Source organism: Zeus faber (genome assembly GCF_960531495.2).
Source record: "Zeus faber genome assembly, chromosome: 19".
NCBI classification, from domain to species: Eukaryota; Metazoa; Chordata; class Actinopteri; order Zeiformes; family Zeidae; genus Zeus; species Zeus faber.
The window spans coordinates 27,031,538-27,175,716 of NC_137206.1; the positions used below are offsets into that span (position 1 = coordinate 27,031,538).

Genomic DNA, 144,179 nt, shown 5'->3' on the forward strand with positions numbered 1-144,179 from the left:
TCATCGCCAAAGAGCTGAGTCTCTTTTGGAGCTGCAGTATTTTTTTTTTTTATTTATATTTTTTCATTGAGAGGATTAAATCAGAATCAGAATCAGAATCAGAATCAGAAATACTTTAATAATCCCAGGGGAAAATTACTTAAAGGAATGAGACCTAACAAGTTAATATAGGTCTCTGAGGTCCCTAAAACAAAACTTTCACGTTTTTTGCTGAAAATACCACTCAGATTATATCACCTTCACTCATATTAGCTCTACAAGGCGTAATTTAAAAGTTTGTGCCGACTTCCTTTGCCGTGTTTCAAGCTTGTGGGGGACACCAAGCTGGGATTTTTTGTTTCATTCAATTAGTGAACATCATTTAAAAAAATAAAATAAATACATCTACAATAAAAACATACTATTTTTATTGGTTTTGTTTGGCGAATTGCACAGCGGATTGTGTGGTGCAGCCTAATGTCAACCTACATTTTTTTTTTTTGAAAGAAACAGACAGCAGATAACCATATAATGAAATCCGTTATGAGTTGATGTCAGCTCGCACAGAAAGTAGAAAAAAACGGAAGCCTAGTGTAAGGGGAGGTGTGAAGACTGAGTGTTTTGCTCACAGCGATTACGTTGTCATTAGTTTACCTCATTATTTAACACTTTGGCCACGTCTTATATGAACATCCGACATTGCAACATTATATATATATATGACTGAAAATAAGGAAAGGTATAACATGTCCCCTTTAAATAAAGATTGTTTGTTTTGTTCATTCATTATGAACAAAACAAAGGGGGATGGTGGCTCAGGCGGTAGAGCTGGTGGTCTAGTCATCTAAAGGTTGCTGGTTCGATCCCAGGCTCCTCCTGCTAGCATGCTGTAGTGTCCTTGAGCAAGACAATTAACCCCTAATTGCTCCTGATGGCTGCGTCCGTCGGTGTTTGAACAATTGTAAGTCGCTTTGGATAAAAGCGTCTGCTAAATGATTAAATGTAATGTAAATGTAATTATTAAGTATGCACTCAATGACAATGTATGTATTTGCATTTCTTGCACATGTTTGTCAATTGCATCAAAAAACATTTATTTGGACATGCATACTGCTGCTGTTTAGATGATTTAGACTGAGCTGTCCATCAGAATCTTGTTAACATTCCATATCGGATGACCTTTCTAATAGTAGCGCATTTGCGGCCATAGGACCCAAAGACGCTAACTCTGATAATCCTGTCTCAGACAACAGGTTCATAGAATAGCCCAAAGTTAGCAATATAGATTCTGAATTAAAGTGTTGATTAGACTATCCCTGTAGCCAGACCCCAAGGCAGAGAGCTGCTTATATGCCAATCAGTTCTCCTTCACTGGGTTTTTGCAAATGCCTTATGTGGAGAAATTGCATGTATAAGTTTTGAATGGTATGGCTTCACAACAGAAAATAACACACAATTTCATAGACACACACATTATTTATGTTTACAGGATTGTAATGTTATTTACTGTTGCTTACGGAGTCCAATGTTTTAGTCAAGTCACTGAAAATAAAAATGCTAATTTTCTATTCTTCACATCATGTTACTCCCACGCACATTATTTACCGCAAGGAAAATTCTTGTAGTAAAAACAAGAGTATATTATTATTTTTTCTTTTTTTAAATTAATTATTAATAATTAATAAACAGTGGCCCTGACTATTCCAAATTCATGTTGAAATGCAATTGAAAAAGAAAAAGAAAACAAGAACCTTTGAGTCCAAGTGAAGTATGAAGTCCCAGTTACCCAAGTGAGCTTCAATTCCTAGTCCTTGACTCAAGTTCTTGCAATTAAAAAACTGAAGCTGGGCAAATCACCAGGTCGAGACAATATCCACCCAGAGTTTGTTATGCACCAAAGTGAAAGAACATCTCAATGGCTACGCACATTCTTCTCATCATGCTTCCGGAGGTCCAAGCTCCCGAAGACCTGGCGCCGTGCTTCCATCATAGCCTTTCCAAAGCCGAACAAACCCGCCGAAGACCCGAAGTCCTACAGGCCCATATCCCTGCTCTGTGTCCCGTACAAGATTCTGGAGAGGCTGATCCACAGCCGCATTGAGCCAGTGGTGGACCCTCAACTCCCACCGGAACAAGCCGGCTTCCGCAGAGGCAGGTCAACGGTGGACCAGGTAACGCTACTCACCCAGGACATCGAGGACAGCTTCCAAGATAATGAGAAAGCTGGAGTAGTATTCCTGGACCTGACAGCCGCTTATGACACCGTGTGGCACCGTGGACTACACCTGAAACTGTTGAGAACAATCCCGGACCGGCACATGGTGAGATTTATTATGGAGATGCTATCTAACCATAGCTTCATCCTACAAACCAGCGATGGCCAGACCAGCAGGCTCAGAAGGCTGAAGAACGGTGTCCCGCAAGGCTCTGTCCTCTCACCAATGTTATTTAACATCTATATTCACGACCTGCCAGACACAACATCCAAGAAGTACGGCTATGCGGACGACCTGGCCATCATGCTTCGATGCCCAACATGGAACACTATGGAAGAAGGCCTCAACCGAGACATGGGCATCCTGGCAGACTACCTCCAGAAGTGGCACCTTCAGCTCAGCATGGGCAAAACAGTGTCTGCAGCTTACCACCTCTACAACCGGGAGGCAAGAAGGGAACTGGACGTGCATGTTGGCAACATCCGCCTGGAGTTCCAGCAAGCCCCCAAGTACCTCGGCGTATGCTTGGACCGGACGCTGTCCTACAAGCAGCACCTGGATGAAGTGAAGGCCAAGACAACCGCAAGGGTCTCGCTCATCCGCCGCCTTGCAGGCTCGACTTGGGGAGCTTCCCCCCAGACCCTACGCATATCCACGCAAGCCCTGGTCCTACCCGTAGCGGAATACTGTGCCCCTGCCTGGAGCAGAAGTCCACATGCGAACAAGGTGGATACTGTCATCAACAGCGCCCTCCGGATAGTAACTGGTTGTCTGAAACCCACCCCTGTGTCCTACCTGCCAGTCCTAGCTGGTATCGCCCCACCCAGTCTCCGACGGGAAGCAGCCACCCTCGCCCTGGCAAGGAAAGCCCAGAAGAACGACTGGCACATCCTACACAAAGCCACAACAACACCGGCACCACCATGCAGGCTCAAGTCTCGCCATCCCTACAACAAGGCAGCACAAGAGATGCTACAGTCGATCCCTGACGACTTGTCCAAGGACGCCTGGCTGGCAGCATCCTGGAGACAATCGTGGGAGTCAGCTGCGCCCTCCCGCATCCAACGATACATCCGGGACCCAGGAGGAGGTGTAAAAGGAGAAGACATGCCACGCCACCTATGGACCTCGCTGAACCGCCTGCGTACTGGCGTCGGGCACTTCAAGTCCTCTCTAAAGAAGTGGGGCCTATCCGACAGTGCGTCATGCGAGTGTGGCGAACCTGAACAGACTGCCGAGCACATAATCACCAGCTGCCCCCTATACAGCCCACCCTCAGAAGCTGGCCTTTTTGACCTAGGACTGGAGACGAGGGCGTGGCTATATGACACTGAGTTGGCCATCTGATGATATACGAAAGAAGAAGAAGACTCAAGTTCTGTAAAACCTTTGCAATCACAGCAGTGCAGAAAATTTGAGCGACATGAATTTCTGAAGGAGATGAAATCAGGCTTCACGCTATACATTTGAAGGGATGGAATCATCTCCGAACGTGTAGTTGGGGTTCAAATTTCAAGATAATCCATCGTAAACAAAGAGTTGATTGTGTTGGAAATAATATGACTTTCCTTTTCTACAGGACCTCCACTGCACACCTCCCTATCGCGTTGTGTGACATCGACTACAATTAGAGTCTGAGATTCGGCAGAGTGGAAATTATAGGTCTTCTCGGTGTTGGCGTCTTTAAAAATGAAGTCAGTGATCAAGCAGGAGCGATACACTGTTACTGTAGGCGACAGGCAGACAGTGGGGAGTTGAGAGATGAGCCCTTCAAGTATCAATTTGCATAGGCACACAATCATGGCCCCAGTTATATCACAGCAATACGTCTTCCTGGCTTGGTTCGTAATGAAGTAAGCTTTGGCCTACGCCATAGAAATGACTCACATTTTGCAGTGTTGATAAGTCATGGAAGCTAATAATTATGATGTCCTCAATGGGTTTTTACATGAATTACTAGATTTAGGTCTGGTGATACTCATCTAGATTTAATAGCCTTATCGGTACTCTGAAATGTACAGACTCAAAGAAACCTAGAATGTTATCGGCCTTGCTACTTGCAGAGCCTTTGTAAAGTAACAAATATAATAACATGATAATAAGGATAATGTTATTAATGGGTGGCACGGTGGATTGCACTGCTGCCTCACAGCAAGGTCCTGGGTTCGATTCCCGCCTGGGGCGCTGTTGGCACTGTGCTCCGGCGGGTTATCTCCCAAATAGGAGCCTTTCTGTGTTGAGTTTGCATGTTCTCCCAGTGCTCACATGGGGTTTCCTCCACCTCACGTCAGTAAGGACCCCCACCAAAAACATGCACCCATCATCGTCTACCCAGCGATGGACACTTATCACCTGGTCCCCGGGCGCGTCCACGTATGCTGCCCACTGCTCCTGGCTGTGCCCCCAGAGGAAGGACAAGCCAGGATGGGTCAAATGCAGAGGAACCATTTCACCGGCCACCATCAAAGCATGTGCGTGTGTGTGTGTGCAAGCATGTGTTGTAGTGTGGTGTGTTACGTGACAAATAAAGACTGTTTGTTTGTTATCATCATTTTATACCTGAACCCAAGGGTTTAATTAAACACAAATATACCTGCATTGCTAGGAAAGAAAATTGATTACAGCTTTCTCAATGTTTATTAAAGTATTTAGCGGGGGATGGTAGCGCAGGCGGTAGAGCTGGTGGTCTAGTGATCTAAAGGTTGCTGGTTCGATCCCAGGCTCCTCCTGCTCACATGCTGTAGTCCTTGAGCAAGACACTTAACCCCTAATTGCTCCTGATAGCTGTGTCCGTCGGTGATTGAACAATTGTAAGTCGCTTCGGATAAAAGCGTATGCGAAATTAAATGTTTTTATTCAGTACAGGTATGACATGTTTTGTTGGGGAGTGGAGCCAGCTTTTTTTATTTACTGATTCATTTCACTGATTTGTTTTCAGAAGCCAAGATGTCTGTAAATTAATCATGTGACAGACGGAAACAGTTTTCCATTTTCCATCTTGTTTTTGCATTCCATTCACTTAACTCTAACCATTAAGATAACCTATAATGACTCCACGGAGAAATGAACATGTTTTCTTTTGCTAGAAGGCTATTCCATATTGCATGGCACTGTCTTTCAGTGGTTCACCCCTGTGAATACATTTCCGACACGCAATTTGCTCGTTAAAACTCATGTTTTAAAGGACAGATTCACTATTTTTCAATGCAGGCATTATAAAAAAGCTACAGCTTTTCATTGTGCTTAAATGCTGTCCAATGTACAGGCATGATGGAAGAAGGTGAGGAGGTTTCGGAATGAGGAGGTTTCGGGAGCATGCTGTGATCTCGCGAGAAGACAGAAGTGAGTACAGATCCAACGTGGCAGCACCCTGCTGCACTGACTAAAATACAGACAATCCGTTCCAACTCAGACAAATAACAAAGCGAATTGCAAAAAATATTTATATATATATATATATATATAAATTCTAAAAAAGGAACACTGTGCGAAACCAAGTGGAAGACCTCAGGGATTATATTGATTTTTATTATAACAAGTACGTCATGGGAGAGGATATGGACCCCAATAATCCCGCAAAAAGGAAGAAGATAGACTCAGCAATGGACACAGACAATCTAATCCCAAGTGCTAAAGAGGTTAGTGTCTTGGATGGGATTAACACGAAGCTGGACATGCTTGGTCCACTTCTCCGAGATATTACCAAGATCAAAGCCAGCCTTGATTTCGTTTACCGCACGGTCAGCGAGATGCAAAAAGACAACACGGATCTAAAAACCTCTGTGAAGCATCTCACAATGGAGGCGGAGGTTCTAAAAAAATTAAATAAAAAGAGAATATCCTGGATATACAGTCCAGAAGTATGTGGGACAACCTAATTTTTTCTGGGATCCCAGAGAACAACACCAATTCCCCAGAAAATATGGTGAAAGACTTTTTCCACACCGCCCTGAAACTCCCTATGGACACTGTGAAGCAGATCACCTTACACCGGGTTTACCAACTGGGACACTGTGTGGGGAACCATCCCCACTCCATCATTGCCAAATTTGAACACTTGAAGCACAAGGAGCTGGTTAAAAGCCAAGGACAGGATCCGAAAGGAACCACGCTGGGCATGAACAACCAATTCCCCTGGGAGATCAATGATCGACGGAAGGTGCTATACCCCATCCTGAAGGAGAACCGGCAAAAGGGTAAACGCGTATCGCTGATTGTTGATAAACTATATTTCGACGGTCTGTTATTCTGATACTCCTCCACCACACCCTGGTTATTTTGGTAATTGTGGATGTATTTTTGTAATTATGGTAATTATATACTGTGAGATGTAGAAATTAGCATGCTATATATGTCTATAGAACTGCTATCTATATCTATATGTCGATATCTATGTCAGGATTTAAAATACCGCTCACTCTTATCATCTTACCCTCCTAAACCTCCCCTCCCTACTTCTCCCATCACTCTCACTCTATTCTGTCTCTCACTATATGGATGTCTAACTCTGCAATGTTCTATGTTTATCTTTATCAATTTGTCATTTGATTGTGTAGATATGTATCCCGACAAACTTCCTGCAATACTAGGACAGTAAAAAGTAATGTAAAGGAGGAAAACCCAGACTTATCTATGGGAAAGCATGGGCACAGTAGTATGGCTATTATCTTGCATGCACTGTGCCATCACCTCCTAGCTAACATTTATGACACCCATTAAATTTGTTAGCTGGAACGTGAGAGGCTTGGGCTCACCTGATAAACATAGCAAAATCCTTAGTCACCTCACCAGGGTGAACCCTCCTTTATGCTTCTGTCTACTGCAAGAAACTCAGCTCACTGCATTCGAGCACCTCGAACTCAAAGCTAAATTGGTTAATCCGATTTTTCTGCATCATACACCTAAATAAAAAGAGGTGTTTCTATATTGATCAATAAAAGTATCCCATATAAAATTAAAACCACAATATCAGACCCTGAAGGACGTTACATAATGATTAATGGAATGTTCAAATGGAACATCAAATTAACCATAGCTAATATTTATGGCCCCAATGAGGATGACCCAAATTTCTTTCACAATATATTTCCAAAACTCTTAGAATTCTCTTAGAATTGGGAGGAGACTTCAACACAGTACTGGATCCAAGTTTAGACTGTTCTTAAACCAGAAATAACCACAAATCCTTGCGTTCTTCAGACACTCTAAAACAACATATGAGTGATCTTGCTCTTGGCGATTGTTGCCGATCAAATAACCCACATTCTAGAGAATAGACATATTATTGACCACCCCACCATTCCTTGACAAGTAACTCTGTAATGTCCAAAATTACTAATCCTGAAATCCACCCTTTCGTAATTTCCAATCACGGGTCTATTTGTTTCAACCTCATAAATGAAACCAACACTGCTGGCAGTTGGTGGTTTAATGCCTCACTTTTGACGGATAAAGAATTTAACCATTACTTTTCCAGAGAATGGACTTCCTTCATTGAACTGAATGACTCCCCAGAAATATCACCATCCTTACTCTGGGAAACAGCTCAGGCAGTTCAAAGAGGTAATTTTATTTCATTCTCCACTCACAAGAAAAAGAAAGGACAAGAATGCCAAAATAAACTCAAACAACAACTAAAGGAGTTGCGCTCCCAAGAATCCCACTCATCCACTGAGCAAATTCGAAATGACATCAGGACAATTACATCCCAACTAAATAATATCATCTATCAAAAGACACAATTCCTCATGCCACGAACAAGAGCTTATTATTTTAAATTCAATGACAAATCAGGTACATCACTTGAAACGCGATTGAGAAAAAACCCTTATTACAGCCATCAAAGATCCACAGGGTGGGATAACACACACCCTGCAAGAAAACATATTTAGAGACTTTTATAATAAGCTTGGATAATGAATCAAACATCAAACATTCACTCATTCCTTAATGATATTGACCTCCTTAAACTTTCGACAGAGCAGGCTACCACATTAGATCAACCACTCACTCTAGAAGAACTCAGGAAAGCTATCTTCTCTATACCCAACAATAAATCACCTGGATCACATGGCTATCCAGTGGAATTCTATAAACACTTCTTGCCACTTGTATCCCCATTATTCATCAGAATGGTTACAGAGATTAAGACAACCCCCACCATGCCTCCGCACATTAATACCACTCTCCTTTTCGTTTTCCTCAAACCGAATAAGGACCCAACCCTCACCTCCACCGCCTCATTAATTGCGATCAAAAGATTATTAGTAAAACATGAACATACTGAATTGAAAAAGTAATTCCATTTATAATTCACCCAGACCAAATAGGCTTTCTCAAAGGCAAACACTCATCCAGCAATATGTATCGTTTATCGTCTGATCAGCATATTTCAAAGGAACAACTTAGTACTCATATTACTTCTTTAGTTGCCGAAAATACATTTCACAGAGTTAATTGGACATATCTCTTTTCAACCCTCAACCAATTTGGCTTTGGAGAGTCACTCATTCAATGGATCAGAATCCTCTACAACTCCCCATTTGCTTCTGTCATGACCAATGGCTACACTTCACAGCGTTTCACTCTACAACGCAGCACAGACAAGGATGTCCGCTCTCCCCTTTACTATTTGCCAACTTTAGTAATATCATTGGCATACATACACGATACTCTGTTCACAAAATCAGTTTGTATGCAGACGATAACTTGTTGTACATACGGAACCCAATATCATCCCTACCGGAGGTGTTTAATCTTATATCTTAATTCTCAGCCATCTCAGACAATTCCATAAATTGGACTAAAACCAAGGTCTTACCACATTACCACAGTGTTATGTTGTAACCCAGAAACTTCCCTTAACCATCACAACGGGCAATATTAAATACCTTGGTATTGATATGTCCACCAATCTGTCAGTTTAGTTTACCCTTTACTTTACTCTCTTGCTAAAATCCATTGAAGAAGATCTAATTTGATGGAAGAACCTACACATCTCATTAATTGGTAGGATAGCAGCAGTGAAAATGAATATACTTCCAAAAATTAACTATACTTATATTTTCAATGACCCCAGTGCAACCAACAATACATTAGTTAAATACTCTAGACTTCAATACAGTCAATACATTTGATTGGAAATACAAGAAACAAATAATTAAACTAGCAACTTTACAGAAAAACAAAGACTGTGGAGGCCTAGCAGCCCCAAACTTGAGATACTACTATCTAGTGAACGATCTTCAATTTATAATGAAATGGTTACAACCAGGGCAACAATTGGGCCATTGATGGGGAGACATTGATCAAACACAATGTCAGGAGTAATCATTTTCTGATCTACCATTCCTTACTGAATCAATAAGGAAACATAATTGCTTTAAAAACCTATTCATCGCAACAACCCTGTCAGCCTGATGGTGTTTCCTCAAACTCAGTGGTCACACTATCTCCAAACAATTACACGCCAATCTGGCACAACGCATATTTTCTGGATGAAAACAGACCAATAATCTTTAGGTCTTGGAAAGGACAAGGAACTTCTCATCTGGAATTCATTTTTGAAAACAATTCGCTTATATCCTTCCTAACCTTAACCCAAAGGTATAATATTGGTGGCCACGGCTTCCTTCAATTCCTTCAACTACAGCAGTCTCTAAAAGTTACAATCAAATTGACGAACAACATCCTACAACCACCTCCAATTATTGAACATCTCACTCATATTGGTCATATAAAAAAAAACCTTTTCCAGAATATACAAACTTTTATTAAAAATAGATGACACTATATCTTTACCTACAATGGAATGGGAAAGAGACCTTGCTGTTCCCACCGATATCAACCTGTGGAAGCTTATTTGCAACAACACCTTTTCTATGACTCGCAACTCCAAAATGCACCTCATCCAATACAATATTATGCAGAGAGCTCATATCACAGAACACAAAATGTTCAAAATGGGTTTTGTGGATGAAGACATTTGCGACATTCGTCGTGCCAGGGATGGTTAGGCGTTCCATCTGGTCCTGTCAACCGGGGTCCTGAACCTGGCTGGGTGTGGTCGGCGCGGGGCTCACCATGTGGCCTCCTTCGGCGGGGGGCGGTCTCCTGTCGTAACACTGGGCTGCCGGGGGACCTGTCCTTTGGCGCTCAATGAGCACGGGGTGCTCGTTGCTGGGGGTTTGGCTGTGGGTGGTGGGGCTGATGGGGCCACTCTGTGCCCATGGCCAATTGCTGTAGGTTGGGTGCCACCAGGTATGGGAGGTGAGTGTGCTAGGGAGCGGTCGGGTGTGGGGAGAGGGTCTGCGTGGTCGCTTAATGGCGTGCTGCACCCCTGCATGGATCTGGTCGCACTTCGCCTATCTCTCCCAATGCCAAAATTCATATTCAGTACATACACCACAATCTAGGCTGAGGGTTTGCAGGATGGGTGGGGTGCAAGCTATGTGGGTGGGGATGCAGCGGGCGGCTGCCATCTTGTCTGTCACACTCCTGCCCCAGCATGTTTTAAGTCCGTCCTGGAATTGGAATCCCACTCATATTAGGTTAGAACACATACACTCGCACACTAATCCTACTCGGAACAACACTCCACCAGTCCAGGGTCTGTGGGGCAGGAGGGGTGCGAGTTATTCGGGTTTGACTTGCCTGATGGACTCGCACCCCCACACCCCGGAATTTTATCTGCAATTGCCAACAGCACACATTGAGCACATTGGGGTTTTCAGGGGTGGCGGGTCACTGGCGGGTCGGTGTGGGGGCATGGTTGCCCGGGGTGCGGCCGGGAGGGCCCCTTGCCGGCTGGGCTGTATTCCTGGCGGCTTGCGCCTGGTGACTTAAGGTGTGCTGCGACCTGGCGGGGCTACTCTTCTCTGCGGCGGGTGCCCCAGGTGGTGAAGGGCCCATATATCTGGGGGCCTGCTGACATCCACAAAGGGTGGGTGGCTAACATCCAGGTGCCCCCCGCTGAGCACACTCTACTACAGGTAGGGGGGTTTCACCGGCTAATCTGTGGGGCGGGCAGTTCGGGCGGTGTGTCGGTCTTTCGGAGCGGTGTTACGATCACGGCTAGGAGGGACCCAAATGCAGGACACAGAGACGGTAGGCAGACCGGGGGAAATGAAGAAGGTTTATTAGGAAACACAGTTGAGATGACAGAAGGGGTCCGGTCGGGTTGACATGGGTCCGAGCAGTAGGGACTATCGGACCAGGTGGAGCAGGACAGGACAGGAACGGTGATGACTGGGAAGAAGGGATCCAAGTTCCGGGTGGAGAGACGGAGAGCTAGTCCAGATGAAGCAGGACGGACAGACTTGAACAAGGAGAGGAGACAGGCAGGTTAGGACAAGGACGAGACACTTGGATACACAGACTTGGATCTCAGAACTTGGAAGAAGCCAGGAGAGATACAAGCTCAGGTAAGTTAGCAGACAATCTGGGGATGAGTGACTGGGGGGCTGGAGAATAAAATCGGCGGTGATGATGATGAGTCTCAGGTGTGTCTCTAGAATTAGCCAGAGGGAAGAGCGGCAGATGGGGAGAGAGGGGCCTCTAGTGGCGCTGGGAGGCTGTGGGCTTGACAGTAATCCCCCGCCTACGGACGCCACCTGGCGGACACCTGGAGCCGGGGGGACAAGTCCTGTTGAAATCCCGAATGAGGGAGGCATCCAAAGTGTGTTTCCGGGGAACCCAGGAATGTTCCTCTGGACCATACCCCTCCCAGCCCACGAGGTATTGCAGGCCCCTCCCCCAGCGGCGCACGTATGGCGGGCGTCGGACCATGTAGGCGGGGTGGTCATCGACGGTGTTGGGGGGATGGTGGAGCCTGGGCGGGAGGAGAGAGGGGACTGGAGACCACAGGCTTCAGCAGGGACACGTGAAAGGTGGGGTGGACAATGAGGGAGGGAGGGAGATGGAGACGTACGGCACAGGGGTTGATGATAGACTCTATTACAAAGGGGCCAACATACCTGGGAGCGAGTTACCAGGAGTCCACCTTAATGGGAAAGTCTTTTTTGGAAAGCCACACTTCCTGGCCGGGGGCGTACACGGGTCTGGGAACCCGGCGCCAATTTGCTTGCTGCTGGGACCAGATGGACGCCTGGTGCAGGGCAGAATGAACCTTGTTCCACGTTCTCCGACACCGGCGGATGTGGGCCTGGACCGAGGGCACCGCGATCTCCACCTCCTGGGAAGGGAACAGAGGGGGTAGCCCAGGTAACAGTGAAACAGGGACAAACCGGTGGATGCATTGACCAGCGTGTTGTGGGCGTATTCGGCCCACGGGAGCTGATCGCTCCAGGAGGAGGGATTGGTGGCCATGAGGCAGCGGAGCATGGCCTCCACCTCCTGGTTCGCCCGCTTAGTCTGGCCGTTGGTTTCTGGGTGGAAGCCGGAGAATAGACTGACCTGCGCCCCCAGGGCCAAGCAGAAGGCACGCCAGACCTGGGCGATGAATTGTGGCCCTCTGTCTGACACCACGATCTCGGCCACCAGTAGCTCAGTAGTATCTTTAGCAGACGGTAACTTGGGCAAGGTGAGGAAGTGGGCCACCTGAAAAACGTTCCACCACTGTGAGGATGGTGGTGTTGCTGCTGGATGGTGGGAGGCCGGTGACGAAGTCCAGGGTGATGTGGGACCAAGGGCGATACGGGATGGGTAGGGGGCAGAGGAGACTGGAGTGTGGTTGGGTTGGGGTCCTTTCCGGGCACAGGTGGGGAAGGCAGAAATGAAGTACTGTGTGTCTGCAACCAGGGTTGGCCACCAGAAGCACTGTCGGATGCCGGCCAGTGTGCGGGTGAACCCGCGGTGATGGATGAGGTGGGATGCGTTAGCCCACTGCAGGACCTGGGAACGAGCAGAGTCGGGGACAAACAGACAGTTAGGGGCTCCGGTACCTGGGTCAGGCTGGCGCTCCTGCGCTCGGGTTACCAGTGACTCCATCTCCCAAGTGAGCGTAGCGGCAAAACAGGTGAGAGGGAGGATGGGGTCAGAGTCCACAGTGTTCTCCTTTGCCGTAAACACACACAAGGCAGGGCATCGGGTTTGGTGTTCCTGACGCCTGGGCGGTAAGACCGTTAAAAATGTAAACCTTTCGGGAGTTGAGCCTCTTCGCCGTCGGGTGTAGGCCAGGTTCTTGTGGTCCGTCAAGACAATGAAGGGTAGGTTCACTCCCTCGAGACAGTGGCGCCACTCCTCCAGTGCCAGTTTAACCAGCAGGAGCTCCCAGTTGCCACGTCGTAGTGTCTTTCGGGTGGGGTGAGCCTACGGGAGAGAAACGTACAGGGGTGGAGCTTACCGTCTATTGGGGAGCGCTGGGACAGCACAGCTCCTACCCCATGTCCTAAGCGTCCACCTCAACCACAAATTGGAGGTTGGCATCAGGCTGGGCCAGAACCGGGGCCAACGTGAAGCGGCTCTTATGGAATGCAGCCTTGGCCGCAGGAGTCCACTTAAATGGCTCAATGGTGGAGGTGAGGTAAAATTTGCGAAGCCGAGGAAGCGTTGGAGTTTTTTTCTGCTGTTGGGGGTTGGCCACTCTACCACTGCAGCCACCTTCTCCAGGTCCATCTCCATCCTCCCTTGCCCAATGATGAAACCTAGAAAAGACAAAAATGGAACATGGAAGACACTTCTCGACTTTCACAAACAGTTGGTTCTCCAGGAGCCGCTGCAGGACCAGGCGTATGTGCCTCTCATGTTCGGTAGAGGATTGTGAAAAATGAGAATGTCAGGTAAACAAAGACAAACAGGTCTTGCATGGCCCAGAGGACATCGTTTATTAACGCCTGGAAGACCGCCCGGGCATTGGACAGGCAAAAGGGCTTGACCGGGTACTCCATATGTCTGAGCAGGGTGTTAAAGGCGGTCTTCCACTCTTCCCCGTAGCGAACGGACCAGGTGGTAGGCATTGTGGAAGTTGAGCTAGGAGAAACGGGTGGCCACCCGGAGGGGGACGAATACAGAGTCTATCAGGGACAAGGGATACCTACTTTTTACTGTGCTGAGCCCCCTGAAGTCGATGCAGGGATGGAGGGTCTTGTCTTTCTAAAACACCGTGCCCAGCAGTGACGATGAGGGGCGGATGATCCTAGCGGCGAGTGAGTTCCGGATGTAGGTCTCCATGGCTTCTCGCTCAGGCAGGGATAGGCTGTATAGTTGACTGCAGGGGAGAGGGGCGCCTGGCAGTAGGTCAGTGGCGCAGTCGTAGGGGCGGTGATGCGGTAGAGACAGCGCACCATACTTACTGAAAACCTGGGCCAGGTCCCGATACTGCTCAAAAACGGAGGACGGGTCGGGGTTCTCGGGGGAAGCCGGCGTAGTGTCAGGAAAGGGAGCCGAGGCGGAGCGGAGACAATGGCCACAGCAGTAGGTGCTCAACATGGTAATACGACCGGGGGTTGTGGACCCGGAGCCAGGGGTAGCGCAGAAACAGGGGGTTTTGGGGGGAGTTGATGAGATAGAACACCATGGTTTCCCAGTGGTTCGAGGGGGATCGTCTGGTGCTCAATCCGGGTCAGGTGCAACCCCGTCAGGTGCATGCCCTCCAATGGTGCGGGGAGAGGAATGGGTGTCAAGCCCAGGTGGCGCACCACTCCCATATTTAAGAAGCTCTCATCCACGCCGGAGTCTATAAGAGCAGAAAGTGGAAAAGTCAATCCCCTCCAGGAGAGGACGGCCAAAAGCAAAGGGCGGACAAGGGGGACTGGAAATGGAGCAACTGGAACGTACCTCCACCAAGGAGTCGGACCCTCCCGGCCAGATCGGGCAGGTGGACGGTGTCCCAATCGACCGCAGTACAGACAAGAGCCGGTCTGCATGCGGTGTACGTCAAACATAAAACATCCCACTCCCACTCCACCACGGTCGGAGGTGGAGTGAGAGCCGGTGGAGCCGATGGAGCCGGCTGGACCTGGAGGCTACTCACGGCCGCTGAGATGGTCCGCGACGTCACAGAGGGCTTGGTCATGCTGACCTAGGAGTATGCCCTGGTCCCAGAGTGTATGGCAGAATCACTCTGTGTCGACTGGGTGCATGTTATTTGGCCAGATCATACTGTTACAATCACGGCTAGGAGGGACCCAAATGCAGGAGACGGAAGGCAGACCGGGGTAAATGAAGGAGGTTTATTAGGACACACAGTGGAGACAACAGGAGCGGTCCGGTCGGTTTGGAACGGGTCTGAGCCAGCAGGACTATCGGAACCAGGTGGAGCAGGACAGGACAGGAACGGTGACGACTGGGAAGGAGGGATCCAGGTTCCGGGTGAAAAGACAGAGAGCTGGGCTGGATGAAGAAGGACGGAAGGACTTGAACAAGGAGAGCAGACAGGCAGGTTAGGACAAGGAGAAGACACTTGGATACAAAGACTTGGATCTAAGGACTAGGAAGGAGGCAAGAGAGATACAACCTCAGGTAAGTTAGCAGACGATCTGTCGATGAGTGACTGGGGAGCTGTAGAATAAATACTGTGGTGATGATGATTGTATGTGGAATCAGAGGGAAGTGCAGCAGAAGGGGAGAGAGCAGCTTCTAGTGACGATAAACAATGTCTGTGATCGATTATTCTTCTTGGATCAATTTACAGATGGACAACCAAAGGGTAAAGTTCAAAGCTGCCTTCAAATGAGCCCCCAAAGAGGGTACAAAGAAGTGAAAAGATTGAGACAGAAGCACTTCGGTAATGACTTTTTGATTGCTTCTGCATATCAAGAAAAGGCTCTAATCGCACACATCATCATCTGACCAGTGATGGACACTTGGTACCAGGTCCCCGAGCGCGTCGACGAATGCTGCCCACTACTCCTGGCTGCAACCCCCGGAGGAAGGACAAGCCAGGATGGGTCAAATGCAGAGGCCTCATTTCACCGGCCACCATCCAAAGCATGTGCATGTGTGTATGCATGTGTTGTACTGTGGTGTGTTGCGTGACAATTAAAGATTCTTCTTCTTCTTCTTCTTTTTCTTCTTTTTCTTCTTCTTCTTCTTCAATCGGATCTGAAGATGGTAAAGCCCTACATGATTATGCCCTGTTCTTGAGAGAATGCTGTAACACCATGGAGGACATTGACATACTGGAGAATATGAATAACCCTTCCCACCTGAGAGCTGTAGTGTCAAAATTACCCTTCAAGCTCAAAGAGAGATGGAGGACTGTAGCATATGATTTTCATGAACATAACAACTGGAGAGTGAAGTTTAAACAACTTGTGGATTTAATTGAAAAACAAGCCAACATCACTGTTTAACCACTATTTGGAGATATCCAAGACAAAAGACCAAATAAAGATAGGCAGTTGCCAGCGAGAAGCCCAAATTACAAGTTGTTTCCTGCTCCCTCTCACAAGAGTAGCTTTGTCACTGTAGCAGGACACCTAAAAGAGTTGAACGTCCAGACTTAAATGCTAACCCATCCCCCTCAGCCAAGATGTGTCTCTTCTGTAAGAGAGAGCATAACACAGAATTAGCAAAGAGCTCAATAAGAAGAAGTACAATGAGAAGGTAGACTTTAAGAAAAATGGAATCTGTTTTGGTTGTGTGACTAAAGGTCATACGAGAAAAAATTGCAAAAGGAGAATGATCTGTAAAATATGTTCGAAGAATCATCCAACCATGTTACATTTCGAAAGGACTGAGGAAAAAGACAATGAAAGCACAAGTAAAGAGAACACATCAATTAGCAGTTCCCTTGTGTCTATGGAAAGGTCTGACCATACTGGGGCCCTAGACCGACAGAAGCTGTCAATCGTTCCTGTACAGGTTAAGTTGGAAAATTCTAACCACAGACTAAAAACGTATGCTCTTCTTGACCCAGAGAGTACTGGAAGTTTCTGCACGGAAGCCTTAAGGAAATAGTTGCATGTTAAAGCTACACCCAGTAGAATCTTGCTGTGAACACTGGGACTGGGAATATTATTATGGTCAGTGGACTGGAAGTGTCAAAAATCAAAGGAGATGATTTCATGAAATTACCACATCAAATTACCAGTCATGAGGTTTCCCAGTAATGAGGGAACAAATTCCTAATCCGAATGATATAAAAGAATTAAGCTACCTAAAGGGGTTAAGCTGCCATATATGGACGCAGACATTGGACTCCTGATTGAAAATGATACACCCCAGCAAATGGAATCATATCAACAGCCAAGATATTGGACCCTATGCTGTTGAGACAAAACTTGGATGGGTGAATGGTCTCCTACATGAGAACGCTGCAGACAAAAAAGGTCCTAACCATGTTTTTTGTAATCAAAAAACCTCAACCTCGATGAACTCCTTGTACAGCAATATAACCATGACTTCCCGGAAACAAAGCACGAAGAGAAGACAGAAATGTCTAGAGAGGACAAGATGTTCCTGGAAATTTTGTCCATCTCTGCAGAACTAAAGAATGGAAATTACCAGCTAAAACTTCCATTCAAAGGAAATGATATCACAATGCTGAACAACCATCAGCTTGCAGAGCAAAGTGCAATATCAGTGCAATATACAGTAGCTTCATCAAAAATGTAATTGAACAGGGTCATGCAGAAATCACGCCACATCACCAATTACAACAAGAGAAAGGCAAGGTGTGGTATCTACCTCTCCATGGTGTGAGACATCCCAAGGAACACATCATGCCATCTTCGACTGTTCAGCCAGTTTCTCAGCTGATAATCCAGAGTTCTTATAAGAAAAAGAAGACTCGTGGCCCAAATCCGATATAGATCTTTGTCTGATAGCAACAGATGATCCTGAAATCAAAGGAGAGGTCAAAGTCAATGTCATTCAAACAAAAGAGGAAAATTTCACCAGCCTTTTTTAATATACCACTATTGAACCATAGACAAGCTTAAGAGAGCTGTGCCGTGGAATCTGAAATTCAAAATACTTCTGTTACAGCTGAGCAAGAAAAGAAAGGATCTGCTCCGTGAGATGGAGATTCAAGAGGTGGACCCACAGTGTCAAAGAACTCTAGTTGAGGCTAAAATGACCGAACTCATGAGAAAGTCAGGAGCACAACAACTCACTGTGGATAACTTGATCAAAGCAGAAACAGCTATCATACAGTTCAGCCAAAGGGAACGATTCATAAAAGAGATTGCTTGTCTACAAAAAGAAAGCTCTCATGTACAAAGAGACAGCTCAATCCACAAGTTAGACCCCAAACTGGATCAGAATGTGTTGAGAGTGGGTGGAAGATAGAACAAATCTGCCTTGCCAGAAGAGGCAAAACACCCAACTATACTCCCAAAGAACCGTCATGTGTCCAAACACGTTCTTCGTAATATACACCAAAAGGTGGGACACAGTGGTAGAACCCATATGCTTTCAAGATTAAGGGAAAAATACTGGATTGCATGCGCCAACTCAATGGCAAGGAAAATAATCTCTGAGTGTGTAATATGTCGACGCCTCAATGCACAAGTTGTTCAACAAAAAATGGCGGACCTGCCTAAGGACAGGCTAACACTCCATCAACCACCATTTACTCAAGCAGGCGTAGATTAATTTAGCCCTCTAGAGATCAAAAGAGGAAGTAACATTGTCAAGAGTTATGGAGTAGCAGAGCAGTTCATCTCTCTCACTCTCTTGACAGAGACTCTTGTACTAACGCTTTCAGACATATCATCGCAAGAAGAGGCCAAGTTAAAGAAATCCGCTCTGACAATGGTACAAATTTTGTTTCTACAGAAAAGGAACTCAGAGAATATCTAAGAACATGGAATCTGGAGAAAATTGACAAAGCTCTTCAGCAGAAAGAAATCAAATGGACCTTTAACTCCCCTGCTGCTGCGCACCAAGGAGGAGTATGGGAAAGACTGGTCCGCTTGAACCAAAGAACACAGCTATCAATAGTAACACAACAGATATTAGATCACGAAATAATAAATAAAAATAATGTGTGAAGTGGAGGTGATATTGAATAGTCGTCCAATTTCAACAGTCTCAGAAGATCCTATTGATTTGGAAGCACTCACACCAAATCACTTGCTACTACTCACTTGAAACAACCAGCTCTTCCACCAGGCTTTTTGAGCAAAAAGACACGTATGCAAGACGCCGTTGGAAGCAGGTAGAATACCTCTCTGATCTGTTCTAGAATAGATGGATAAAAGAATACTTACTCCTCATGCACCAGTTTCAAAAATGGAATGTCATCCGGAAAAACCTTGAAAAAGGAGACATTGTACTGATAGCAGAGAGCAACCCACCAAGATTATCCTGGAACCTGTCTCAAGTTATTTAAGCAACACCAGATTCCAGAGGACTTGTGAGAAGTGTGAAACTGAAGACGAAAACTAGCATCCTGGAGAGGCCCATCAACAAACTCTGTTTGTTGTTGCCGCATTCAGAATGATCGATTGAAGAACAGGCTTGATCATCCTGCCTACAACACACACACACCTCTCTCACGTTTAGATTGCACTACACAAGAATTTGTTTGGCTCCATGTTTTTTGAGTTATTGTGATTACCGTAAGTCCATAACAATAGGGGCCCTGTTTGTTGGAGCCATTTTGGCTCTGCTTTTATAATCAATGCAGCCAATCATGTAGCAGTGCCCTCCTGTCCTGAGCAGTCCAGTTGCTGACAGGCAACACCACTGCCTAGTTTGGGAACTGTACTGCTATGGACAGGCGGGCCCTGCAGAGGGTGGTGCGTTCAGCCCAACATACCACTGGAACTACCTCCCCTCCCTGCAGGAGATATAGACCAGGAAGTATAGTAGCAGAGGCCGCAGGATCATGAAGGATCCTCACCACACCAACGGACTGCAACACAGCGAGGACAGAGAGACTGAGACAGAGTTTCTTCCCGCAAGCCATAAGGACTGTCAATGCTGAACTCACTAGGGGTCCTAACAAAAAGCACTGAGTCACTCACACAGGCCCCACTGTACTGTATCACTGTTCTGGGTTACTGCATACTGTACTGCATACTGTATCACTGTACTGTGTTATAGCATACTGTGCTGTATTTCTCTTCTGTGTTACTGTATTGCTGTGTTGTACTGTTGTACAGTATACTGTGCTGTATATCTCCATACTCACTTTATTCATATGCACTTTACTGCACAAATCTGCATATACAAATAGCCCATACCATATACACAATTATATTCCCTTCTATATTGTACCCCCACTTTGTATTATCTTTTTGAGTCTAATTTTATTTTAACTTTATTTTATTTATATTCTATTCACTAACTGCATTACATTTTCGGAATCAGTTTGTTAGCTTGGTAGGAATTAGGTTAGCTTTTATGTTCAGTTTAGTAACTATTATGCATAATCTCCAGGTGCGTTGCAATGACATTTCACTCCATATATGTATGAAAGTATGTATATGCATGTGACAAATTAACTCTCACATTAAATGTTGTGATTGTAATTTAAAGCGACTGTGCCTGGACATACCAGATGCTTGGCATCACTGTGCGTGGTGAAATAAATTTGACTTGATGAATTTGGGGTTGCAAGGAATAAACATGCAATCATGCAAGGTGATGAAGCCACCAAGTACGTTAGTGGAAGGAAATTTGAAAAGCCCAATTAAGAGTCTTATATCGATGATAGTTACAATTGATTCCGTTTAATGATCCACATAAATAATGCAGGGAATCGTGTGTGTGTTTGTCCACACACTTACACATCAACACACACACAGCACCAAAAGAAAACTCGGGGGAATGATTGGTGTCTTCAAACGACTTTGCCCATGTTAAACAGCTTTTTGAGTGAAATGTCTTTTGAGTAAACCGTGGGAAGATTTTGACCTTGTGAAGACCTGCACAATGAAAATTGGTTCATTTTCTATTGTTTCTAAGTTACACAAAAATATTACAATACATTATGTCATGTCACTTCGCAAACGCTTTTGTCCGGAGTGACTTGGAATTATTCATACACCGATTGACGCAGCCATCGGGATCAGTTAGGTGGCTAAGTGTCTTGCTCAAGGACACTTCAGCATGCTACTGGGGCAAGCCGGGGATCGAACCGGCCATCTTTCGATTACTAGACCCCCCGATACACTGCTCCCAAATAATATGTAGGCGGAAATTTTAATGTAAATTTGTTTCTTGGGTTTGCTTCTGGGTTGGCTTCTGGGTTTTCAAAGTTTGGCCCTTGACATTCTAATATTATCGTTTGCAGTGTTGGGCTTTACTACGAACGAACTAAAGGATAGGTTGCAGGATAGGATAGGTGGTGGTTGAAGGATAGCTTTGTTATTTTTCAACCAAGGCCTTTATAAAATGCTGGTTCCCCTGGTCTGTAACTATTCATAGCATAACCTCGCTGAGCGCTTTGCTATAGAGAAATGTACCTGTAAAGGTGGAGGAACACTTAAAAAGAACTAGAAGTTTTGGACCAAATACACGTCTTTAGAACAAGATAAGGGCAAATTGATGCAATGATCTAGGTTCTTGCAGTGTTCTCTGAGCAAGCCCCTGAGCAAACATTGTCTTTTGTCTTTCTCTCATTCTGAGACCACCCCTTGAAGCGATTGGTCCAAATGCCCTTGCCTCATGACAAGGGACGGACTTCAACCTCCCTTTCCTGGTCATTCAACCTCCTCCTTTTCCCGGGTCAACAAGCTTGTTTTATCTGGAGCAACATTTGGAGCATGTTTAATATGTATTGCCTAAACCGGTACTCAAATAAAAACTTGTAAACAAGGCTTAATCTGGGTGAGTGTGTGTGTTTCGTTTTTTTCCTCCAGTGCTGTGCTGTGCACCGCGCCTCTTTCTGCTTCTTTGACCGCTGAGTTCTTATTGAGTATCCTGGTGATGGTGTTCTGGGACATGTTTTTTGTTCTCACGTCTTTAAGTGTACTTCCTGCTTAAGTTTCTCAAAAGTAATTGTTAAGCTATTTTAACAGTTATCCAAAAATAATTGGAACTAAGATTTAATGAGGCGGGGTTTGAAAAATTACAAATCTTTTAAAGTCTTTGGTTGACTCAGACTCCATAGACACTACGACTCACAGCTCTTTGTCGAGACAATGAAATCACGTCCTGCAACTGCCCAGTTCAGCAAGAATCTTTGGGTGGCCACTTGAGAATCTCTACTAGTACCACAGTGATTAGCATGTAGGCAACTTATACACAACACAACAAGAATAACATGATGCTACTAGTGGCAGAAACACTTTGCCTGAGAGTATGTCTGGAGCGGTGCAATTAGACAAATTATCTTGTGGGGATCAGATAAATTAAACATACAATTTCCTTTCTTGAAACGTTAAGTACATGTGGTTCAAGATTCAAGATTCAAGATTTTTATTTGTCACATACATATACATACTTCCATACATATATGCAGTGAAATGTAATGCAACGCACCCGGTGATAGCACACTATGTCCTAGGAAAAAATAAAATAAAAAAATTCTTTCTATTAGACCGACTAACTGACTCCTAAAACGTAATACAGTAAGTTGAATACTTATAGAATAAAATAAAAATATATAGAATAAAATATAATAAAAATAAAATGAAATAAAATGGAATAGATAGAGGGAATATGCCTATGTATATAGAGATATGTGCATTAAAGTGGCATGTGAATTAAAGTGGCATGTGAATGTGAATAGAGTGAGGTAGTGCTTGGGATAATACAGCACAGTATACAACAGTCCGGCGCAGCAATACGGCATCACGAACAACCCTGAACAGTGACACAGTATGCGGTACAGTATGCTACATATAGTACAGTAGGTAGTGGAGCCTATGTGTAAGGCTCAGTGAGGACCCCTGGTGAGGTCAGCATTGACAGTTCTAATGGCTTGCGGGAAAAAACTCAGTCTCAGTCTCTCTGTTCTCGCTGTGTGACTGCGGAGGCGCTTGCCTGACCGCAGCAGCTGGAACAGTCCGTTGTTGGGGTGATGAGGATCCTTCATGATCCTGCGGGCTCTGCTACTACACCTCCTGGTGTATAACTCCTGCAAGGGGGGGAGGGTAGTTCCAGTGGTACGTTCAGCTGAACGCACCACCCTCTGCAGGGCCGGCCTGTCCTGGGCAGTACAGTTCCCAAACCAGGCAGTGATGTTGCCTGTCAGGATGCTCTCCACTGCTCCAGAGTAGAAGGACTTGAGGATCCTCACCGAGACCCGGAATTTCCTCAGCTGCCTGAGGTGGTAAAGACGCTGCCTCGCCTTTCTCACCAGAGTGTCTGGGTGTACAGTCCATGTTAAGTCCTCTGTGTTGTGGACTCCCAGATATCTGAAGCTGCTCACCCTGTCGATAGAAGACCCATTAATCCACAAGGGCGCGTGCGTCCTCGATTGTGATCCACGCCTAAAGTCCACAATCAGCTCCTTGGTTTTGCTGACGTTCAGGTGGAGGCTGTTGTCCTGGCACCAGAGTGACAGGTCAGCCACCTCCTCACGATAGGCCTTCTCATCGCAGTCGGTGATCAGGCCCACGACCACGGTGTCGTCAGCAAACTTGATGATGGTGTTGGAGCTGGACCTGGCCACACAGTCATGTGTGTACAGGGAGTACAGTAGGGGGCTGAGGACGCAGCCCTGGGGGGATCCTGTATTCAGGGTGAGGGAGCTTGACATGTACTTCTCCACCCTGACCACCTGGGGGTGGGCTGTGAGGAAGTCCAGGATCCAGGCGCATTCAGTCCGAGCTCCATCAGCTTGACAGCCAGTCTGGTGGGGACTATGGTGTTGAAAGCTGAACTATAATCGATGAACAGCATTCTCACATAGGCCCCCTTCTGGCCATCCAGATGCGTGAGCGTGGTGTTTAGTACCTGGGAGACCGCGTCATCCGTGGATCTGTTTTGCCGGTACGCGAACTGCAACGGGTCCAAGGTGCGGGGGAGGGAGGCGCAGATGTAATCCTTAATCAGCCTCTCGAAACATTGTAAAACAATGAATAGGAACATGTACAAAATATAGCCAAACAGATCTTTCTCACATACATCTGAACAGGACTTCGTTAGATCTGTACATGTCTTCAAGCTTGGAAATTGCGATTGGGATTGCGGGATGTTAGGGGTCACATTTTGATATAAAACAATGATCCAAGTATGGTATTTGTGTTGATTTATTTTTCCAGTTGTTTCAGCCAACAATCAAATGTATTCAAAGAGTCAGGTGGCATTGATATGAGAGTCCACGGGCTGCCAGCAGAAAACGCCTGGTCTAGACATTCAAGTAAACTTTGATTGAGCTGTGCCTTCTGAACAGTGTAGCCGGTAGCATTATATTTATCAGCATTTGTCTGGTTAAGACTGATTCTTGATAAAAGGAAGTGAACGCTTTGATTATTAACATACAGTATTCACAGTGTCAAGCTTGCAGCACAGCGTCCACGTTGGCGAATGACTGACATTAAATCAATGATGATTTTCACAAAAGCAGCCAGCAGTGAGTACTTGTCAATACTTGTTACATCATCTCGCAACCTTATGTCAAAAACTGAATGCATGTCATCCCATTACAGTTGCATATTATTCTCAATAGTGGAGCCTCCAGTAGAAGTGACCTGCAGTAGATTGTTGGCACTACGCATTTGGCCAGCAAATGAGATGCAGAATACAGTATGTGATATTTTTTTACATCGTTTCATTATAATATTCAGCCTGTTTTCTGAACAGCCTAATAGATTCACTGGGCAATTCACACACATAATGGAATTTTCCCATCAAGTAACGTCGTCAACATGTTTTCGTGTTGAATTAATAAGAGTTTCACTTTGTTCAACAAACCATTTTTTTCAGCATTTCACAATAGGGGAATGACATCGCCTGCTCTCGTTCGCCATTTCCCTCATTATATTTATGTGGGAGTCCCTGCCCACAGGTAAGGGTTTAGTGAGGGAGACGGAGTCCTTTCTTTTTTGGTTTGCCAACAAGAGTTTTTATTGTATCGTTAACAAAAGGCTCGCTGGCCACAAATATAAATAATGCTAATAATGTTGTTGATGATAATAATTTCAGGCTCAGGATGAATAGCGTTCCGTACTCTGGCTCCTGATCAGGTGACGAGCCTGTGTGCCGATCCTCTCTGCAAGACAGACAAACATTAAGAAAGCTCCCTGACTCGAGTCGGGCCAGTTAGCGGCATGTGGGCGGCCACGAGAAAGGGAACCGTGCTGTCGTCTGCAGCCAGTGCTTGACCACGCCCCTTGGTACGCCACAATTTAAATGCTGATATATATATTTTTTTGCACAACTTTCTGCATCCCAAATCGAGCAGTATGGCAGCGTAGCGAACACTCGTTTGAACGTTCCACCCTCCAAACCTCCCCAGTATTGCACTCCTCTTCCTTGCCACCTCTCTTCCTCTGCATTCTGAAATCTTCTTATTAAGGTAACCTGATTACCTGGTCCACAGCTCTAACATTTATTTGAAAATTCCAAATTAAAGATTTTTTCTTTAGGTGTTGTAATATTATCCCTTAAAGAAATAATTGGAGAATGAAGAGTGACAGGCTTATTTTGCCTAACAAGGAAAAAAAAGTAGTTTTCTTTTTCCAACTTTTGTATTGGTTTAAATAATCAAACACATCTGCGATTATGTCACTCTGCAGTGTCTCCTCGGTGACACAGATTCCACATCTTGCGCTCCACTTAATGCAACTGGTTTGCAGTTTGGATTGCTATCCCTGCTGAAAACTAGATGCTGTTAAAATTCCACTGGTTGTAAGCAGTTGTCAAGTTATTTTCATTCTTTCCCGACAGTCAAAAAGCTATATTTTTACAACAAATTGTGTTGTTTTATGTTTGCGTTGTTGTGGTTGAGTGTTGTTTATATTTTTTTATATTATTATTATCATTATTATATAATTATTAGTTTTGTGATTAAGACAATGCACAGGTCAAAAATGAAACTCGTAACACAATATCGATACAAATTGAAGTGAAGATTGATTAAACTAATTAAAAAATTGCTGGATATAACAAACTTCATTAAAATAAATGTATCACAAAGTCACAAAAGCCTAAGTACAAAAACAACAACAAAAATAAATAAATACAAATAAATGAAAAAATATATACTGTAAGGTATTCTGGTGTTGAATCTAGCCACTGGGGGCACTGATGATACACAAGCCAGTGTATCATCAGTGCCGGTCCCAAGCCTGGATGAATAGAAAGGGTTGCGTCAGTGAGAGCATCCAGCGTAGAAACCATGCCAAATCAAACATGCGGACAACAATTTTGATTTCCATACCGGATCGGTCGAGGCCCGGGTTAACAACAACCGCCACTGGTACTGTTAGCCAACAGGGTGCCAGTGGAAATTGTGCTACTGTCAGCCGAAGAAGAAGAAGAGGGGGAAGGCATGTCCGGAGACAGCAGGAGAGAAAGAAGGGTAGGAGAGTAGAGTTGAGAGTAGTTGGCACTATGAAAGGTAAAGAGAGAGAGTTGGCTGACATGATGGAGAAAAGGAAGGTAGATGTACTATGTTTACAAGACACCAGGTGGAAAGGCAGTAAGGCTGGGAGTATCGGAGCCGGGTACAAACTGTTCGACCATGGAGTGGATGGCAGGAGAAATGGGGAAGGGATAGTCTTGAAGGAAGAACATGTGTTCTGGAGGTGACGAGAGTGTCGTACGTAGTGATGAGCATGAAGCTAGAAATTGATGGGGTGATAAAGAATGTAGTCAGTGCATATGCTCCCCAAGTTGGGTGTGAGATGGAAATGAAAGGAGAATTCTTTAGTGAGTTGGATGTAGTGATGGAGAGCATCCCCAAGGGAGAGAGAGTGGTCGTTGGAGCAGATCTCAATAGGAATGTTGGCGAAGGGATCAGAGACATAGGTGATGAGAAGGTGATGGGTAGGTATGGTGTCAAGGAGAGGAATGTGGAAGGACAGATGGTGGTGGATTTCGCCAAAAGGATGGAATTGGCTGTTGTGAATACATATTTCAAGAACAGGGAGGAACACAGGGTGACATACAAGAATGGAGGAAGGTGACCACAGGTCGACTACATCTTATGCAGATGCCATCTGAAATAGATAAGTGAATACAAAGTGGTGGTAGGGGAGTGTGTACAAGCTGATGTGGCGCAAGGCAAAGAGAGAAGTGGCAAAAGCAAAGGAAAAGGTATACAATGAGTTGTATGTGAGGTTGGACAGTAAGGGAGGAGAAAATGACTTGTTCTGATGGGCAAGACAAAGGGACCAAGCTAGGAAGGATGTACATCATGTTAGGGTGATGAAGGATAACGATGGGAATGTGCTGACTAGTGAGGAGAGTGTGTTGAGGAGGTGGAAGGAGTACTTTGAGGAGTGGATGAATGAAGAAAATGAGAGGGAGAGAAGAGTGGATGATGTGGGAATAGTGGATCAAGAATTGCAGCAAATTAGCAAGGATGAGGCGAGAACAGCATTAAAGAAGATTTAGAGTGGAAAGGCAGTTGGCCCAGATGACATACCTGCGGAAGCATGGAAATCTTTAGGTGAGATGGCAGTGGTGTTCCTAACGAGACTGTTTAACACCATCCTGGAAAGGGAGAGGATACCGGAGTACCACAGACGCAATGTTTGCTTTAAGAATGCCGATGGAAAAGTACAAGGAAGGCCATAAGGGAGTTGTACTGCGTATTTGTGGATTTAGAAAAAGCGTATGATAGGGTGCTGAGAGAGGAAGTGTGGTATTGCATGAGGATGTCAGGGGTGGCAGAGAAGTACGTAAGAGTGAAACAGGATATGTATGAGGGCAGTCAGACAGTAGTAAGGTGTGCAGTAGGTTTGACGAAGGCATTCAAAGTGGAGGTGGGATTGCATCAAGGACAGCCCTTTCTTGTTTGCAATGGTGATGGACAGGTTAACAGATTAAATCAGGCAGGAGTCTTTGTGGACTATGATGTTCGCCGATGACATTGTGATCTGTAACGAGAGTAGGGAGCAGGTTGAAGAGAGCCTGGAGAAGTGGCGGCATGCATTAGAGAGAAGAGGAATGAAAGTCAGGAGGAGTAAGACAGAATACATGTGCCTGAATGGGAGGGAGGGCGGCAAAAAGCTGAGAATGCAAGGAATGGAGAAGGCAGATGAGTTCAAGTACTTGGGGTCGACCATCAGAAGCAGCGCAGAGTGTGGGAGAGCGGTGAAGAAAAGAGTACAGGCAGGGTGGAATGGGTGGAGAAGTGTCCCGAGTGATCTGTGACAGAAGGGTTCCAGCAAGAGTGAAGGGGAAGGCCTACAGGACGGTAGTGAGACCAGCTATGTTGTACGGTTTAGAGGCGGTGGCACTGACAAAAAGGCAGGTTGCTGAACTGGAGGTGGCAGAGTTGAGGATGTTGAGATTTTCATTGGGAGTGACAAGGATGGACAGGATTAAGAATGAGTACATTAGAGGAACAGCTCAGGTTGGACAGTTTGGTGAAAAAGTGAGAGGCCAGATTGAGATGGTTTGGACACGTGTGTAGGAGAGATGAGAGTTACATTGGGAGAAGGATAATGAGAATGGAGCTGCCAGGCAAGAGGAAAAGAGGAAGGCCAAAGAGAAGGTGTATGGATGTGGTGAGGGAGGACATGCAGGTGGTTGGTGTAAGGGAGGAAGATGCGCAGAACAGAAGGTATTGGAGGCAGATGATCCGCTGTGGTGACCCCTAACGGGAACAGTCGAAAGAAAAAGAAGAAGAAGGTATTCTGGTGTTGGGATTTCACCTAATATTTGGACACAACAGTCCCACATTTATTGACCATTTCGTGGAGACTCCACAAGGTAGCATTCATCTAAAATAATTTTTAGAGCAAATGTATTGTTTATGAGTATAACATTTGGCCAAACATATTCCAACATACTCAAAGTTTCATTATTGGACCATTTAAAATAAATTACAATATATTTAAAGTAAATTTGTTGCTATGATCTACAAAACTGAAAACATACAATACCAAATTTTAATGAAATTTGCCAATTATCTTAGTCATGAAATAAATGTTTCACTATGTCCTCTTCCTGTCCACAAACTGTACACATACTTGAAATATCTGTAAATTTGGCAATAAAGGAGTTAACTGGGTAGCAGAGATGTGGAGTCATTGAGACTTGGACTCTAGTCAACTCGAACTTGACTTGACAGAAAATAAATTACTTGAGACTCTACGTGGACTTGGAAGTTAAAGACTCGTAACTTGACTTGACTTGACTTGACTTGAAATATGATAACTTGAATGTGTTCAGTTTCATTCACCGAAACCTCGAACTAAAACACGATCTGCAAACAAAAAGGTACTTTGGTTGTTTTTGGTAGTCCTCTTCACCTTTTGCTGTCGTGGCTCAGTATCAGATGGCCAAATGTTGTGGTAATCCATGAATGTTGCCATCGTGCAATTTGCTATTTCCTTATCAAAAACAAGTTGGTGTTTAGAAACTTGTAAGTTGTTAACACGGAAGAGAGAAAAACACGGTCGGTGTTTTTCTCTCTTCCGTGTTAAGTTCCAAGTTTGTTTACACATGGCCCCAAATTCAGATAATGTAAAGCACGGGGCCGCTGATTTGTGACATAGTGACAGAAAAGGTAATTATTTGACTTTTTTTGTCACATCGGGATTCGCAGTTATGCAGCTGATGTGTCCTGATGTTTTGTTAAGTATAATAAACAAAACAATATTGATTATTTATCCAGTACTGTTATACACTACTTTTAAGTTACTTACCAAAATAAGCTCAGAAGTCCAACTAGGCATTATACATCCATTTATGTTTCTTTACACTAGTGTTTAATCAGGGAGACGGCTTTCCAAGCATTGTGCCATGCTGCGTTCATGGGAATCTCGGAAAATAAATTTGTTTCAGATGCATTCACTTGAACTCGGAAAAACAATCTAATTCAATATCATCTTTTACATGTTTTTATTCTATAAAAAAGTCCTTTGTGTGTTTATTTTTAAATGTATGTGTTTGGTTATAAGTTTAAATTTCGCAAATATAGAACTTCTAATAAAACATAAGTTTATCAAATTTATTCCAAAAATTTGCACACAATTTCAAGTAGTAGGCTAGGACTCTCCAAAATCGGGATCGGCATCGCCCCCAAAAATCTGGCATTGGTCGGTCTCTAAAAATATTTCTAGACGATACACTCTCAATATAAAATATTAAAATGCTCCTCGTTTTTTTTCAACAAGAAGCACTCATTAGCTGGTTACACACACCCACACACACACACACACACACACACACAGTATGATCAGATCAGATCACCATGGCAGTCGCAACTGTGCCAAGAGTCATCACTTTCGTATTCAAATATTTCATTATTATATATGCCAACACAATGAATACATTTTCATTCAATCAAATCAATTTCTGCAATTCAATTCATAACCTTTTGACATATTCTACAAACAGGCAGACCGACGGACAGGGACGGAATGTAACAAAGTTTGATGTTTGATGTCTGGCTGTCAGTATTTCAATGTTTAAAAGCAATGGGGAGCGAACCTTATTTGATTGAGAAAACATTTATTAAATATATACAATTTTATTATTTTACGTATTAGTATTAGTAGTATTTCACTGAATATCATTTATTATACAAATTTAATTCATTTGGCCAATAAAATCATTATTAGACAGGTACAGTACTAATATCTTGTCTTTCTCTTTATACTGCAGAAAAGACTGCAGTATTTTGGGGTGGTGGGGGGGGGTGACTTGACTTGGGACTTGACTTGACTAGACATGATCTGTGACTTGACTTGACCTGACTTGCCCAAGGAAAAATGACTTTGGATTTGTTTGAGAATTAGACCAAATGACTTGAGACCTACTTGTGATTTAGTAAGTCTGTCTAATTAGGATGTAATTAGGATTAGAGGCACAAGGCATGAGTGCTGAGTAGATCATATCCAACACTTAAAAATGAAATTCTCCGTTCTTATTTTTTATACAGAATTGCAAGACATTATACAGAAGTGCAATAACCATGTTTTTTTTTTTTTTTTTCAGTTTATATCGTAAATATTGACACATCCAAAAGAACTTGCGCCTCGGCGCAATTTTGTCTTTGTTGTGGAGTATTTCTCTTGTGGTTATTCTTACATTTTTTGTTTGTCACAACAATTCCATTTAAGATCAATTGTGTGTGTGTTGTGGATAAAGTGTACACTTAGATGTGATTTGACATCATTATGTAGATGTAACCTTACTTCTCGTGATCAATTCATTGATCATAAGTTAGTACAATCCACCTTATTTCACCACACCAAACACAATGGTGTACCATTTCTTGTCGCAAGTTCAGTCAGGAAGACTACCTAAGTGTCCACATGTGGCATCCATCAGCTCCGGTATTTGTTCAGCCGCTCCCTGCTGTCCCTGTCTGTTATTTCAAGTGCCACGCTCAAGCACCCCACCTCCGCCAACGGCAGCCTCGCCAGACTCTCCAGGACACCAGCACGGTGTAGTCCCCATCACCACCAGCGTCAGGCCTCCATGGGGGAAAAGATCTCTCCAGAGTTTCCGAAATCCATCCTCCATTCTACGTATATGTTCATTTTTTGTTCAGCCCCGCAGCTTAGTAGGGTCCGACTGCCAAATTCATGTCAATAAATGTAATTTTTTCTTCCCGTCTAGTCTCTCCTGATTGAAATTTTATATAGTATTAGTGGAATTACTGAGTTAAAGGTCAATGAGTTTGGGCTTTCACAAGTGCCATGGTGATTGAATTATCCATTGAGTTTCCTTCTTCTTTGAAACGTATCAAATCAATATTTAAAAGTTTCAACCCCAAAGTCATTGAAGATGACAATCTATTTTGGACTTTTATTTGGGAATAAATACGTAACGCAGTTCTTAACCACTTGTATTCTGGCACTCTTTTTTAATGTTCACCTCAATGGACATATCCAAAATGATTCAGTAATATCTCGACAATTAAAAGGCGTAATATGCATTATATGTTCCCACATGCTTATTAGTTATTTTACAAGTTGAACAATCCCTCTTTTTTTTCGCTTCTATAGAAATGATAACAACACAGTCATTTTTGCAGCTTGTTTTGCAAGCTTCTTTAATCTCAGTACATTCTCCCAACTCAAACTTAATCTCCCGAATCACGTTTTTGAAGAATATAAGATAAACATTTGCTCTTCCCCGTTAATTCATATATATTTTGTACAATCTTACATTAAAGGGTTCTTTTTTTAAGGCGTGACAGTTGATTTTGCTGCAAGAGAATAACTGATTGCATGGTGATGGGTGATGATGGGGATGGTGGAATAATAAACCAAATACACGCAGGGGTGTTTGAACTACTAGGATAAGAGAATATTTTTCCTCCCGGTTAGCCACACACGATGGGGAACAAAAGATGTCAGCCTTTCAACCTGAATGCAGCATTTTAACTTTCACAAACCAATCTGTGAGTTTGACAAGCTGGTCATGGAAATACAGTATACTCTGAAGACTTTGTGGTTGTGGCCATATATTCAAACATGAACATATTAGTCAAGTTTTATTGTTTTGGCAATGAGTCAAACCTAACATGCAAATATATGCTAATATTGGCCAATTGATAGCGAATTATAGTTGGTGCGGAGCATTTAAATTTGAATCCAAAGATTAACATTTGCCAAGGGCAACTCACACTCAAAACTACACCATAAGAATATAAATTGAATCTTCGTTGTGGATGAGCCATTTGTGTCAGATTATCAATGCATTTTTGTGGTGTGTGGATGGGAGGGTTTGAGCAGCCACACCTGACACTTGTTGGTTGGACTAATGAGCGGCAGGTTTAAAATACCCCATCCAAACACACACACACTCAGGAGGAGCCCTGTCATGACATGTTCCATCTGCTCCTGGTTAATTCCACCTAGCCTCCTCTCTGCAATAAACGGATGGCTACAACCCATCTTCGTCTGTGTCCTTGGAAACACCACTTGGGTGGTGTCTGGCTGGCGGAACTGCCACAATTTTGTAATTTTGTCCCTTTGCTAAAACTGCTGAAAATCTTAAAACCATCCACTGAGTGCAACAAAACCGATCAAACTATATCTTCAATCCCTATTATGTTTCTTTGATAACATTAAGGTTGAAATGCACTGTTCTCCATGGCACAGCACCAAATCCAATTTATTGATCATGCAGTGATATTGACAGACTTCTGCCAATTCTACTTTGTTTTAATTTCTAACCATTGTCCCATTCATAACGACTTAGTTCTGCAAGCTGGCTTTACCCTCGAGGGTGCTCAAAATAAAAATTAACTTTTAAATTGTAGACTTGTTCCATAGTGACAGAACTGCTAAGTTTGGGCATTACACTCAAAATGTGTTATTGTGTGGACGTTAACATGTCCCAGATAATAGTAGCCACTGTCTCCGGAATAGACGGATCAGCAGTTCTGTAATTCGGTGACACAATATACCAATGTACCAACACAGCATCCCATTCAACAATGGAAGATAAGCACTCAAGAGACGGAAACTCAACTTTTTAAATTGTCTTTATTCAACAAAATAACAAAGAGCATATTATAAATCTTCTGTCCTCCCCCTCTATCATAAAGTACCTCACATTTCCCCTTCAACGATATTAGAACCGCTCGTCCAATTTTCATACATTTTGTCTTAGGATGAAGCCATGTTTGTTGTCCCTGTTAACATTTATTTGTATAGTTTCTTTTCAGAAAATTGGTTTCCCGAGAAGCCTCCGGAAAACATATCATTCTCAAATAGAGGAAATGTTGTGATAATATTGTTTAACCACACACAAAAGTTACACTAAGCTGGCACAACAATGTAGGTGCCAATCAACTGGACACATGCTTGTACAAACAAGAGGTTTACTAAATTTAGATGAGAGAGATGAATGGCAAGGAAATCGACTCCCGATCCAGTATATGTCTCATCAATTGTATCCGTGTTTTTTAAAAATGTGTGCAAAAGTGTCTGTGCATGTACTGTATATAGGTGCAGGTATTGGCATTGAATGACAGGTTTACTATTTTTCAACCCGCGCCTGAATAAAATGTTGGTGCCTGTCATTTAGAACTGTTCCTCGCACAAAAGTCCAAAAGTTGAATCTTCTTTTCTAAAACGGGAAACATTATAGTCACACATCTGTGTAATTTTTGACATTTTACTTTTTGCAATTGGCAAAGTATATCCACAGCATAATGTTGCAGTGAGTGAAAGTGTGTGTGACCTTGTGATGGACTGCTGTCCTCAAATGAGATTGTCTCCCAGCCTTACACCCATCTTAGCTAGAAAAGGTTCCAGATACCAACCCTGATAAAGACCAGGTGAAGAAAATTGATTAATAGATGGATGGGTGGATGATATTCCCATAGTTGTGTGTGTGCGTGTGTGTGTGTGTGTGTGTGTTTGTGTGTGTGTGTGTGTGTGTGTGTGTGTGTGTGTGTGTCTGTGAGTGTGTGTGTGTGTGTGTGTGTGTGTGCAATTGCGGTCATTAACAATAACTAAACACACAAGACACGACTAGTGTGCAGCAATCAAAGTGACTTCCAGTGATTTCTAAAAACGGTGCTGTATATTGTCATGTTAGTGCAGCTCAATTTCAAATACACGGTAAATCCAACATTTTAGGCATCATGGACAAATTTCCTCTCTCCTCTTTTCTGATTATTCCTCCACCAGGGTGTGATTCAAATTATGCCGCGGATGAGGATGGATGGATGACTTTCGATTTTTTGTTTCCCCACCGAATGTAGCACATTTACAAGTAAGAGATTAGACGCACAAGAAACCCAAACACCAAAGGTAGACTTCAGAAAATGGCCTCAGGAGAGTTCAGGTGCGGTAGATGAAAGAAAACAGGTCAAATTCCTCTTCACACAACAGATTGTGATTAGCTATTACTCATCTTAGAAGAAAGGGATGTGTATTTTTAAATAATGAGTAAAACATTAACACTTTATAATCAACTCAGATCAACCGTTAACAAAAAAAACAGACTCATGGTCATCAAAGCAACAATGATTTCTTAAGCTCACTCTATTTCCAAGGAAGAACCGGGGAGGCTATGTACAATGAAGTTCTATGGCTAATTTGGGAAGCATAAGCTACATATATACAGTGATTGCATTTTTTGTTTTTGTTTTTTGTTTTTTTTATGAAATATACATATATTTATATATCTGTCATGTAATTACATACTACACAAATATAGAATCTTGTTTTTTTCTTCATCGTCATTGACGGTTGACTGATGCATGATCTGAAACAGTGGTGGAACACAGGAAACCATTCTTCCATTCTTCCGTCAGTCCATTCTTCAGTGAGAGGGCGGCCAATGAGACACAGCAACCGTCTTTGAAATTCAAATGCGCACCAGGGATCTGTAGAGGGTAGAGGGGAGGGGAGGGGAGAGGGACGGCAGTGGGGATTTGACCTTAATTGAAGGTAACCTGTGTTTACAGTGGCTTATAACCAGGGAGGAGTAGGAAGAAGTAATGGTCAGGTGATACACGGAGGGAGGTTGACTGTGCTTTCTGTTTGGTGGAAGTGATAGGCGACTTATTTTTTCTTTTTTGTTCACTTCAAAAGCAGGGAAAGAGAGAGATTTGGATGCAAAAACAAGGTTCCTCAAATTATGAGAAGGCCTCCTGCACCAAACCGCAAATCAGGATGACAGCCAGTCCAGAGCATGATGATATTCTTGTACCTGGGAAAGAAAAACAAACACAAATGGTGAGTGATGGAGACAGCATTGTTGAGTTTTGATATTTATATATATATATTTGATATAGATATTTATAATCATACAAAAGAAGCCAAAGAATATAATAGTTGTTAGACCTAAACCATATCCCCTTAATCTAATACCATAATACTGAGCAAAACCATTTCTGCACAACGTGAACGCAAGTGGAGAAACATTTTTTCATGAACTGCACAATTTTTATAGAATAACTACTGATTAACTTTCCGATAAATATTAAACTATTATCAAATTCAAGTTCAAGAGATATTTGTCACATGAATATACATACGGTCATACATATTGACCGGAAGTGTAAGATTAATCGAATATTCTCGAAGGCCTTCTCTGTATAGAAACACTTAGGTCAGCAGTTACACAATCAGTGACCCCATAGCATTACTTTTAAGTTTTTCTATGCCATTTCTATAATAGGGAATTCTGGAAAAAATAGGGCACAATCTTGGCACAGAAATTGTTAATGATTTTGTAGCACTTTTGAATAAAAGAGTTTGGAACTTGCCATTGGTTTGGGTGTGTTCATAGATTTGAACATGCATTTTTAATGCAAAAAAAATAATTATAAGGAACCTCCTTTGGGTTGTAATCAGTAAAGGGACATAAGGAGCTCTACATTGTTGCTAATAACCAGATGCCAGATATGCCAGATATATATATAGGTATGAACCATTACAGCGGGAAAAAAAAGAAACTTTGCTGGAGTTCAAACCTCATTCAAATATCAAATAAATTGGCTTTGGTATACAGTAATTCATCATATTGGTAATAAGAGAAGAAGAATCTTTAATTATCACACAACATGCTTTGGATGGTGGCCAGTGAAATGAGGCCTCTGCATTTAACCCATCCTGGCTTATCCTTCCTCCGGGGGGGCAGCCAGGAGGAGTGGGCAGCATTCATCGACGCACCCAGGGACCTGGTAACGAGTGTCCATCGCTGGTCAGACGATGATGTGTGCATGTTTTTGGTGGGGGTACTTACTGACGTGAGGTGGAGGAAACCCCATGTGAGCATGGGGAGAACATGCAAACTCCACACAAACTCTCCTATTTGGGAGACAACCCACCCGGAGCACAGTGCCAACAGTGCCCCAGGCGGGAATCAAACCCAGGACCTTCTTGCTGTGAGGCAGCAGTGCAATGCTGCCACCGTGCCAGCGTGTTGATTGTGAACAAAGCTGGCTAGCTGGTTAGCCCCAAGCTACTTCATTGTTGGAAAAAGGTGTGTTTATTGATATTTGATAGCCTACAATGTACTTTTGAGTTGTTGTATATGTTGTAGTACACTTGTGAAAGCAACTAAAGTCAACTGAAAGTGGAAAAATATGTATAATTTTAATTCGACACAAAGAGACCAAATAATACCATCAAAAGTGAGTGGCATATTCACGAAAGTCAAAGTAAGTTTAAATACAGTCAAATGTTCTACAAAAATGCCATATCCCTATAATAACCACAGAAATGATCTTAGCTCAATTATCATGAAGTTCAAACTGACTTTCAAACATATAACAATAGGATCTATAAAGGTTCCCAGGTTTCGTCCGGCTCAACTCCCTGATAGGACTTGCTATGTTCACACTCATGCCCAAGGCATTGGTCAAGAACTGGATTGGTTCCCCGGACACACACTGCTCATAGCCTAGATGGCGATAATGCAAAAGACCGATTTCTCTTAAAGGAATGAATAAGGTGATTCTTCTTCTTGAAATTAATATGAAGAGTAAAGGCAAAGGTTTGCTTGCATTACAATTTTAGGCTTAAATTATATAAAAATACTGTCACGACCAGAGCTAGGAGAGACCCAAACGCACGACATGGGGAGACGGGAGGCAGACAAACGATGTTTATTAGTCCACACGGTGGGGCTGGCCGGGGGGACCCAGTCAGATAGGGATGGAGCAGGGCTGGGCAGGGATGACGATGACCAGGAGGAGGGGTCCAGGATCCGGGTGGAGAGACGGGGAGCCGGGCTGGATGGAGAAGGACGGACAGCCTTGGTCGACGAGCGGAAACAAGCAGGTAAACCAGGCTGGCTGGAGATGGACGGACAGACTGGGTCGACGAGAGGAGACAAGCAGGTAAGGGGAAGACGAAACAAAGAGACAAACTAGGGACTTGAAACAAGCACTGGGAGCGAGGAACTTGGAACTAGGAATGGAGCCAGTAGCTGTACAACTCGGGTAAGCTAGTTGACGGTCTGGCAAGGAATGACTGGGAAGCTGAGACTAAATACTGTGAAAGTGATGCAGGTAATTGATCCCAGGTGTGTGCAATTGGGCTTGAGTAGGGAGCTGCAGATGGGGCAAGGGCGGCCTCTAGTGGCGCTGGGATCATACCATCTGTCCGGGGACGTATGTGGGTGCGGGCGCACGGTGCCGGTTCGCCTGCCGTGGGACGTGGCGAAGGCCTGGAGTAGGGCAGAGCTGGCCCTCCTCCACGTCCTCCGGCAGGGAGGGATGTGGGCCTGGACGGAGGGTACGGCGATCTCAACCTCCTGGGCAGGGAACAGCGGGGGTTGGTAGCCCAGAGAGCATTTGAAGGGCGACAGGCCAGAGGAGCCGTTGACCAGGGTGTTGTGGGCGTATTCGACCAACGGCAGCTGGTCGCTCCAGAAGGTGGGGCTGGTGGTTGTCAGGCAGCGGAGCATGGCCTCCACCTCCTGGTTTGCCCGCTCCGTCTGGCCATTGGTCTGGGGGTGGAACCCGGAGGAGAGACTGACCTGTGCCTGCAGGGCCGAGCAGAAGGCGCGCCAGACCCAGGAAGTGAACTGGGTTCCTCTGTCCGACACCACGTCTGCCGGAATGCCATGGTGGCGGAACACCTCGGCCACCAGCAGGTCCGCGGTCTCCCTTGCCGATGGTAGTTTGGGCAGGGTGAGGAAGTGGGCCGCCTTAGAAAAGCAGTCCACCACTGTGAGGATGCTAGTGTTGCCCCGGGATGGTGGGAGACCGGTGACAAAGTCAGGGAGATGTGGGACCAAGGACGAGTCGGGATGGGTAACGGGCGGAGGAGGCCGGAGCAGGGTCGGGTGGAGGTCTTGGACCGGGCGCAGGTCGGACAGACAGAGACGAAGAACCTGCCGGGAGTTGAGCCGCTTCGCCGTCCGGATATATATATATATATATGATCGGTCCAGACGACGAAGGGGTGGATTGCTCCCTCAAGCCAGTGGCGCCACTCCTCCAGGGCTAGTTTGACGGCCAGGAGTTCCCGGTTGCCCACGTCATAATTGCGCTCGGGTGGTGTGAGCCTACTGGAGAGAAAGGCACAGGGGTGGAGCTTACCGTAGATTGTAGAATGCTGATACAGTACCGCTCCTACCCCCGTGTCCGAAGCGTCCACCTTTACCACGAACTGGAGGTTGGCGTCGGGCTGGGCCAAGACTGGGGCTGACGAAAAGCAGCTTCTGAGGTCGAGGAATGCCGCCTCGCCCACTGCGGTGGAGGTAAGGGCTGAGAGGGGAGCGGCGATGCGGCTGAAGTTTCGGATGAAGTGCCGGTAGAAGTTTGCAAACCCGAGGAAGCGTTGGAGCGGCTTCCTATTGGCTGGGGTTGGCCACCAGCAGAGGAAGAGAGTGTTATACCCCCCCACGAGAGGGTAGCTTGGAGCAGAGGACGGGAGAGAGGGTTGGAGCTGGGGCGACCGGAACGTAACCCTAGCGAGGAGTCGCCCTCTTGTGGCCGGACCGGGCAGGTGGCTCGGAGGTGTCCCAGCTGACTGCAATACAGACAGGCGCCGGTGTATATGCGGCAGGCTCGCTCCTCGGGGGAGATCCGGGAGCGACCGAGTTGCCTGGGCTCGGCATCGGAGAGAGTCAGGGGACTTCTGAGGTGCCCAAGAGTAGTGGGCGCTGGAGACCGGGGCGTGGCCGCCCAGGAAGGCGGCACGGGCTGGAGTCTCGCCCCCTCCCTCTCACTGGCGCTCCCGTAGCCGGTTGTCCAGGCAGATGGCAGTCTCCACCAGTTGGTCCAGGTCTGTAGGCTCGACGCTGAAACACGTCCTGTAGGGCTCCGTCATTCCAGCCGCTTTCTGCAGCTAGTGTCCGGAACTCTACGACGAGGTAGGCAACGCTACGGAGTCTTCTGGCGGCCTCCTTGCCGCAAACTGGGTGGTCGAAGACTCTCCTCATTTCCCTAACCCTAACCCTAAACCCTAACCCTAACCCTAATCCTCACCCTAACCTAAACTGCAGGACCCCAGCAAAGAGCCGCTCCTCTCAGGCAGGAGATGAGGAATGCGATGCGGGCGTACGACGATGGCTGCTGTTGAAAAACCACCGCGCACTGCACAAGGAAGGCGCGGCAGGTGCCGAAATCGCCGTCGTCGGGCGCTGGACCCGGAAGGTGGGGCTCAGGGGGGGCGAGAGAGGCGCTGGGAGCCCTGGCGGAGGGAAGAGGGAGAGCCGGAGAAGCAGGGAGGTCCACGGGAGCCGGAGGAACCTGCAGGCTGCTGACGGCCGCCGAGATGGTCCGGAGGTGTTCCGTGATGTCCCGGAGGGCCTGGTCATGTTGACCAAGCAACACTCCTTGGTCCCAGAGTGCGCGGCGGAGCCTTTGTGTCGGCTGGGTCCATCTTTTCTTGGCCAGAACGTACTATTACGATCAGAGCCAGGAGAGACCCAAATGCACGACACGGGGAGACGGGAGGCAGACAAAGGATGTTTATTAGCCCACATGGTGGGGCTGGCAGGGGGGACCCGGTCATTTAGGGATGGAGCAGGTTTGGGCAGGGTTGAAGGTGACCGGGAGGAGGGGTCCAGGATCCGGGTGGAGAGACGGGGAACCGGGCTGGATGGAGAAGGACTCACAGTCGTGGTCGACGAGCGGAGACAAGCAGGTAAACCGGCTGGCTGGAGATGAACGGACAGACTGGGTCGACGAGAGGAGACAAGCAGGTAAGGGGAAGACGAAACAAAGAGACATAGACTGGAGACTTGAAACAAGCACTAGGAGCTAGGAACTTGGAACTAGGAATGGAGCCAGTAGCTGTACAACTCGGGTAAGCTAGTTGACGGTCTGGCAAAGAATGACTGGGAAGCTGAAGACTAAGTACTGTGTGGAGTGATGCAGGTAATTGATCCCAGGTGTGTGCAATTGGCTCAAGGGGGGAGCTGCAGATGAGGCAAGAGCGGCCTCTTGTGGTGCTTGGAGGCCGTGGGCCTAACAAATACATGGTAGTACAAAGTTTCAGAAAATTAAAGGCCAAATGGATAGGGATAAATAGCAAAGATGCCAGCACTGTGAAACAACACAACATTAGGGAAATAGGAAATTAAATATTCACTAAATTACAATGACATTTACTACATTCCTCTGGTAGCCAGGGCACTGCAATGTTCTTGTAGGAGATTTTCCAAGGGGGAACACTCTTATGGGAGAACTACAGTGGGAGGAAGATGGCGTTGGGGGTGCTTTTGACCCGTCTGCAAAGAAAGAGATGCAATCCCATTGGTACAAAACATCTTCCACACATAGAATAATTAATCAGCCTAAGCTGGTCAAGGAAGTGCGAGTGATGGATGCAAAAAGATAGAAATAGAGCTTTTTTTATGTAATGTGTGTACCTAGTTTTATTTTCTTCTTTCTCATTGAACTAATTAAAATCCAAGTAAAAATAAATTATTCAGTCAAAGTTTAAGTCACAAACTGCATTGTAACAAATGTAGTGATTATGTATGATCCATATCATGTTTCTTTATATATTTGTTTTTATATTAATAACAGATTATTTATTTTATATCCTTACTTCCCTATTCCGCTCAAATAATCATGCATCACTTTTTGCTGGGTACCGTTTTTAAGACCAACTTGACAAAAGTTGAGTCATTATACAATTACAACATATTCACATCGTCTGGCAGAATGGTGCAATATCTTCACAGTTAAAGACTGTATTACACCATTCCAAGATGGACTGCAGCTGTTCAGAAAGCAAAAGTTAGCCTTATTACTGCTTATTCGGTACAATATAATATTTAATGTAATATTTCCATTATTTGGTGTATTTTGTCCATCCTTTTTTATAACCTCACAGAGCCTGGAAACAATGGCCTTCATAGAGTTACAGTGGTGTTATTATCCAAAGTTTCGCGTATTTATTTAATGTTTTCATGTGGCTGATATTGGATAATTGGAAAAAATGTATTGCAAATAATAGTCTGAATATAGCCAACAAAATAACAAAATGAACGGAAAAATAACTCCTTAGCTCAAACATTCATAAACCTCTTTCCTCTGACAACTGCATATCGGAATATTGTTTTATAATGATCTCTTGCCAAAATATTTAAATGGTGTATTTGGAAAACTGAGTGAGATAAAATGATTTAGGTGAAGATTGTAGTTGATTGTCATTGTGCTTGTGGAAATGAGGGCAATAGTCAAAATCAAATCTTAAGTACCTATACATATGGTAGCTTTTGCATCATAATGCAAAATACAAAATAAAAACATTACTACAAAATCTAGAGGTCAGACTTGTCCTTCCGGGAAATTAATTTTACATGGCTTTACATTTTTGTGGTATATTAGAACAGCTCTGTATCAGCCAGTCCAAAGGAAATTAAACGTGTACATCTTTTGTCCTCAACAAAATATCATAAATCATTAGTCACCTTTTTTAGCGGTTTTAGGATTTCACTTTCAAAACATGATGTTCTGGGAAAGATGGTGGAAGTTTCAAAAGGTAAATACTGTATAATATATTACCTACCGAGACAATTATCCATGATCAGCAATATTGAATTAGACAGAAGGAGGCACGAGGAGCTACGCAGAATAGTCAGAAAAAATGCATTATTTTTTAAAATATTATTTTAGTTAATTAACTATTATTATTAATTCACATTATTAAACATTATTAAAGTCTGCTGACAACACAGTTGTGGTGGGCCTTATCTCCAACAACCATAAGAAGGCCTACCTGGGAATAGGTGGAGGACCTGACATGATGGTGCCAGGCCAACAGCCTCTACCTGAATGTCAGCAAAGCCAAAGAGCTGGTCGTGGACTTCAGATGGACACAGCAGAGGATCTACACCGTCAACAAGGCCCCAGTTTAGAGGGTGACACTCTAGTTAAAAAGGCGAGGCAGCGTCTTTATCACCTCAGACAACTCAGGAAGTTCAGAGTCTCTCTACAGATCCAGAAAACCTTCTACTCTGGTGCCATCAAGAGCATCCTGTCAGGGTGCATTACTGCATGGTACGGGAACTGTTCCTTTCAGGACCACAAATCCCTGCAGAGAGTGGTATGTTCGGCTGAGCGTACCATCGAGACGACACTCAACCCCCTACAGGATTTATGCACCAGGCGGTGCAGGACCAAGGGTTATTAAGTTATTAAGCATTTAGTTACTAAGAGGATTATTATGGATCCGCACCATCCCAACTATGGACTGTTCCAGTGACGGGGGTCACGGCATAAGCCTCCGCAGCCGCAAGACCAGAACAGAGACTCAGAAAGAGCTTCTTTCCCAAAACCATAAGGACACTATACTGTCACAAAGTAGGACTCACCTCATAAATACTGTGCCCACCTCATAGCTGTCATACTTGAACACATTTTTATTTTATATCATTTTATAATATTTATATATTTATCATTTATTATATTATTCTCAATTGAAAAACTGCACAGCAAACATTGCATAATCGACATAGTTGTTACTTGTTGATATATCTTGCGGATCTGTACAGTATTCCCTCGTATACCTTGATATTCATTTCCTCAGTTCTGAAACAATGCACAGCAAACAATGCACTATGTACATAAACATAGACATATACATAGTTTATGTGGTTTATTGTTGGTATATTTTTATTGTAGTAGATTTTATCCTACTTAATTTTATTCAAATTTTTATTTATATATCTTTTCAATTTGTAATACTCATACAGTAATGAGTATTTGAATACAGTCTCTGGAGAATGCCTAAAAAACATTTCACTACATGCTGTACATTGTGCAATAAATCTTTTGAATCTCTGAATCCAGAAAATGGTGAGGCACGAGGAGCTATGCAGAATTTGAAATTTGAAAAATGCATTATTTTTATAAAACATTATTAGAAAATGCCGCTTTTGTGTTGCCTTTAAGGATGTTATTCCCTCCTTCAATACCATTAACTTTTAGTTATGAGACATTCCTCTTCTTCTTTTACATTTCAAAAAATGAATTGCTTAAACAGGTTCATCTTGTCTTAACAAGTTTTTTCACGCTACAATTTCCACTAGAGAGGAGTTAAATACACTTCTTTATGTGAAATCATTGGTGTCAGTGTGATGGGTAGCTGCCAGGAGAGGGATGGCTACTACTAACTGTACCTCACACAAAATATTGTCTTGAAAAACCTGCTATTCCCTTGTCACCCAAAGAACCAATGCTGATTAAACCCTGTAGTAAAACCATCGCAAAGCGCAATGATTTTACTATGATTCCTATAATGGCAAACTATCTACGTTCAACAAATAATATTATGTATCAATAATAATAATAACAATAATAATAATAATAATAATAATAATAAATATAGCTGCAGGCAGCAATACACGGGGTTCGTTATCGACACCAATTACAATTTTTCGAATTCCCATGGAACATAGCATCAGTTTGTGCTGTTGTTCCTGTTTATGTCATCATTACTACTAAAATTAGTTAACATTTTCCGAGTTTCCATTGGACGCCGATTTGGTTGACGGGGACGAGTGTTTTCCGAGTCCTGGTGAAATGCAGAATTACTACTACAAGCCCATACACTTGTTGTGTGTTATTACTTTATTCTAAAAGATAAGAGGTGACTGTCTACTACGTCTAGTCCACAGACTCCTGCCTTACTTTCCTGCCTTTCTCCGTGGAAGGAAATCAACCAACCAACAACATGGTTCCATTCAAACGGATTAAACACTGCATGTACCTCAGAGACATTTCATCATTTTTTTTACTTTTAGGACTGAAGTAAAATGGGCATGATTCGGATCCGTTCTGGACCTGAAAGCAAACTCCATTTGTGAGGACACAAACAATATGTTTTGAACTGTTTTATGAAGGGACACGGCACTGGGTTAGATGCTAATAGAATGTGTTTCTATTTACAAAAAGGGCAAAAATAATAAACTATCAAACAAAAAGCCTAGCCAACATCAAGCAGGTAATGTGATGCACACGAACGCTCACACTAGCTATAACCTGAAGATATACATAACAAATTGGATGATGATGTCACAAAGCGTCTTACTCCACAAACTCAAACCAGCCATGGTGCGTGCAGTCAGGTTGATTATAATATCCATCCATCCATCCATAATTTATATTTATAACGCTTATCCTCGTTATTATATTCTAATTTTTATTTTTATTATTATAATAATAAATAATACATCTCTTTCTCCATGCAATGTGGTTCCCTAAAAGTAGGCTGCTAGCAGTTGCCAAGCAACATATTATTAATAATAATTGTAAAATAAAACTATATATATACTGTATATGTATGCATGCCAAAGAATGCAAAGTTAAAATCGATAGAACAATAAAAAAGTGATAATTAAATCAGTCACTAGAGCAAGAGGAATGGAATAAATGAACAAGTGAAGACAAGACACAAGATGCTTTTTTTGTAACAGAAAAAAAAACAAAAAAACGCTTCGCTAACATTTAGTCATTTAGCAGACGCTTTTATCCAAAGCGACTTACAATTACTCAAACACCGACGGACGCAGCCATCAGGAGCAATGAGGGGTTAAGTGTCTTGTTCAAGGACACTACAGCAAGCTAGCAGGAGGAGCCTGGGATCGAACCAGCAACCTTTAGATTACTAGACGTCCAGCTCTACCTCCTGAGCTACCATCCCCAACATCTATTGGCTCAGTGGTGAGGCAAGGAAGTGGAGGTGAATCACCCAGGCCTTCTGGATCTTCCAGAAGGACCTAACGCTGGCTTGGTGCCAGCTTTCATTCAGCTCACTCCGCCCCACCCCTCATCCCTCTTCCTGAAAATCGGTTGTTCGGCTGGTTGACTGGCTGCTTCTCTAAGGTCTGAACTTAGTCGGTGGATTGCATGATGTCACTTGCTCTCAATCTGACTAACTGGCTGCCTGGCTTGTGTTTGCATGTCAGGTTGACTGTCAAGTTAATACAGATGTGTGTTATTGCATGGATCATCCCCTGACCAACAGTGTCTCTGGCAGGCTGATCACTTGGCAGAAATGACTGGCTTGATGACTGATTTGTGGGCTGCTTTGTGGCTGGATGACTTATTAGTGGGCTGCTTTGACTGCAGGTGAGAATGGAACAGAGATGCGGTAACTCAATCTGACATGTGATGCATACCCCTGCTGTTAGAAAACAGGGACATCAAATGTCACCATTTGAAAGAGAAGTAAATTCCAAATGAAGGACATTTTCTCTCCAAACAGGTCATCAGACATGGAAAGACAGATAGATAGATAGATAGATAGATAGATAGATAGATAGATAGATAGATAGATAGATAGATAGATAGACAGATAGATTTTTGTGTCTTTTTTAAATGCACAATAGGCCAAAGGAACAAATATAATACTTTTTCTATATTCAGCTGTGGTCACCTAAGTGCTCTGTGAACATAATGCTAGCGACAATGGATGCCGAGTTGTGATCTAGCAGCAGCTGACACTGGAAAAAAACCTCCCTTTCTGACCAGCCACAGGTTTTTGTTGTTCAACCCATCTCGTGAGCAACTCGTTGCTCACAGATGCAACGATGTGGAAAAAGAAGATGCACCGCACTCAAGTAGGTTTTCATTCAATTACGGCCCCTTCGTCTGTATAGTAGCTCGTGTGCCTCAGACCTGAATTCCACGGTGATGGAACTCGGGCCTCTGACAACTCTTTGCTCTCAATAAAGGAGGCTGATGCGGCATGAGGCATTTATCAATGTCACATACGCAAGCGTGCACGCAGACGCACACACACACACACACGCGCGCAGAGTGCAGGATTCTGCAACTAAATCGTCAGCATAATTTAGCCGCCTAATAATCTCCCACTCTGTAGCCCTGGGGATTATTCAACTTTTTACCTCCATTCAGTGGCGGGTAATATCTATCGTTCGGTGTTATGCTTCAGTGTGCACTGGGCTATCTCTGACCCTAATTGCCTCTGTGTTTGAACTAGCTGACCGGGAGGAAAATGACTGGCAAGTCTAGATGAGAGGAATGACAGAAGGGTCGGTGGTTCGAAAAAAAGACACAACAGTATGATATATTTATACATTTACGGTCCAAAAAAAATAATCTAAGAACAAAACAGTTATATATATTTTATACAAAAATATCGTAAATTTTTTATTTAAGATACATAAAAAAATGTATGGTTTCTTTTTTTATGTTTCCGTTCAATAGTTATAAATGAAAAAAATGAAACATTCCTTATCTCTTTTAGACATAAGGCCTATTATTCTGGTTCGGTTTGAAGTGAAGATTAATGCTGAGGTGAGAAAGTAATTGTTGGAAATTTGGCTTTGGGCATGCAGTCTATTTTAGAAGAGATAGTTAGGGAAGCAAAAGTTAAATTAAAATTATTCAAATCATGAAAAAGCATTATCAGTAATTGGGGTTAAAATACTATTAAAATACTAAGCAATTTGGAGAATATTGACTAAATCATGTCTGTCGATTACTGAAATTAAATATGCTGTTTTTGCCGCAGTTGATCGACAAAGCTGTTTAACTTCATTCTGTTGGTCAGCTTTTCTACCAGCTTAGGGGCCCAAACATGTTCAACATGCAAATGGTCAAACAGCACAGCTACACTGTTATATAAACAACTTAATATTCTTAAAAATGGTTTCACCAAAAAATGTAAAAGCTAAAATTAAAGTATACACTTATTTTTCTCTCAGGTTGTATATTATTATATAGATAACGCCTCCACATTGTCATATTCTATTGTTTTGTAATTACTTTCAGGACATGAAGATATTTCTGACATTAATGTGACATTACAATACACAAACTATAAACAAGAAACGTCGTGGAGCTTTGCAAACTCATCGATACGCATTTTCCTACTTGGATTAGCAACGGGTAGCAAAGTATGCTGGACCATTTTAGGATTGAAGGCAGTGTGGTTGAGACAGCAAGCAGCTAGGTCAAAAGAAAACAGCCTCCTTTTTTATTGCAGGACAGTAGAGTCATATTTACCTTTAAAACTATTAATCCGATATTTGCTGTGATTTTCTGTCCAATTCATTGCCACCCTACAAATTGATTCAAAGAGCCAGGCTGCATTGATGCGTGAACTCACAGGCTGCCAATGGAAAGCACCTGGTCTAGACATTCAAATTAACTTTGGATGAGCTGTGCTTTCTGATCAATGTGGACCCAAGCATGATATCAATCACCATTTTTCCGGAAGAGGATCATTCTTGAGAAAATTACTCTTTGGATATCAAAGTATTCGCAGTTGTCAAGCTTGCGGCATCAATTTCATCTTAACATTTGACTGACATGAAATCAAAGATGCATTTTTCACAAAAGCAGCCAAAGGTAAGTACTTGCCAATACTTATTACATCATCCTGCAACCTTATGTCAGAGAATGAATGAATTTCATCCAATGAGAGTTGTATATTGTTCCCAATGGTCACGTTCACCCAAGCGCTCTTAGTGGGAAATCTTCTGTCAGAAAGACTGGGTTATGCCAGAACAAACAGTAGATTTGAATGAATCTCACTCAGATGCTTAATTTGTGTGCACTCAGCAAGGTAAAACCAATTACTCATCAGACTGGCTTTGGAATCTTTTTGACCTGAGTGGTATGTATGCACTGTCTATCATGTGTGAACTGTGACTATACAGATTTTAAGTAACAAGTACAGTGCAGGTCCTACATTATGTTTTGTTTTGTGTATGAGGTGATTTACGCAAACTCTGGAAAGGCAATTTTGACGGCCAACAAATGTAGCCTTTGAGGGAAGCTTTATCTTCTTTATCTTTTCAAGCAATTCTTTATATGCTTAATGGTTCACCTCACACCGATTCAGTTGTATTGTGCTGCCACTCATTCATAATTTACCTGAGCTGGGATTGTGTTTAGCGGTCTTGGATGGTGCATGAGAGCTGGAGACACACCCTGCCCTCTGATCAGCATTCATGCCTTCATGACCTGGAGGTGAGCTGGGCTTCCTGGGTTTCTTGTCGGTGAGATGGAGAGGGGAGCTCTTCTTTGTGGACAGTGGTGGTCGACGAGGTCGGCTGGTGGTGTTCACCATCAGCCAGGCCTGGGCCTTGTGCTCCACAATCTCCCCATAGTTTGCCCTTGTCACACGGCACTCGTATAGACCTTCGTCGTTTTTACCAACCCTAGAGATCTGGAGCTTGTGTGAGATGTCATTTCCCTGGACTTTCACCGTCTGGAGGAATTCACAGAAACAAATGGCATTAGGTAATTTCAGCAGCTCTCGATCTTATGGTTTAAAAGGTCACATGATTACACACATGAAAACCGCATGTGACCTTTCATATTTAACCACATGCCACAACATGCAAAAATGCATATGTTTTTGAAACAATAAATGAAAAAATGTGATGGGACAACTGGTGCACTGTACACAGTACACAGTTTTACAGTGCATCAGTTAGCAAAATTCTTGGGATTCATATCTGCTACACAGGGGTTTCACATGTCCTATATATGAGTTAATGGGATATATGGGATTCACATGGTCTACACAGCACATGTGCTTTTATATGTGATGCACATGTAAAGGTTCCACATTTAATTTATTCCAAAAACACATGCCATCACATGTATTTCAATGTGATGATGACAGGTCACAGGTGTTGGCATGTGAAATTTCACATGGGCTAACCTGTGATCACACATGGTTCTATGCAAGGCTATGAAATTATATGATGACATGTTTTGAAAGGTAATACATTTCTTAATAGCAAATAAGTTTGCAGTTTGCAACATCCATGAAAGGCATAGCTTTCTTTGCTACACCTTTACCGCATTTAATCATGAGTAAGCTTTTAACTTGGCAAATCCAATTCTAATTAACTCTCAGTCGAGGTTTGGGTATTGTATGCTTGAGCAGAAGCAAGATAAATTCATTTCAAATTTCAAATAAACGAAGAAAGTAAATAAAAAAACATTTTCAGCTTACGCTTATCTTCGTCCCCTCATTGTCGGGGTCTGGCTCTTGTGTTATTTCCATCTGCAAACACAAGAAAGTGAAACGACCGCAGCATTAGCAAAATGAAAGCAGATGGATATAGCTCCCAACAAGAGTGCCATTTTGGGAAGTCATTTTCAAGAACTGTGTGTATTTTCATACTAGTCTTGTAGCTTTTTATCTTGCCTTCCATTATGAACTACATCTTTAGGCGCTCATACACTTTTGATACTGACATCAATTAACAGATCCTCTTGGAAACAATCGAGTGAGTCTGTGTTCTTTTTCATTTGATCACCATAAAAACACATGGATGTCACCCTTGTACCATTCAGATATATTTTGTGATTCCAAAAGGTCATTGTGACCATATGTGTAGGGGATATTCTAATTCACTAGTGATTTGAGATTAAAAAAAACAAAAAAAAAAAAACATAAAAATTTTACAATAATTTAAAACAAGACTGCTCTATAAAAAACTGCTTGAGAAATTATACCTCTTATAAATGCAAAATTAACCTTAAAAAGCCTGATGGCTAATGATCGATCGTCAGAGGTGCTGCTACCTCCGTCTGACATTTCAAACAACCTAAAAGCTCCCAATTAAAGAAAGCATCAAGTTCTCACTCAAAAAAATACTGATAAGTCATTTATGATATAAATATATGGTTCACATATGTGCAACATATATGTTCATAGATGAACAATGATGAAACAATGGTGCATGGTGTCTTACATGATTATAGCCCCTCCAATTTCCTACAACTTACACTACATGCTTTCAACATGGTAACTTTTTTATATGAGGTACATTTGACATACAGAGAACACATATGGGTAATTTAATTACTATAGAAAATATGAAGAGTAAGTACATTATATACAGCTCCCCCATCAAATATACAGTCAAGGGCTATTTTCCTATTCCTACTCGAGTGTTTTTGTAGTTGTTCTTTTTTATTCATTTATTTTTGTTGTTGTTTGTTTTATACCAATCACGTGGTGTCTGTCCAGACATGTATGACGTAATTGTAGGATTTGCACTATATTCAATGCATTTTAGTTTTCAGTTTTGTTTTATAGATATTATTTATCAATTTTTGACACTATGCCATCTTGAATCCTTGAATCCATATTGTCTCCTTGAATGTCTCTCTGTCATCTCATTGTACTACTGGGACTTGTTTATTTAATGCTTCACTGAATAAACAACTATAACACATTTAGCATTCAAGTTTGTTCGTTCGTGTAGGGCTACACAGGCAATTGGGACATTAGCCAAGAAGTGGTATCGTCATCCAGTTCAATGAGGCCGCTGACTCCATGTGGTGATTTGAAGATTGGGCATTCATCAATGATGTGTTCAACAGTCTATGGTTTTCCGCATTCACAGAGATTTGTGGCAGACACTCCATTCATATGCAGATAGGTTTGTGTCTTTGCTACTCCAGAGCTAAGTCTGTTGAGGTTGACCTAGGCATTCCGTGGTAGGTCACACCCAGGCGGATTGGTTGAAGGGGAGTTGATGAACTTCCTCAACGTGGAGGTTGACTCGGACCATTGCTTATTCCAGCAGTCAAGGATCCAGCCAGGGTGTGGAGGGCTCGTGGTAAGGAGTCTCCTAACTTCGGTGGAGAAGTGTCTGCGTTTGAGTCTCTGATGGCCATATTCAGCAGGCGGGGGGATCAGGCTTGTTGGCTCATCTGCACTCTTGCAGGCCAGCTTCAAGGTCAGGAAGTTACGACGGAGTTCTGGAGGTGGAATGCCAGACAGTATGGGGAGAAACTCGACAGGGGTTGATGGCAGGGCACCACTAATTAGCCTCATGGCGTGTTAAGCACAACGTCAACACAGGCTGTATGGCTGCTGTGACTCCATGCAGGGGCGGCATACTCAGCCGTGGAGTATGCGAGGGCAAGGGTAGAGGTGCGCAGGGTGGTGAGGTTTGCACCCCATCCAGTGCCAGTACCAGTCTCTTCAGGAGGTTTTACACGGGCAGCGGTCTTGGCAGCAACTTGTTGGATGTGTGGCTTGAAGGTGAGGCTACGGTCAAGTGTGACGCAGAGATATTTAGGGTTGGGGTCATGCCTGACGATGGTGCCATCGAGTGTGATGTTCAGCATGGTATTCGCACATCGATTGGCAAGATGGAACACTGAGCAAACTGTCTTGGGCAGGCTAAGCTTGAGATGCCATTTATGGAAGTACCTGCTCAGTAACGAGAGATCTTTCTCAAGGGCATTCTCAACCACACTAAAGTCTTTGTCACCAAATCCAATGGCTGAGTCGTCGGCGTAGGTGTATAGCGAGCACTCTCCAACAGGCATGTCAGCCGTGTAGATGTTAAAAAGTGTAGGGGCAAGAACAGAGCCTTGGGGGAGCCCGTTCCTCAGTCTTCTTCTCTTGCTGCGTTGGCCGTTTGAGGTCTCCAGTACAAAGGTACGGTCCTGTATTAGCAGCATGATGAACTTCACGAGCTTAACATCAGGCAAAGTCTTCAGGAGCTTGAGGTAGAGGCCTCTGTGCCAAACTGTGTCATACGCTGCAGTGAGGTCGATGGAGACTGTTCCAAATTTTTCTTTCCTCTGGAAGGCGCTTTCGATGTCATGAACTAGCCGGGTCACTTGATCTGTTGTTGATCGACCTTTACGGAAACCAGCTTGAGTGTGGGGAAGACTCTCTTCAATGATGTTGTTTATTCTTGATAGAATGACCCTCTCAAGTAGTTTGCAAAGATGTGACAGGAGGGATATTGGGCGGTAGTTCTTTGATTCATCTGGTGTTTTATTTGGCTTGAGTATGGCCAGCACCTTAGCCTGCTTCCATTTGGATGGTATGGTCAGGTTTTCTAGGCAGTTGGAGAGGAAAAGCTGGACCCAGGTCAGTGACTCATGGCTCATGTTCTTCAGGAACTCAGTGTGGATGTTATCGTTTCCAGGAGCCTTATTTACCTTGAGGGATTTCAGAGCTGCAACGATTTCTTCTGATGAAATGGGCTGGGAAAGGGGGCTGGATTGAGGAACTGTCCTGGTGAGTTTCCTGATGTCTGCGACTACTTCTCTGGTGAAGGCTTTTGCCTCAGATGAGCGGTCTTTCCATCTGCCGTTATCAGCGAGTACAGAGGCTATCGCATTCGCTGCTATGGGGCATGGTCTAGCTGGGCAACTTCGCCCAGTTAGCCGGTTGATCGTATTCCAGGCCCTACGACTAGAATGTGTGAAGTTGATGTTGTTTACTTCCGCCCGAGAAGGTCCAGCAGTTGGCCACCACGGAGAGAGCGTTGGTCAGTGTCGGTGGCATTCAGGTACTCCTTGTACAGTTTCTCACAATCTTTATCCCAGCAAGGTACATGTGGGTCCCTGCGGCCTCTTGGGATGGAGAGCTTGGCAGCCTTGTTGAGCAGGATGCAGAAGGCATTATAAGCTCCATTCACATTGGATGATGGGTCAAGTAGGCTTGCTGTTAATTTCCTGGTGAATTCTAAAAACTTTTGCCAGTTAGCCTTCATGAAATTCCATCTTCTTCTGTTGAGGCTAGAGATGGTTAGCTTGATGTCACTGGCGATGATGATGGGTGAGTGACCAGATCTAGGGAACTTCTGTGGAACCATTCTGTTGCAGCGTCTGCTGATGTTGTTGGAGACAAAGGACAGATCAGGGCATGTCCAGGTGCCGTGTCTGCCAGAGTAAAAGGTTCTGGGGTCCTTGTTGTCGAAGAGCAGATGAAGGTTGTTACTTTCTGCCCAGTCGCTAGCAACAGAGCCATTTCTGTCAGTGTTTGAGTACCCCCATTTGATGTTCCTACAGTTAAAATCACCGCAGACAAAAGAGTTCACAGGGATGGTGGGGAGGAAGGATATATCCAACTCAGCAGGTGGTGGTTTGTAGATGTTGCAAAAGGTGGTGCCCAGAGCTTCCATGGTGCACCATTCAATGGCAGAGTTAGCTGGAGATTGCTGGAGGGCTCTTGCATTTATTCCCTGTTCGGTGTAGCAGGCAATGCCGTGTTTGTTGTGACCTATGAAGCTGATGAGGTCGAAACCATCGATGAGTAGCTTGTCTTCAGTGACACAGTGGGTCTCTTGTAGCAGCAGTATGTTCGCCTGATGTTGGTTGGCAATGTGCTGGATGATATCACGCTTCGACCGTGTCAGGCCCTCTGCGTTCAGTTGCAGTAGACGCACTTCGGTGTTAGCCATGAGGCTCGTCTTGACAGACGCTTAGTGGGTACTGAACTGTTGAGGACGGAGGGCTGTTGATGTAGAATCTGTATAGTACTAGTATGACTGGTTTTGTTGGATTCTTCGGTATCTTCAGATCGGGATCGTCAGGGTTGTCGGAATCCGTAGCAGGGCCACCACGTGCAGGTACCAGTCTTGATCCCAGCATTCAAGTAATTACAATTAAATTATTTTGGTTGTTTACTAGCATTCAAGTAAACAACCAAAATAATTGAATTATAAATAACTCAGCAAAATAACTTTCCACGATCTGCATCTACTTCTGTGTTCACATATAGATGCCTGTATATCTGTACTTCATTATTTGTATTGCATATTTAACCCAATTTGGTCCGTCGGGTGGATCTTTTTCTTGTATCCTTGTTGTCCTTAACGTAGACATTCATTTGCAAGTATAACTAAAATAAAATAATTGTGTCAATCATGAAAAGAAAAAAAATGTCTTCACTGTTTTGAATGAATGTCGTTTAAGATTACAAATGTTCTGTGGAAGTTCATTCTGTGTCACATTTGACCTGCGATTACATCAGATAAGACATTATTTGATTAACGGACACAGTTAGCTGCACTGTTAAGTTGCTTATCATTAACAACAATCACATTGTGGGCAAACTAGTTATCCAGTAAGATTACATTAAAGTGCTTCCTAATTCCTATGTTTTTCCTTGGATAGCGTAAATTCATCTGATAACCTTAATTAACCTCAACCATTGACAAAAGGTTTCCATTCCATTTTTTTTTTGTAACACATATAAGGTGAGATTCTTCTACCTTACACTATAAACCAATGGACTATGAAGGGGGGGGGGGGCTGGCAAAAGGACCAGTCCTTTTGCCAGATAGATTGGGTTCTCAAGTAGCTCCAAAAATGAGATAATCTCCTGTTTGAGCTCCCACGCTCGTTGACATACTTTCACCAAACTTAACCAGCGGACATTAGAATGGTAAAGCAAGTCCCTGTGATCAGCATCAGTTTCTTCAAGAAACTTAATAAACTGACGATGGTGAAGTCCCCTCGCTCGAATAAAGTTAACGAGTTTTACATCTGGCTTCACCACTTGGTCAAGATGCAATCTGGATTTACACAGTGCTTCCTGGTGAATTATGCAGTCTAGGAAAATTACTTCCTGCTCAGGGTTGTCCTCTTCACCCTCCCCTGGATTCTTTTGAGCAGTCCGACGTTTTTTCCCGTCAGATTTGGCGATCCAACTGTGGTATCGTTGGCGAGCGTACTCCAAGGTAGCTTGTGCCCCTTGATGACCGCCGACACACTGTCATACAAGTCCTCTCCCCGTGTTTTCCCTTTTAGGGATTCCACAGCAAAAAACTCCGTTATCTCAAAATTGTCATTAATCCCTCTGATAAAAATTAAAAGCTGAGTGGTGTCCAGCTACTTTCGTCCAGTGCCAAAGAATATAATGTAAATGACTCCGCTTTTTTGTTTAGCTTGCTAGCTTAGTCTTCGTCAATTAGTTCAACACGGCGAGTCGCTGTCCTGCGTGATAAGCACATTTTTTCAAATTTGTTCTTGCTCTCAGGACACAAGATACCTGCTGTCTCTACCATGCATTCTTTGAGAAACTCCCCTTCGGAGAAAGGCTTGCTGGCTTTTGCTAATTTGAATGCCAGCAAATAACTTGCCTTCGTGCTTGATTCTTGGATGGCAGTTTGTCGGATAAAGGTGTTTTGCTGAGCCTGCAAGCCAGCTGCCAACCTCTGAGCGGTAGCCGTCCCTTATGCGAAGATTGGTTGTTAGCGTAATAAGCACGCTTGGTGGAAAAGTGACGGCTGATGTTGTATTCCTTTAAAACCGCAATAGTTTCTTGGCAAATAAGACATGCAGCCTTTGACCGGACTTCAGTAAAAAAGTATTTAGTTGTCCATTCCTTATTAAACACTCGGCACTCACTGTCGACTTTTCTTTTCTTTGGCCCACTCATTGTTGCAGATGGGTCAGAGTAGTAGCAGAGTAATAACAGAGAGTAGCTCGGGCTCCGAAAAATCAAGTCACTGTGCCTAATGCGCCACCTAGTGGAAACGCAAGGTCAAGGTGAAATGAATGCAGTCATAATTATGAAATCTGTACCAATATTCGGCGGGCCGGATTAAGAAGACCAACAGGCCGGATGTGGCCCGCGGGCCGTAGTTTGCCCACCCCGGCTTTAGAACCTAATGTCTGTCACGTTTTCAGTGAATTTGGTTTGGTAAAGTCCCCAACTCCACCATCATGAACCTGTATCACAACAATTTATTGCATTTAAGCACAGTGAGAAGCTGCAGCAGAGCGGTTTCTCACTAGTTCATTGCTCAAGTTCAAGTTCAAGAGATTATTTGTCACATACATATACATACTGTCATACACATATGCAGTGAAATGTCATGACACCCGGTGATTACGCACAATAAGCTCTATAAGCTCTAAAAATACAAAAAATACTAAAATGTGCATAACTGACACGAGATGTTTGTGCAGGCTGTCACAAGGTTTCATTTAGGAGGATTTAAATGCATATTAAATACACCACAGACAATTAATTATATTATATAATTATAGAACCCAGAATCGCGATTGTGGCACGGCCTCTTTAGTAAAGTGTGGAGCAAGGTTGTTCTATGAACAGTTATGAATGATGGAAAGCAATATTCTAATAAGGCCTGGATTGAAAAATAGCTAACCCACCCCCATCTCAAAAAAGTCACAACTATATTTCTAAACTGATCCATCTAAAACGAGGGGCAATGATGGTGAAATGGAGGGCTGTAAATGACTGTGACAGATTCAAAGGCAGACAGTCTCAAGGAGGACTTCTGAGCAAAATGTCAATTAGAGCAGACATTTGCCAGACTGGTAAAGTGGTGAGGTGGCAGTTGAGGGGAATACTAAATCATGACGGCATTAGTTGAAGTTCTGAGTCAAATCAAGTCCAAACTTCCAAGCCTTTTCAATTCTGAATTTCCTTTCACACAATTCATTCAGATGTTGCAGTTTTAAAAATGGTTTAAAAAGCGACATTGTCACAATATGTGTGCATTGTCCCAACTTTTATTGTAATAACTTCCCTCTTACAGAATTAATTGCTTATAAAATAAATTAGCAGTGTAATATTCCCTCTAATATAATACAGATTTGCTACCAATCGTGTAAAATTGTAACACCTATGTATGTTTCATGGGCAGGAAGATTTATATTTGTTGTTTTAAACAATGGAAACAATTAACTGCTAATTTAATAAAAGTCAAAATGATATATTTGTTACCTATTTATAAATGTATTAATAAACAAAGTGCTATACCTAAATTAAGGTTTAGTTATGGAATCACATTAACAGTTGAAGACTCACAACACTGCTTCCAAAAGTGGCAAGAACACTTTAAGGGATGGGACATATAACTTCTTAGAAAACTTGTTAAAAACCAAAGATGTGGAACAATTAATACAATCCAATGAAAGCATAGCCACTGCATTGTGTCCATGCATTAAAAAATGCCCTTGACATTTAATTTGAAATTAATATTGTAACTTGAAATTTTCTTCCACTATCAATTGTAAAATGATCTGAACAACCTAAAAATGCAGATGCTGGTCCAATGTTGGTTCTAGCTTTGGCCATAGTTTTGGCCCACTATACATCCTTTGGCCTCTAACATTGTTTGTGCACAATAAAGTGTTTGTCAGCATAAATTCAGTCATGAGTGCGAACTCCACCAACAATCTTAACTAAGTGTAAGAGCAAAAGTTAGATTTTGAGGGAAAATGAATGCCAATAAAAGAAGCACCACTTTTTAATATTAGGTCCTTTCAGTGATCTATGTATAAATGGAATGCTTTACTTATTACATTTCATTTAGCAGACGCTTTTATCCAAAGCGACTTACAATTGTTGAAACACCGACGGACACAGCCATCAGGAGCAATTAGGGGTTAAGTGTCTTGCTCAAGGACACTACAGCATGCTAGCAGGAGGAGCCTGGGATCAAACCAGCAACCTTTAGATCACTAGACCACCAGCTCTACCGCCTGCGCTACCATCCCCCGCTAAATACTTTAATAAACATTGAGAAAGCTGTAATCAATTTTCTTTCCTAGCTATGCAGGTATATTTGTGTTTAATTAAACCCTTGGGTTCAGGTAGAAAATGATAACAAACAAACAGTCTTTATTTGTCACGCAACACACCACACTACAACACATGCTTGCACACACACACACACACACATGCTTTGATGGTGGCTGGTGAAATGGTTCCTCTGCATTTGACCCATCCTGGCTTGTCCTTCCTCTGGGGGCACAGCCAGGAGCAGTGGGCAGCATACGTGGACACGCTTATAGGACTACTTTGTGGTCGTTAATGAATAACAGGTCATTCTCCCATCACCACAACACCAAACAACCATGATTGTTGTCTTTAAATAAATATTGCCTGTATTTCAGTCATTACATGTTTCTGGATTCCTCTTTTTGGATGAAAGCTAAACGAGACTGCACATCAGTCAGGCAACTTAAGAACCAAATCCTTTATATGGCGCCCTCGAAACATCATGAATGTTTTAACAATGGTGTCTATGGATAAATCATGGCCTCATTTATGTTCACATCCTTAATCAAACCCATACACGGCAACGAAGGGATGCGTATACTGTATGTACGTCACAGAGTTATACCACTATATTTTTTGAAAGCATAGAAATTCCAATTAATATAGTGAGTGTGCTTTGATTTTTTTTATTTTTATTTCATGGATAGAAATTTGAAATTAATGCTATCGTAGCGAGGTTCTTCAAAGCTGAGGTATTTAACACCAGCTTGGGGGCTTGAAGCAGAAACACTCACTTCCCCCAGCTAACCATACCCAGAGAAGGTGTGAGGTTGTGTGTTACATTATTGAGAGGCTGCACTTCAACCGGTGCTTTGATGCGAAATGCAATAGACCTCTTTAGGGAGTAAAAAAAGAGGAGAGAGAAAGGTAGAGAGACAGAGCGAGGGCCTCTTCAGAGGAGTTTGCCATGGATCCATACCTACTTTGAAGTCTAGATGCCTCGCTTCAGAAGGTAATGAAATGGTTATCACAAATTTTCCCAATGTTCAAATGGAGAAATGAAAGTAAAGTTAGTTTTCCCATAGAGAAAAACATCACTAATATCATCATAGAAAAAATCTCTTTGAGATAGAAAAAGTCTGATGGCTTTTCACAGAATTAAACATTATAACATTAATTAATGGAAGCAGGAATGTACATACAAATCGTATTAATCTGAAAACTGAAGAAAAGTATTTTAGTATTATTATTTATTTGAACATCAACAACAGCATATACATCTCACCTCTGCAGTTGCACTGGCGGTATTCATCACATTTTCTCAGTTCTGACCAGTTGACAACATCATCAAACTTGTGATATGATTTGTAACTGAATTTGAGGATATAGTTAGCTACTGAATACTTTAAACTGGCCTCAAAATGTGGCTGTGTGGAAGTGGAAGTGTCTGGGAATATTTTTGAAGACATAACTGCCCATAAAAAAATTACTTATGTTGATTTAACCCTCATCAAGCTATCCTGACACTGCTCTACCTTGTTTGAAAATGATCTGTTAGTGATCACTTGAGACTTTTGCACAGAGAGCAGACATGTGACCAAATCCCTCTTATCCAAGTCACAAGTAATTCTCAATTAATTTGGTCCATGTCTCACCCAAGTCCCATGTATTTTTTTCACAAAGGACGTGCCCCTCAAGGTGGACTCCCGGAAACTCGCTCCCCTGTATGTTGGCCCCTTCCCCATTGTGTCAATCATCAACCCCTGTGCCGTACGCCTCCGTCTCCTCCCTCCCTCCCTCCGTGTCCACCCTACCTTCCATGTATCCTAGCTTAAGCCGGTGGTTTCCAGCCCTCTCTCCCTCCCCGCCGAGGCCCCACCACCCCCCCACACCATCGACGGTCACCCGGCCTACACAGTGCGGCGCCTGTGCAGTTAACGGGGAGGGGCTTCTTGTACCTCGTGGACCGAGAGGGGTACGGTTCGGAGGAACGCTCCTGGGTCCCCGGGAGACAGATCCTGGATGCCTCCCTCATCCGGGATTTCAATCGAACTCCGGTTCCAGGTGTCCGCCAAGGGGCATCCGTAGAGGGGAGGGTAGTGTCAGGCCCGAGGCCTCCCAGCGCCACTAGAGGCCGCCCTTGCCCCATCTGCAGCTCCCTACTTAAGCCTAATTGCACACACCTGGGATCAATTACCTGCATCAATCTCACAGTATTTAGTCTCAGCTTCCCAGTCATTCCTTGCCAGACCGGCAACTAGCTTACCCGAGTTGAACAGCAACTGGCTCCCTTCCAAGTTCCAAGTTCCAAGTTCCAAGTTCCAAGTTCCAAGTTCCAAGTTCCAAGTTCCAAGTTCCAAGTTCCAAGTTCCAAGTTCCAAGTTCCAAGCTCCAAGCTCCAAGCTCCAAGCTCCAAGCTCCAAGCTCCAAGCTCCAAGCTCCAAGCTCCAAGCTCCAAGCTCCAAGCTCCAAGCTCCAAGCGCTTGTTCCTGGTTCCCCTTACCTGGTTGTCTCCTCTCGTCGACCCAGTCTGTCTCTCCAAGTCCAACCAGCCCGGTTTACCTGCCTGTCTCCGCTCGGCGACCAAGGCTGCCTGGTTCCCTGTCTCTCCACCCGGATCTTGGACCCCTTCTCCTGGTCATCATCGTCCCTGCCCAGCCCTGCTCCATCCCTACCTGACTGGGTCCCCCTGGCCAGCTCCACCGTCCAGGCTAATAAACATCCTTTGCCTGCCTTCCGTCTCCCTGTGTCTGTGCGTTTGGGTCTCTCCTAGCTCTGGTCATGACACACACACCATCCACATCACATCTAAGTGTACACTTTTGCCACAACACACACACAATTGATTTTAAATGGATTTGATGTGATAAACAAAAAAGTTACAACCACATTCTAGAAATTTTCAACAACAATAACAAAACTGCACCGAGAGGCAAGTTCTTTTGGATGTCTTATATTGATGATATAAACTGAAAAAAAAAATGGTTATTGCACTTCTGTATAATGTCTTGCAATTCTGTATAACAAATAAGACTGAATAACTTAATTTTAAAGTGTTGCATATGATATACCTAGCAGACATGTGATGAAGACCCTCTAATCCAAGTCACAAATAAGTCTCAAGTAATTTGGTCCAATTTTGTCCTTTTTTTTTTTTTTTTTTTTCTTTTTTTTTTTAAACCTGTGTTGTCAGCATGCTGGACATACAACATAGAGTATTTGTATGCCATTGCATTCAGGACAGAGTCAGTCTGCAAGTGGAGTTCAAGTTTTCAACCTGCAATGCAACTCTTTATTAATTCTTAAATCATCAAGAACTGCTGCAATAACTCTGTCCTATGGAAGAATAATGTAGAATGTAGAATAATAAGAGCACAGTTTTGGTTATAGAGAGCCACCACCAACCCCCGCCACCACCAACCCCCCTCTTTGGAGAACAATTTATCATGTTTGGGTCTATAAACAACTGATCACTACTCCAAGAGGGGGAGAATCACCACGGTGTGACAAATAAACATAGAAACAAACAACATTTACACAAAAACATGAACACTGGATGACAACATTTATTGAAAAACAGTGAATTAGGTCCAGGAAAACTAGAACTAAAACTGGTCACATGACCTCTTCCTGTCATAATAATGGCAGCAAATGAGGGAGGAAAGGAGAGGAATGCAACCAGGAGGGTGCTGGGGTGCACTTGAAGCAGGTGTGTGTGTGTGTGTGTGTGTATGTGTGTGTGTGTCTGTGTGTGTGTGTGTGTGTGTGTGTACCCCTCGGCTTCAGGAAATCCCTGGGTACCCTGCCTTGCGGCCACAGAAGACCCCCGGGCCCCCAGAGAAGCCAGAGGGCCATGGAGCAACTCCCATGCCCTGCCCCGAGGAGCATGACCCAGTCCCAGGGAGCACGAGGAGACCCGGCACCCATAAAACCAACTCCCGGGTGCAGGCACAAGACGCAGCCGCCGGCACAAAACCCGGGCCATGGGCGCAAGGCACGGACCGCGGGCCTGGATCACAGCCCCACAGCGTCAGACCGACACCCCGCCCGAGCCACCCGCCCCACGGGTGAGCCAGCAGGGCCCCCACGCCCACCCATGCCCAGCACAAGGGGGAGGCCCGCCCCACCACAGCCGACCAGACACCCCGCCCGGCGTGAGTGCCAAGTGCCCATACACATAGCAGCGTGTGCCCAGCGCGGGGCACCTCGATGTTACACCCCGCCCCCCTGGCGATGCCGGCAGGCCGCCAGGTATACAGGCCCTCCACCACCCCCAGCACCCGGGGCACCCGTCCCAGACAATGCCTAGTTTGCATTCCGGGTAACGTTACACTTGTAATGGAAGACATTGACATTAAACATTAACAACATTGAACATTTTAATATTTTATATATCATATTAGGGCTGTGGCATATGATTATATATCGTTTAACAATATAATTATTTTTTTCATCTATATACATTTTTAGAGCTGGACTGATGCCAGATTTTTGGGTCCAATGCAGATTCTGGTTTTGGAGACTCCTAGCCCACTGATCAAAAAGTGTTAAATTTTTTAATCAGTTTGAAAAACTTATATTATACTTTTAAACTATATTTTATAAAAGTTTATATATTTGCGAACATTTTACTTATAACAAATCAAATAAAAATAAATACACAAATAACTTTGTGTAAACAGTACTGTACAGGTTAAATAAATGTTTTTTGTTTATTATACAGTACCTATTTAAAAACCTAAAATAATGACTGATATTAGCTGGGCTTTTATACCATTGCCATCACTATGTTGCAAATCAGTGGCAGAACTGCCTTACGTGCCTTACATTGCCTTATGTGACGTCATTTGGAATCCATGTGCTTTAAGTTAACTGCACGTGGGAGCGAATGTTCACAGATGCGGAGGAGCGCGGTGCTTCACGGACCAATCATGCCGCATGGGGCTGGGCACGGAAGAAAAAAAAAAACGTCCCTTGTTTACAACTTACAACTTTCTATATATCAACTTGTGTTTGATGATAATGATGGCACCATTCATGGATTACAACAACATTTGGCTGTCTGCCATCTAGTCGCAACCAAGCCCAGCCAAATAATCTTTTTGTTTGCCAATTGCGTTATAGTTCAAGGTTTCAGTGAATGAAACTGAATTAAAACCAGGAATTTGAGTTAGCATGTCTCAAGTCAAGTCAAGTCACGAGTCTTTAACTTTCAAAACAAAGTCAAGGCCCTCGTCATGAGTCTTTAACTTCCAAGTCCAAGTCAAGGCTCAAGTCATTTATTTTCTGTCAAGTCAAGTTGCAAGTCATCAAAAGAGTGACCCGAGCCGACTCGAGTCCAAGTCACAATAACTCGAGTCCACTTTTCTGACAGAGAGCAACCATTAGGACCAGTAGGCAATCATATCAGATCTTATCAAAATACACAATTCTGTCATCTTTTTTTGGCAAAGGAGTGGAGGATTGTCCTCTGAATCTGTCCAATTTACTCATTTCGGAGACCAACTCTGGTTCTTGCACCCAGGCTTTTGTCAAGGATGAAGGAGGAGTGCATACCTGACGCATGTCTTTTGGTTTGGGGGCAAGCTGCAGCACTCTACGAAGCAACATGAGAACATGGGGGTGACGTGCAATCTCCACACAAAAAGGACACAGTCTGGTACCTTTGCCCATGTTGGGTTCGGACTGATGCCATTCAAAAATAACATTGTAACCAAGAGGCAAATGTCAAACATTGGATGATTTCTTGTGCCGAGTTTGTGATCTGAGTCAGCATGTTGTAATGAGAAAAAGACTAGTAATGAGTCGACAGCTGGGGGTGGTTTCACAATATTTCTAGTGGAAGTCCTGCTGAATTGTGAGGAAAATACAGTCACTTTACTCATAAGGAGTCAGTTCTCTTTTTTTTGTTGACAGTTTGAAATTACTTGATATTTTCAGCCTTGCCTCCCTCTACCCCAGGTCATTCAATATTGGACCCCTGCTTTCTCTCTTTCTCTCTCTCCCTCTCTCTCTCCCCATCTCTTTCACTCTCTCTTTCAATATAGCCATATACTGAAAGAGTATTCCGTTTTGCAAGACGATTGTCAACTGCATTTTTATCCAATGAATTAAAAAAGTGAATTCACAAATCATTGGTTACTGTCCTTCATATACTACTGGTGTAATTAGTATTGGAACACCTCTTAACAACTTTTGTCAATAAAATGAACAATATCATGATGTGATACGTTTTACTTATTTTAACCTCATCTCTAAATTATAGCTCACACTTAACACTACCCTTAAGAGTTAAGGCGGTGGAAATAAGGGGCAGTCTGTTGTCTACACTGCGTGGATTCATTTATTTTCCATCCGTATCTCCCAGACAGCAATTTCTGATTTTCAGTTGTTAGGGTCATACATAGAGCCAATATGAAAGACACTATGGTATTGTTCTAGGTTATTATGATAAACCCTAGTCTATTTGATATGTCTAGACAAGGTTATTTCATTCACAGTCACATCATTAACCACCATGGCACCATTTAAAAGGTGTTGTCAGGGATGTGTGAGTAAACAACAGACATAATTCTCTGCCAATAAATCATCCTCATAAAAGTCAAATTTCAGGCCCATATTGCAAAATGGCTTTCTCATCTTGAGCACACCATGAAAATTGCCAGCCTGTGGGCCCAGCACAGTACTCACCCAGATATGCCATTATCTGGGTGAGTACTGTGCTAACCAGCTATCCCCTGTGTTCAATAGGATATTCAACGCCTCCCTGGCTGAGTCGGTGTTCCCGTCTTGCTTCAAGAGGTCCACCGTTATTCCTGTTCCGATGATTGCCTCTCCAGCCTGCCTGAATGGCTACCGTCTGGTGGCCCTCACCTGGATGGTCATGAAGTGCTTCGAGCGGCTGATTAAGGATTACATCTGCACCTCCCTCCCCCGCACCTTGGACCCACAGCAGTTCAAGTACCGGCCGAACAGATCCATGGACGACGCGGTCTCCCAGGTGCTGCACATGACGTTCATGCACCTAGATGGCTGGAAGGGGACCTATGTGAGATTACTGTTCATTGACTATAGTTCAGCTTTCAATACCATAGTCCCCACCAGACTGGCTGTCAAGCTGCGGGATCAAGGACTGAACACTACTCTGTGTGTCTGGATCCTGGATTTCCTCTCAGCCCAGACCTAGGTGGGAAGGGTGGGAAGACACATGTCCAGCTCCCTCACCCAGAACACAGGATCCCCCCAGTGTCCTCAGCCCCCTCCTGTACTCCCTGTACACACTTGAGTGTGTGGCCGGATCCAGCTCTAACACCATCCATGATACCGTCGTGGTGGGCCTGATCACCGATGGCGATAGGAAGGCCTACTGCAAGGAGGTGGCTGACCTGGCACTCTGGTGCCAGGACAACAGCCTCCTCCTGAACATCAGCAAAACTAAGGAGCTGATTGTGGACTTTAGGAGGGGATTACAACCAAGGACGCACGCGCCATTGGTGATTAATGGGGCTCCTGTCAAAAGGGTGAGCAGCTTCAAGTACCTGGGAGTCCACATCACGGAGGCCTTAACATGGACTACACACACCGACACTCTGGTGAGAAAGGCCAGGCAGCGTCTTTACCACCTCAGGCAGCTGAAGAAATTCAGGGTCTCGGTGAGGATCTTGAAGTCCTTCTACTCTGGAGCAGTGGAGAGAATCCTGACAGGCAACATCAATGACTGGTTTGGGAACTGTACTGCTCAGTACAGGCGGGCCCTGCAGAGGGTGGTGAGTTCAGCCCAGCGTACCACTGCACTACCCTCCCCTCCATGCAGGACTTACACTGTACACTAGGAGGTGTATAAGCAGAGCCTGCAGGATCATGAAGGATCCTCACCAACCCAACAATGGACTGTTCCAGCTGCTGTGGTCAGACAAGCGCCTCCAAAGTTTCTTCCCGCAAGCCATAAGGACTGTCAATACTAAACTCACAAGGGGTCCTAACAAAAAGCACTGAGACACTCACACAGGCCCTACTGCCTTACTGTACTGTATGTAGTATACTGTATTGCAAGTTACTAAATTACTGTTCTGGGTTACTGCATACTGTGCTGTATTGCTGTGTCGTACTGTTTTGTTTGAATTCTGTACTGTATATCTCCATACACACTTTATTCACATGCACTTTAATGCACATACCTGTATATACAAATAGACTATCTCATATACATATCTCTATTACCTTTACTTCAAATTTGTACCCCCACTCTTTATTAAAATGAGTCTTATTTTATTTTAGGTATCAGTTTCAGTTAGTTAGCTAGGTAGAAATTAGGTTAGCCATTATGTTCGGTTTAGAAACATTTGTGCATAATCTCCGGGTGCGTTACAAAGACATTTCACTGCATATATGTATGAATGTATGTATATGTACAAATAAACCTCTTGAATATTGAATCTTGAACAGTGAAATGAACCGCTATCTGCGCGCCACAAAAATAGTCTTGGTGCGCCGGTGCTAATTGTTTGTATTTAAATGAAATGTAGTATTCATACATTTGGTGCAAAATTGTCCTCTTTCAATTCAAATGAGTTTCGTTGCAAAAAATATCCAATTCAAAATCATCGGCGCTAATAACCACACACAGTTGCCTTGAAATTATTCCTGTCTGCAGAGAGCTAGTGGTAACCGAGTGGAGACAAAATTAAAATAAAGGCAACGCTGCATGCAATCGTCTTCAGAGAGCTGGTATAATTGAAGTGCATTTTGAGGGATGTCAAGTCAGACTTTCCAGTGATCTGTAAATAATATTTTCACATAATTATTACACATATTATTACTGTCACAGCATCCAAAGGTAGTGATGCCAGTCTGTGATGGTTTTCAAAACCTACCCCAAAAGAACCTTGTTGAAACTTTGAATAATTTATTGTACAAATTACAGGTAACAACCATTGACAAAACCTGTTACATAATTCCTATTCACTCAAAAGATATTGGAAAAAACAACTGAAAATTATAGGGAATAGTGATTAAGTGGTCAAAATTGGCATTGAGCGACAGACACTGCTCCTGCAGAGGCCCAAAGCCTCAGGAGAATGGACCGCTCCGCTCAAACCATGTTTTTTTTTTTATTGGAGAATGAAAGAATTTAAAAAAAAGAAAAACAAGGTATTATATACGGAAGAAAATTAGGGCTGCACTAAAAAAAAAAACGCCTGTGATTTGAGAAAGGAACTGTGTTGGGTCCCATCCTTTTCAGTTTGTATTTCAACGACTTGCCAGAAATATGGCCTGGTATAAGTCATCAATATATCAAAACCTGTGATGCTCTTGCAGATAAGCTAACCAAAAAAGTATTAGCTTGGCTTGATGCCTCCTGTTTGACACTATACACTAAAGAAACAAAGTCTATCTGTTTTTCCATGAAAAAGCTTCCTGCAACAGAATCCTTGACTGTTAGAATTAAAGGTGATCTCATTGAACAGGCAACAGAGGTTAAGTATTTGGGGATAATTTTTGATTCTCGGTTTAATTTCAAAAGTCAAAAGATTTGTAAAACGATTTAGGCGAACCTTAGCTGCATCAAGATGATGAGAAATTGCTGTTATAAAATGATGACTGTGCCTTGCTGTTCTTAAATTTCATGATATTTTTACATCTGGTATAACTACCTGGCCCAAGGTCAACTAGTCATTAATAAAATCCATAGAGTGTTTCTACAATCGGGCCTTGAAAATCTTACACAAAAGCAAATAAGGTACCATCCTCGCTGCATCTTAAGTAAATACAAGATTTTAAGTTTTGCAAACTTTATGGATTTTCATTATGTAAAGCTTGTGTTGTAAATGTTTAAATGGACTTGCTCCTTAGCCTCTCTGTAAATAGGTCAAGAGACTACAGAGCTGCAGCAGATCCAGCAGAGCGGCTTCAATCAGCTTCAAGTGGCAATAGTAACGCTTCATTCTGTAAAACATCTTTTGCTCAGACAGCCTTTCTGGGACAGGAGCAAAGTCCTGAAACTCGCTAACTGATCACTTGAAATCTTCTGCAAACTTCACTTTTACGAGCGACCGAATCCTGGTTAATTCAGCAACAAACTTGTACTCATGTCTAGTTTTCTGCAGCTATGTTACTACTAAATGTTTGTTAGATGCTATCTTGTTGTACTCTGCTTACCTTTTGCTTACCCGTGCTCTGTTGTATCTTGCTGTACTCAGTTTATATTCTTTTTACCTCAATGTTTATACCAAAATATGAATATTGTATCTGTCCCTGTCAAATAAATCATGAATAAACAAATAGATGTTGAAATGATGTGTAAGGTAATTATATTAGATTGCTAGGCACTAAAATCTGACCACATGTACAGTAAATACTGAGGAGGTAAGCTTAAAATCAACTTGAAACCTTTTCCAGAAATCCCAATATAATAAAAAATATATTTTTCTGTAAGAGTGAAGGAGCAGTGAAGCTCGGGATGTAGGTTGTCTGGTATTCTGAGGATCACTGGCACGATGCTCCTCCTGGTAGCATGCGGAGGTGTCATTGAGCAAGAGACTGAAAATGGAAATACAAGTCATAAACTCTTCGGTACATGGGTGTCAAACAGCAGAAAGATAAAGCAATCTCCTGTGGAACTAAAAGTTAAAGTTAAAAAAGGAACCAAGTGTCCAGTAATGTGCACAAGAGGGAACCTTGATCTACTGTATGGCACACAAATCGTCTTTCTGAGTACAAGATAGATAGATAGATAGATAGATAGATAGATAGATAGATAGATAGATAGATAGATATTATATAAAAAAACATGTATAATTTGCACGGACATATAATTCAGAGATAGAACAAACAAATTAACGGCAACAAGGAAGTCGGGAGAAGAGTTTTAATATTGAATTGGAGAAGGCAGCAGGCATAAATGCCTCTGATAGCAGTCCTCGGAGCCCTGTGGTGGAATAACTCTGTAGTGTAACTCTCAGTGGGTGGGGTGGACTACTCTACCCTACTCCACTCTTCTCCAAAGAATCTGAACCTCCTGAGAAAGTCTACTCCAAGAAGATGTGAGAACCGGGTAGCCATAGTGCATATCAATCGTCATCTCCTTGGTTATGATGATGTTCAGTAAGTAAGTGGCGTTGTTTGTTCCACATAAGAAAATAATCATGCAACCCTTTGTGTTCGAATCTGAGCGTTAACAAAGCTTGAGTAAATTTTGAGGGGCAACCTTCATGACATTGTCCCGATCAGCTGACAGCATAGCTATCCATGTTTGCCAAAATACATGCGGCTGAGCGGAGCAAATTGTTTTATCTGTATTGAACTGTTACAATACCATAGCTCCTGTGTTGTTGTACCCGTTTCTGTTCTGTTCTGTGTTTCTCACAACTCTTTTTCTATGCCCTGAAGCTGCAAAATTGTGGGCTACCAGTACAGTAATCCTTAGTTTAAGACAGAGGGGGAGTGTCTAGCTCGCAATGACAGGAGCTTATCCACAAGCAGTGTGGGCTGTGCGGTGTTAAATGTACTTGGGAAAGCCAGAGAAATGACCTTCACAGAAGAAATAAGGCCCGTGAACCAAGCAGATGATTGCATTATCCCATCGGATTTTGGCATGATATGCAAATTGAAGATAATAGGGTCTATAGATATCAGGGTCTATATATTGTGGGATGTCAGGGCCAATAAACTAGGATTTCATTTCTTCGGCCCTGGGACTATTTCCATGCCCCAATGCCTCTATTTCAATTCAAAAGGTTCAAAGTGATTCCCATTTGATCCAAAGTCGAGAAGATACAACTTCTCTGCAGTTATTTCCTCACCTGAGTGGCACTGAGTAACATTTCATGATGCATCGTGTGAGGTGTTGTCAGCTCATGTATTTAGTAGAAAAATGTTGAGGGACATTTAAGTAAGAGTAAAGGGAGCCATTATAGCTTTGCCCTCCTATTTGTCAGCCGTCTTGTGTTGCCTATAGCAATACTCAATATATGCTTATTGTACCTCCTTTCTTTGGTCTGTTGTTTAACCACCACACAGACACCTCTTGTGCGCTTCCTTATTTGGTCTGACATAGATGGCAGTGTTGGCAGAAAAAAGCTGATCCTTCCTCAACAGTATCAGCGGTTCTCTTGTGTAGATAACGGTGCAAGTGAATACAATGAAAATGAAAAGTGAAAAAATGCATCAAGTTCATTACATCCATAACACAGTTGTGCAGGCCAAAAGATAATAACAAAATATAAAAAAGAGAAAAAAATAGAGAAAACTTAAATTAAACAGCACCACTGCACTGCACTGAGCCAGAAGACATTTTTGCTTATTTCCCTGACTCTTCCCTTTTCAAGAAAGAGAACAGAAAAGGGATCTGAACAGGAAATACCTGCAAAGCTTATTATGTTCCCTGGAAATTGATGTTGATCTATTTCAGTTATCACCTTTAACAATTCTGTAATTTTTGAATCCGATCTCCCATTAATCTTTGGATTACTGGCACCGATCGCGTGCATTAGTACATATCAGTCTGTGATCAGTGTTATAACTGTTTTTCTAAAACAATACAATGTCTTCCCAGGCTCGGTACACTTTCAATCTCTTTTCTCCCTTAATCAATACATGTTTTGAGATACAGTGACTGGTCTTGAATTGTGTATATGATTATTCGGCTAGCTCAGAGAAAATACATCATACACAACATTAAAAGGTAACGTTAGGTTGGGCTAAGGTTGTTAGGGTGGGGAGGGATGTCCAGCTCCCTCACCCTGATCACAGGATGCCCCCCAGGGCCGCATCCTCAGGCCCCCTACTGTACTCCCTGTACAGACATGACTCTGTGGCCACGTCCAGCTCCAACACCATCATCAAGTTTGCTGACGACACCGTCATGGTGTGCCTGATCACCGATGATGATGAGAAGGCCTACTACAAGGAGGTGGTTGACCTGTCACTCTGGTGCCAGGACAACAGCCTCCTCCTGAACATCAGGAGAACAGAACTCAAGCGGTTGCATATGTTAAGCGACCAAACCGCTTAACAATGTAAAAAAAATAAAAAATAAATGTGTGGTCTTTCGTTTACAGCCCCCCAACCAACAGCCTCACCCCTCATTACAAAGCCTCCCCCCCTGGCTCCATGGGGCAGAACCTTTGTCTTTTAATGTAGTACATAGCACTATCAGACCTATATGATGTGTTGTGCGGACTTCAAAACAAATATCCCGACGCGGCTGTAGTAGTGACTGGGGACACTAACAGGGCAAACCTTAAAAAAGTTTTGCCTAATTTCCATCAACACATCACGTGTGCCACCAGGGGAGATAGAACTTTGGACCACTGTTACATACCGTACAAGAACGGATGTTCTTGTACGGTATGTAACAGTGGTCCAAAGTTCCCACAAGACCATCTCGCTCCCTGCTTGAGGGAAATCGGACCACACGGCCATCGCTCTGATCCCTGCTGACAAGCCGTGCATTGTGCGTGGAATGGTAGTTACGAGGGATGTAAAGCGGTGGTCGGACCAATCAGAGGCCATGCTTCAGGACGCTCTTATTGACGTAGACTGGGACATGTTCCAATCAAGTTCCAGTGACGTCAACGAGTTTATGGAAGTAGCTATGAGCTTCATAGCCACGTAAGCGGACAACATGGTTCCCACGATGAAAGTTCAGATATTTCCTAACCATAAACCGTGTGTCGATAAATCCATCCGCGGCGCTCTGAATGCTTGCACGGCCGCTTACAACGACGGTCTTGTATCCGGAAATATGGACAATTACAAAGCAGCATCGTACAATCTGCAGAGGGTGGTGAAGGATGCTTAACATACGTACAGGGACACAGTGGAGCGACAGATGGAGCAACGGGACACCAGAGGCTTGTGGCAGGGGCTGCGGACTATTACCAACTACAACAGCAGCTCCTCCCCAGCCACGAGTGTGGAGGCCTCCCTAGCGAACAAACTGAACTCCTTTTTTGCGCGGTTTGAGTCTGGCAACATAACTGCTAGCTCGCCGGCTAATTGGAATTACACCGCTGGGGAGGCACGTGCACTCTCAGTGTCCGAGCATGACGTCAGGAGGGCTCTGATGCGTGTGAACACCACAAAAGCTGCGGGCCCAGATGGCATATCTGGGCTAATACTGAAGACCTATGCTAACCAGCTAGCCGCGGTGCTCACTAGGATATTCAATGCCTCCCCGGGCGAATCGGTGGTCCCGTCCTGCTTTTTGGTCCACCGTCATTCCTGTCCCGAAGATCGCCTCTCCAGCCTGCCTGAATGACTACCCTCTGGTGGCTCTCACCTCGGTGGTCATGAAGTTCTTCGAGAGGCTGATTAAGGATGACATCTGCGTTTTCCTCCCTGCACCTTGACCCGCTGCAGTTCGCGTACCAGCCGAACAGATCCATGGACGACTCGGTCTCCCAGGTACTGCACACTACGCACCTGGATGGCCAGAAGGGGGCTTATGTGAGATTGCTGTTCATCAACTATAGTTCAGCTTTCAATACCATAGTCCCCACCAGACTGGCTGTCAAGCTGCGGGATCAAGGACTGAACACTACGCTGTGTGCCTGGATCCTGGACTTCCTCCCGGCCCCAGGTGGGAAGGGTAGGGAGGCACATGTCCAGCTCCCTCACCCTGAACACAGGATCCCCCCAGGGCTGTATCCTCAGACACCTACTGTACTCCTTGTACACACATGACTGTGTGGCCAGGTCCAGCTCCAACACCATCATCAAATTTGCTGACTACACCGTTGTGGTGGGCCTGATCGCCGACGACGATGAGAAGGCCTACCGCAAGGAGTTGGCTGATCTGTCACTCTGGTGCCAGGACAACAGCCTCCTCCTGAACGTCAGCAAAAGGAAGGAGCTGATTGTGGACTTTAGGAGGGGAATACAACTGAGGACGCATGCACCGTTGGTGAGTAATGGAGCTTCTGTCGACAGGGTGAGCAGCTTCAAGTTCCTGTGAGTCCACATGACGGAGGATTTAACATGGACTACACAAACAGACACTCTGGTGAGAAAGGCAAGGAAGCGTCTCTACCACCTCAGGCAGCTGAAGAAATTCAGGGTCTCGGTGAGGATCATGAAGTCCTTCAACTCTGGAGCAGTGGAGAGCATCCTGACAGGCAACATCGTTGGCTGGTTTGGGAACTGTCCTGCTCAAGACAGGCAGGCCCTGCAGAGGGTGGTGCGTTCAGCCGGACGTACCACGAGAACTACCCTTCCCTCCCTGCAGGACTTATACACCCTAAGGTGTAGTAGCAGAGCCTGAGGGTCATGAAGGCTCCTCACCATCCCAACAATGGACTGTTCCAGCTGCTGCGGTCGGGCAAGCACCCCCGCATTCACACAGCGAGGACAGAAAGACAGAGTTTCTTCCTGCAAGCCATAGGGACTGTCAATGCTGACCTCACAAGGGGTTCAAACAAAAAGCACTGAGACACTCACACAAGCCCTACTGCCTTATTGTACTGTATGTAGCATACTGTCATGCAAGTGACTGTATCACTATTCTGGTTACTGCATACTGTGCTGTTTTGCTGCTCTGTTTGGTGTTACTGTATTGCTGTGTCATACTGTTGTATACTGTACTCTTTATCGCCATACACACTTTTTTCACATGCACTTTACTGCACATATCTGTATATACAAATAACCTATCCTATATGCATAACTCAATTCCCTTCACTTCTATTTTGTACCCCCACTCTGTATTACCTTTTTGAGTCTTATTTAATTTTCATTTAATTTTATTTATATTATTCACTTACTGCATTACGTTTTGGAGATCAGTTAGTTAGCTAGGAATTAGGTTAACTATTGTGTTCGGTTTAGTAACTATTGTGCATAATCTCCGGGTGCGTTGCAAAGACATTTCACTGCATATATGTATGAACGTATGTATATGTATGTGACAAATCAACCTCTTAAATCTTGAATGTAAGAATTTTAAGGATCTGATTAATTGATATAATTGAAATTTTATTTAGAGCATCATCTTTCCTTATTTTAAGGAGACAAGCCTACAATCATTTTCAGATATGATAAGATAAGATAACACTAATACAATTCAAATAATTAGCTGTTCAGAGCTCATTTCAAGGAAATAGTGACATTAGAAACAAGAAAGAAATCATAACATAAGAAAAGGAAAGAAATTGTTGATGGGGATTAGACTGCCTACCTTTTTTCAAATAATTGTTTCTCTCTCACATTCCAGAAAAAAAGAAAAGAAAATAAAGGTGAGGAAAAACTTTAACCTATGTTTTGAGAGAGTAGAAGAGAATGGAAACAATATTGAAATCAATAGAATGATAAGTAATGAAACATATATTCAAATCAAGATCTGCGAATTGCTGCAGCAAATTATTCCCTGATGAATTGTAGGCTACTGTGTGAATAAATAATTGATTGCCAGTTCAAGCCCACATCATATTGTAGATCTGCAGGCACCATAGGCAGAAACGCAAACCAAAATGTACTTAATATGGTGGTATTTTGTTCCTCATACATCCTATTTGCTCTGATTTTATTTTATTTTAAACTTTGTCAGTACTTTGCATTGCCTTAAACTTCATGAGCCAGCTGTTGTACCCACTTCACCTCTTTAGCATTTCTAAATATGTGTATCATAGCTGTCAAAGGGGACCTATTGTGCTCCTTTTTACACAAGTTAATATACACTGATCAGCCACAACATTAAAACCACTGACCGGTGAAGTGAATAACATCTGTTCATCTCGTTCCAATGGCACCTGTCAAGAGGTGGGATATATTAGGCAGCAACTGAACAGTCAGTTCTTGAACTTGATGTGTTGGAAGCAGGAAAAATGTAAGGATCTGAGCGATTTTGACAAGAGCCTAATTGTGTTTGCACAGTTTTGAATTTTTAGTATTTTTAGAGCTTATTGTGCGTAATCACGGGGTGTCTTGACATTTCACTGCATATACGTATGACCATATGTATATGTATGGGACAAATAATCTCTTTCAGCACTCTGGCTGGACCTAACCACCGCCTATGGATCCATTCCACCCAAGCTTATAGAAACAGTACTGACAAGAAATCATGTGCCAGAGGCGATCCGGAAACTCATTCTGGACTATTACAAAAACTTCAGATTGAGAGTCTATTCAGGATCATCAACATCTGACTGGCAACAGCTGGAGAAGGACATAATCACCGGCTGTACAATCTTGGTGCCACTCTTCACACTGGACATGAACATGATTGTCAAATCAGCGGAGGTGGAATGTAGAGGCCCCATGTCTAGATCTGATACTCGGCTGGCCCCGATAAGAGCATTCATGGACGACCTTACGGTGACAGCAACATCTGTTCCTCGGTGCAGATGGCTCCTTCAAGGGCTTGAACGAATCATCTCATGGGCAAGGATGAGTTTCAAGCCATCCAAAAGCGGGACCCTGGAGCATATCCTGAGCTGCTGCTCGAAGGCATTTGGGGATGGGCGGTACCGCTGGCAACACGTCCTTAGGGCTTTGACGGACACAATCAGCGCAGTGGTTCAGAACAGCAAGAATCAACACACCCCCAAGCAGTCCATCACCTTCATCAAAGCTGGGAAGAAGGTACAACATCAGCCACACTCCTCGAGTGGGCTTCTTGCCACTGCAAGGGACTGGCACCTCCAAGTCGATCTGGGAAAGAAGCTCAAGTTCCCAGAACACATCTCAACCACTTCACTCCGCCCAGACATGGGGTTAACATCGAAGTCTACAAAGCAAGTGGTCATAGTGGAACCTACTGTCCCCTGGGAAGACTGAATTGAAAAGGCCAACGAGTGCAAAAGGGCGAAGTACGCAGAGCTGATGTCTGAGTGCAGGAGCAATGGCTGGAAAGCCCATGGTGAACCAGTCGAAGTTGGATGTAATTGAAGTATTTGTATTTGCTGGCCAGTCATTGTACTGAACCCTCAAACATCTTGGAGTTAAAGGACAGCTGTGCAAAAGAGCCATCAAAAACATCTTGGAGGCTGCTGAAAAAGTCTCACAATGGCTGCGGATCCGGAGGGGAGATCCGTGGTGTCTGATGATTAAAGACCCGAAACACCCTATGACCCCGGGTACATCACTGAAGTGTCCACTTAGCACCACATGGTGTATTTACAAACTTGAACTTGAACTTGAACTTGAGCTTGATGGCTAGTTGACTGGGTCAGAGCATCTCCAAAATGGCAGGTCTTGTGTGTCCTGAGTTTTGCATAAAATGTCCCCTTGAACTACAACTAATAATGTGGCACCAGCACATGATGACTTTGCAACACTTACGTTGCAATCTTGCATCAGTCAACCATTGTTGAAATGGAGTTCCTTTCTGTTCAGCTCCAACACACAGCTGCTGAGCCTCAAGCTTAATTCTGATTCTGTGTACCATTCTGACCTTAGATTGATTACAGTACCCATCATCGCACCCTGTCTGAAAATGTGTCCTCGCTCTTTAACTGATATCAGACTGAAGTTAAAATACCGATAAAATGCCGTCACATCACAATACCTCATCAGTTTAGACTGTCGGATATTCTCAAACCCCCTTGCTACCTTACGCTGCATGTTCCTCAGGTGAATTATGGACTACCTTACAGCCTGGGTAAGCCTTTTTGCCTTTATAATTTGGAATACATCCTAGGCGATGATGAATGATAGATTTTCATTTTTTCCATCTTCATTTATTTTGGAATGGAAACATGTACTGTAGATATGTGTTCAATGAATTGATCCATAGACCATAGCTTATTTCCGATCCAAGAAAGCCAGAATAATGCATGTCGGGCTCTTTGTTATGGAGATATTAATGAATCGTTTCAGTGATGTTATTTCTGGAATGCATTTCTTAAGTGCTTAAGACAGCCTGTTAAGACTAACTTCATGACCCAAATTTTTTGGACGACCAACAATGTGCTTTATATATCTGCAGTGAGGAAAATTGGGGACATTTTAAAAGAACATCCCTTTAAATATTGATGATTTCAAAGGTTATTTTGATAAGTAGAAGCTTTAAATGTTCAAAATAATTCCTATTTAGGAGAATGAGGGGACTGTTGACCACAGCAACAGATTGCTTATAAATCTGTTTACAATTTTCTGTAATTATTACAAAACCTTTGTTCATGGCAACCAGAATCTTTCCCATGCTGGAACGGTCATAATGAAAGTATTCTTAACACTCGTATACATTGTATGCATGTGCGCGTATGCATCGTTCAACCGAACTTATGGCGCACACATGAGATGGAGATCAGATTGTGTATTGCACGCACGCGCGTTTCAGTTTGATTTCCCAAGAGGCACTCTGCATTCTTATTGCTTCCTCACCTACCATATGATTTTTCCATCTGGCCGTCTCTCCGCACTCCTTCTGTCTTGTCAGCTCTCCCATACAAGATGGATAGACTGCCACTGATGGGTTTCAGGGTTGTAACACTCCGAGTCCACATTCAAAAACACTCCATGTTGCTTGGACTTAGACTTAAGTTTATCGGACAGATATCATTTTAAGGATTTTGAAACTGCAATTTTATTATTTTATTATTTGTTTAAAAAAAAAACGTGAAAAAAAAATTGATCAAGAGCAATCCGATCTGATTTGTTTATTTGAATATTTTGGCTCTGAAAACCCCAAAAATAACATTGGAGCTCTATAATAGATTTTTGATTTATATATATATGTAAAATGACTGTGCTGAAATTCTGTTTATAAGTCTATTAAGCTAGCTTTAAGAACACATTTTTTTTTCTTTAAGTGAAAGAAAGTGCTACATTTTGAAGAGGACAGCAGGCTATTGATGCTCTCCACTCTGAGAGATATTTAAATTCCTTACTTTGAGATCACAATGATTTGAGGACTGTTTTCATTTCATTGCTATCTTAAAAATGTGAAAAGATCATTTTAAATAATCGAAAGTTAGAAACAGAAATACAGAAAATGACAATATAAAAACATAAAAAATTGCACAGAGGGAAAAACACACATAAGACAAAGTGCTTGTGATAGAGGTGAGTTTTTAACAGCTTCTTAAAGATCTCCACAGATTCTGCATATTTTATAACTGAGGGAAGAGGGTTCCAGAGAGTGGGAGCCATCACAATTTTAGCCAGTAAAGCCACTAAAACAGTTTTTAGCCTTGATTTTGACTCAGGGTGGTGAACAGTGCATTACAATAATCAAAACAGGTGGAAACAAAAACCTGAAGGCCTTTTTCCAGATCGTGACAGCAAAGTACAGATTTGATTAGGGCAATGTTTTTAACTTTATTTACATTCAACTCAAAGTTCATGTGTCGGTCAAAGAAGACTCCAAGGTTTTTTGAGGCTCACTTGACATTTACTGCTAAAGGACCAATAAATACGCTGCTGTACTTTATCGGAAATGCTCTCAGGGCCTATGGCGAGGACCTTTGTTCTGTCAGGGTTAAGCTGGAGGAAGTTATTTGACATCAAGTCCTTGATGCCTGTTTGTGGTAGCTGTTGCATGATCCACAATACAATCAAAAACGAGGAGGTAAAACGATGCAAGCGTTCCTAATTTGAGCTAAATAAGGGTTAGCAATACTTAATTTGACAGATTTTTGCTGATAAGTTGCCAGATATTTCGGGTAGATCTGTGCAACCTAGAAAACTGCTTGATGCATGCTCAAGCTACAAACTTGTTCAACATTGTGATTAGTTCGTATATATTGCATATGATAAAAAAATATATATTTTATGGTCAAAATCCATGCATTTAATCATGTTTAATTCACTATTTAGCATTTCTGCAAATCAGCTCTTTTGGCGACATCCCACAATGTGAGAGACTATAAAAAGCACCGCTTAATTTTTTCCCCTCAAGAGCACAGGCGACCGAGTGTAGCCAACATTATGCTTTGTATTGCTGTGAGAAACAGTAATAAAAAAATTAAGTAGTTCTAACAAAAAAAAGTAGTTCTAATTAAAATTCTGTTTTCGAAAAGGAGATTTAACATGAGTTTCAAGGCTTAAACATTTGCCCTGTCGGACTGCATTTAAGTACAATGAGGATCTGTAGAGTGGAGTGGCAAGTTCCGCTATAGTAAAGCATTCAGTGAGGAAATCAATTTCAAGAAGGCCAGGCTTGAAAAATAGCAAACCTATCCTTTACTGCTTCCTTCAAAAGAATATTCTTTCTTGGGTGAGGCGGTACATGACAGTGCACATATTATTATGACACAGTACGACTACTAAGAGGAAGTCAGTCGTTTGGCATAAAAGGGAAACAATGTAAGAATGCTGCAGTGCTCTTGAATACCAAGCCAGTTACATGAGCTCATTCTCTCTCGTTTCATCTTCTTTGTCTCCTGCATATCAGTCTAAGCAGTGAACTTCATAGCGCTCAGTCTCTTTCTTTTCAGAAAAAACACACAAAATATCAGCACGAATCCAAAGTGGGTGTCATTTCAAATAGTCTTCCATAAGACTATTTGAGACATCGGTTCCTTCTGCATTGGCACGCAGACCACCGTTTGATGTTTGTAATGATAGTCTTGTCAAACCCCCCCCCCCCCACACCCAGTCTTGAAATATTGCGATGTTCAGAATTATAATTTTTAGACAACAGTAACCCCACTATTTGAACAAAGTTAATGGGCAGATGGGAGATTGAGGGGTATTGAAACATGCCTTGAAAGCAGCTCTAGCTGGGAATCTGCCTCAAGAGGCGGAATATACAGTATATATATACATATATGTATATATATATATATATATATATATATATATATATATATATATATAGACAGAGAGAGAGAGAGAGAGAGAGAGAGAGAGAGAGAGGTGGTATTTAGGCCTTCTGATGGATTAAACAGGGAAGAGAGCAGAGTGACTTTTAAAAATAAGTATCTTTATCCAGGTGAACTAAAGCAACTAGTGATCTCTGTGTGCCTTTGGGTCATCACATCATTTAGTGTTTTAACACATCTTTTAGCAAATCTTTCAGTTATTTATATTTATATTTATATTTATTTATATTTAAATATAGTACCATTACACTATGTAGTTAGCAGGCCAATTTTTACTGTATTTCTACTATTTGCTGCCGTTTTCTTTCTTTTCTGCTGTTGGATCATTACATTTTACGCCAATAAACTTTCTATCAAATGATTACTTTGCTTAACATCATTTGGTGTCTGATTAAATGTTTTGGCATCTGGAGTAATAATGCTAAAGAATAGCCTATGGCCTTGCTGAAGAACAATGCACGACAACAAAGCTGAGCATCCTTTGGTTTAGATGTTCAGGTGTTCAAATCATAGGCGGATCTAGGGCAGTGTTTCCCAACTTATACTCAAGCCATACGACTGGCCACTAAAAATGTCACAAAATGTCACAAACCCATAGAACACTGCTCATTATGAGGGTCTACTAAGAGTTAGCGATGCAAGACTCGCAAGCGATTTGTTTGTAGTGAACAAATCTTTTAAATGACTCCCAAGTCGAGAGTCACTCTGGCAAAGGAATGGCCGAGTGAGTGAATGATTGACTCATAAACTGAAAATAGTTACTGAGAACTAATTCAAGATCAAGAGCAAGGCACAAAAAGGTCTATGCATTGGCCATAATTCATATTCAATGTGATTTATTTACACTTTATATTTGCACTGATTTACACAAAAATAATATAATTCTGACAGAAGTAAATGATTTGTGTGAGAATTCCATTTACAACTCAACCAAACCGACTCTTCTGACTCATTCATCATTCACCAGAAGTCGTCACTCGCTTAAAGTTTGTTACACCAACTGAATCAAATAAGCGAACAACAACTATTTATTGAGTGACTCGTCAAGAACCAAATCTCACAATCTATCTAAACTTTTCATCACTACTCATAGTTCTCACTTTCAATGTGACACTTGGGCTTGTTCTGATGAACACAGAGCTGCTATTCTGGCTGGAACTGAAGAATTAGATGAATAAGTCTAGCCTTGAAATGTTGATCTCGCAAGAGCTGGTTTATATAATTTATTTATGTTTTAACCGGAATTTGAAACATTTTCACAATACACCTGCGACATCTCTCATCCAGAGGCACCCCCTAAATTTAATTAGAAATTAAATTTAAATTAAAAAAATGTAAATAACTGGTGACAAGACATGGGATTTGCTGCGGGGTAATTAATATGATTTTGTTGTTTCAAAGTATCAACAACAAAGTTTTTTTGAGTATACATTTGAACCCAAAATGTAAAATGTATATTGATTTTTATCAGTACAAATGATCCTGCTGGCGGTCTGTGGCCATCAACTGAAAATCACAATGAATGATAACATGAACAAGTTTTCAAATACTCAAGGGCTTTCTTTTTCGGTTATTGTTATCTATCATTTCTACATTTAACATTGGTTGACATTTGTCTCTGATCGCCCAGAAAACAACAACATTTGCATGCCGGAAATAATGTACAATGCCACTGTGTCAGATGATGTTTTATATATAGGTCATAATTTGCACAGTTTCTAACATAAAAGAACATATGAAAGCACTAGGCCTACCTCCTCTGCATCTGCATCACTTTTCTCCTCACTGTCTGTGGGCACCGGGGCCTTGATGAACCACCACTGGATCTCCAGGTATACAGATGCTGTTCCACTCTGAAAGGCACATGCCATCTCAATGTTTTGTCCCTCATTAACCGTCATGTTGGAGGGCAGATCCGTGAAGCGCCCTGTTAGAGATACAGAGGTGAACATTAACACCAGAAAAATTTAATATAGACAGCTGCTTTCGGTTATCCATTAACTACAGCACTAATGTTCTTGAAAAAAATGAACTATAGTACTAAGGACATCTTATTTTATAGGAACTAAAGGCATATTGTATAGTTCATTCATTCATTAGCCATTGCCTCATTTTCTTTAAATTAAGAGCTATAGGACCAAATATCAGAAAAATAAGATGTCTTTAGTTCATTCATTAACCATCACCTAATTTTCTTTGAATTGATGCTTCCCCTGTTGTGGAAGATGAGCCAATCACTTTTACCAGCTATGTCGTTGGAATTCACATTGTTTGATAATGGCAGTTTGATTATCTAATTAGTGGTATGTATACAGGATTCCCCTTTTTTTCTAAATACAGTATATCTGCATTTTTTTATTCATTAAATAATATAATGCAAAGTGAAATAACAAAAAGTGCAAGCTTGAGTCAAAAACATTCAGAAAAAAAGCCAAAATATAAAATTATGTATATATATATATATATATATATATATATATATATACACACACACACAAACAAACACACAGACACAGACACACAGATACATGAATAAACCTGTCATAGGGCAAATACAGAATCTTAGTATGACTAAATCCTGAAGGAGACACAGGACTGTTGTCACGTTTCAGTCTGTAACAGTGGTGGTCAACATCTTTTCATATATAACCCCACCTTAAGATTTTTTTATTGTTAGCTTTCCAATTATTATTAATTGTTATTACAATTCCATAATGTCATACATACTTGTCTATATGGAGATAATGTTGAAACTATGGTCAAAACAGTCATTATTGCGCATGCTCTAATGGTGCTGATGTCTTGTCAATAAAATAACGGGGAAGTTTAACTTTTTTTTTCTGGGGAAGCCCTGGAACCGAGTGAAAGACCCTTGGGGTCCCCGGATCCCAGCTTGAGAACCACCAGTCCATACCAGCGGGTCAGTTGTCCGTGGTGCTGAAATGGGGAATTGCTTCCCTTCTGCCACATCGACCATTTTTAACTCTCAACGTAAAGCCACTTCAAATGCACGGCTGCAGTTATCCCCATCTTTTTTATATTATTTTTTTAGCGCTGCCTTTTTTCATTCCTGGGTAGAACCCTTCTGCAGGCGTGAAGAAGCCGGGATATAGTTTGTGCGATTCTAAATACCACACACCAGCGTCACACCGCCTGTATTTCCCAACACACACCAGTTGCAACCCCCCCCCCCCGCCCCCGCCCCCACACATTCTCTCTCACACACACACACACACACACACACACACACACACACACACACACACACACACACACACACACACATTTTACATCGCAGCGCAAATCGTTTATGACGTGACCCCCAACCCCCCCCCCCCCCCCCCCCCCCCCCCCGATGCACATTATTACTAGCATCCCCCACCGTTAAATCTATATTAAACCATCAGAAATGTCATATTTCAATCCAAAGATCTTTTTGTGTCGGAAGGATCCTCGTCGAACCTCTGAGGCGGGTTTGAAATACGGATTTGGACTGAAGGTTCGTTAATAAAGGTTTGGAGTAACGGTTTGGAATAATGCAGTGGAATTAAAGCTCCGTCCTTACCTTCGAAGGAAAATCCCAACTGGACGCAGAAAACAGCCAACAAAACAATCCCAATAGTGTCCTGCGAGTTCCACATTATTCCAATTAAAGAGAGGACAGCTTTTTCAGCTGATGGTTTACCCCCCGACAATATCGTTCCTACAACAAGATGAACGAGATGGAAAAAAAAAAAAACCTGACAAAAAAATAATAATTAAACAGTTGCATTTAAATAGCGAACGCGTCTAAACGGAATGAGCTGAATCTGGGACATGCTGCAGAACTCTATGCACCCGATTGCGCCCCAAAATATATATATATATATATAAATGTATATTTATATATTTTGTTTTATTTCACGGTGCGACACCCACAGGCTCTGCGGGAGAGACTGAAACCTAGGTGCGTTGTCGAATGATGCCAGATAAACGAGGCTGCGTCCTCCCGTCTTTGCCTCCGTGCGTTGCCGCCGTGGAAATGTCAGTGTGCGGACTGATCCCTACTGCGTGCACGGCGCGCTACGGAGAGCATAAGAAGCTAGATGATAATCGTGGGTGCGGGGGATGGTGTGGGGCGCTATTCAGCTCTGGCAAACCAGCAACCCCCATCCCCTTTGTTATCTATCTATCTATCTATCTATCTATCTATCTATCTATCTATCTATCTATCTATCGATCTATCGATCTATCGATCTATCGATCTATCTATCTATACTTAATTTTATATATATATATATATATATATATATATATATATATATATATATATATATATATATATATATAATGACCACACCTAATATGTGTAGTTAAGGAAATTATATATTTTTTTAATATTCATATTAATATATTTTACTATTGGTGTTTCCATTTCAGCTTGCCTGCCATTGAATTGAAGTTAGCTTGGGTTCAAGTCACTCACACACAATTGCATTTTATGTAAAGTTTTAATGCAAAAGTCAAGTGTTTTTCACCTATATAAATTTGCAAACTTTGCAAAATGTTTAAAGCAGGGATACAATTATATTTAAACTTAAACATAAAAATAAACCATACAGACAAATCAAGATACGCAAAGAAGAGAAATAGTTGGTGTCTGATTATTATTATTAGTAAATGTACTTATTTTTTGTTTATTTTATATTATATAATATTGTATAATATAACATTGAATAATTATTAATTTTTACTTAATTGTGGTTCTAATATGCCACTTGCATTTAGTCAAAGTTCGGCTATATCTCTTTCCGGGACTTCGACGTCTTTTTGATTTGTTTGTATGACTGGCTCGAGGCAGCTCTAAATTTTATTCGAAGGTAATTAAATAAGAACATATTGTTGGATCCCGAAATTTAGCTTTTATTGCAGGATCAGATGGAAACTTGTCATGATAGAGGCTCTCCCGGTGTGTGTGTGTGTGTGTGTGTGTGTGTGTGTGTGTGTTGCTCCGTGATGCTCTAATGAGCAACAGGTGTAGAGCCACCCTGATCCCAGCCCCAATTACCTAGACCCAAGACAGGTATGGCTGCTTAAACCACACCACCCCCATTCCACAGCACTGTTCATGAAGGGAGCCCTAATATGTTTACAGTCTACATTGAATGTGAAAGATTGAAGTGGACGTTTTTTTAACCATCTAACAGTAACATGACCATCACATCCAATTTTCCAGATGCATGGACAAGGTCCTGATTCAGGTTTTTATGAGGCTCTTTTATGAGGTGTATGGAGTTCCAACCAGTCAGGGCTGTGACCACTTTTTGAAAATGTCAAATGTCAAAGTGATGATACTTAGGAGTTTCTGCTCCAGTTTGGTCGGTATTTAGGCTACCTCATTTTGCTGATTCATATAACTCATCATTCAATTGTCTCAAACAACGTTACAAATGAGTTTTGTAAAGATAGACATTTTAGCCTCTTTATTTCTGAGTTGTTAAAGTTCTGTAGTTTCTTGATGATTTTGATGTCTTGATGTAGAGCGACCGCTGACGCTGACTTGAGTCACATTTCACCTCCCTTATCACCGGGACCCCTGACAATGGGCTCTCTCTCTCGAGACCACTGGCACCATCTGTTAATAATTATCTGATACAGTGGGGGCTGTCTTGGGATGCCACACATTCCAAGACACCTCATATTTCCCCCCTTCGAGACTACACAAAGTCTCGACAGAGAGAAGAGAAATTGAACTTATGTTGTTAATTGGCTTAATAGAAATCACATACTAACAAACAGACTGATTATAATATACCCTTCTGAACATGCTTAGTCATAGCAATACAATACATTTCTGGAGTGTGGGAGCGAAAAACCCATCTGGGAGATTCCTTTCTTAGTTCTTTCATCAAACAATCAAGACAGGAAATTCTCTCACGGTCCCTCTACCCCAGGCAACCACCTATTGCACTCCAAATCAATTAACCGCAAAGAAGAAGGGTTTAGAAAACTGTACAGGATGTTACCTATAAATGCATACATTAAGAACCTCAGAAATAAATCAAAAATGTGTCCAAAGTCAGGTTGGTCGACCCATCGGACCTTCCAGTGAACCTTTCCCTGCCTAGCACCAATGTCCCTCAAAAAACGCAAAAAAAGAAAACACCTGAGGTCCCAATATATTAATTTCACCCTGTTACAGAAAACTTCAAAGAAAAATCAAAGTAATATATCTTGCTAAAAATATTGACTGTAGATTACAGACTGTTCATCAATAATACAGGTTACATTGTAATAAACAAACTCCAATATTATAAAAACATGCATAACACATACGTATGTATCGAACTGTTGCTTTTTAACACCATCAATCTTCAATGCTATGTCACCCGACACTCCTGATCATGATGTCCTCATTTAGGGTCCGTCGTCCATTTTCATCCTCCATTCTTGAATGTCCATGTTTGAGTGTTCAAGTCCATTAGACTGTTAGGATCCCTGGACACAACCACCCTCTGACTGGTCCTGAAAGAAAAATTCACCAGCCAGCATTTTGTACACACATCAAATACAGTATAATAATTTCACTTTTGCATTACACTTTGACATTACTCCAATATATGATTAACATTTTCCTTTCCCCACCTTTATCCATGCATTTTCCCAGTCAAAAATAGGTTTGAGTATATGATGGAATCAGATATTCAGAATGGATATTTCTCCGAGTGTTAGCTCCTCCTCTTGTTTTTTCCTGTCAGAGGCATATGTATGTATTTTCTTATGCAGTGCAGCCATATAGTTAACATACACTCGCATTTCATCTTCTAAAAGGCCTTTGAACGACACACCATTAATGCCAACGGAAGCACCTCTACCCAATTCAGTCCTGTGCTGACAGATTTTAAGTGTGCGATTTTCTGACTGAGCATCTTTACGCTTGGTTGGACATGCTTCAGTCCACCGTGAAAATCTATCCATGATGACTAACATGTATCTTTTACCTCCTACTGGTATTATCATTTCAACAAAATCCACAACCAACTCACGCATGGGACCTGTCAGAGTTGGAATATGACCGGGTGGACTCTTCACACCCCTCCGAACATTGTTTTTAAGACAGATTGTATATCTGCTTATGACATAATCAATTTGCTCAAGCAAGTACGGTTCCCAAAAACCATACTCTTTCGTGATTTTTCTCCTTACTTCCCCCTTGCAACATGGGCTAACCCATGTGCTTCCTGAATCATCAGACCTAGTAGGTTGGGGGGTGCTACCATTAGTCCTTCATGATTTCTCCACAGACCAGTAGAGTCTTGTGTGGCCCCTCGGTCCAACCATAATTGTTTATCTATGGCTGAGGCCGCTTCTTGCATCGAGATCACATCTCTGAGCGTGATTTTATCTTCCAAGTCCGTTTCATGGGTGACAAGAAGAACTTTGCCTGCTTTGTTTGCTCCTGTAACTGCTTTTGCAGTCTCATCTGCGCATTATTACCTTGAGTAACCCTTGACGTGTCCATTTTGTGTGCTGCACACTTAGCTACAGCTATTTCCTTTGGCTTCATCATTGCATGCAACAGTTTTAATTATCTGAACATGATGCTGTATCGGAGAACCATCGGTTTTCTTAAATCCTCGATTTTTCCACATTGATCCAAACATATAACACACATTATGTGCATATGCAGAATCTGTATATATCGTCACTCGCTTGCCTTCGGCCAATAGACAAGCTTCCGTCAGGCCCATAAGCTCAGCAAGCTGTGCAGAAGCAGGTTGTGGTATTACTTCTGCTTTCTCAACAACAAATTCTGTTCCTTTGGCTTTGACTTCTGCATAACCCGCACTCAATGTGTCTCCTATTTGATAACAGGACCCATCAGACCAATTCTCCACATCTGACCCATGCAGTGGGAAAGCTTGCAAGTCTGATCTGAGCTTTCCATATCTCTCTACTTCCTGAACACAATCATGTGGTTCCCCATCTTCTGGTGTTGGCAAATTCTCAGCTGGATTTACCCTTCACCTTACTAAGGGGACATCTTCCTGCTCTAAGAGCCTATGATAGTCTCTTAGCCTAGACATGGTCAATGTACATTTACCAACGTTCAAAAGATTTCTGAGACTATTATGGGTAAGAATTGTCACTGGGTAACCCTTATTTTCTGATGATGCTTTATCACACATTAGATAAACCACCATTGCCCTGTAGCACCATGGTAGCCCCAATTTTACTTCTGAATAGGCAGTAAAATAATATGAAACAGGTTGAGGACTTCTCCCTGTCCCTGTGGACTGAAAAAGAACTGCGCATGCATATTTGCCCCAAGTGGCCACATACAGCAAAACGTTCTTAGAGTAGTCTGGCAGCGTTAGCACTGGAGCTTCCTGTAAGCTCTGTTTGATTGTCTCAAATGCCATATGACCTTCCTGGGTCCAGGTGAGGTAACAATGGAGTTGAGCATTTCCAGTCTCTTTTATCATGGCTCTCAAAGGCCCTGTTAGGCAGGCATAATCTTCTACCCAGGCTGAAGAATATCCAGCAATGCCAAGAAATGTCATCATCGCTCTGACTGCTCTGGGCTTTGGTGCCATTCGAATGGCTTCCAAATGACTCTCAGAGATGCTTCTGTGTCCATGGGTTATTGTTTGACCCAAATAAGCTACTTTTTTTGACAAGCTACTTTTTATTATAGTATTATAGCATTTAATTTGTACATGTCTTACCGTTTAAGGAGGTACGGGCCCTGTCTTCATTAATCTTGCATTGTAAATAAAGACTGTTTCTTCTTCTTCTTATTAAAATAACTTTTGGCTACAAGTTCTGCCATTCTACAATTACTTTTTACTTCAACTTTCTCCACATCTTTTAAGCCTTTAACTTTTACTTTTAACTTCATATTTTATTTCTCTTGTCTCAATTCTCTATTTCTACTTAATTCTGTTTTTCTTCATTTATTATTCTCTTTTTCCCCTTACTTAAGTTTTTTACAACTTAATAAACCGCAATTTAGAAAAAAACTTCACATATCAACACATCATCTCCATCTCCGCACAATCTGCTCTTGTCAGTGCAGCCTAGCTGCACAAAAAACTACCGCTTCAAGAACCACACACAGCTCAATTTGTGAGGGAACACTCACCCTGAGGTTTTAAAGTGGTAATTTGCTGGAGTGGGCAGCATCGGCAGGTGAGGCCCAACAGATCCTGTTTGTGATGCCAATTTGTAGCTTCTTGATGATTTTGATGTGTTGATGAAGAAAGAGTGACTGCTGACGCTGACTTGAGTAAAATAAAGGTTTATTACAAAAGAACAGCATCAGACCAGACTTGTCATGGACGTCCGGGAGAGATCCGAGCCAGATGTATTCTCTATCGGTTGAAACTCGGGCGGGTACTTTCATGCTGGTCCAGAGACAACGTTGACCATCTGATTCCCCTACATAGGTCACCGGTCACATTTCACCTCCCTTATCACCGGGACCCCTGACAATGGGCTCTCTCTCTCTTGAGACCCCTGGCACCACCTGTTAATAGTTATCTTATACAATGGGGGTTGTCTTGGGATGCCACACATTCCAAGACACCTCAGTTCCTTCAGTGAATAAGCCCTGTTTTAAAAAAAAATCGTCTCCGCCTTGTCTCGGCCCTCGGGTTTGATTACCTCAGCCTCCTAACAGCGAGACTCCAACCTATGAACCCAGCAGAGACCATACTAGGGTAATTTCATGCATCCTTGGTTCACCAGGGCGTCCAAATGATAGAACAGCAACAGACATTGGTAGGTCAGGAAGCTGCAGTCATCAGACACAAATGCATTATTGATCAGTTTTGACCCTACAGACTCTGAATGTAACAATCCAGCAGTCTACAGGACTCGCATCGGCATTTTCTCTCTGTCAGGCAGCTTCTCCTCCCTCTCCACTGCTTTCTGCTCCACCAAGCCTCGAGCCCAACTTACCACCTTAACAACTTACCATTACCCCAACTGTAACCGAGGAGGGTGTCAAGGTCTGATCCAGTGCTACCTCACCTTCGAGTTACAACCCAACATCTTCCCCACCATTCATTGATTGCCTATATATCACCGTATTGACTGATAAAGTGTAAACGGCCTCTGGGAGCTGCAGAACCCAGTTTGCCTCAGCTATCAGCTTTTCTCTGCCAAGATGCGGAAGGCTTTCGATCATCCAGTTAGGGGCTGTGTGGCTGCTAACCAACTCCTCCGGCTTTGTCAAGGCAACCAAAGTGTTGCAGAGTATGCCAATTTTGCTATCCAGGTAGACAACTGGCTGTGTGAGAGACAGAGGGATTGCCGCTACACTGTCAACCCCATTGCCAGAGAGCTCCCGAGTGGTTCGTTTTTATTTCTCAGGGTTCGGACGACCCCATTCAGTTGGGAGGGACAGGACTCTCTCACACAGAACCAGATTGCAGAATGAGAGAGAGGTTCTGCCTTTAATGTGGGAAAACTGGGCACTTCAGACCATCCTGTTCAGAGCTGGCAGAAAAAAGCCTAACTGTGTCAAAGAGTGGGAGAACTGTGACTGGGTCCACCTTCTTCCCCAAGGCTCGTGGTCCCGGGGTCCTTCTCTCCAGCATAATTTCCTCGGAGAACCAACAGCATACCCTTAATGTTTTATTCAATTCTGGGACTGAAGGTAATTTTATTGATAAACCAACCTGGCATCCCTTCTTTTAAGTATTTTCTGGGCTGTTTTTGCCTTTTATTGTAAAGAGCAGAGAAGATTGACAGGAAATGGGGGGTACAGAGAGTGAGAGCCATGCAGCAAATGACCTTGGGAAGAAAGATGGGGCCTCCGCCCCTGCATTTATTAACGTGGCCTCAACAACTGTAGCCTTTCCCAGGCACTAATCAATGATGTTCTCTTTGACATGCTCAATCAATTTGTGTTTTAGAACAATTAAATGTCATCGAAGTAAAAAAGGCCCTTGATGAGAATATCCTTCACTTTTGCAAGGCCCTGCAATGGCTTCTCCAGAACCATATCTATGCCAAACCTGAGAAATTTGAATTTCATGTTCCCAAGGTCACTTTTCTGGGGTCATCATCTCTAAAGGCAATGTCCCGATATACCTCAAATAGACTCAGGCAGTCACACAGAATCATACACAGAGTATGGCCACAGCCCACCTCAATCATTCTACAAAAGTTTATCTAAATTTTTCTAACGTCTATAGATGTTTCATTTGCAATTTCAGTTCGGTTACCACCCCTATCACCCAGTACATATCCTGCCTGATCCCGTTTTCCTATTCATCGTAGAGGTAGATGCGTCTGATGTGGAAGGGTGCAGTTTTTTTTCACTGGTCTTCAGACTACAATCTGACACCTATGGGCCTTCTATTCCCATCGCCTCTCTTCTACTGAGAGAAATTATGACATTGGGAACAAAGAGCTTCTCGGCCCCTTAAGATGGTCTTAGAGAAGTGGAGGCATTAACTATAGGGAGCCAAACACCCCTTCGTACTCTGGACAGATCACAAGAACCTGGAGAACATTCAACAAACCAAGAGACTAAATCCCCGACATGCCGGTGAGCTTTATTTTTCAACAGATACAACTTTGTTTTTTTGAGTGTCAATTGGGGAATTGTCCAATTTCCACAGCACGCCAATCGGTATCCAGAAGGTGAATCAATAAGCGCAACAACTTTAGTGTTAAGTCTCAGTTTATTTTAGATGGTTGCAAGCATCGAGAGATACAATAGCTACGAAATAAATCTCTGCGCTGATCTCTGAGGGCCAAGGAAGAAACACATTTCTATATAGGGCCTGAGTATACATTAATTGCGTCATCTGCCTCACAAACACAGGAAGGGGGCAATCAATAAGTGCTTATGAGGCACAATAGATGGACAGAGGAAAACAAGAAAATGGGGAACATCTGGTGTCTTCACTTCCGGTACAGGCTGCTGTAGTCATGGGTTAGGTTGTAATCACACTATAAATTTGGGGGGACGTGGTTTACTGGAGTTAGCACATAAAGTACTTATGAATTGTAAAAAAAGGCATTACATGGCTTAATAGTGATGTTAATAATATGGGAACCTGAGAGACTAATTTGACTAAAATAATGTCAAATAATCAATGTTTAAAAGATGAATACATTGTTTATCCATAAAAATCACAATAGAACCCACAGTTAGCCGCTCTAAAGAAAAGCTAGACAAATAAAAAAAATAATGAATATAAGCATTGACCACTACAGCTTCATGCAAGATCCTCCAATACAGATGCCCCAACCGTTTGTTTAGAGGAGCTTTGTACAGAGCACTCCACACGGGTTTGACACTGGGTTCTGTCAAGCTTACCCGTCCACACTTTGTCTGATTTAGCAGACAGTCTTTCCTTGTTAAAACCCCGCGTTGACCATATACAAATCTGTATTTTGTGGACTTTTAAAATCAAACAGTGTTCCACTCAGTCCTTCTAAAACCATGTTAAGACCCAGTTCTCGAAAGGGTGACTCCGTACCACTGCAGTACAGCTCATCTTCACCCAGTTTTCCAATCCATGAATTTAAGATGTTCTTGGTTATACGTGTGGACATTTTTAAAAGTGTGTTAAAAGAGGGTTGTGTAGTTTCGGCCCTGCTACATCCGCAATGTTCATCAGTTTGGCATTTCCAGTGCAGATTAGTCTTTCTCTAAGTCCCGTTGTGTTGTTGTCCTGGACATACAGCCTGGCTCCATTTACCACTGGTTGTTCTTCCAGCAAGTACAGTGATGATGAAGGCCCTGCTCTTTTCCATTTAAAAAGTTCATGCTTTAAAAATTAATTTGTAAAAATGTGGTAATCCCCCTGGTTTAAAACAAATTAAAATTCATTAAAAACAAAGAAGCATCCAGCCCCAAACCAACTGTTCTCCTTAGAATGGTGCTTGCTGCCCCTCTCCACACTATATAATTTGTTCCTGTTGTTCCCAATCGTTGGATGATTTTTTTCCTAGGAGGCAACTCTGCTGGCTAAATGAACAAGGTCTTGCCCCCCTACCTCCTTGGGCATAAAAAGGACACTCTGCGGGACCCAGTGGAATTTGTCCCAAAATAAATTTACCATGATGGCCTGCAATTTCTGTAACAGCCCAGCAGGGGGTTCAACACAGGCTAGCCTTGCCATATTATGGACGCAACCAAATTACTTATAATCAAAGCTATGCCTCTGTATGACATCTGCGGTTGAAGCCATCTTCATTTTCTTAGCTTACCTTCCATCTTCTCTATCACCTCTTCCCAATTTTTCACAACTGTTTCCTCATCACCTCGATGGACACCAAGGTATTTCATGCCACCTTGATTCTATGTCAGCCCACCAGGCAAATTGGGAAGACCGGAGCACCATCTCCCAACTGCCAGTGCTTCACTCTCTCCCCAGTTTACTTTGTACAAGAACAACAATGTGATCCGCGTATGCTGATAAAATGTGCTTTGTTTTTAAAATTGGTAAATTCAAACCTTCAATTCTAGAGTGTATTTTGTTTAGCATGGGGTCTAATGACAAGGCATACAACACTCGAGAGAGTGAACAGCCCTGTCCTATCCCTCTTTACATTTTGAAAGGTCTACTGAGCCCCCCATTAATTTTTAGCACACTCTCAATGTCTTGGTACAATACCTGAATCTTCCCAATAATACCTGAGCTGAGACCAAAACTCTTACCACATCTAATAATGCTCAGGTCTATCGAATGCTTTTTCCTGATCTAGAGAAGGCAGACCAGTATCATTACCTTAAAGAAATAGAGATGTCCAAAATGTCTGAAATCAATGACACATTGTTAACGATAGACTTACCAGGCACGCAGTATGTCTGGTGCTTCTAAATAACTTGGTCCATCACCTCCCTCAGCTGGGTGGCGAGGGCTCTGGACAGGAGCTTGTAGTCGATACAAACCATAGAGACTGGACGCCAGTTCGTAATATTTTGTAGATAACTTTTTTTAGGTCTGAGTGTTAAGACAGCTCCCCTGCAGCTCATTGGTAAAAGCATATCATTAAGACTTACATGAAATATTGTCAAAGGATCCTTACCTCCAAGACTCAAAAACATTTTATAAAATTCCACTCGAAGTCCAACAATCCTGTGGGGCCTTGGCCCCCTCCGTGCCCTGCAGAGCTGTTGTGAGCTCCTGCAGCTCTAGTGGTTTCTCCATCTCTGTATCCAGTATCCCAAGTTTCCAGTGAAATTTGGGGCAGTTCACTACAGAAGGAGTCAAACATTTCTTTGTCTTCAAGATGGTCAGTACTGGAGAGATCAAAATAAAATTCTACTACTCTTTCCCGTCTCCTGCCATATTCTTTAAGCTTCTGTCCATCAGCAGATTTCAGAGAATGTATGAAACTGCATTGGGGGCTTTTCTTTTCAAGGCCAAAATAAATATTGAGTTGGTGCATCTACTAGGGATGCACTATGAAACTCGACTGGACCAACTCTGCTCTGTTTACAAGTAGTTATGTGAGAGCAGCTGTTTTGGATCTCCACTTTACCATAAACTCACTACTGCCTGAAAGATGTAAACTCGGCTTTTATATAACTAAAACCTTGCCCCAATAAAATAAAAGCCTCTCTAAAATTGACATCATCACGGAAAGCAGTGTTAAATGGACTCTTACATTTGATATTTGCAATAAAACGTCAAAAAGAATGAAGGAGTGATCACTTAAACCATTTACCAGTTTAAAAATGTTGAAGGGTGTTTAAAACAATCAAACCTGTCCAATCCGGCCAGAGAAATAAAAGTATGTCTGCTTTGTGCCCATGTGTACTGTCTTCTCTCACTGTGCATTCTTCTACAAACATCAACTAAACATGGGGTACCCATCATCTGATTCATCACACATAACATATTTAGAGACAGCATGAGGTTCTACATGGTTCCTATCTAAATCATCATTATACGTACAATTAAAATCTCCAAAAAAGTCATCTGGGTTACAGCTCGATAAAACTGAGTTTATTTTGTTTAAAAACTGAACACAATCTGTGTGAATCTGTCCACAACCCTGTGGTCAGAGCAAAACAACATTAAAAACATCAAACTTGGCTCTTACAACCAAATAGGGGAATGTGGGGAAAGGGGGCTGGAGGCCACTGGTTCGAGTTGGGAAATGTGAAAGGTAGGGTTGACACGAGGGGAAGAGGGGAGACAAAGATGCACTGCACATGGGTTGATGATAGACTCAATAGTGCTTAATTTAGTGCTTGCACTAAATTTCAGGGCTCTGAGGTAACCCTAAACTCATGAATTAGCGCTTTTCAGCAATACGTTCCAGCTGTGGCTTGTAGCACCTCATGTCACAGTCTTGCCCAATGTGCCCACCTCACGCCACTGTCTTTTTCAGACTGTAGTGTTTAGTGTATTAGAATATTTGTTGTAGCTGTATTGTAACTTTAGCACATAGTCACCTTGTTTTTTTCTGATACAGTATCTCTCCTTGCTTGAAGCATGTTTCATTAAATATTTATGTGGATTTGTCGTTTAGGGGTTATCGTCAGGTCCACTCCATCTCATCCAGAGACTCGACACCTGAAAGGGTGGCCAGCGCTTGTTATTCAAAGCATTCCTATCCATGGGAAATTATTAAAGAAAACCCCCCCCCTCCTCTTCTAAATCATCATTTTAACTATTATAATGTTTTATAATTTCTTGTATTCTGTCTCTTATATATTTCCTAATTTATCTATTACACTTAGCCCACTGGGATTTTTGTTGTATATTATTATGTAATCTATTATACCAATTCAGATTAGCTGGGTCCCCTGGGACATATATACAACTTTTTTCATGCTATCGTATATATATATTATTGCATAATATATTTCTATACGTTTAAATATACTCTTACAATTTGTAAGGGTATAAGTTATATAATTTCCAGATGGCGTTCTTGTACTATTTTATATGCTGTAGTTAGTTTACCCTGCTGGAGCGTTGAGCCTTATTGGCCCTCAGCCTAGGTTAGCTGTTGCCTTGTGTTCTGAAAGGTAAGGAGGGCTCCCGAGCACTGTGGCACTGAATACATGTAGTTTAAAAACATTAATATCACTATGTGTGTTATAACCTTATGCAGTATGACTGGTTCAAGTGTGCTTATGTGAAGGATGGAATCATTTCTGTAAATTTAATGTTTGAACATTATTTATGCCAACTGTTAATTGTGTGATATGGGTGAGTTAGCTCAACTGAGCATTGCTAAACAGGGTAAAAGTTGTGAGGTGGCTGGCCAGTCACTAGTTCTTGAAAGAGGCAGCTGAAGTTTATTTTATTTTATATTTGATTTGTGAGTCAATAAGTGCCTTGGAAACTGATTGAGTTGTCTTATGTTCTGAACACCAATAAATGAGGGAAGTTTGCTCTAACTCAACCACCATTGGGACTCCTGTTCCCTGTCTGTCCTCCCAGCCCTGGTACACTTCACGTAACACAATGCAGAGACCTTGCTGGGGCTCACCGCCTGGAAGATAGGGATACATTTATTATATTACATAATAGATTTGTATCCATTTCAATGTTAGGCCCACAGTCTCCCAGCACCACTCGAGGCCATTCTTGGCCCATCTGCGGCTCCTCCCTTGGGCCAATTTCACACACCTGGGATCAATTACCTTCATCACTCACACAGTATTTATTCTCCAGTTCCCCAGTCACTCATTGCCAGAGCGTCAACTAGCTTACCAAAGTTGTACTGCTACTGGCCTAGTTCCTAGTTCCTAGCTCCTGTTCCTAGTTTATGTCTTGTTTCATCTTCCCCTAACCTGCTTGTTTCCTCTCGTCGACCAAGTCTGTCCGTCCCTCTCCATCCAGCCCGGTTAACCTGCTTGTCTCCGCTCGTTGACCAAGTCTGTCCATCCCTCTCCATCCAGCCCGTCTTTCCCGTCTCTCCACCTGGAGAGACGGGAAATGCCCGTCTGGTCAGCGATTAATGGTCAGTCTAGTCAGCCTGTTGCATCTCCAACAGGAGGTGCAACAGGCAGGCATCATTGAACACTCTGCAAGCCCCTGGGCCTCGCCAGTAGTGATGGTACCAAAGAAAAGACCAGGGAGATGGAGGTTTTGTGTGGATTTCAGGCAACTCAATCAGGTATTCAACAAGGACGTGTACCCCCCGTGTACGCCTGGTATCGATAAAACACTAGATGCTGTGGCAGGGTCTTCATGGTTTTCCGCTCTGGACCTACGAAGCAACCACTGGCAGGTGCCCCTCTCCCGTGAGGCCAGGCCCAAAACAGCATTCACCACCAATAAGAGCCTGTGGCAGTTTCGGGTACTCCCTTTTGGCCATTGCAATGTCCCTTCCACTTTTGAGAGGCTCATAGACCAGGTGCTGGGTGGCGTGTCTCATCAGGAGTCTGTCGTATACCTGGACGACATCCTGGCCAATAGAGGGTCTTTCCGAGCAGCTCTGGATTACCTGAGGTGCGTCTTTGGGAGAGTAGCAGATGTTGGGCTGGAGCTCCACCGACAAAAGTATAGCTTCATGCTGAGAGAGAGATCACGTTACTGGGTCAACATCTCGGTGTGGAGGAAATCAGCACAGTGGAGGACAAGGTCCAGGCAGTGAAAGACTGGCCCACCCCCACAGGCACACGGCAGCTTGAGAGCTTCCTCGGTCTAGCCTCATACTATAGGAGTTTTGTGAGGGGATTCTCCTGTTTGGCTGTTCCACTCTTCTGCCCACTGCCAAAGGGCAGAGAGTTTGCAACGATATAGGTGTCTCAGGCTGCTTTCAGTGCATTGCAAAAGGCCTTGGTGGAAGCCCTCGTACTCTCCCCCCTGACACAGCCCTTTATTCGGACACAGACGCCAGTAATGTGGGCACGGGCACCGTGCTGGCTGTGGTAGGGCCCTGCAGGGAGGAGAGAGTAGTGGTGTACCATAAAAGGACATTCTCTAAAGCAGAACGCCACTACTGTGTCACTAGACGGGAGCTGCTTGCAATAGTCTGGGCCATCCATCACTTCAAATACGACTTTGGGGAGCTTGCCGTTCACTGTGAGGACCGATCACTTGGCACTCCAGTGGCTCATGTCGTTCAGAGAACCAGAGGGGTAGGTCGCACAGTGGCTGGAAGAGCTGTGGGCATACGACTTCAGGGTGGTACACAGGAACTGGGCTCATCATTGAAATGCAGATGCCCACTCCCGCTGATAACTTGCTCCAGGTGGTTGATGCAACAGAGTGGAGGCTGCGGCTGAGAGAGGATATGGACCTTAAGACCACGTTGTGTTGGGTGAAGGAGTAGCAGAAACCTAAATGGGAGGAGGTTGCGGCTACCTCACAAACCACCAAAGGGCAATGCAGACAGTGGGGATCAATGTTCTGGGCCCATTTCCTCATACCGAAAAGGTCAGCAGGCACAACCTCACAGCCATGGATTACTTCACAAAATGGCCAGAGGCATATGCTCTGCTAGACCAGGAGGCAGAGACAATAGTAGACGCTCTAGTCCAAGGCATTTTCAGTTGGTTTGGGGTCCCAGAGACAAATCACACTGATCAAGGTTGGAACGTTGAGTCCCATTTGTTCGCAGCCATGTGTGACAGGTTAGCTCACACAAAACCCGTACCACACCCCTGCATCCTCAAAGCGATGGTCTTGTTGAAAGGCTCAATTGGACTGTGGCGGAGCAGCTTGCCATTGTCACAGCCAAACACCAGTGGGACTGGGACCTACACCTTCCCCTCGTCCTGATGGCTTACTGGTCTACTGTCCAGGATTCTACGTCTTGCACGCCTGCCCTTTCATGCTCGGGAGAGAGATCCGCACACCAGCAGAGATGGTGGTGGGTAGACCACCAGACTTCCCACCAGTCCCACCAGGCCCATGAGTATGCCAGACAACTGCAGGGTCGCTTGGAGATGGCACACCTCTTTGCCAGGAATCAGCTTCTGCAGGCGGGGACAAGGCAGAAGAGGAACTATGATGTTCGGGCCCAGGGATGGCACTTCAGAACAGGGGAGTATGTATGGGTGTACAGGACGGAGAACGGACGTGTCCGAAACTTGACAGAAAATGGGTGGGGCCCTGTAGAATCCTGGAAAGACTGGGGGAGGTGGTGTAAAAGGTGCATATGCCACCCAGGGGAAGGATCGTAGCTGTCCCCAGATCTGGTGCCCCAATGTCGATATGTGCAGCATGGAAAAAGTCGGACAATCTAATTTGGGATACGATTCAATAGGTACACTTTTGTGACAAATTTTAATACATCCTTGCCAACCCCCACTCCCCCCCACACACACACACACACACTCCTCCACCACCACACCTTTCGTATCTTCAACCCCACACCTTCCCCATGCCCCCCCTACACTTTTTATCTTTTGTTGCTGTATATAGATTTGTATATTTAGATAGATTTACTTTAATCGTTTTGTCGTTCTTATTTTTTATTCTTAACTTGTTAGTTTTATTTTCTATTTGTACGATGCTCAGCACAGTCTCTGGAGTTTGCCAAAAATGATTTCACTACACGTTGTATGTACAATGCAATTTGTATGTGACAAATAAACCTTTTGAGTCTTTAAATCTAAGTTATTTTGTCCCGTTATACCCGAACCCCCCCCAACCCCGCAACCCCCTCCCATGGAGAAATTACCCCTCCCCTTCGCCCTGTTTGGTGTCACAACCAGTTACAACCCGGTTCGTTCTCATTGCGATTGAGTGGTAGGTAAAATGTGTCAAATACGGTTGTATGTTTTGCTTGAAATACTATGATTTGTACAGTTATTTGCCGTTATTCACAAAGTTATGACATGGAGTCGATAGTGCAAAGAATTTTATCGCATTTGGCAGATAAAATATCAACAGGTAGGTATTAACAGTTAATTACAGATGAAAAACGTACGTGGCATCAAGGCTTCTGCCTCTGTTCGGTCTAGCAAGTTCCTAAGTAATTACACTGTCTAATTATTAACAAATAATACAATAAAACAGGCTAAGAAAACTACCATCCACAGCATAATTTTGTACATTCATTTTGAAAAAAATAATTTACGTTATGTTGATGGCTGTTGTAAATGTGTAAAACAGTACATTTTTAGTGATTTACTTTTTTTCTTCTTCTGCAGCTTCAAATATGGATCTACTATATCTACAGCTGTACTATACCTATCAATCTTTATCTATCTATCTATCTATCTGTCTGTCTGTCTGTCTGTCTGTCTGTCTGTCCCTATTGCTGCTCTATCTGTCTGCTCCATCATTTTGTGTATATCTGTCAGTCAGTCCGCCTTACAATGGCCAAAAAGTTTTTCCTTGACCCCCTTGACCCCTAGTGCCAAGGAGGAAGACACCTTGTAATTGGGTTGATGCATGACCAAATCCTTGCTGAAGCCAGCGTAAGGTTGCCTTTTTGTACATTAACTTATGTTTCAGTGCCTCAGCAACTCAGTCTCACAAGATCTTTGACTTAAACACACAGAAGGCTGTGGAGGAGGGAAAATGGGCACGGTCTGGAGGGGACTCACCACGGAGCTCCATCAAAAGGAGCTGCTGCGGATGTGGCAAAGCTAGATGGAGACATGGAGGCCGTGCAGGCCATTGTAGTGGCCTAAGTACTGGTTTGTTTATGTACTAAGTCAGATTAGATCACTGTTAACAAACAATGGCCCAATGTAATGCAGATGTTATTTAGAGTAGTCCAAAGGTAGAAGAAATCATCAGCCACTAAATTAAACTGAAAAACATAAAATATCATGTCAAAGGAAGTCATATCATCTCAGTGGATGCAGTGATATCTTAAACTGCCATGTACTGTTTTACAGGCATGGGCACTGAGGTGTTGACACTTCCTGCAGAGGATTCTTGCCATAACCCAGAGTACAGCTGAATCCTCAAGAGTTATTTGATAAATATACAGTGATTTATTCTGAAATCAAAATACTGTATATAGAATGTAGATAATTTGGTCACATTTTCTTTGCAGAAAAAAACATGGAGAGGAAGCACAGCCATAACACCTCAGATGCCTTTTGGAATCTGAACCTGTTGGCAAGTCAATGTGTTGCCTCTGCAACCAGCCTGCTGTTATAAGGTTGGGTCTTCATTAATGAAATAATAACCTGTATCTACAGTATGTACATTAAAAACAGGAGATAATATAGAACATATAGTGTTTAGTTGAGTATGACTTGTTCACCCAAAACAATGACCATGTTTTCTCTGCTTAGATGCAGAGAGTGCCTTCCAGAGGACTGGTTTTGTGGGTCCTGTAATGTACATTTTCACAGCAAATGGCCACTCCACAACAGGGACAGCACAACAGGGACAGGGAATGGCTTTCAGGAAGCCATTCCCTATTCACCTGTATCTCAAGAGGAGAGGCTGGACAATATGATACACATGTGCAAGGTAAGGTCTACCAATCTAGTCTTCCCGTTCCTGTTCTCATTTGTTCTGTCTGCTGCCATATACGGAACGTAAAGTCATTTGAATTCACTTTTCTTTTGGACAGCTTGCATTTTACCATGCAGACACAGCACTGCAACTGCCAGGTCACTTATTTCATTTGGTCAGCTGGCAAACCAGTCATCTTGATTACAATCAATGGTAAAAATGAGTTCTCTATTTAGACTTCTGTTATTCTAATTATACCGTATGTGTCAATGTGTACAACTAATGTTCTTTTGTTATGGTCAAGGCATTATGATTTGCATCTGCCACTTTATGCGTGCCAAACATGCCTGCAGCAGTGGGTCCCTGATGTGAAGGACCTAGTCAGGAATGGATATTGGCCAGCATATGCCAATGCCTCCACAATGTACACAGTGGACCCCCTCAACTCCTTTCAGGAGCTGAAGGTGATCTCACCTAGATTCTCCAGACAAACCTTTGCAAAGCTGCTGGAGCATCACACACTGTGTGCAGGAAAATACATATGATACCACAAATACTATTTATTATGCTCACCATTTATTCTCAGCAAATTATTTCCATATACTACTTTACTCATTTACTTTCTAGTCTGGACAGGTCAATAGGGATGCCCTGCAGCGGAGCTTCCCTGAGTTTGTGTACACCTCCTTTGAGAAAGACCAGCTCTACTGTGATATCCCTTTCACCTGCCCTGCCTGCACACCTGAAATGGTAGTGTCAGCGGATGGTAACAGGAAGCCTTATCACTTTCACCATACTGGAAGGGGAACTTTAAGTTATCTTTGATAAAATAAGTTGCTGCTGTAAGTGACAACAAGAGTGAGTGATGGATGTTATATATTTTCCCTAGATCTAATGACACTCCCTTTTTTGATGGGCTATTTTTAGCCAAATACAGTGAGGTGTCAGGTTTGGTCAACACAATACAGATGGCGGTGAAGAATGTAAGTTTAAGCAATACACCCACAAAGTAGTTCTGTAACTAAAGGAACCATTACATGTCTTGTAGTTCGAGAAGTAGTCTTTACTCCCTACTTCTTTGTTTGTCAGACATTTATTTAAAACTTGTATTGCGTGAACTGACATGAATGATGTGTTTTGATTTTTTGTGACTTGCATTAACAATATTTTAATGCGCTACATTCACAGATACATGGGAGACTCAGTGGGCAGCAAGGGAGACCTATGGGACTGGACAGGGAGACCTGAAGGCGGGCCACCAAAGTAGATGAAGAAGGTGTTGAGGTTGCCGTGTGTCGGCATGGCTACCTAATAAAAGCCTTAGATATGTACCTTGAGGAGATCATCTGGATCTCCAAAAAAAGCTCCTCCCAAGCATGGCACAGTTTTTTGGTGTGAATGCGGCATGCAAATACTGGCCAGACCTGCAAAAAGTTGCTGCTATCCATCTAGCTCTCAACGGCCTGAAAGAAATGAAGCCCTTCCTGAGCATCATGCATGGAAGAGCTCATGCTACCAAGTGTGAGGTATGTCTTTTATCTGTTAACTTCAATTGAATATGCTATGTGTTACTATGGGAATGGACAGTCTTAAGCTGAAGTCCATGCCCATAATATTTGTCCACATTGCATTGTAACAACATGTCTAAATCTATGTAATCGCATAAACAAATGCACACACATAATGAAGAACACAACCTCATATAGCCCCAGTCACATATCTTTATTTCAGCACAACGTGTTCATTCCCACACACATGTAGATGCTTGCGGTCAGCCTTGGACTCCTGCCAAATATATTTGCGACAACTCTATATTATTGTATCATATAATCAAACACAGTTGCGTACACTTTTTAACGAACGTACTCTGCATACTGTGTACACTCGTCACAATAGACAAACTCCCATTGAAACCAGTTAAAACCAGTTCTTGTCACCCCATCGTCCGTTATATTGTGACAAACTCGTTCCTATTTCATAATGCGAACCATGACTATATAAACTTGTGTGTGTCCTGAATAAACTGTTTGTCTCAGGGAGCTGCTCTCGAGCACGCCTCCCACCCTTTTACAAGCTAAAACCTACATCTGTCTGCCTCTTTTTTTTTTAAACTACCGACTGAAAAACTGCAGATTAAAGCGACCCTTAAATTTCTGTAACAATATTTAAGTGCAGAATAAAACAAACAACCACGAAATGCAAAAATGCGTAACATCCAATGAATAGCAGAATAAAACAAATAATGAGCATTACAAACACTGGCTTTGGATAGTAGCACTCCCAATTTGCCTAACATTTTGTCCAGCCAGGCAGCGTTCCACTGCCCATGACCGGCATTGTCCTTTAAATCTTTCATTGTCCTTAAAATCTTTCCTAAGTCTTTTAAGTTTGGCCAATGCAACGATGAATTTTCCATCTGGAGCCGTGTTGTTAGGGAGCACATACAATATTTTACACCAAACTGTCATGACCAGAGCTAGGAGAGACCCAAACGCACGACACAGGGAGACGGAAGGCAGGCAAAGGATGTGTATTAGCCTGGACGGTGGAGCGGGCCAGGGGGACCCGGTCAGGTAGGGATGGAGCAGGGCTGGGCAGGGACGATGATGAACAGGAGAAGGGGTCCAGGATCCGAGTGGAGAGACGGGGAACCAGGCTGGATGGAGAAGGATGGGCAGCCTTGGTCGACGAGCGGAGACAGGCAGGTAAACTGGGCTGGCTGGATTTGGGGAGACAGACTGGGTCGACGAGAGGAGACAAGCAGGTAAGGGGAAGACGAGACAACAAGACAGAAACTAGGAACTAGAAACAAGCACTAGGAGCTAGGAACTTGGAAGAGAGCCAGTAGCTGTACAACTCGGGTAAGCTTATTGACGGTCTGGCATGAATGGCTGGGAAGCTGAGACTAAATACTGTGCAGGTTATTGATCCCAAGTGTGTGCAATTGGGCTTGAGTAAGGAGCTGCAGATGGGGCAAGGGCGGCCTCTAGTGGTGCTGGGAGGCCGTGGGCCTAAAAGTACCCACCCCTCTACGGACGCCCCTTGGCGGAGACCTGGAACCGGAATGGCGAGTTTGATTGAAATCCCGGATGAGGGAGGCATCCAGGATCTGTCTCCGGGGGACCCAGGAGCGTTCCTCCGGACTGTACCCCTCCCAGTCCACGAGGTACTGGAAGCCCCTACTCCGGCGCCGCACATCCAGCAGGCGCCGCACTGTGTAGGCCGGGTGACCGTCGATGGTGTGGGGGGGTGGTGGGGCCTCGGCGGGGAGGGAGAGAGGGCTGGAAACCACCGGCTTAAGCTGGGATACATGGAAGATAGGGTGGACACAGAGGGAGGGAGGGAGACGGAGGCGTACGGCACAGGGGTTGATGATTGACACAATGGGGAAGGGGCCAACATACAGGGGAGCGAGTTTTCGGGAGTCCACCTTGAGGGGCAAGTCCTTTGTGGAGAGCCATACAATCTGTTCGGGGACGTATGTGGGTGCGAACGAGGTGCCGGTTCGCCTGCCGCTGGGACCTGGCAGAGGCCTGGAGTAGTGCAGAGCGGGCCCTCCTCCACGTCCAATGTGGGCCTGGACGGAGGGTACGGCGATCTCAACCTCCTGGGCAGGGAACAGCGGCTTCACCAGGGTGTTGTGGGCGTATTCGGCCCATGGCAGCTGGTCGCTCCAGGAGGTGCGGCTGGTGGTTGTCAGGCAGCGGAGCATGGCCTCCACCTCCTGGTTCGCCCGCTCCGTCTGGCCGTTGGTCTGGGGGTGGAAATGGAGGAGAGACTGACCTGTGCCCCCAGGGCCGAGCAGAAGGCGCGCCAGACCTGGGAGGTGAACTGGGGTCCTCTGTCTGACACCACGTCCCACCACGTCTCCCTTGCCGATGGTAGTTTGGGCAGGGCGAGGAAGTGGGCGGCCTTAGAAAAGCGGTCCACCACCGTGAGGATGGTAGTGTTGCCCAGGATGGTGGAAGACCGGTGACGAAGTCCAGGGCAGGACCAAGGACGAGTCGGGATGGGTAATGGGCGGAGGAGGCCGGAGTGGGGTCAGGTGGAGGTCTTGGACCGGGCGCAGGCGGGACAGGCCGAGACGAACAGGTGGTTAGGGGTACCTGGGTCGGGCTGGTGTTCCTGCGCTTGGGTGACGAGGGACTCGATCTCCCAGGTGTGTGTGGCGGAAAGGCACAGGGGTGGAAGGATGGGTTCTGGATCCCCTGTCTTCTCCTCTGGCGCGAACACACGGGACCGGGCGTCTGGTTTAGTGTTCTTGGTTCCTGGGCGGTAGGATAGAGAGAAGTAAAACCGGCCGAAAAATTCTTATGATCGGTCCAGACGACGAAGGGGTGGATTGCTCCCTCAAGCCAGAAGCGCCACTCCTCCAGGGCTAGTTTGACGGCCAGGAGTTCCCGGTAACCCACGTCATAGTTGCGCTCGGGTGGGGTGAGCCTGCGGGACAGAAAGGCACAGGGGTGGAGCTTACTGTCGGTTGGAGAGTGCTGAGAAAGTAGTGCTCCTACCCCCGTGTCTGAAGCATTCACCTCTACCATGAACTGGAGGTTGGCGTCGAGCTGGGCCAAGACTGGGGCCAACGAAAAGCTGCTCCTGAGGTTGAGGAATGTCGCCTCGGCCGCGGTGGTCCACTTGAAGCCACTGCGGTGGAGGAAAGGGCTGAGAGGGGTGCAGCGATGCGGCTGAAGTTACGGCTGAAGCACCGGTAGAAGTATCCACTTGGACAGTGCGAGCTCGGCCGACTTCCTGTCTTTGGTTCGCTCGTTCGACCTAAGACAGATCCCGACTCCACCGACTCACAAGGCTGGCAAAGAGCTTGATCTCATTCTTGCTCGGAGCTGTACCACCGACAACCTATGGGTCACTCCTCTTCATCTCTCTGACCACTTCTTCATCCACTTCAATGTCCAGCTACCAAAACAACCCCCCACCTCCCCACCCATGGTTACTATCCGCAGCAATCTCCGCAACTTGTCTCCCACCCACTTCTCCTCTGTGCTCTCCTCTTCTCTTCCACCCCACGGCACTTTCTCCTCTCTGCAGGTTAATGATGCCACTGACTCCCTCTGCTCCACCTTGAGCTCATGTCTGGATAGCCTGTGTCCACTATCCACCAGACCTGCTCGTTCAACCCAGTCGCACCCTTGGCTGACTGACACCCTCCGGACAACGCGCACTGACCTCAGAGCAGCCGAGAGGAAATGGCACAAATCCAAAACAACTGAGGATCTTGCTAGCTACCAGACACTGCTGTCCTCCTTCTCTTCCAGCATCAATGCTGCCAAGAAGGCCTTCTTCAACGATAGGATCAACGGTGCCACAGACACACGTAAGTTATTCACCACCTTCAAGTCTCTGCTTTACCCTCCACCACCTCCCCCAGCTACTAACCTCACTGCTGACTGCCTTGCCTCCTTTTTTACTAACAAAGTGGCAGCCATCAGCAGCCAATTCACTAAACAACTTACTCACAACCTGTCTTCTCCAGCCCTAGGCTCATCGTTCCCTGATTTCACTCCCCTCGCTGAAAGTGAGGTATCTAAACTACTAACATGTAGCCGTCCTACTACCTGTCCGCTAGATCCGATCCCATCCAACCTCCTTCAAGCCATATCACCAACTATCACCCCGGCAATCACACATGTGATTAATTCTTCCCTAACTTCCGGCACTTTCCCTTCCGCTTTCAAAGCGGCTCGGCTCGCACCACTGCTCAAAAAACCCTCACTCGATCCCAATCAAGTAGGAAACTATCGGCCGGTCTCTCTCCTCCCATTCCTTTCCAAAACCTTAGAGAGGGCGGTCTCTAGACAGGTTACAGAGTACCTGTCAAGAAACAACCTTCTTGATACACTTCAATCTGGCTTCAAAAGTGGTCACTCCACCGAAACAGCCCTGTTGTCTGTGACAGAGGCCTTAAAAACTGCTAGAGCTGCTGCCAAATCCTCGGTTCTCATTCTGCTAGACTTATCAGCTGCTTTTGACACTGTCAATCATTGCATACTCCTGTCCATACTCTCAAGCATGGGCATAACGGGCAGTGCACTTTCCTGGTTCGAATCTTACCTTACTGGGCGCTCGTTCAGTGTGACATGGCGAGGCCAGCTGTCTGTGCCTCACAACCTCACCACAGGGGTGCCCCAAGGCTCGGTGCTAGGACCCCTCCTCTTTGCCATATACACCACCTCACTGGGCCCGATCATCCACTCACATGGCTTTTCATATCACTGCTATGCGGATGATACTCAACTCTATCCGTCCTTCCCGCCCGACGACCCTACTGTCTCGACGCGGATCTCGGATTGTCTCGCTGACATATCCACATGGATGAAGGATTATCATCTTCAACTAAATCTGGCGAAAACGGAACTGCTGGTCTTCCCGGCCAAACAAGGTATTTATCACAACATTGATATTAAAATCGACTCTCTATCTCTTGTTCCTACCAAGGCTGCAAGGAATCTTGGTGTCATTATTGATGACCAACTGACATTCTCGGACCATGTTGCCGCCGTCTCCCGGTCCTGCCGCTTCGCACTACTCAATATCCGAAAAGTCAGGCCATACCTGACCCAATATGCCACTCAACTGCTGGTACAAACCTTGGTGATGTCCCGTCTCGACTACTGCAACGCCCTCTTAACAGGCTTGCCGGCCTGTGCGGTGAAGCCACTTCAGATGATACAGAATGCGGCGGCGCGACTGGTGTTCAACCAGCCAAAGAGGGCACATGTCACTCCGCTGCTCATCGAGCTCCACTGGTTACCTGTAGCCGCCCGTATCAAGTTCAAGTCTCTTATGCTGGCCTACAGAGTGATTGCTGGGAATGCTCCCACCTACTTAAGTGCTCTTGTAAGAGCACATGTTACCCCCCGGATACTGCGCTCGTCAAATGAGCGTCGCCTGGCTCTGCCGGCCATACAGCCACGGCAATCCAGGCTATTCTCATTTGTAGTTCCACGTTGGTGGAACGAGCTGCCAAAAATGACCAGAGCGGGGACCTCCCTCTCTGTCTTTAAGAAGCACCTGAAGACCCAGCTCTTCAGTTAGTACCTCCTGTCCTAATCTACAATTACTTAGCACCACCTTGCAGTATTTATTGTTATACCAATGTTGTTATTACACTAATCTCTGTCGCAATGTAGCTGAATGTTATTCTCCCTTGTAAGTCGCTTTGGATAAAAGCGTCTGCTAAATGACTAAATGTAAATGTAAATGTTTGCAAACCCGAGGAACCTTTGGAGCTGCTTCCTATTGGCTGGGGTTGGCCACTCCAACACGGCGGCCAGCTTCTTGGGAGTCCATCTCCAGTCTCCCTTGGCCAATGATGTGACCCAGGAAGGAAATGGACGGAACATGGAAGACACACTTCTCGGCCTTAACAAACAGACGGTTCTCCAGGAGGCGCTGCAGCACCTGGCGTACATGTTCTACATGGTCGGAGAGGGCTTTGGAGAAAATCAAAATGTCGTCGACGTACACAAAGACAAATGAGTTGAGCATGTGCCGGAGGAAATCGTTAATTAGGGCCTGGAAGACCGCTGGGGCATTTGACAGGCCAAAGGGCATTACTAGATACTCGAAGTGTCCGAGCAGGGTGTTGAACGCGGTCTTCCACTCATCCCAGTTTTCCAGGCGCATGGCGGTCTCCACTAGTTGGTCCAGGTCCGTGGGGTTGTCCCGCCGCGCCAACTTGTCCCGCAACTCGTCGTTCATGGCGCGCTGAAACACGTCCTGCAGGGCTCCGTCATTCCAGCCGCTTTCTGCGGCTAGAGTCCGGAACTCAACGACGAGGGAGGCGACGCTACGGGAACCCTGGCAGAGGGAGAGGAGTCTTCTGGCGGCCTCCTTGCCGCAAACTGGGTGGTTGAAGACTCTCCTCATTTCGCGGGTGAACAGATCGTAGGAGAGACTCACGGGGCCCCCCTGACTCCAGACCGGAAACCCAGCCGAGAGCCGCCCCTCTCAGGAGATGAGGAACGCGATGGGGGCACTATCGGAGGCGTACCACGACGGCTGCTGTTGAAAAACCACCGCGCACTGCACGAGGAAGGCGCGGCAGGTGCCGAAATTGCAAAGGATGTTTATTAGCCTGGATGGTGGAGCTGGCCAGGGGGACCTGGTCAGGTAGGGATGGAGCAGGCCTGGGCAGGGCAATGATGACCAGGAGAAGGGGTCCAGGATCCGGGTGGAGAGACGGGGAACCAGGCTGGATGGAGAAGGACAGGCAGCCTTGGTCGACGAGCGGAGACAGGCAGGTAAGGGGAAGACGAGACAATGAGACATAAACTAGGAACTATAAACAAGCACTAGGAGCTAGGAACTTGGAAGAGAGCCAGTAGCTGTACAACTCGGGTAAGCTAGTTGACGGTCTGGCAAGGAATGGCTGGGAAGCTGAGACTAAATACTGTTCAGATAATTGATCCCAGGTGTGTGCAATTGGGCTCGAGTAGGGAGCTGCAGATGGGACAAGGGCGGCCTCTAGTGGCGCTGGGAGGCCGTGGGACTAACACAAACATAGCATATACGCCTTGCTGTTCAGCTAGGATCATGTCTAGGACCAAACGATTTTGCCAGCCCCCTCGGGAAGTTGTGTCTAGCTGCTCACCGAGGACCTCGAACAATTGAAACATGGAATTGGCAAAGCGTTGTTGATTATAATCGATGTAGATCACCCAATCGACATGTTTGTCAATTGTTCACCGGGGAAAAGTATAGACGCAAGCCACCTGAATTGGGTTTTGTCCTTTAAATTCATGAGGGGACACCCCTTGGAACTCCGAAGGCATCTATGTAGACACCAGGGGTGTCCTCGAACCGTTAGACAATACGTTTACGGCAGGTGTGCTATGGTTTAGGGTGCATAGTCAAGAGGGGAAGTACACTGTGTACACACACACACACACACACACACACACACACACACACACACACACACACACACACACACACACACACACACACACACACACACACACACACACACACACACACACACACACACACACACACACACACAGACACAGACACAGTATGTAGGCAAGTGTGGCACGGTGGCGCAGTGCATTGTACTGCTGCCTCACAGCAAGAAGGTCCTGGGTTCCATTCCCGCCTGGGGCGCTGTTGGCACTGTGCTCCAGCGGGTCATCTCCCAAATAGGAGCCTTTCTGTGTGGAGTTTGCATGTTCTCACATGGGGTTTCCTCCACCTCACGTCAGTAAGGACCCCCACCAATCCATTTCACCGGCCACTATCAAAAGTGTGTGTGTGTGTGTGATGAATAAAGACTGTTTCTTCAAGTGCCATTCCAATTAGTGGGCAGAGTGGTATTATTTATTCAGATTTGCTGTTGTCATTCAGATGTATAAGCGCTAACTAGTGTGGGTATGTCTACTCAGTTTCGGATGTAGATTCTCTCTGAGTAATGTCCTCTGCTGCCTCTCTCAGGTTATGTTGGATGGTGGCGACAGATGGGTTGGGGTCTGGATCAGACATACAGTGGGTGATGTGGAACCAGACGTTTTGGTTTTTTCTTTTTTTTTTCCATGAGCTTTCACAGCTGTGGGAGTGGGAGCAGAGTTATCTGAAAAAGGCCCTGTCCACAGGGCTCATCTCACTTGTGTACGTTCAGGGACACCCAGTCGCCGGCCTGAGGTGATTATGGGCGTGCGCTGGTCTGTCGTCTGGGATCACCGTTGGTTTAGCCTGTCAGAAGATGGCATCAGCGTAGGTGGAGGGCAGAGAGATGTTTTACACAGTTAATCAGTTCACGTAACATCGACATGGCAGACCCGAAATGACCAGATATCGAGAGACAGCACCAAAGAAAGCATGAAGGTGTTGCAAAATGGCCAATCATGAGATATTCAGGAAGACTAAACAAAGCAAGAGAAAAGGGGTCGGACAAAATGGTTTTACAAGATCAGATACCACCACAAGAATTAAAACTCGCGGACGAACAAGTTACTTTTACTGTCAAGGTAGAAGGAGAACAGCTATGTGGGGAAGCTATGCACCAGAAACACAAACTTCTAACCTGGGGACAAGACCAGTGTAAAATAGATATTTAGAAATAACAAACCTACTGGTGTTTTAGGGTACAACCACAAAAACAATGGGACCACGATAAATATAAGTATAAATTAGAAATAAGAAGAGGTCAGTTTCCGCAAATAAAATTTGAAATAACAACAGATCTTAAACAAGGAGCAGAAGCCTCTTGTATGACAGAAGAGCAAAAAGACAAGGTCTCTCAGTCTAAACAAAGTAAGCCAAAAGTAAACGCAACTTCAATTGTTGAAAAAGTAAACGCAACTCAGATTGTTGATAAAATAGACCCAACTTCGATTATGGGTAAAGTAGGCCCAACCCCAGTTACTAATAAAAAAGATGAAACTTCAGTAGCCAATAAGCTAGCACAAACTTCGGTTTCTAACAAATTAGAAAGAGCTTCAGTGACAATAGAACCAAGAAAGAACCTAACTACGACTACGGAGACAACAACGGCCGCCAACAAAACAACAAACGCCTTAAAAACAATTGGTAATGATAATACAAGGCCCACCTTATAGGTTAAAATATTAACAACAACATGAACAGCAGCCACTTTAAAAAGTTAAGTAAATTGTATAACAACAATGCAAACAAAGGCAGAGACGAGCCCAACAATGACCCCAAAAGAGAATATATTAAGCACAAAGGCGCCTACGATATCAATGGCCAATTCTGAAGTAAAACGATAACAACAATACCAACACCTATATCCGAGATATGTGCAAAATCAGTGTTCAATGCAACTGAGAGTGGTGACCGCCTCTCAACAGCAAGAACCTTAAAACAGTATGAACCTGATCCCTATGGATGCACAATTATGGTGAGAACAAAAGACCGGTTGTATGAACGAGCAAAAGCAAATAATTGGTATAAATGGTTGGAGTTCACCGGGAAACAGATAGATGCAGGTGACTGTTATTTATGTAGTACAAGTCGTCAGAATGCACTGTACGTAATAAACACAAAATACAATTGGGAATTATGTAGAGATGAGACAGCAAATCAGAGGCTTAGAAGAGAAAGTTGAGGAAACAGGCCAAACTGAATAAAACACAAATAACAAGTAGTATATTCTCACATCATAATAAGGTAGTAGTGTGTTCAATGCAATGTTTACTATACCTAGGATCAAGTGAATACAACAAGTATTACAAAACTAAATGGGACGGAAGTCCTATGAACTAAATTATGAAAAGATGTCGAGATATGGATATAAGTCTATCCAACGCAGTAACATTACCAATAGGAACAGATTTCCAAATAGGAGGGATTGGAGTGTTATCAAAATGACACTCGGAAGGAAGCACAACCGCCAGTGATGTGGGCAGTGTGGAAGAAGCTCAATGTGGTATAATTTGGAATGTCACCAGATATGATAACAACCGGATCACACTACTAGGACAACCAGCTGTTATAAAAGGAGACCAGTATCCAAAAGACCCTGGTCAAACAGCTAAGAAGTCACTCATGTCATCCCTGTGGGGTGACAGTGTATGCAAGCAACGCAGGTTATGGAAAAGATGGTTTGCATGGCTAGATTTAAAAATGGGACGATGGGGAATGATGTTCACCAAAATAGCCCATAATGAGATCCGTGATGGAGTCTAGGCTGAGCAAACAAATGATCCTCACGTCAAGGTACCCAGTCAAGTCAAAAGGGTTAGAATGGGAACATGTTGGAGACGGAAGCCATGACGATGATGAAGGTGATGAGGAATATGGACTGACAAAGGCCTAAGCTTTGAAAGGCCATGATGAATCAATGCATGTTGAAACAAAATGAATGGTAAAGTTTGTTTTGGTTTTTATTCTAGTGACATGTATTCTTTGCTATAATCATATAATGTGTCATATCTTCAAGATTCAAGAGGTTTATTCGTCACATACATACACATATATGCAGTGATATGGCGATAGTGGCGCCGCCCCTAGCGGTCGCCTGTGCCGGCGCTCCGGTTACTTTCTTACTCTTTAGTATTTTTTTCCTTTTTTTATCACAATGTTCGCCAGAAAAACATCAACAATTAACTCATACGGCCGCGATGCACTCATGGATATAAAAATTTCCCTAAACGAACAACTATGGGACTTGGAGTGGCCGGCGGAAATCCTACGCGGGAACACTCGCAACAACAACAAAAATGGAGTCGCTGTTCCACGAGCCGGCCCACGGAGGAAGCACCGAGGTAAACGAGGCGGCATTCGGGTCAGAATGAGGACGCAACCTTTACCGTCCACCTCTGCCAAGCATCCTTCTTGCTAACGTCCAGTCCCTGGAGAACAAGATGGATGAACTTCGAGCGAGGATTCAATTCCAGCATGACACGAGGAACTGTTGCGTCCTCTGCCTGACGGAAACATGGCTGACCCCACTGGTGCCGGATGAAGCCATACGTCCAGCCGAGGCCTTCTCCGTGTTCCGCGGCGACAGAACGGGAGAGTCGGGGAAATCCAAAGGTGGAGGCGTCTGCCTAATGGTAAACAACCGCTGGTGTAACGCCAACAACACCAAATTCCTCTCCCACTCCTGCTCGCCGAACCTGGAACAGCTGACCATACTATGCCGTCCATTTTATCTCCCCCGGGAATTCAGCACGGTCATCATTACAGCCGTTTATATCCCACCGCAAGCGGACACCGACGCAGCTCTGTCGGTTCTGCACGATGTGTTGTGCGGATTTCAGAACAGACATCCCGACGCGGCTGTGGTGGTGACTGGGGACTTTAACAGGGCCAACCTTAAAAAAGTTCTGCCTAATTTTCACCATCCATCCAACCATTTTCATCACGTGTGCCACCAGGGGAGACAGAACTCTGGACCATTGTTACACACGTTACAAGAACGGATACAAGCCCGTGTCGCTTCCTGCTTTCGGGAAATCAGATCACGCCCGCTCTCGCTGCTTCCTGTTTACAGGCCTCTGATTGCGCGGGATCTGGTGATGACGAGGGAAGTGAAGCGGTGGACGGACCAATCAGAGGCTGCGCTTCAGGACGCTCTGACTGACGTAGACTGGGACGTGTTCCAAGTGAGTTCAAGTGACGTCAGCGAGTTTACGGAGGTTGTAGTGAGTTTTGTGGCTACGCTCGCGGATGAAATCGTTCCCACGGTGAAAGTTCGGATATTTCCAAACCAGAAACCATGGGTTGATAAATCCATCCGCTGCGCTCTGAATGCGCGCACGGCCGCTTACAACGACGGACTTGTATCTGGCAACATGGACAATTACAAAGCGGCGTCGTACAATCTGCGGAGGGCGGTGAGGGACGCCAAACAGACGTACAGAGACACCGTGGAGCTGCAGATGGAGCGGGGGGACACAAGACGCTTGTGGCAGGGGCTGCGAACAATAACTAACTTCAAGAGCAGCTCCTCCCCAGCCACGAGTGTGGACGCCTCCCTGGCCAACCAACTGAACTCCTTTTATGCGCGGTTCGAGTCTGGCAGCAGCACCGCTAGCTCGCCGGCTAATTGGAGTTACACCGCTGGGGATGAGCGCGCACTCTCAGTGTCCGTGCACGAGGTCAGGAGGGCTCTGATGCGGGTGAACACCAGGAAAGCTGCGGGCCCAGATGGCATATCTGGACGAGTACTGAAGACCTGTGCTAACCAGCTAGCTCCGGTGTTCACCACAATATTCAACATCTCCCTGGCTGAATCAGTGGTCCCATCCTGTTTCAAGAGGTCCACCGTCGTTCCTGTCCCGAAGATCGCCTCTCCAACCTGCCTGAATGACTACCGTCCGGTGGCCCTCACCTCGGTGGTCATGAAGTGTTTCGAGAGGCTGATTAAGGATTACATCTGCGCCTCCCTCCCCCGCACCTTGGACCCGTTGCAGTTCGCGTACCGGCAGAACAGATCCACGGATGACGCGGTCTCCCAGGTACTGCACACCACGCTCACGCACCTGGATGGCCAGAAGGGGGCCTATGTGAGAATGCTGTTCATTGATTATAGTTCAGCTTTCAACACCATAGTCCCCACCAGACTGGCTGTCAAGTTGTTGGAGCTAGGATTGAATGCTCCGCTGTGCACCTGGATCCTGGACTTCCTCACAGGCCGCCCCCAGGTGGTCAAGGTGGGGAAGTACATGTCAAGCTCCCTCACCCTGAATACAGGATCCCCCCAGGGCTGCGTCCTCAGCCCCCTACTGTACTCCCTGTACACACATGACTGTGTGGCCAGGTCCAGCTCCAACACCATCATCAAGTTTGCTGACGACACCGTGGTCGTGGGCCTGATCACCGACTGCGATGAGAAGGCCTACCGCGAGGAGGTGGCTGACCTGTCACTCTGGTGCCAGGACAACAGCCTACACCTGAACGTCAGCAAAACCAAGGAGTTGATTGTGGACTTTAGGCGTGGATCACAATCGAGGACGCACGCGCCCTTGTGGATTAATGGGACTTCTGTCGATAGGGTGAGCAGCTTCAGATATCTGGGAGTCCACATCACAGAGGACTTAACATGGACTGTTCACACAGACACTCTGGTGAGAAAGGCGAGGCAGCGTCTCTACCACCTCAGGCAGCTGAGGAAATTCCGGGTCTCGGTGAGGATCCTCAAGTCCTTCTACTCTGGAGCAGTGGAGAGCATCCTGACAGGCAACATCACTGCCTGGTTTGGGAACTGTACTGCCCAGGACAGGCGGGCCCTGCAGAGGGTGGTGCGTTCAGCTGAACGTACCACTGGAACTACCCTCCCCCCCTTGCAGGAGTTATACACCAGGAGGTGTAGTAGCAGAGCCCGTAGGATCATGAAGGATCCTCATCACCCCAACAACGGACTGTTTCAGCTGCTGCGGTCAGGCAAGCGCCTCCGCAGTCACGCAGCGAGAACAGAGAGACTGAGACGGAGTTTCTTCCCTCAAGCCATCAGAACTGTCAACGCTGACCTCACCAGGGGTCCTAACTGAGCCATGCACTAGGCTCCACTACCTACTGTACTGTATGTAGCATACTGTACCGCATACTGTATCACTGTTCAGGGTTGTTCGTGATGCCGTATTGCTGCGCCGTACTGTTGTATACTGTGCTGTATTATCCCAAACACTACCTCACACTATTCACATTCACATGCCACTTTAATTCACATGCCACTTTAAATGCACATATCTGTATATACATAGTCAAATTCCTTCAACCTATTCCATTTTATTTCAATTTATTTTTTATTGTATTTTATTCTATATATTTTTTATCTTATTCTATAAGTATCCCACTTACTGTATTACGTTTTAGGAGTCAGTTAGTCGGTCTATTAGAAAGGAATTTTCTACTTTTTATTTTATTTTATTTTTGTACATTTTTTACTAGGACTTATTGTGTGCTATCACCGGGTGCGTTGCATTACATTTCACTGCATATATGTATGGAAGTATGTATATGTATGTGACAAATAAAAATCTTGAATCTTGAATCTTGAATCTTGAATGTAATGAAACGCACCTGGTGATAATACACAATATGTCCTAGGAAAAATTTATTTCTAAAAGACCAACTTACTGACTCCTAAAACGTAATACAGTAAGTTGAATACTTAAAGAATAAAAATATATAGAATAAAATAAAATACAATAAAATAAAATGAAATAAAATGGAATAGATAGAGGGAATATGCTTATGTATATGGAATAGGCAATTACGTATATACAGATATGTGCATTAAAGTGGCATGTGAATTAAAGTGGCATGTGAATAAAGTGAGGTAGTGTTTGGGATAATACAGCACAGTATACAACAGTACGGCGCAGCTATACGGCATCACGAACAACTCTGAACAGTGACACAGTATGCGGTACAGTATGCTACATAATAGTACAGTAAGGTAGTGGAGTTCTAATGGCTTGTGGGGAAAAAACCCCGTCTCAGTCTCTCTGTTCTCGCTGTGTGACTGCGGAGGCACTTGCCTGACCGCAACAGCTGGAACAGTCCGTTGTTGGGGTGATGAGGATCCTTCATGATCCTGCGGGCTCTACACCTCCTGGTGTATAACTCCTGCAAGGGGGGTAGGGTAGTTCCAGTGGTACCTTCAGCTGAGCGCACCACCCTCTGCAGGGCCGGCCTGTCCTGAGCAGTACAGCTCCCAAACCAGGCAGTCATGTTGCCTGTCAGGATGCTCTCCACTGCCCCAGAGTAGAAGGACTTGAGGATCCTCACCGAGACCCGGAATTTCCTCAGCTGCCTGAGGTGGTACAGAAGCTGCCTCGCCTTTCTCACCAGAGTGTCTGTATGTACAGTCCATGTTAAGTCCTCTGTGATGTGGACTCCCAGGTATTTGAAGCTGCTCACCCTATCAACAGAAGTCCCATTAATCACCAAGGGCGCGTGCGTCCTCGATTGTGATCCTCGCCTAAAGTCCACAATCAGCTCCTTAGTTTTGCTGACGTTCAGGTGGAGGCTGTTGTCCTGGCACCAGACTGACAGGTCAGCCACCTCCTTGCGGTAGGCCTTCTCGTCACAGTTGGTGATCAGCCACACGGCAACGGTGTCGTCAGCAAACTTTATGATGGTGTTTGAGCTGGACCTGGCCAGTCATGTGTGTACAGGGAGTACAGTAGGGGGCTGAGGACACAACCCTGGGGGGGGGATCCTGTATTCAGGGTGAAGGAGCTTGACATGTGCTTCCCCACCCTGATCACCTGGGGGCGGGCTGTGAGGAAGTCCAGGATCCAGGCACACAGCGGAGCATTCAGTCGAGCTCCTTTAGCTTGATAATAAAGCTCCTGATCCAGACACACAGAGTAGTGTTCAGTCCTTGATCCCGCAGCTTGACAGCCAGTCTGGTGGGGACTATGGTGTTGAAAGCTGAACTAAAATCAATGAACAGCACTCTCACATAGGCCCCCTTCTGGCCATCCAGATGCGTGGTGTGCAGTACCTGGGAGACCGCGTCATCCATGGATCTGTTCTGCCGGTACCGAACTGCAACGGGTCCAAGGTGCGGGGGAGGGAGGCGCAGATGTAATCCTTAATCAGCCTCTCGAAACACTTCATGACCACCTAGGAGAGGGCCACCGGATGGTAGTCTTTCAGGCTGGCAGGAGAGGTGATCTTCGGGACAGGAACGACGGTGGACCTCTTGATGCAGGACGGGACCACTGATTCAGCAAGGGAGATGTTGAATATTGTAGTGAACACCGGAGCTAGCTGGTTAGCACAGGTCTTCAGTACACGCCCAGATATGCCATCTGGGCCCGCAGCTTTCCTGGTGCTCAAACGCATCAGAGCCCTCCTGTCCTCCTGCACGGACACAGAGTGCGCGCTCATCCCCAGCGGTGTAACTCCAATTAGCCGGCGAGCTAGCGGTGCTGTTGCCACACTTGAACCGCGCATAAAAGGAGTTCAGTTGGTTGGCTAGGGAGGCGTCCACACTCGTGGCTGGGGAGGATCTGCTGTTGTAATTCGTAATAGTCCGCAGCCCCTGCCACAAGCGTCGTGTGTCCCCCCGCTCCATCTGTAGCTCCACGGTCTCTCTGTACGCCCGTTTAGCGTCCTTCACCGCCCTCCGCAGACTGTACGACGCCGCTTTGTAATTGTCCATATTTCCGGATACAAGACCGTCGTTGTAAGCGGCCGTGCGAGCATTCAGAGCGCAGCGGATGGATTTATCAACCCACGGTTTCTGGTTTGGAAATCTCCGAACTTTCACCGTGGGAACGATGCTATCTGCTAGCAAAGTTACAAAACTTACTACAACCTCCGTAAACTCGCTGACGTCACTTGAACTTGATTGGAACATGTCCCAGTCTACGTCAGTCAGAGCGTCCTGAAGCGCCGCCTCCGCCTTGGTCCGTCCACCGCTTCACTTCCCTCGCGATCAGAGGCCTGTAAACAGGAACCAGCGAGATCGTGGCGACGATAAAATAATATTAAAATGTTATATATAAAAACAAAAAAAATGTCGATGCTCAGGCCTGCTGGAGGCGTTAAGTATTTAAAATTAATTACAAAATCAATGCGTTAATTTTGAGAGAACAAATTTTTATCCAAATTCTATTCCTTTTTATATTAATATCTTAATCTTAGTCTTACTTTTATTTAATTTTTCCATTTGTATGCCCAGCACAGTAACTGGAGTTTGCAGAAAAGCACTTCACTACATGTTGTACTTGTGATAATGTGTATATGATATTAAATAAATCTACCAATGTTATATATCTATATATCTATAATAAAATGTAATATATGTATCAATATATCAATATAAATATATATTTTCTCTTGAATCATTCCTGATCTATGTTCTATTCCCCATGATATAGGAGGGGTTCCTCATGCTCAGGGCTACTTTTCTTCCGGACGGGAACAACGATAGTCCCTATAGGATATTTTCGCTGAGGCTGGCATCTAATGACTCTCTGAATGGGGTGGTCATCACGGTCTATATCTCGAGGACAGGCGGTGCTGACCCCAACGTACCGTGGTTTGCAATGGTGCCGATTTTGACGCTTATGACTATGTGATGGTTTTACAATAACTCAGGTCAAAGTATCTTGGTATATTGGCTTATGTGTCAGGTTAAACATCAAATTGAAGATAATTTTGGATGTTTTGCGGGAAAGACATGCAGACATAAGCTGTGCGGGAAAGACATGCAGATAACTTTGAGGTGGGGTTAGTCACACACACAGGGGAATTGACGTCACAATCATACATAAACTGTACGGAAACAGTTTCCGCATTCCTTTTCACTCTGCTTCAGCTCTCCGAGGTGATACTCCCTAATCTCCTTCCCTCACAGTGCTCGCGGCAGAGCAGACCAACACAGCAATTCACAATTTTCTGGGGCCCCCACAATACAATGTCCGTTATATTTCTTCGTTCTTTTTAACAACAACATACACAATTAATCACAGTTTGGTACCATACACATTCCTTAATGACAGCTGTTTCCATACATTTTACCGCTCCGCCTTCTGTCACGGACTCCGGAGGGACACAGAGTAGCCTTTGACTTACACAGATGGCAACGTGGCCCCGCGGTTCCGGTTGTTCATTTTTCCTAGTATTGTCGTTGGCGGACTGGAACGCAGACTGATGCATGTCCGAAGACGGCGACACCTCCTAGCTAGCTCGGCCTGTAATTTATTGCCTATATGACTGAGGAAAGAACAGACAAAGTCAGTAAAGTTTGTACAGTACATGCATAGTTCTATTACAACAGGTACAACAATGGTGCACTCTGGTCTTATACCAAGGTATGAGCGGTGAGACACGGTTCTGTCTCATCTTATAGCCCCCCCCAGTGGAAACCTACTGGAAGGACGGCACACAGAGTCGAGTGGAAAAGTACTGGAAGGGCAGCACACAGAATGAGTGAAAATGTACAGAGTTGTACAATTTGGAAACCGAAAGTTACAAAGTTACAGACTACGAGAGAGAGAGAGAGAGGGAGAGAGAGATTGGTTTCAATTTACATCTGTTGATGCAGGTATAGTACATCTACTCCATCAAAACATCAAGACCAAGCAAAGTTAAAAATATAAATAGGAAACCTGAACAACAAGACAAGTAATATAAGAAACAAAGATAAAATAAATCTCTTTCAAAAATGAAGCACCAACAAATCCTCCTGAATGGAACACAGCACGCCCCTGATTCCCTAGGTTCTCCCAAAATCGTCCATTTTATCTGTCAGTTTGAAAAACTCAAATTCCACCCTGAGACGGGCTGCCAGCAGTCCTGTTATCAAAAAGGTGGGATCCACTGACCCATGACCCTGCAGACATGTATTCCTAGTTTTCCAGATTGATAATTTTGCTGTTCCTACTACCATGTTTATACCATGTCTGTACATGTCTCTTTTGCACTTTTGCACAAAAGTCCCCTCCTAACTGCTTGAACCATTCCTCTAACTGTCTAAACAAACCCTGAAGTCTAAAACACTGGATGAAAAGATACTGGATTGTTTCCCTGACTGAGCAGAAAGGACATCCTTCCCCGGTGCTTGGATCTAGGTGTGCCACATGTCTGTTGGTAGCTATCGCCCGGTGTACAATCCTCCACTGGAAGTCACCCATCTGTTTGTCGACAGGGGGTTTGTACAGGCACCGCCAACTGCCTTTTGGTGAAGAGCCTGGGTCAAAAAACACAGTCCACCTCGACGCCTTCATCCCTGCCAGAGAGCGTAAGTGTGACATTTTAATCCAGGTGTAGTAAGTAGCTTTCTTCTCTACTGACTCCAATTCCCCTAGCAATGGGGTTGTGAGGGAAACAAAACTCCCCACCTCCTCCTGCCATTCCCCAGCAGCTGGAGAGACAGTCAGAGAGGGGAACATGTACTCACATTCATCATCCCACTAGTCAGAAAGAGTACAGTTTTTAGCAAACGCTATGAGGGGCCCTGGCAGGGATGCACAGACCTCCTCCACAATCCTCTCCAACAGTCTTGAGGACCTGATGCCGGTTGCTCTTATAAGCTGCTCCACTGGTGTTTTCATCAAATGTCCAAGCTTGATACAACCAGCCAGGAGCAGGCTTGACCTCAGGCTGGAAGAAAACAAAGTCTGAGATCAGATGAATGTGTTGAAAAACAATGGTTCTTCAAACAGCCACATTCCTGGCATTGCAAAAACATCCCAGTGGATCTTGAAAACCGTTAGTCCAGGAAAGTCCACCTCTTGAGGCTGCAGCAGGAACAAGTGTTTATCCAATCCCAGGCGCCCAGCTTTCCTCAATGGAAGACAAGCTGTATCCTGCCAGCCTAGTCCAGGGGTGTAGAGTAGCTTTTGGGCTGCCTGAAGCCTTGAAGCCAACACCCTGGATGGAATATCTATGAGGCCTTGTCCTCCTTCCACTGGCAGGTACAGAGCAAATGCCCTGATCCAGAGAGTCCAGACCAGAAAAAGTCAACAATCGTCCTCTGTATGTCCTCGCTTAGGCCTCTAGGTAGTACTATCAATCTGTGCCACAAGGTCGAGGCAACCAAGTTGTTGGCTACCAGAGCTCTCCCCCTATATGACAACCAGGGTAGCAACCATTTCCATTTAGACAATCGCCCTCCCAGTTCTTCATTTGGAAAGCATCACTTCCTATAAACACAGGGATCCCCAAATAGTCCTTAAGTCTGTTGGACAGTTCCTTAGACAGAAACTTATAGTCTGCACATAACAGGGCCACTGGTCTCCAGTTCTTTAGGAGCACCATTTCTCCCTTCATTGGCAGAAGAGAGAGGGCTGCACGTCGACAGGATGTGGGCAGTGAACCCGTCTCCCAACACTCCAGCAGCACATCCAACAGGTCCGATCCCAAACAGCTCCAGAAATGCTTTAATAAATCTACAGGTAGTCCATCTATGCCTGATGCTTTCCCTGGTTTTAGCTGCATTACTGCAACTGTTAGCTCCTCCATGGTGATGGGAGCATCCATGGCCAGACCCTCTTCCCGGGTCAGCTGACGCAGGCCTTGATGCTGTTCTGCGGACATTCCTCATTCCACTCCTCCGCCTCGTAGAGGGCAGTGTAGAAATTTACTGGGTGTCTCATCCGAGCTGGGTTGTTGGTTACAGTCTCATGTGGCAGGTGAAGACAGGTCATTTGCTTCCCCTCAGACATGGTCCTCTCCAGATTAAAAAAGTAGGAGCTAGGTGCATCTATGTCTCTAATGCTTAAAAACAGTGCCATCACCATTGCCCCCTCTAACCTCTCATTTAACAATAAACTTAACTCCTGTGTTTTCTCATTACGTTTTATGTCATTAGTGTCTCAATTTAAAGTTATTTTGTTCCCGATGTCCCTGATTTCCTGCTCTAGAGCGTTAATGGTTTCCCTAACCCTGTTGGTGGAGTGAGCAGTGTACTGCTGCCAGAAGAGATGAACCTGGGTTTTCCCTAGCTCCCACCTTTGACTTAAGGAAGTAAACTCCTCCTTCCTCCCTTTCCAGATCTGCCAGAACAAATTAAAATGATTACAGAATGCCTTATCCTGTAGCAGCTTTGTGTTGAAGTGCCAATATAAGTTGGATCTCATGCTCGGTGAGATGTACTATGGTGACCAGATGATGGTCTGAAAATCCTCCCGGGTTGTGGTGGATGAGGTGGCTTAAGTAGCCACACCTGATGCTCATTGGTTGGGCTGACGAGCATCAGGTTGAAAAACCTTGTCCACACGCTCCATCAGGATGGGAGCGCTGTGTCATGACATGTTCCATCTGCTCCTGAGTAATTCCATCTAGCCATCTCTACAATAAACTGGTGTTATCAACCCCCCCTTCGTCTGTGTCTCTGTGCCCAGTAGGCATCGCCGGGACCATCCAGCAGCCAGACCAACTCCCTCTTGACTGGCAGCGGCAGCACCTGGGGTGTCCGGTGGAGGACCGGGGGGTAAGCAGTGCAGCAACCACCACAGAAAACCACTGGCAGCTAGCTTCTCTGCCCAGCAGCCACCCCCAGGACTATCCAGCAGCCCAGCAGCCAGGCTGCCCCTCCAGCAGTTAAGTCCGGCCACGCCGTCACCAGCAGCCGGAGGCCCCACGCCCCAGAAGGGGGGAGGAGGGGGCAGTCCGTCGGCGCCATGGTGGAAGGAGGCTGGTCGACGTGCTGCTCCGGGGAACTCAGGTCCTCTGGAAGGGGACTTGTAAAAATTAGGGTATGGGAACTTGGTTTCAGTCTATTTCCAACATTTTTTTTTTTTTTTTCCATTTTTGTTCTCTGCTTGGTGGGGTGGGGGGGCAGCGTAGGCTTCAGCCAGGAATTCTTCCTGGCCTCAGTTTGGTATTGGGTATGTAGTGGATGGGGTGGCTTGAGTAGCCACACCTGATGCTCCTTGGTTGGGCTAACGAGCATCAGGTTTAAAAACCTTGTCCACACACTCAGTCAGGATGGGAGCCCTGTATCATGACATGTTACATCTGCTCCTGGCTAATTCCACCTAGCCTCATCTCTACAATAAATTGGTGTTAACCCCCCGTTGTCTGTGCAGGAGGTCCCTGAAAACGTCACTGGGCTGGCGTAAGGTAGCGAATCTGCCACACGGGTGGATACAGCTTTTGAGTATTCTGGAGCAGAAAAGCTGTGAAATGTAAAACCTGGCTGCACTGACCCTGCCTGCTCAAACCTTGACCCATGTGTATTGTCTGGTGTGTGAATTTTTTTTTTACCCTCCATGAGTAATTTATTTACATTAAAAAAGTGGATGACTGCAGATGTGGCTCTTCACTGGTCCTATCCAAAGTTAAATCAATGGTGCTGTTCCAGTCCCCCCCCCCCAATAACTAAGCACTCCCCTTGGTCACACTGTCGTGAAGCTTGTTCTAATATCTTAAATACTTGTAATCTCTCTGTGCCCAGGTTAGGAGCAAAAATATTAACCAAACAAAAAATAACTTTATTAATCTCAGCCCTTACCATGTGTAGCCTGCCTTCCACTAACGGCCTACTTGATAAAATGGTAACATCTAACCCAGGAGACAACAGGATGGCGGTCCCTGCATTAAAGTTGGTCCCGTGGCGAAGGGAAAATTTCCCCTTCCACCAAATCTAGTCTACCTCATTCTCTGTGTGTTTCCTGTAGAAAGACTGGATAATTTTTTTCGGAATGCACAGTTCAGAAAATACAGCCCTCTTATGTATATCCCTTCCACCATTGATGTTAAGAGTCGCAAATCTCAAACTGTGCATGACGATTGGAAACAAACCACCATACAGAAGGAACCGAAACAGAAGAAACACCCAACTTAAACATTGTCACTTAATTATTTTTTTTCCTTTTCCCTATTTCTGACACAGACGCCTTTCTTATAGTGGTTACATGTTTCCTTAAGCGATTTCTTTTCATCCAGCAAATCACAACTAACTTCCTTTTGCAAAGCTTTGACACGTTTGATCAATTTTTCAGTGTCTGTAAAATAATCACTAACTTTTACTGATTTTCCAAATGTTTTGTCAAGGAAGTTAACTTCCTCTAGCCTGTACAGATCTCCACTAACAGGTTGTGAGTCTGTTACTGATAGATCATCTGCGTCAGAATCAGAATCCATATGATGGTCATGTTCAATCACCTGGGGAAACAGCGGTGTACTCACCGCCTCCTGGCTGTCCGCCTATTGCTCTGTGTCAGGTTCCGTCTCTGGCCCGCCCCGCTGATCAGAAGCTCCGGTCCCGTTCTCCGCACTCACACCACTCGGACCTGCCCTATTTTCGCTTATTTTATCATCATCATGCTTGATAGCTGGTATCACTTTGGACTCGGATCGCTTTGTCTGGATATCTCAATCACCGCTATTGTCATTGTTCCTCTCTGTCTATGGCGGAGTTTCGGTTTCTGCATTGCCGGCCCCGGCAGACTGCCAGTGCAGACAAGCGTAGCGCTTGTGACCGATGTCGCCCCATTCAAAGCATTTCATGCTACCAGAATTGACGTACTGTATATCATTTAATAGCCTTCGTCATGTTTAACTCTAAATGACAGCTCCAGTGACTGCGGGGGTGGGTTAAAAACAAAGACTTGTCTCCTGACAGACAGGATGTGCTTCAGCTTCTGGTCCTTGCAGCCCAGCCCCACGGTGCGGATCTGACCGGTCAACTTCCCGAAGCTCTGCAGCTCTCGTGCCAGTGCCTCGTTGATAAACGGGGGGACACTTGAGATAGTGACCCTGGTGGAGGGCACAGCCAGGGGGTAACCAGGAAAATAACCATCCTTTATCCTTTATACATACTCACTCAACTGCGGATCGTTCTTTCTTCAGAAACCCCACAACCGCTTTGTTAATTCTCAATGCAAATGACAGTTTGCTGTGTCCGACCACCTCCCCCACGACAAAGAGAACCTCCTCCACCATAACCGACGGGTCTGGTTACGGGTCTGAGCTCGAACACTGTGGCGCAGGGAGAGGGACGGCGCCTGCTGAGACACCATCCCCTCCACTGCATGACAACAAACACTAAACTACAAACAAATAAACCATCAACAACTAGAAATAAACTGTATACTACATGTAAGACGCACAAACAGCAAAAACTTTTTTTGGAAAAAAAACAGCATCACTCTCAGCAAACAAACACTCTCACCACACACGCTCTGACACACCCAACTCCCAGCATGCACAGCAGAGGGGGGGGGGGTGTTTGACCGAAGCTGCTCATAAAATACACTTCACCTCGGACTGAGTTTTTTTAATGAGCCTGAGGTGCAGGCTTTCTCCTTCACAGGCCTCTGCTGTGAATCTTTTCGACTGCAATAATTCACAGGCCTCAGCTTGAATCCTTTTGACGAGGATAATCTACAGGCCTCGACCTGAATGTTTTTGACTACGATAAAATCACACATTTCGGCCCAAATCTTTGAAGCGACAATGCTTTCCAGGAGATATGTGACGGTATGTTCCATTTATATGTTTATGTCATTAGGTTTTTGTACATGGCCAGTTGTTAAACATATTAGTTCTAACTGTATTTGTTGTAAACATTTTAGACATCTAAAAGGGCAGAAGAAGAGGCAGAGAGGCTGTCACAACTTAAGAGAGAGCTGCAGTGCTCAGATGCAATGGCAGTACAGTGGATTGCTAAAGTCAAGGAATGGGCAGACAGTGGTAAGGACAAAATAATATACAGTACATCCCCTTTTGCAGTTCTTTCCTTATTATAGATATTTGTGTTCATTATAAAAATAATACACAATCAGTGAAGCATTAGTGCGACCAAAAACTGGAAATCTCAGTTGCAGGGTATTGCAAGTGGGCCGCCAAATCATCGGCAAAACACTTAGATTTTAATGAAAAAAATATATAATAACCACGATCGGCATGCACCTGTATATTTTTGAACTTGGGGTGATAATCAAAATGGATGGTTGGCTACCATCTGGCACACTGAAAAGGAAAGAAGCCATTAGTACATCAACCACAAGCGAAGTCCCGGCTGGACATCGGAGAGGCGGGACATTCCCGCCTGAAAGTATAGCGCTGAATCGTTATCATTGGGATTTTTTTGGACAGGCACAGAAGACGCACCATTACTGCTGTGCGTAGTGTGTTCCGAGATTTTATCAAACAAAGCTCTGAAGCCATGTAAACTGCTCGATCACCTCGAGACAAAACACCCACTGGACATGTCCAAGCCGCTTGAATTTCGATAATAAACTCAAGGAGTATCAGGGCAAGAAGAAAGTCATCAAAATGTCATGTATGGGCACCGAGAACACAAAGGCAGTGGAAGCATCCTATCGGGTTGTCCGAGTCATAGCCAAGGCTGTTAAACCACGTACAATTGGGGAGAATTTAATTATTCGTGCCACAAAATAAATAGTGGCGATGATGTTGGGAGAGAAGGCATGCAAGCCAATCAACCTCATCTCATTGTCTGATAACTCAGTCAGACACAGGATTGACAAGATGGCAGAGAATGTGTCAGAACAGCAGATAACGTGTTCATAGTTTCAAACGGGATTAATTGGTTCAAATGTGTGTGAGTGAGCACTGATGGGGCCTGTGCAATGCTGGGCCAGCACTGTAGAGTCATCACCCAGGTGAAAGCTGTGGCTCCACTTGTAGCATGTCCACTGCAGTATACACAGAGAACTGCTGGCTACAGTATAAAGAAAACGCCTGCAGATCTAAAGACTGTTCTAGATGAGGCTGTCAGAGGAGTCAACAGCATCAAAAGCCGCCCACTGCAATCACGTTTATTTTCCGTTTTATGTGACGAGATGGGCAGCGACCATAAGCAGCTTCTGTGACACACACCGAAGCCTGGTGGCTCTCAAGGGGGAAGGTACTGATGCGACTTTTTAAATTGCCTAATGAGGTGAGGGTGTTTTTTCTCGACACAAAGTTTTAACTCGCACATCGTTTCAGGGATTTTGAGTGGCTGGCTAAATTGAGATATCTGGCCGACATTTTCAGCCACTTAAATGGACTCAGCCTGAGTCTTCTTGGAGTGTCTTGCAGTGAATGTTCAATTTCCAGAATAAAAAAGAGGCGACCATAAGAAAAATGGACATGTGGGCCAGGCGAGTTGACCAGTCAAAGCTTGAGTCCTTTGAGAATCTGTCAGATTTTTTGACAAAGGAAGAATTGCGTGATCAATCATATCAAAGAGCACCTGCATTGTTTGAGGACCAAGCTGCGCAAGTACTTCCCCATCCCAGATGTGCAGTGCAACTGGATAAAAAACCCTTTCGCCAGCCACAGTGACGAGCCCCTCGCAGGCCGCAGAGCACAAAAGAGAAGGACAATCTTGTGGATCTCTCCTGCGATAGCACATGGAAATTGGCTTTCTCACAGAAGTACCTGACAAACTTTTGGCTTCATGTTGCTTCTGAATATCCCGATCTGTTCAACAGAGCTGTGCGATTTCTGATGCCTTTCCCAACAACGTATCTCTGGCTTTTCGGCGCTAGTGGCATTGAAGACGAAAAAGAGGAATAAACTGAATGTTGAGCCAGATCTTCGCCTCAGACTGTCGTCCCTTAAGCCAAACATCAAGAATTTGGTGTCTGCAATGCAACAGCCGCCTTCTCATTAAGTGAGTTAATATTAATGTGTTCCTGTTTTTGTTAGTTTTACATTACGAACATTACGCGAAAGTTCCATAGATATAAGGTTATTTTTAACCCACCTCTTTTTTGTTTTACCACTACTGCACTGTATGTATGAGAATGCATATGATTGTACGTCCTCTGAGAACGCACTTTTTGGCTCCCGTATCACTTCTGGTCGGATGTGGGCCATGAACACTTTTAAGATATTCAAGAAGGCTGCGAGTCCGAAAAGGTTGGGAACCACTGCTCTAACCCATATTTACAGAGATCCAAATAATGGGTCTGCACAATCTGCGGCAGTCCACTGAGGGTCTTCATCTGGATGTGAAGCAGCAGAAACAAACCCTCTACCATTAGAAAGGTATGTAGGCTTTTTCTTTAATTATCTGATATATGAAAAAAATGGATGATTATTGTTTTAATATTACATATACATAGTATATGTGTCCCCATTTGTGAATTAATATTATGTGCATTATTACCGTTTCTCCAAAATACCTTTGTCCTTTGTAGACAGTAACAAGCTTCGCCATCATCTCCAAAGACAGTTGACTGTAGACAAAAAGTGCCTTCTCCAGGAGATTGAATAGTACAACAGTGTTGTTGCAGACTGCTCCAAAAGCATTGATTTGGACCTGGAGAGCCAGTCCCTTGCTGGAAAGAGCACTGACACAATATGGCCATGGGAGGAACATGGCAGTGGTATGCATTTGTCAAATGCTTCTAAAATGTCATACAGTATATGTGATACTGAACTATTCTGACAATGATATATAAAGTGTAATGGTGGTTGTGTAATAAAATCAGCATTTTTGAAAAAAATAAATAAAATAAAAATTACTAACTACTGCTGCTATTATGGTTGCAACGTAATACAGTAAGTTGAATACTTATAGAATAAAATAAATATATAGAATAAAATTAAATAAAATAAAATGGAATAGTTAAAGGGAATAGGCTTACGTATATGGGATAGACTTATGTATATGGGACAGGCAATTATGTAAATACAGATATGTGCATTAAAGTGGCATGTGAATAAAGTGAGGTAGTGTTTGTGGGATAATACAGCACAGTATACAACAGTAAGGCAAAGCAATACGGTAACACCGAACAACCCAGAACAGTGACACAGTATGCGGTACAGTATGCTACGTACAGTACAGAAGGTAGTGGAGCCTGTGATTGTGGCTCAGTGAGGACCCCTGGTGAGGTCAGCATTGACAGTTCTTATGGCTTGTGGGAAAAAAGCTTTCCTGGTGTTCCGTTCTCACCAGAGTGTCTGTTTGTAAAGTCCATGTTAAATCCTCTGTGATGTGGACTCCCAGGTACTTGAAGCTGCTCACCCTGTCAACAGAAGTCCCATTTACCACCAAGGGCGTGTGCGTCCTCGATTGTAATCCTCGCCTAAAGTCCACAATCAGCTCCTTAGTTTTGCTGAAGTTCAGGTGTAGGCTGTTGTCCTGGCATCAGAGTCACAGGTCAGCCATCTCCTCGCGGTAGGCTTTCTCATTGCAGTCGGTGATCAGGCCCACGACAACGGTGTCGTCAGCAAACTTGATGATGGTGTTGGAGCTGGACCTGGCCACACATTCATGTGTGTACAGGTAGTACAGTAGGGGGCTGAGAGCGCAGCCCTGGGGGGATCCTGTATTCAGGGTGAGCGAGCTGGACATGCGCCTCCCTACCCTAACCACCTGGGGCCGGGCTGTGAGGAAGTCCATGATCCAGGCACACAGCAGAGTATTTAGTCCAAGCTCTTTCAGCTTGACAGCCAGTCTGGTGCGGACTATGGTGTTGAAAGCTGAACCGTAATCGATGAACAGCATTCTCACATAGGCCCCCTTCCGGCCATCCAGGTGCGTGAGCGTGGTGTGCAGTACCTGGGAGAGCGTGTCATCCGTGGATCTGTTCTGCCGGTATGCTAACTGCAACAGGTCCAAGGTGCGGGGGAGGGAGGCGCAGATATAATCCTTAATCAGCCTCTCGAAACACTTCATAATCACTGAGTTGAGGGCCACCGGACGGTAGTCATTCAGGCTGGCAGGAGAGGGGATCTTTGGGACAGGAACGACGGTGGACCTCTTGAAGCAGGACGGGACCACTGATTCAGCCAGGGAGATGTTGAATATTGTAGTGAATACCGGAGCTAGCTTGTTAGCACAGGTCTTCAGTTCTTGCCCAGATATGCCATCTGGGCCCACAGCTTTCCTGGTGTTCACCCGCATCAGAGCCTTCCTGACGTCATGCACGGACACTGAGAGTGCGCGCTTAACCCCAGCGGTGTAACTCCAATTAGCCGGCGAGCTAGCGGTGCTGTTGCTGTTGCAGACTCAAACCGCGCATAAAAGGAGTTCAGTTGGTTGGCTATCTCTTGTAGTTTGTTATCATCCGCAACCCCTCCCACAAGCATCTTGTGTCCCCCTGCTCCTTCTGTAGCTCCACAGTCTCCCTCTACCAATTCGAGACAAACTCTAGTGCTGAGGTTGTTGTGTATTACTGCTCTGTTTATGTTATCTAGTATTGTAGTATTGCAACTTAGGGCTACTGGTTTGACTCTGCACATTTCACTGCTATTTGCTGATCTGCCAACAGGTTGTGTTTCCAGACACACCCCCTATTCAGGTAAGTCCTCTCTTATGTGGGCGTGCTTTCAGCCAGGTGCAAGTCCTAATCACGTGAGCAGTTGTATTCTATCACCTATTTAAGGTCCTGCCCTCGAAGCGTTAGCTTCAAGCGTTGGCCCATTTGTAGTCTCTCTCGTGTGAGGACGCTCTGTGTAAAGACGCACATCTACCTCTGCACGTCCACCCAAGCAAGGACACCGAACAAGGCAAACCTGCCTTCTTTTTCTCACTCCATACAAAATGTGCTACTACCACATCTCCACAACTTCAAGGTCACCCAGAAAGCCTTGTTATACCATACGCCGATGCAATCTGGGTAACCTCAGGTCTCTGCAGCAAACATCTACTGCAAAGACCTTCTCTGTTGGCTTGTGGAATTGTCGATCTGCAGTTAACAAGGCAGACTTTATTTCTGGTCATGCCAACCACCTCTCCTTGGAGCTCCTTGCTCTCACTGAGAAGTGGATTAAACCGGAAGATAGCGCAACCCGGCTGCACTCTCCACAAACTACACATTCTCCCACACTTCCAGACCATCTGGCCGTGGTGGTGGGACTGGCCTGCTAATTTCCAACACATGGAAATTTAATCCACTGCTGCCTTTAAACAACTTTGTCTCCTTTGAATATCACGCCGTCTATGTGACTGCTCCGGTGAAAGCCTATGTGGTCGTCATCTACCATCCACCAGGACAACTAGGTGACTTCCTACATGAGCATGACACCCTGCTGTCATCAATTCCTGAGCATGAGTGTCCGATGCTCGTCCTCGGAGACATGAACATCCACTTGGACAGTGCGAGCTCGGCTGACTTCCTGTCTTTGGTTCGCTCATTCGACCTAAGACAGGTCCCGACTCCACTGACTCACAAGGCTGGCAAAGAGCTTGATCTCATTCTTGCTCGGAGCTGCACCACGGACAATCTAAGGGTCACCCCTCTTCATCTCTCAGATCACTTCTTCATCCACTTCAATGTCCAGCGACCAAAACAACCCCCTACCTCCCCACCCATGGTTACCATCCGCCGAAATCTCAGCAACCTGTCTCCCACCCACTTCTCCTCTGTGCTCTCCTCTTCTCTTTGCCTCACGCCACTTTCTCCTCTCTGCAAGTTAATGATGCCACTGATTCTCTCTGCTCCACCTTGAGCTCATGTCTGGATAGCCTGTGTCCACTATCCACTAGACCTGCTCGATCAACCCAGTCGCACCCTTGGCTGACTGACACCCTCCGGACAACGCGCACTGACCTCAGAGCAGCCGAGAGGAAATGGCACAAATCCAAAACAACTGAAGATCTTGCAAGCTACCAGACACTGCTGTCCTCCTTCTCTTCCAGCATCACTACTGCAAAGAAGGCCTTCTTCAACGATAGGATCAACAGTGCCACAACACACGTAAGTTATTCTCCACCTTCAAGTCTCTGCTTTACCCTCCACCACCTCCCCCAGCTACTAACCTCACTGCTGGCTTCCTTGCCTCCTTTTTTACTAACAAAGTGGCAGCCATCAGCAGCCAATTCACTAAACAACTTACTCACAACCTGTCTTCTCCAGCCCTAGGCTCATCGTTCCCTGGTTTTACCCCCCTCGCTGAAAGTGAGGTATGTAAACCACTAACATGAAGCTGTCCTACTACCTGTCCGCTAGATCCGATCCCATCTAACCTCCTTCAAAATGCTCAAAAAACACTCACTCGATCCCACTCAAGTGGAAAACTATCGGCCGGTCTCACTCCTCCCATTCCTTTCCAAAACCATAGAGAGGGAGGTCTCTAGGTAACAGAATACCTGTCAAGAAACAACCTCCTCAATACACTTCAATCTGGCTTCAAAAGTGGTCACTAAACCGAAACAGCCCTGTTGTCTGTGACAGAGGCCTTAAAAACTGCTAGAGCTGCTGTCAAATCCTCGGTTCTCATTCCGCTAGACTTATCAGCTGCTTTTGACACTGTCAATCACAGCATACTCCTGTCCATACTCTCAAGTATGGGCATATCTGGCAGTGCACTTTCCTGGTTCGAATCTTACCTTACTGGGCGCTCGTTCAGTGTGACATAGCAAGGCCAGCTGTCTGTGCCTCACAATCTCACCACAGGGGTGCCCCAAGGCTCGGTGCTGGGACCCCTCCTTTTTGCTATATACACCACCTCACTGGGCCCGATCATCCGCTCCCATGGCTTTTCATATCACTGCTATGCGGATGATACTCAACTCTATCTGTCCTTCCTGCCTGACGACCCCACTGTCTCGACGCGGATCTCGGATTGTCTCGCTGACATATCCACATGGATGAAGGATTATCATCTTCAACTAAACCTGGCGAAAACGGAACTGCTGGTCTTCCCGGCCAAACAAGGTATTTATCACAACATTGATATTAAAATTGACTATCTCTTGTTCCTACCAAGGCTGCAAGGAATCTAGGTGTCATTATCGATGACCAACTGACATTCTCAGACCATGTTGCCGCCATCTCCCGGTCCTGCTGCTTCGCACTACTCAACATCTGAAAAGTCAGGCCGTACCTGACCCAATATGCCACTCAACTGCTGGTACAAACCTTGAGGATGTCCCGTCTCGACTACTGCAACGCTCTCTTAACAGACTTGCCGGCCTGTGCGGTGAAGCCACTGCAGATGATACAGAATGCGACGGCGCGACTGGTGTTCAACCAGCCAAAGAGGGAACATGTCACTCCGCTGCTCATCGAGCTCCACTGGTTACCTGTAGCCGCCCGCATCAAGTTCAAGTCTCTTATGCTTGCCTACAGAATGATTGTTGGGAATGCTCCCACCTACTTAAATGCTCTTGTAAAAGCACATGTTACCCCCCAGATGCTGCGCTCATCAAATGAGCGTCGCCTGGCTCTGCCGGCCGTACAACCACGGCAATCCAGGTTATTCTCATTTGTAGTTCCACGTTGGTGGAACGAGCTGCCAAAAACAACCAGAGCAGGGACCTCCCTCTCTGTCTTTAAGAAGCACTTGAAGACCCAGCTCTTCAGAGAGTACCTCCTCTCCTAACTTACAATTACTTAGCACAACTTAGCAGTATTTATTGTTACACTAATGTCTCTGTCGCAATGTAGCTTGAATGTTATTCTCCCTTGTAAGTCGCTTTGGATAAAAACGTCTGCTAAATGACTAAATGTCATGTAAATGTAATCGGCATCAAGAAAATGTTACATGATCAGGACATGCTGACAACACGCTGCAAGAGGAGCTCCCTATCCTGGTGGCGGTGACGGCCTAGCACTGTATGTGGTTGCAGAACCTATCAGTCAAGACGGAGCTTGCAAACAAAAGGTGGTAAGTTGTCAAAAAGTTTTGGCTATCCCATTAAACGTATAAAGTTGGTGATGTCTAAAGGCCAGTCTTAATATACATTCAGTTACTTGTGTTTTCTGTTCTCTCCGTCTTGACTTGTAGAACATGAACATTGACTTCACTCTCTCCTCACGAGAAGACTTGCTGAAGTGACAGAACAATTTCAAATTGTCCTGCAGCAGTATAAGACCGCTCTAGGTCCACAGGCCTCTGTCCTCCTAGATGTGCAAGAGGGAGAAGAATGTGATCACATGATCACATGAGCAGCCCAGACACCAGCGAGGATGAGGAAGCTTCAATCTAGGTGATGGTGTGGTTTTTAAGATTTCTTCTGTTTTGTTCCTCAATTGTTTTTGGGATATTTGTTTCCTTGCTTTAAAGGTACATTAGACTTTTGTTACAGCGACTTGTTACAGCTAGGCAAATAAAAATCAGTAATGTAATTGGTTAGACACCAAGTATATAACTTCTTTCATGTAGTTACTGCTTTCTATGAGTACTTCAGCCAGCATGAGAATATTCTAATACGAGCCTGACTTTTTTTTTATTGTTAGATATTGCTGAACTGATCGTAAAGCACATTTTGTGAATGTGAGCTGCATGTATTTTGTATGCATGTACATAATTTAAGTAAACGTGTATAAATGTATAAAATAAAAATGTTATTTTACTGATGAAAGGTTGTATTTTTTTAATCATTTTCGTCGTACTTAATGAAATGCATTCAACAGCAAATCAAAGATTAAAGAATTGTAATGGGTTATATGCCAATAGGGCATGTGAAGTTTGATGGTTGCTATGGGCTGCTGGATGGATCACATCCATTCAGTTGCATGGAGCAATTTCTCAAATGATGCGATGCACATACATGTATGCTAATTTGTTAATCCCTGTGGGAGATGGGACATGGGACAGAGAACAAGGTAAAACACATCACAACGGAAAACAAACCAACAACCAATCTCAAAACACAAAACCAAAAACTAAAAACAAGCAAAAACAAAACAAAAACAAGGCAAAAACAGGAAAAAAAGAAACCTCAAACTAATGTAATGTACATGTAAATGTATACTAACAATAAAGTCAAGTTAATTCAAGTCACACATTATTTATAGAGCGCATTTCATACCAGGGCAACACAATGCGCTTTACAAAGAAATACAAAAATGAAAGAGAGAACGTAGTTGTCAGCTGGTCATTACAAATGAATGCCCCTGAAACAACAGCAACAACAAAAGCAACAACAAAGACAACAAAAACAAAAAATAAAAGCAACTCCAACCACAGTGTCAACAACAGCAACAGCAACAGACAACAACAACAGCAGCAAAAACAGCCACAGAAACAACAACAACGGCAGCAGCAACATCAACACCAGCAGAAACAACAGCAAAACAAGAGCAGCAAAACACACGCAAAGACGTCACTGGAACTGGAAGTGGTAGCTCTCACCGGAACCGGAAAGGTCACTCAGGTTAGAGATGGTTAAGTCGGGGTATAAGGATATGTTAAGTTGAGGTATAAGGTAAGCAAGGGTTAAGTTTAGGTATAAGGTTAGCAGCAGCAACAACAACACCAGTTAAGGTATAAGGTTAGTGGCACCAACAACAGTACCAGCAGCAACGACAACACCAGCAGTGACAATTCCAGCAGCAGACAACAGCAGCCACAAAAACAGCAGCAACAGCAGCAGTAACAGTAGCCGCCCCAGTGCACAAGCCAAGACTTCACCGGCACCGGAAGTGGCGGCTGTCACCGGAGCCAGAAATCTCCTCATCTGTATTGAGTCAACAGTGTGTACCATCTCATCTCAATGAAGTAAAGCACAGCAAAGACGTCACTGGAACCGGAAGTGGTAGCCCTCACCGGAAATGCAAATTTCAACTGTGTGCACCATCTCATCTTAATCCAGTCACGGTCCTTTTATTAGCGTCCCTAAGTTACGGGTCAAGTTTTCAATCAGACCTCGGGATGAGAGGTCCTTTTGACTCTCTCTCTCCGAAAACACACCCTTCTCATGATCCTCTAACTGTAATATCAAAACAGAAACAACCACAGCAACAGAAATAGCAGCAGCAGCCACAGAAACAACAACAACAGCAGCAACATCAACACCGCCAGCAACAACAGCAAAACCAAAGCAGGAGCAACAACAGCAACACACACGCAAAGACCTCACCGGAACCGGAAGTGGTAGCTCTCACCGGAACCGGAAAAGTCACTCAGGTTAGAGATGTTAGAGATGTTGGGTTGAGGTACAAAGTTAGAGATATTTAAATTAGGGTATAAGGTTAGAGATGGTTAAGTTTAGGTATAAGTTTAGGGATTGTTATATTTAGGTATAATGTTCAAGATGATAATGTGGGAACAAATGCAGTAAAATGAATGATCGTTACACAATAAATGAACGGTAGGCCAACAAATTACACATTGTATATGGTTATTAGAAAGACCTCGCCCTTGACATCTGGTAAAACCCAGTGGGAAACCCAGGAAGTCTGTTTGATTGGCGAAGGAAAAAGATGACCATATAACAAGGTGGGGAGTGGCCAGGCCAGCGGGGTATCGTACTGGAGGGGTGTGGGGCCAGGGGGCTATCCAGCCGGATGTTGAGTTCTTCACCACCTCAACATCTACATGCAAAGAATGATTAAGAATATACTGTAGTGATGATGCTGCCCCATTGTCTTGCCAGGACATAAAACCAATCCATATCCCACTGGCCGTGACCAGCATTGTTGGCATCATTGATCTTTGCGCATAGTTTTAAGCTTAGACAGGGCAACTGTGAACTTTTCGTCAGGGGCAGTATTATTGGGGATAAACGTCATATCAATGCCATACGGTTTTGCCAGGCAACTCATGCGGTGGCATCTACCTGCTCCCCAAAAGCCTCAAACAGGTCATACTGTACGTGTAGTTGGTGAACCGTTGCTGCGTATAGTAAATGTAATTGATCCAATCGACATTTGGTTGTTTATTGTGCAACAGGGACTTATTATGGATGTGAATCCATTAGAAATTTGGTTCTGGGCCTTGTATTCATCAGGGACCCCCCTTGGGACTCCTATCACGTCAACATAAACACCAGGGGCATAAGAAAAACGGCCGACCGAGCACCTGCTGACATGACTGGGAGAGGCAGGAGCAGCTGTGTTGATAATGGATATTTTCTGTGCCACCGGTACGCGGGCACATAGGCCTGACCAATTGGCGGGCAAGATAGTGCGCAGCTTACAGCCTCTGCACAGCCAGAATAGATCGGGGACCTGCTTGGTCTGCTGTAACAGAAACCATCCACTATGGAATGTTGTTGGGCGTTGTTTGATATACTACGGAGCAATTGCTTGGAAATTGCCCTACAGATTTTCCAGATCGGGTAGACTAAAAACATTCATGTTGGCCTAGGACATTCAATTCGGATAAGTGACTCTCTCCACTGCTTCTTCTACTCTGGAGCAGTGGAGAGCATCCTGACAGGCAACATCACTGCCTGGTTTGAGAACTGCACTGCTCAGGACAGGCACACTCTGCAGAGGGTGGTGCATTCAGCCAAACAAACCTCTGGAACTACCCTCCCCTCCCTGCAGGACTTATACACCAGGATTTGTAGTAGCAGAGCCCGCAGGATCCTGAAGGATCCTCACCGCCCTAAAAATGGGCTGTTCCAGCTGCCACGGTCGAGCAAGCACCTCCGCAGTCACGCATTTAGAACAGAGAGACTGAGACAGACTTTCTTCCCGCAAGCCATAAGGACTGTCAATGCTGAACTCACCAGGGGCCCTCACTGTGACACATACATAAGCCACCACTGTATTACTGTCATGTATGTTGCACATTGTACTGCATATTGTACTGTTACTGTATTGCTGTGTCATACTGTGGTAAACTGTACTGTATATCTAAACACACACTACCTCACTTTATCCACATGCCGCTTTACTGTACATATCTGTATATACATAATAGTCTCTTCCTCTTATTTCTATTTTGCATCCCCATTCAGTATATTAACTTTTTATACTTTTTTAGGAATCAGATAGTTTTGTTTGTTAGTTCACTACTTAATTCATTTAGCTATGTACTTATTCGTTCAGCTTGCTTTGTTAGTTAGTAAATTAGTTGATTACTGAGCTATTGTGTCTTTGTACTTACTGTGCATAATCTCCGGGTGCATTGCAATTACATTTCACTACATATACTGTATGTAGTCCATATATATAAGTATGTGATAAATAAACATCTTGAATTTTGAATCTTGACTTGGCGGCCATTTACAGTTTGTGATCTTTTCAGAATTAAGGGGTTTTGACAAGGGTGCCAGCAGGTATCACGCAGTCCCAGATGCATGGTGGTTCGGCCATGTATACTCGATTTGTTGTGGGGTCGTAGATTTTGAGGACCCCAAGCAACATTAGGGGGAGATGATCATACCTGTTAGGGGGACATTCTGCAACCGTAAAAGGAGTGGGGATAACCGTCAGCGTCGGCCATGGGGCAGCACACATATTACATGGTTCGTTGTCGCCTATGGTCTGTTTAACATTTAGCATTTGTTTAGCATACCAGCTGTTCCTTAGCAGTCCCTGGGTCATAAACTGATTACCTGCTTTGTCATTTACTGATTGCTTTGTGATTTTGGGCCCTTTTACGGGGGTGCTTTCATTGACTATTTCAGTGGTGTGAACGCCGGATAGGTTAACTTCTATCAAGTTGAGCATGATGCCACAGCATCGGGAGTACTATTAATAATGTTGTCACTAGTATGAATTCTATGGTGCCTCTGACTCCACAGAATCATTTAAATGCGTTGGGTTCCTTGTGAATGTAGCACTGAACGCTATTGTTTCTCCGCAGGTTTGCAGAGATGACAGTGAGCAGGCAAGATGGTTCTTTTTTAAATTTATCTTTATTTTTTTACCTGTTCTGTCAGCATGCTGGGCATACAACACAGAGTACTTGTATGCCATTGTATCTAGGACAGAGGTAGTTCTTGATGCAAGTGGAGTTCAAGTTCATAACCTGCAATGCAACTCTTTAATAATTCTTAAATCATCAAGAACTGCTGCAATACCTCAGTCCTGTGGGTGACCTATAGGATGACAAGAGCACAGTTTTTAGTTATACAGAACCACCACCAACCCCCCTCTTTGGAGAACTATTTATCATGTTTGGGTCTATGAACAACTAATCACTACTCCAAGAGGGGGAGATTCACCATGGGTGAGACAATTAAAAATAGAACCAAACAACATTTACACAAAAACATAAACATTGGACAACAATATGTATTGGAAAACAGTTAATTAGGTCTAGGAAAACTAGAACTACAATTGGGCATGTGGCCTCTTCCTGTCATAGTTCTGGCAGTAAATGAGGGAGGAAAGGAGATGAATACAACCTGCAGCACCCCAGCACCCCAGCAACCATGAATGCACCCCAGCACCCCAGCACCCTTGGGGTGCTGGGGTGCATTCGAAGCAGGTGTGGTGGTGTGTGCATTTGTGTGTGTGATGGAACCGCATGTATGTTTGTGTGTGTTTGTGTGTGTGTGTGTGTGTGTGTGTTTGTGTGTAAGGTGTCCACCGGTGAGTGTACATGACTTATCGGGTGGGCGAGATGGTTCTTGTGGTTCAGTTGGGTTCAGTTGGGTTCAGTTGGTTCAGTTGGGTCATTTGGTTCAGTTGGGTTCAGTCGGGTTCAGTTGGTTCGGTTGGGTTAAGGGTGAGGTTATTGTGGTTATGTGTGGGTATAAGTTAATAATTAGCGCAATTGTCTATGCTAAATGTGTGTAACCTGGAATGGGTGGAACTCAATGTTTCATGCTAATCTTGCTGTGTGGTGGCTAAGCTGTGGATCCTGGGTGGAGTTAGTCACAGACACACATTCACACGTCATCAGCAAAGCGCATGCAGTTGGAATCTCTTCTGGAAACTTCTCTCAATATGCTTCAACCATCTAGCTGCTCACTGCTCACTAGCTGCTGTCTTTAAACAGCCCTATTCTCATCCACTTCTCTGTGTTGTTAAATTTCCCTTACAATTCAATATCTCTGTCGTCTTTATCCCAAGAGGACTCAAACAACATTTATTTCAGTAACAATGCTGCAACAATAAACACAGTGCACACAAGGGGGAAACACACAACTAGCAAAGACAGACTTTCAAAAATGGCTCTGCTCACCTTAAGATAAGATAAGATAAGATAAACCAATATTAGTCCCACAACGGGTAAATTTACATTGTTACAGCAGCAAAAAGGCGGACAGCAGGAAATAGAGAGCATATAAGGTTAAGCACTATAAACAATATAAATATATAGAAAAAACACCATACATAGGAATCAGAGTACTAAACGGATTGCACATATTTTGACACATTCCACATCAGGGATTATACTTTTTCTTTTTTGATAAAAGTTGCACTTTGATTTCCACAGTTGTGTGTGTGTGTGTGTGTGTGTGTGTGTGTGTGTGTGTGTGTGTGTGTGTGTGTGTGTGTGTGTGTGTGTGTGTGTGTGTGGGTGTGGTCTACTGGCTGCACTGTCGGTTATACAGTCTGACAGCCGCAGGAAGGAAGGACCTACAACCTGCGCTCCTTCCCACACTTTGGGTGAAGCAGCCTATTTCTGAAGGAGCTCTCCAGTGCCGTCAGAGTCTCATGCATGGGGTGGGATTCGTTCTCCATCATGGATGACAGCTTAGCCATCATCCTCTTTTCTCCCACCACCTGCACTGGGTCCAGGGGGCCCCCCAGGACAGAGCTGGTCTTCTTGATCAGTTTGTCAAGTCTCTTCCTGTCAGCTATGGTGAAGCTGTTGCCCCAGCAGACCACTACATAAAAGATGGCTGATGCCACCACGGTGTTAAAGAAGTTTCTCGGGAGAGCCCCCTGCACTCCAAAGGACCTAAGTCTTCTGAGCAGATAGAGTCTGCACTGACCCTTCTTACAAAGTGCATGTATGTGATAAGTCCAGTCCAGTTTATTGTTCAGGTGAACACCCAGGTACTTGTACGATTCCACTATGTCAATATCCATTCCCTGGATGTTCACCGGAGTCGGAGGGGAGTGTCTGTGCCTGCGGAAATCCACCACCAGCTCTACCATACAACAAACCTTCATACTCTCACAGAGTCAGTTTACACACAAAACACATCAATGAATCACACTTAACACACACACATACTAACACACACCGTCACACACACAGCACAACAGAACACCGCAATTCTCGAAACCACAGCCACTAAATAGCCCTGCATGTGCTATTAGTGTCCACCACTAAATAGCACTCGGATCAGGGTACTGGAGGAGCTACTATGTTCTCACGCTAACCCTCTCAGTCATTAAGACCCGTTATTAGGTGAAGGGCTGGGAGGATACGTCTGACTTCAGATCAGAGGATTGCATGTACAACACTCTCACTCAAATCACAACACATAGACAGATAGACAGAGGGACAGACAGACAGGCCAGCAGACAGATTGATGGATAGACAGATGGATCGACGGACAGATAGATAGACACAACACAGTGCACTCCAATCACAAAAATATCAGCCCACTGATGGTTTGTGGTGGTTTTGGACTGCTGCCCGTACATGTACCTTCGAACTGCTGTTCGGCAACCTCTATTTTAGCGCTTCCCGCTTTCTCTTTTCACAAACAAATGTTATTAAACCAAGACGCTGGAGGAAGCACGTAGGACATACTTACAAACACTCCACCCATTGAGATTCCTCCTTAGGCAATTAACTGATGGGGCACATAGGACATACGTACAACACTCCCCACTACCTCTGCACAGTCAGTCCACAACAGATCACATCTGACATTGTTCTTGCTGATCCTCTGTAATGTGACAATTATTTGCTCACCGCCTGGAGAGAGGTCTAATAATTATTCACTCACCCCCTGATGAGAGGTCAGTATTTTCCAGATCTCTGTCCTTTTGATTGACTATGATTTTGACTATGATATCCCACAACGTCTAACCCAACCGTAATTTGTCCCAACAGTCCCTTACCCCATCAAATATTATATCATTAGTTTAGATTCAATCATTTTGGATCACAGGTCCGAATCAGAATCTTTTAGGTGATCGTCAATCATTAATTTAGATTCAATACTTTGGATAACAGGTCATAATCATAATATTCTAGGTCTTTTTGAGGAGGTATGCCTCCCCAGACACACCACCACTTAGCGACACAGACAGTCAAGAATCTATGCATATTTCATGAAATGGCTCTTCTCACCTTTGTCCCTTGGTCTTGGTTGACTGTCCGGTCTGCAGAATGGTCAGGTGTCCGGAGACCGCGCCACCTCCTGGCTAGCTCGCCAGATGATGGTAAATTTTAATGTGGACTGGACAGCTGGACTGAGGAGACAAAGACAGTAATTAGAAGATGAGTCTGAGATTAAGTACTGGTACAAAGTTTTAAGAACATGCACCAGGGGTCTTTTCCGGAAGAGAGCCCTGATCTCTGGGGCCAGCATTCATTTTACCTTTTTCCTGCAATGCCCAGCGTTTCACTTGATCCCACTAGATGGCGCACTCCAGACACAATTGACCATTGCTGGAGTCTGGTCTATCCTCTCTACTTCACCTTTGTGGCAAAGGTGAAGTAGAAGGGCAAAGGGCAAAGGCTTTAAGCCCTTCTGTAAAAATGAGTGGACCAAAGAATAGAAAGTCGACAGTGAGTGCCGAGTGTTTAATAAGGAGTGGACAACTAAATATTATTTCACGAAGTCCAATCAACGGCTGTATGTCTTATTTGCCAAGAAACCATTGCAGTTTTCAAAGAATACAATATCAGCCGCCACTTTTCCACCAAACATGCTAACTACCCTAGCAAGCAATCAATGCAAGAACGGGCGGCTACTGCTCAGAGGTTGGCAGCCAATTTACAGACTCAGCAAAAAAATGTTCACAGACAAATTACTATTCAAGAGTCAAGTACCAAGGCAAGTTATTTGTTGGCATTCAAATTAGCAAAGGGGAGCAAGCCTTTCTCCGGAGTTTTTGAAAGAATGCATGGTAGAGACAGCAGGTCTCTTGTGTCCAGAGAGCAAAAACAAATTTGAAAAAAAATGTTTATCATGCAGTACAGTGACTCGCCGTGTAGAACTAATTGACGAAGACATAGCCAGTGAGTTAAACAAAAAAAGCTGAGTCGTTTAAGTTATACTCGTTAGCACTGGACAAAAAAAAACAACATAGAAGACACCGCTCAGCTCTTAATTTTTATCAGAGGGATTAATGACAATTTTGAAATAACGGAGGAATTTTTGACCATGGACTCCCTAAAGGG

At 44.3% G+C, this 144,179-nt stretch overlaps 1 protein-coding gene across 1 annotated transcript; it reads right to left on the reverse strand.

Annotated features, from left to right (window-relative positions):
- Positions 1-16,617: 16,617 nt before the first annotated feature.
- On the reverse strand, positions 16,618-83,684 carry vstm2a (V-set and transmembrane domain containing 2A; the record flags this gene model as incomplete). Its single annotated transcript, XM_080020477.1, has 5 exons — positions 16,618-16,637; positions 48,901-49,237; positions 49,994-50,044; positions 81,798-81,970; positions 83,609-83,684. 5 exons carry the CDS (start codon positions 83,682-83,684, stop codon positions 16,618-16,620), a joined length of 657 nt encoding a protein of 218 aa, XP_079876603.1.
- Positions 83,685-144,179: the final 60,495 nt, after the last annotated feature.